This window comes from Onychomys torridus, chromosome 13, assembly GCF_903995425.1.
Source record: "Onychomys torridus chromosome 13, mOncTor1.1, whole genome shotgun sequence".
NCBI lineage: Eukaryota > Metazoa > Chordata > Mammalia > Rodentia > Cricetidae > Onychomys > Onychomys torridus.
The window spans coordinates 49,502,682-49,625,575 of record NC_050455.1 but is presented as its reverse complement, the minus strand read 5'-3'; the positions used below and the strand labels follow the sequence as shown (position 1 = coordinate 49,625,575).

General features: G+C 45.4%; 3 protein-coding genes across 5 annotated transcripts in view; 2 read left to right on the top strand and 1 right to left on the bottom strand.

Moving 5' to 3' along the window:
• Positions 1-1,211: 1,211 nt before the first annotated feature.
• On the bottom strand, positions 1,212-63,632 carry Pde6a (phosphodiesterase 6A). Its single transcript, XM_036205059.1, has 22 exons — positions 63,159-63,632; positions 53,622-53,774; positions 52,947-53,036; positions 52,043-52,183; positions 46,286-46,360; positions 39,170-39,234; positions 35,146-35,212; positions 32,054-32,101; positions 31,456-31,605; positions 30,821-30,964; positions 27,775-27,840; positions 27,497-27,643; positions 26,469-26,576; positions 23,086-23,195; positions 20,912-20,999; positions 20,647-20,747; positions 20,206-20,313; positions 5,986-6,049; positions 5,383-5,457; positions 3,446-3,529; positions 1,710-1,857; positions 1,212-1,288 (listed from the first exon to the last, which is right to left on the bottom strand). Exons 1-22 carry the CDS (start codon positions 63,630-63,632, stop codon positions 1,212-1,214), a joined length of 2,583 nt encoding a protein of 860 aa, XP_036060952.1.
• Positions 63,633-80,374: 16,742 nt separating this feature from the next.
• Slc26a2 (solute carrier family 26 member 2) lies at positions 80,375-99,674 on the top strand. 2 transcript variants are annotated; one of them, XM_036204220.1, is made up of 4 exons: positions 80,375-80,594; positions 90,469-90,593; positions 93,931-94,653; positions 96,235-99,674. In XM_036204220.1, the coding sequence occupies exons 3-4, from the start codon at positions 93,955-93,957 to the stop codon at positions 97,753-97,755; spliced, it is 2,220 nt and encodes a 739-aa protein (XP_036060113.1). In that variant the 5' UTR covers positions 80,375-80,594; positions 90,469-90,593; positions 93,931-93,954; the 3' UTR covers positions 97,756-99,674. The 2 variants fall into 2 exon arrangements, with proteins under 2 accessions (XP_036060113.1, XP_036060114.1); XM_036204221.1 differs by lacking the exon at positions 80,375-80,594 and adding an exon at positions 85,116-85,142.
• A 15,292-nt stretch (positions 99,675-114,966) lies between these two features.
• The window catches only part of Hmgxb3 (HMG-box containing 3), a 51,602-nt gene continuing 43,674 nt past the window's right edge, over positions 114,967-122,894 (top strand). The window contains exons 1-3 of one of the 2 annotated variants that reach the window (XM_036204700.1): positions 114,967-115,318; positions 119,781-119,916; positions 120,772-120,946. In XM_036204700.1, coding sequence (XP_036060593.1) covers positions 119,783-119,916; positions 120,772-120,946 — 309 coding nt within the window. In that variant the 5' untranslated portion in view covers positions 114,967-115,318; positions 119,781-119,782. The remainder of the gene's footprint in view (positions 115,319-119,780; positions 119,917-120,771; positions 120,947-122,894) is intronic. The other variant, XM_036204699.1, reaches the window with a different exon arrangement.

The following is a 122,894-nucleotide window of genomic DNA, read 5'->3' as shown; positions in this document are numbered from 1 at the left end:
GGACATTGATTCAGGTTTATGTCACAGTTAGATTTCCCAGGAAACAGGCTCCGATTTGGTCTGTCTGTATAAGCCGTGATGTGAGGCCAGCAAGAGACTACCGGCCTCGAGCTAGAATGGCCTTGCATGGTTGACCCATTTTGGGCAGTGTGGCCAGGCTTTTCTACCCCAGGCCTAGGTCCCTTTGAGAAATGCAGTATCCTACATTAAGACACCCCCAAAGAAGCTGTCTGCTTTGTGGCTCATCAGAATACACTCCATGGCTAGGGATGAAGCACTCACCTCCATTCAACGGTGCTGTGTTAGAAAATGCTCCGTTCCTTTAAAGACACGTGATTTTTCCCCTTGAGAGAGGGTTTTACCGTATAGACCAGGACCTCTTGAACTCCTGATCTTCCTGTCTCTTTCCTTGGTGCTGGGATTACAGGCATGTGTTGCCATGCCCGGTAATATATGTGTGACCTTTAAAGATGCTTAATTACTCTAAAAGGCTATAGAAGAGTGAAGTGATATGTGTGGAAATGACCTTTAAATATTTCAGCTAAGTCATGGGTGGTAGTGAACACAGGTAGGAAGCCTGAGCTTTTAAAACAAGCCTGTGCCACATGGTGGGATCCAGAAAGAAAGAAAGGAGGGAGGAGGGGCGGGGGAATTGAAAATGAATGTAAAAGCACAAATATGACCAAAGTTTGATGTTCAAATCTAGGGGTAAGTTTATGGGTATTTGATATATAATTCTCTACTTTCGAAAATTAGCAAGAAACTTATTTACAATAAGACACTAAATTATAAGAGCTTACAAGAATTATAAGCATTATAAGAACAAAAAAAATAAAGTAAGTCAGTATATGAAGTCTAGAATATTGGGCTAAACTCAGTAGACATTTCAAGATTAAAAACAACTTCTAAACTAGGCATGGTGGCGCACACCTTTAATCCCAGCACTTGGGAGGCAGAGGCAGGCGGATCTCTGTGAGTTCAAAGTCAGCCTGGTCTACAGAGCGTCCCTGTCTAAAACGAAACAAAAACCAAACAAAACTGCAACAAAAACAACGTCTAAAAAACCACTTGTTGATGTAGATGCCCGCTGTGTCTTCCATCAGCTCTCAACTCTCGCTTCTTTAACTGTCCCAGAAGACACGGGGCTTTCCTTTGGTCTACGGGACCTCTTTCTTCCTGAGGGCTCTGCCACCTGCCAGCAATGCCCTCAGCTACTGGATGCAACAGGACTTGGATGCGGGTGCGCCCCCTGGGTTAGGGTTTCCTCCTGGCTGGGTCCCGGAAGCAGCTGTGAAGGACAGACAGGGAAGCACGCAGCAGGTCAGACGAAGCTACCCTACAGCAAACTTGCCTTTGACCTGTTTGGATATAGCTCAAGGCTTAGCATGTGCAGAGAAGGGTGGGGGGGGAGCTGGGGAACCAGAGTGCCTCCTCACTGAGAAGCAGCCCAGGGTGACCAGTGGCAACCATGGCCCAGCTGCCTGTGAGACACAGGGAACTGTGGGGACTGACATTTGGGGGGGAGCCACGCACTGACTGTGGGGTTTGGCCGTAATACTTCGCCTCCAGCAGCCTCAGTACCCTCCCACACAGCACAGACTGCAGACAATGTCCCGGCCCAGATACACTGAATGTGTGCCTGGCCAAGACCCCACCTCACACACACACACACACACACACACACACACACACCCGTCCCCCCTGCACACCTTGCTTGGCTGCCTGCTGTTTCTGCTTCTCCTCCTCCAGTGCCTTCATCTTGGCCTCATACTCATCAGCTAGCGCCTTCCATTCCTTGCGGTTGTTGGTTATCCCATCCAGCATGGGTGTGATTTCTTCATGAAAACGGGAGAATTCCTGGGGAGGAGAAGTATGGAAGAGACAGGTGAGAGGGACGGAGGAAGTGAGAGGCAGAGAGAGAGAGAGCCAGACTATAAAGCAGGGGCCATTGCCCCAGGACCCTGGCTCAAGGTGGGGTGTGTTCTGCCTGGCACTGGTGTGAGCTGCCTCTCATGCCTGCTGACACATGGGAGCCCCTCCATCACCTTCTTGGAGCCTTCCCACATGGCTGTTCCTTCGGGGTGAAATGTAAGTCTTAGCATGCCATTTGTTGATCCATATCACCATCCAGAAGCCCCCCCCAGTCTTACCTCATGAGAATGTTCCCTCTCATCTGTGAACGTCCTACAACTTCTGTTTCTGTAATACTCTATCCTTACCCTTTTCCTTGAGGTCTCTACTTCCCTGACACTTCCTCAGGGAAACCTCTTCTAATCTCCCCAGGTAAACTGAGTCCCCCATTGCATGTCCCCCAAACCCTCCCTAATCAACCCCCACTTCCTTACAATGACTCCCTCTGCCTCTCTCTCTCCAAGGATGACACTTGGAGATGGCAGGAATGCTGGCAGCCTCGTCCCCTCTCTTGGTTCTAGCTTAGCGCTGGTCTATAACTCACAAACACTTCATAAGTGTTCACTGACTGAAACTGGGTGATGAAGATGATTCATACAAACTCCTGCAACTCTACTGATTGAATAATGCCTTGGGCAAAGTGCTTTGCGATCTGTGGGGCCATTTATTTCCTTGGGTCTTTTGAGGCTCCCCATGAGGGATGTCTCATCACTCCTGCATCTGTAGGTGAGAGAATGGGGTTGCACATTGGCAAAGTAGGTTTGATGAGGTGAGGAAGGTCCATTGCAGTCGGGGCCAATCAAGGCCTACTGTGCCCAGAAACGTGTAAGTTGTGATCTAAGCTCTACCAGAAGCTATGTGGCTTTGGGACAATCACTGCCAAAGATCACTTTCATCTAGATAGCAGGGTAGTAACAGCGCCTACCCAGGAGCAGCTGGGATTAAGTCAGTAAACGTGAAGCCCAGCACCCCCATTCATAACAGCACTGCCGGCAGTGTGAACATCAGCCATGTTGTTCTGTTGACTGGAGCCCTGCTTGGTCTGTGTAACAACAGAGATACTTGACCCCTCTGGGATCATTTGTTTGTCTTCCCTGCAAAGGAACTACAGCTCATATTGTAGAAAACCCTGGCCTGGGTGTTAGGTGGCCCAGCTCCAGCCCTGCTGCATAGGTGGGTCCAGAGAAGCTGGCCCTGCCACTTACCATTTCTGACCTCTCTCTCCTCGTGTATAATGTGGCCAACAGAAAAATAATTAATTGGAGGTGGAGTCCGGCATGGTAGTGTAATGACATTGTACTTGCACTTTGGAGGCTGCGGCAGGAAGATCATGAGTTGGAGGTTAGCCTGGGTAACATAGCCAGAGCAAGTAAGAGGAACCCAACTCCAGGCTTCAGCCAAAAGTACCCACCATCTGCTTCTATAGCACTGTCCTGAGAACCATTTTTGGAGGTAAAAATGTTTCTACAAAGTGTTACGTGCTTGCCAGGTTCATTATCCCCACTGGCCAACGGACTCTAGGAAGCCTACCTACCTTATAGACAAAGGTGCACACAAAGTCAATGAAGCCGACTTGAAGCTTGGGGAGCTCGTCCGCCTTGTTTCTGTCCATCATGGGCTGTCATGGGAAAGAGAGAGTTAATGTAATGACATAGGGCAATAGTAGGGATTGACCCAACCTAAGAAACATTCTTGCTAAAAGAAAAGGAAAAGAAAGAAAAAACAGGAATGGTGGTACAAGCCTGAATAACAAATTCAAAGTCATCCTGGATATGTAGTGAGTCTAAGACCAACTTTCAACGTGTGAGACTCTGTCTCAGAAATAAAATAAAATCCTAAACTCCCCAGATTTGACTAGCAATTTGGAGAAAATACAGAATATAGAGGGGGATGTATTTTGTTTGTTTGTTTTGTTTTGTTTTTCAAGACAGGGTTTCTCTGTAGCTTTGGAGGCTGTCCTGGAACTTGCTTTGTAGACCAGGCTGGCCTCGAACTCACAGAGATCCGCCTGCCTCTGCCTCCCGAGTGCTGGGATTACAGGCGTGCGCCACCACTGCCCGGCATGAGGGGAATGTATTAATGAGCATACAGAATGTAAGTGACCAAGCCAGAGTGTGGGAAAGAAATACTATACAAACAAACACACTGCCTTTTTCAATGACATAGGGGTGGAAAAAAGGAGGGAGAGGAAGAGAGAGAGAGGAGGGGGAAGAGAAGAGAGGAAAGGGAGGCTAGAGCAACCTGCTGCTGCTTCCATGAGGCTTCAGAGCTGGCGCCACACTGTTTGGATTCTGATTTGGACAAATCAACAGAATTCTTTTTCTCCGTCAGGGAAAATGAGCAGAGACTGGGAGTGAGTCGCTTTAAAGTATTACTGTCGATGTTGTAAGCATGAAATGCTGGTGGTCCTAGCTATGGTTTTTTATCTGTAGTCAAATCTCTCTTAGAGCTCAAGCATTTAGGAAGAAATGGCTGTCTCTGGGATTCACATAAAATACCCCAGCCAAAAGAAAAGGAAAAAGAAAAAAAAAAGCAGCATTGGACAGAATAGGTAAAACAAGAATGGCAGGTTTTGCTAATTGTTGACTCTGGCTAATGGTACAACAAGATGTATCCAGTCAGCGTTTAAAAATATTAAGAGAAACAAAGAAGACCGTGGTGCTCATTGCTCGGCCCCAAAGGTTCTAGAGAAAGAAGAGTCTTGGTATCCGGCCCAGAGACGGTTCTTACAATATTTTGGCAAAGCTGGTGGCTGCTTTTTTGCCCTATTCCTAAAAATCTGCCTGGGGCAAGGCGAGGCAAGGGAAGAGAGGACGGAGGAGGAAAGACCTCAAATCCTAGGGACTCTCAGAGACCCTGTCCGCGCTTCCCCGTTCCACCTGCCTCTCCCTCTCCCTGGATGCCCGCTGAGAGCTAGCATGGCGATCATGCACCCTTGGTGCCCTCACAGTTCGGTCCGTCTCCATCAGTGGTTTGTTCTTTTTATTCATCCTCTCCAATCCTTCTTCCTAACTCCACCCTTTGGGGAGAGTTTCTAACTGTCAGAAGCCAGCTGACTGACCCAGCCAAGTCAGCTCTCAGGGGTGAGATAAGTTCCCAGATAGACAAGCTTCCCCTAGCAGGCTCTATCAGATGAGGACAGAGCCCGGCTAAGTGGCCCCTACACACACCTCTATATCAAGAGCAATCAGTTTGGTGTCCACTGGTCAAGCTCTACTTAGCTGAGGGAGCTAAGGACCCACAGGTTGACAGCAAGGCCCTCAAACTGCAGAGGGGTGAATAATGGTAGATCACGTGTTTCTGGTCCCCCCGCCCCATTCTGTTCTCAAGGAATGAGGTTCAGGGTGGTCTAGGGACCATGTATCATCTCAGAGAACCACTGTGCTAGTGAAAGATCATCCTGAGGTGAGGTCACTCAGCTCTACGTCATTGGTCACATCTGTACTCGCCGACACCCCCCACTCTACTCACAATGGGATTCTGTTGCAACACTGTGCGTTCCAGGTCACCTTGCTCCCAGAATTCAGCAGCCACCAGCAGAGCTACCTGCAACAGATGGACCCGATCACATATGTAGAGCCCAAACCCTCCTATCCACTCCCACCTCACTTGTGTATGTGTGTGTGTGTGTGTGTGTGTGTGTGTGTGTGAGTGTGAGAGAGAGAGAGAGAGAGAGAGAGAGAGAGAGAGAGAGAGAGAGAGAGGGAGAGGGAGAGGGAGAGAGAGAGAGAGAGAGAGAGAGAGAGAGAGAGAGAGAGAGAGTGTGTGTGTTTCGAGACAGGGTTTCTCTGTGTAGCTTTGCGCCTTTCCTGGAACTCACTCTGTAGCCCAGGCTGGCCTCAAACTCACAGAGATCCTCCTGCCTCTGCCTCCCGAGTGCTCGGATTGAAGGCGTGTGCCGTCACCGCCCGGCCCCTCACTTGTGTTTCAAGCTCAGCAAAAGAGGAAAGCCCACCCTTCCCTCGTACTCCTATTTGTCAGTGGAGAGAGAGGAGTTGGGCTAAAGGGGTACAGCCTCATTAACTGTGGTCAGCAAACTCAGCCCCCTCTGCCTGGGGCAGAAAGTGTCCATACCTTGCTTTGCACCTCCCAGGGCTTGGTGATAGCGGAGAGGTCACAGGCGGTCATCATCATGGCCCTGCACACAGGATACTCTCCATCAGTCCAGAGCCATTAAAAGCTCCAAACGCCAGTTAACTCAATTTTCCTCACTTTCATAATCCCCCCTTCCCAGTAGGTAGCTTCACCATTCACCCAGTAGGCTCACTCCCCTCATTGTCTCTGGAGGTTCAAGTCAGAGGTTGAGTCCTGCCTCCGTATATAATCAGAGGTTTGCCATCCGACTCGCCTCCAAGCCTCTGTTTTCTTGTCTGTAATGATAGCAGTGCTTCCGTCATAGAATAGACACAAGATGAAATGAGATAATGAATATGAAAGTCAGCCTATAGCATCCAGGTGTGTGTGTGTGTGTGTGTGTGTGTGTGTGTGTGTGTGTGTGTGTGTGTGCAGTGAACACACTGGGTATCTATTACTGTTGAGATCAGCCTGAGCCCCGTTCCAAGCTATGTAAACTGATTGCTCAGGCTGGGGCCTTGTCCTGAGTTGACTCCATCTTACAGAAGAGACGGGATGAGTCTGTACTTTTCTGGACATGCAAACAGAGATAGGCCGGGCGGTGGTGGCACACGCCTATAATCCCAGCACTCGGGAGGCAGAGCCAGGCGGATCTCTGTGAGTTCGAGGCCAGCCTAGTCTCCAAAGCGAGGTTCCAGGACAGCTTCCAAAGCTACAGAGAAACCCTGTCTCAAAAAACAAAAACAAACAAACAAACAAAAAAGCAAACAGAGATAGGATGAATCTGTACTTCGCCAGAAATACAAACATCACTTCCCATCCAGCGCCACTCATGATGTACAGATTGATAGTTTATTCCCCAAACTAAAAAGGGTGTCAGGCTTCAGAGAGGGCTCAGTCACCCGAATGCTTGCAACTGCAAACCTAAGGACCTGCCTGAGGTTTGATCCCACCCAGCACCCATACACAAAACCAGGCATGGTGAGATACCCTTATACCACAAACCCTGGAGGCAAGGGAAGTGGGGAGAAGGAGGGGACCCTGGGACTCATTGGCCAGCTGGCTAGCCAACTGGGAATCTCAGGGTTCAGTGAGTAGCCATGTCTCGCGCTGATGGGAAGGTAGGCCATGAATCCCTACACAATGGGAACAGCAGAGAGCAGAAGGACTGGGATCGGGAAGAATGGGAGCCACAGAGGGACAAAACACTTCACAGTCAGCTGTGCCGGCCTTTGAGATGAAGGTCCATGTTGGGCTTTAAGGGGTGGGGGGCTCAAAGCTCAGAGTATGAAATCATCTTCCCAGAGTTGTGTTGCAGGAAGGAGCCCCAGAAGAGAGGAGAAAAGGGCTTGCCCAGAGTCAAATGAAGCATAAGGCCTGACTCCCTGAGACCCACAGGTAGGGCCTGGAAGGGACCAGTGGGGAAAGGCTGGACTCCGAACCAAGCTTTCTGCTTAGAGTTTTTTCTTAAGATTCTTTTCTTTTATTTTTACATTTTCTTTATTTGTGTGTATGAGTTTATACCTGCTTGTGTGTACACATGTATGTGTGCCTGCAGGTGTGTGCGTGCGTGCGTGCGTGCGTGCGTGCGTGTGTGTGTGTGTGTGTGTGTGTGTGTGTGTGAGTGTGGAGGACAGAGTCCAAGGTCAGATGTCTTCTCCAGTGGCTTCTCTGCTTTATTTTTTTGAGACAAGATCTCATGCTGAACCTGGGGCTTAATTCAGCTACACTGGCTAGCCAGAAAGCCTTCGGGATCCTCCAATCCCTATCTCATCAAATCTGGGGTTGCAGGAGTGTACCTTTCATGCTTTTTATTTATTTGTTTGTTTATTATTTTCTAAGTGCTGGGGATCTGAACTCAGGTTTTCCTGCTTGCGAGATAAGCCCTTTACTATTGTCTGTGAAATCGCCATAGCCTCATAGGTGGTTTTTTATAACTAATCATCTGCATATAGAACATTTTATGTCAGCTGGTGTAGGAGGCCACTTGGGTCACTCATAAAACATTCCCAAGTTTAAATAAACTCTTTAATTATGTAATGTGATTTTTTTTTTAAGTGGGTAAGTTTTAAGTGGATACTCTTTCAGAAATGCGTATGTCTCCTAGAAACGCCTTAATGTTTTATAGTAACCTCAGAATGTGTGCCCTGTGTTGAATGTTAGGTGTGTGCACATGCGATGCTTCTTAGTAAAAAGATCAAACAAATAAATGATCAACTGTGTATATAAGAGTCACCACCTCCTGGTACTTGTCATTGTCCCCAGGTTAAAATCCTAGGTGTGGCTTCAGGAGAGTACAAGATATTTGCTTTACTTGGCTGAAGTATCACCTGGAAATACACTCCTGAAGGCTGGGGAAACACACCCATGTATTTCATAGACAGACTTGGTATGTGCATGGGCTGGAAGAAGTCCACATAGCCCCAGAATAGACAATCTAAACCTCATGTCCTAAAGACGGCATTGCAGGTCCCCCCCACCTCCCCATGTGTCCTAGAGTAGCAGATGCTGTAAGAGGCATTGCTCAGATGGCGCTCATGGTCACTCGAGGAACACAGAGAAAAGCACTCACACGGCAATATGCTTAGTAAGACAGTAGAGCCCAAAGCACCGAAAAAACGGAGGAGAGGATTGCCTAAAAGTGATAGCAACTAGTGCTACCTGGGCTGTGTAAGGTGCAATAGTAGAGCCAGGCCAAGAGGAGTGCATAGGAACTCTCTGGTATGGACCATATCCTGTGTTCCCCTAAATCCATGTGTTGAAGCCTTAACCTCAATGTGACGGTATTAGGAAGCCTTAGCAAGCAATTAATGTTAGATGAGGTTACACTGCAGTCAACTTGGTAAAGAAGGCAGAGAGAACACTTGGTAACAGGAAGCCTGGTGCATTCATTCAGAAGGCTGGGGATGGGAGGGAGAATCTCAGGGCACCCTCAGGAGCCTTGTTAAGAGAAGCCAAATTGAGCTGAGCGTGGTGGCGCACGCCTTTAGTCCCAGCACTCAGGAGGCAGAGGCAGGCAGATCTCTTGAGTTTGAAGTTAGCCTGGTCTACCAAGGAAGTTCCAGGACAGCCAAGGCTATGCACAAAGAAACCCTGTCTCAGAGAGAGCACTGGAAGATTTGAAGTGAAGAGACACAGTCAGATTTTCATGTCCCAGAGGTTTTGTTGTGGAGAGCTGCATTAGGGAGCCCCGGAAGGGATCCATTGTAGAAATGGGCAGAAGAAATCATTAAGAAAGTACCCAGGGAATAATGGCAGAGAAAAGTAAACTCAACTTGAGGAAGAGGGAGGTGCGGAGACAGAACAGAGTGGAGGAGGGTGTGTGTATAAGAAGCGTCAGGAAGATCTGAGGACTCAGGAGCCCACACCTTTGCCTCTTGTTAGGCCAAAGTCACCAAGGGAAGGGGTGGAGTGTAACGCTTCCATGCAGGGCTTTGGAGTCAGACCCAGCAGAATCCGGTCCTTCTGTCTTTGCTTGACTTGAGTGGTCAGAACAAGATGCCTAATGTCTTTCAGCTGAGTGTGCCAACCTCAGTGTATGACTGTCATACCAGGTTAGAACCTATGAAATTCTGGTTTTGTGGGTCAAAAGGAATTCAGTCATTTCATACAGTCATAACATTCCGCCCATCATCATCATTTTATCAAATTACCACTTAGGAGGGCAGCTGCTTGGAGAGCTCAGCTTGCTTCAGGACAGATGAGCTTTTACCTGGTCCACCCTCAAGGCCTTCCAGGACTTAACTGTGAGGCCCAGAGGCCTTCTTCCTGCCCTCTGGCTGACTTTCAGGAGAAAGAATTCCAGCCTTCTAGTTTCCAGAGCTCTGCAAGATGCTGGTGCAAACACTCCCTGGGAAGCCTCGCAGCAGCGTGAGAATAGGTGGGTGTGTGAGAGCAGGCCTTTCCTCTTGGGCTACAATCTTGGGGTCACACAGCTTGTGTGTCACGGGGCAAGTCACTTTTCTGTCTCTCAGGTACTCTCTTTTCTCCTTTGTAAAACACTGAGCCCAAAGCTGATAAATTTTATGCAAAGGTCCCAGTGATGATTAGGTTTTGTAGAAGACATGGTCTCGATTTTATCTGCTCAGCTCTGTCGGCAATGTGGGAGTAGAAAACAGAGTCAACTTATCTATTAGGCAGAATACCAAAGGCACACATATTTTTGGAAACTTATGAACATACCTTAATTTTAATTGCTTTTGACAGAAGAAAGCCAGATGTGGTGATTCATGCCTATAATCCCAACACTCCAAGAGACTAGGGCAGGAGGATTGCTGTGACTTCCAGACCAGCTTGGGTTATGGAGAGAGCCTCATAAATCAATTAATAAAGCCAGAATTTAAAAAAAGAAATGAACAAATTTTCCAAGATGATCTTTCTATCAATAAAGTCATAAAACAATTTTTATTTATTTGTTAACTAACTTATTGATTGATTTTTATGGAGGAAGGTGCCATTAAGGCAAAAGAACCCACAGCCCATAAAGTCAGAATGTAGCTCTCCATAAATGGATCAAATTTCATTTATGGACATACATGCTTTAATTTATTTTATTTTTCTTTGTCATAAAATTATATTTTAAAAAAATTCCCCTAACCACTTAAAAGCCTAATTAGTTCTAGGCTTGGTGGCACATGCCTTTAATCCCTTTGGAATTATAAAAAGACAAATCTCTATGAGTTCCAGGCCAGTCAGATCTACATAGTGAGTAGGGCTATGTAGTCGAAGAAGAAGAAGAAGAAGAAGAAGAAGAAGAAGAAGAAGAAGAGGAGGAGGAGGAGGAGGAGGAGGAGGAGGAGGAGGAGGAGGAGGAACAAAGTAATTAGCTATTCTTAGCTCAGAAGTTCTATGAAATCAGGCAGCAGGCCCTACACCCCAGCCCTGAGGAGGCTGAGGACTTCCAACTCCTGCTTGGGCCACAATCAAGAATGACAGCTGAACCAAGAGACAGAAAAAGCTTAAGAAGAAGAGGGAAGTCACGCCCTTGCTCAAGAGTTGGTGGGACATCCTGGCCTCAGATTCAGTAAACAGGGCAACACAAGAAAGAGCCAGGCAGGGCTCTGACACCGTGATGAAGCTCAGGACACAGCCAGGGGTTTGGTGTGGGTCTCAGACCACAGGAAGCTCACGATGTGAACACCTCCAAGACAATCAAAGTACCGGAGGACAGTGCTGGACTTTCTTTCTTTCTTTCTTTCTTTCTTTCTTTCTTTCTTTCTTTCTTTCTTTCTTTCTTTCCTTTTTTTAAAGATTTATTTATTATTATGTACACAGTATTCTGCCTGCATGTGTCCCTACAGGACAGAAGAGGGCACCAGATCTTATTACAAGTGGTTGTGAGCCACCATGTGGTTGCTGGGAATTGAACTCAGGACCTTTGGGAGAGCAGTTGGTGCTCTTAACCACTGAGCCATCTCTCCAGCCCCAGTGCTGGACTTTCTTTATGTTAAACCCAAACTCTGCAGACCAAGGGATCTTGGAAACAAGGGTTTATGGAGTTATAGTAAATGCTAGTCAGAAAAACAAAGGGTCAGGTCCTGGAACCAAATCTTGCAGCTACAGGGTGGGGGCAGTTAGAAGATGTCCACAGTACCTGAGGTTTGGGGAAAGAAGGCACCACAACCTACCATGACTACAGTGCAGAGGAGCTGGTAGGTCTGGAATAAGAGGATAATGTGTAGAAGTGCTTGTTGCTTCTCAGAATTATCTGAGATGTCTAGCAGAATGTGACGGCACATTGGTGGTTGTCTCTTATGCTTTAGAGACAAGATTTCACCATACATTCAGGAAGGTGAAATCTGATTTTTCTATTTGTTGGTTTAGCCTAAATTGTTAGCCAAACAGTATCTTACCATCTCTCCTCTCCATCTCTCATCCCATCCCCAGCCCGCCCGCGCGCCCCGCCCCCCCTCACCCCCCCCCCTCACCCCCGCCTTCTAACTAACTTTAGGACATCTCAGAATTTTCCTTTCTTACAATTCAATTCAGTGCTAACACTTGCCACCTGGAGTTGGCTCTGACTCCACAGACTTAAGAGTTCAGTCTCACAGAAGGTTCTCACTTCAGAAGTCGATCCTACATTAGCCACTTTTCTGTATGGCTTACCTTTAACCAGGTGTAGGGGCACCCATAACCTCCCTCCAGGTTCAATCATTTGCTGGGTCAGCTCACAAAACTCAGGGAAGCATTTTGCTTACATTTGCTGTGCATTATACAATTGAGAAACAGGTGAAGGAGAAGCATGGAAGGAGTGGCAACAGGAAGGCCTCTTAGGCTGTACGAGACCTCCATGAGGCCAGCGATCCAGAGGTCTCCAAACTCCCATGTTTAAACAATGTTATGATGGTTTTATCTTGTAGGCTTGGCGAATAAAACCATGAGTCACTGGTAATTAACTTGATCCAGGCCTTCTTCACCCCCCTAGAGGGTAGAAATGAGGCTAAAAGTCCCAAGCTTGTTATAATGGGGTCTCTGATAAGCAGCACCCATTCTGAAACTATCTAGGCTCCTGCCAAGAGTGACTTCATTGGAACAAAAGATACCCTAACCACTCAGGAAATTCCAACGCTCTTAGGAGCTCCATGTGAGGAACCAGGAACAAAGACCAGATCTATATGTGATTATATTACAGGAAGTGCCCCAAAGCACCACCTACCTAAGCCATGCTGTAAAGCATTCCATTTACCCCCAGCCAGCTCTGAGAGAAACAAAAGACAAAAAAGCAGACACTACTTTCATCCTCATTGAGCTGCAGAGGAAACTGAGGCACAGACAGGTGATGTAACCTGCTCGAGTCATACCACCAGTGAGAGCCAGGACTTGACCCCAGACTGCCTGGTACTAAGACTCCAACTGTGTAACCGCACCACTCTGCCCAGGTGAGAAAGTTCTGATGATAGGTGGAGAGGTCAATGGATACAACTGAGATTGCCTCACAGCAGGGCTTCTTGGCCAGGGAGGTTTCTACCCCTCATCATCCCTGCCACTGTCTGAAACCATTTTTGATCGTTTCCGCTGGGGTGGAAAGTCCGCTTACCAGCATCTGGTAGGTGAAGCCCAGGGATGCTGTTTAGCATCCCATAGGGAACAACACAGTCCCATAGAAAGAGTTAACATTACACATCAGTGATGCTAAGATTGTCAAGCCCCGCTTTCAAGGTCTTCAAACCATGTTCACTGAAGGTCTACTTAAATAGCTCAGAAAAATGTAAACCTTCTTGAACAGTTGGAGCTATTTCATCATATGTTTGAATATCTGCAAGGCTCTATTTTACATTGCATTATAAATACTGACAGCAAAAGAAAATTGTTACTTCACTCTTCAAAATCCAAAGGAATGTAAAGAGTGTAGTTAATTCAATATCAACCATCATCATCTATGACAGAAAAACAGATGTTTTTCTCCTTAAACTTGTATTTCTACTTGACTTCTGCAGAGCTGTGTCCTAATACTGTATATACATGGGGATGTCTTTATCTGTGTACACATGTATGCACTTTACAGTCTTTCCTGACCACTCACTCATAACCAAAAATCTTGATTAGCTTTAGTTACTTCTGGTATTTTTCATTGGCCATAAGCCTTCAAGTGTTAATTTTTTTCCCTTTGGAGTAAGTCAGACAGCCCAATGAACAAAATACATCATCTATTTTTATAAATATTTATTTGATACTCAAAATGATTGATTTTGGAACTTCATCTCAGTGAGATAGGGTAGGATTTTTTTTGTTTCGTTTTTGTTTTTCAAGACAAGGTTTCTCTGTGTAGCCCTGGATGTCCTGGAACTCACTTTGTAGATCAGGCTGGCCTTGAACTCACAAAGCACTGGGATCAAAGGTGTTTGTCACCACTGCCCAGCTGATTCGGATTTTTAAAATGAGATAATGGGTGAATACCTCTTACTGCTAGACTGATAAAATCAGCATCTATTTTATATGCATTTTTTCATTTTTATAAATTCCCTGGAGATGCAAAGAGTTCCATTACAACAAATCACTCATTCTTTGAATTTTTCTGAGTTAACTGTTAAAAGTCATCCTGGGATCATTAACACTGAGTGATCCATCTGCTGACAGTTCAATTACACTCTCCTTCCATTTTGTTGAAAGCCAACACTAAAGTCTTACTTCTTTCATTTCTGGGATGCATGCCACAAAGAGAGAACAAAGACTTCTCAGAGGACTGTTAATTACCCCTATGACATTTCTTCAGGAGCACTGTGTTCATCTAAGATACTGAAAATGGGCAGGTGCTTTAAAACATTATTAATTCTGATATACCTTTCCAGGGTTATATTTTTATAAAGAGATTTTATCTCATAATGAGCTTCCATTTTGCTTTCAACAAAACTTGGAAGCTTCAGATTTAACTCGCTTAATTTATGGAAATGTTTGCCGTATAACATCACTGGAAATGGGAGGCTTTTGCTATCACCTGAGGCAGCCACACCATCAGAATCAGACCTGGAATTCTTCAGTTCAGTAAGCACATTGTGATGCACCCCAATGACATCTATTTAGTCCTTTATTTGTATTTCCCCTCTTGTTTTTCTCATTTATTATTAATGCCAAGTAGAGATAGATAGATGTACAGGTATGTAGGATAGGCAGATGGACAGTTGGATGGATGGATGAATAGATGGATGGATAGACAGACAGACAAATAGTGTTATGGTCCCTGATCTTGAATACTTCCTAAAGGTCCGTATGCTGAAGACTTGGTCTTCGACCCACAGCACTCTTGCAAAGTGGTGGAACCATTAGGAGGTGGGGTTAGGTGGAGAGAAGTTGGGTCACTTGGGGCATGCCCTTAGAAGGTCCCTCGTCCTCTTTCTTTGGCCACCATGAGGCGAGCAGGCCAGGCCTCCTATGCCACATGGCATGATCATGATCTACTATGCAGCTAGAGATCCAAATCCACAGGGCCAACTAACCTCAGACGGAAGTGCCTAAAACTGACTCACGATAGAGCGTCCCCTTTCAGGTGTCACACCAACAGAACACTGCCTAGCATCAATAGGTGATTAGATAGATGACAGACAGACAGGCAGACAGGCAGAGAGACAGACAAGCAAGGAACTAGGCCATAGTGTAACTCAGGAGAGTCCTTATACCTAACATTATGAGATTTGATTCTTTCAGTAATTAAAAAAAAATATATGCCAGGACTGGGCAGTAGTGGCACACACCTTTAATCCCAGCACTCAGGAGGCAGAGGCAGGTGGATCTCTATGAGTTCCAGGCCAGCCTGGACTACAGAGCAAGTTCCAGGATAGCCAAGACTACAGGGAGAAACCCTGTCTCAAAACAAACAAACAAACAAACAAACACATAAATAAATAAATAAATAAATAAATAAATAAATAAATGAAATAAATAAATAAATAAATGAAATAACAGAATCTGCCACTTCAGTACTTTCTAAGGATGCCTTTGCTCTAATAACATGGTCCCTAGATAGTGACACATCCTCTGAAGAAGTCATGGTTGTTAAATGGGACATACCTATGTTCAAACCTATGTGCTAAACCACCAAGAACAAAACCCTTCATTTCTAATGTCTTGTTTTGCTTTTAAAATATTGCTTAGAATGAGGCATAATAGGAAATATATGTGGCCTTTGTCCTCAGGTCCTTGCACACAGCTCTCCTAAAGCCTTTAAATCCTCTAAGTAGTGGGAGTGTCTTGTTTGCAGTGAGCTCGTTATGATTGACCTTATACTATGCCAAAGAGGTGGCTTAGGGTGGGACCCCCTATACAGCCTTGAATTGGAGCCAATTACCAGGAGGACCAACTGATTTCAGGATTGGATATTTTAGCCCTGTTCACTGACTTCTGAGAGGAGAAGATTGGCTAGAGATTGAACTATAGGGTAAACCTTTTGAGTCAGGAACAGTGCCACAGGCCTTTAATCTCAGCTCTCTGTGAGTTCTAGCACGGCCAGGTTAGTTTGAGTAGTGAGTTCCAGGCTAGCCAGGGCTACATAGTGAGACCCTGTCTCAGGGGGGAAAAAAAGCAATAACAAATGCAAACAACAACCAAAAAACCTTTTGAACCATTCTGGGATGAGCCTCCAAGGTAGTGGACACCCATATGCTGAGAGAGGGTTTGTCTCCAGAATGCTCCCAGGCACCCTCTGTCCGGTTACCTATCTACAGCCATCCCATCCTCCAGCACTAACCGACAAACGTGAGATGTTTCCTGCAGTTTTACAAGCTGTTATGGAAAATCAAAGAAACTGAGAAGGAAGTTGTGAGGATGACTCATACATTTGTTTGAAATAGGAGAAGCCAGGACATGTGATTTGCGTCAGAAACGAAGGCAGGAGAAAGTTCCAGTGGTACAATTGATCAGTGTGCAGCACCTACATAGAATTGAAGGCTGGGGTGAGAGAGACTCTGGAGACCTGCCTCAGCATGTGCTCAGACCCTGATTTTCATCTCCAGCAGAGAGAGCGATCATACGAAGAGCCCTTAACTTGTTGGATTTGACTCTTAATAGTTCAGATAATAGTTATAATAGGCAGATAATAATAGTTCAGCAGTGAATCGATTGTAGGATACCCTTCTAGGGACCACAGAGAAAGAAATCCTATGTCAAAAGTGTCCCCGTGAGAATATAGAGGAATGTATGTTTTTATCAGAACATAGAAGTCAGGGGAGGCCTGAGGAAGGGCCTCAGGCTTGTAACATGTCTATCAGAAGGGGCTTTGAAGACACCAGCGCTTCTAACATGTTGGTATTCAGATAGTTCCTGTTATTTTTACGTCTAGAGGATCTGCCACCTGGGCCAAAGTCCTGTAGGCAGATCAAGAAAGGGAAGAATGTGGCTTTACTTTGTAAACTGGAAGAAGGGTGAGAACGCCTTGCCTATTAAGCTTCTGGGGTTTTTGTTTGTTTGTTTGTTTTTTCCAGGAAGATTAATATTATGAAAGAGAACACTGATTACCACACCCAGACGTGCCTTGGAAGGCTTTGGGTTCCATAGAGGATAAGAGTGTTCAGTTTTACAATAACCAAAGTCCGGTCCATGTTTGTTTGTTTATATCTTTGATATGATATTTCTTTGCAAAGTCTATTTGATAATGCGTTGTGAAAAAACATTGTAAGTTTTTAGGCTAGGTTCTAATTGGGGGGAGCGTAAGTTGTTTCCAGTCTTCTCTGTGACTAGAAATCACGTGTCAAAGACTTCCATACACCCTTTGGTGCACTGCGGGAGAATGTGTGGTAATGAAATCTTAGAGGTGGGGCTTCTGGGTCAGAGCAGTGGTGTTTGTAATGTTGACAATGTGAGGGTTTGGATATGAACTGTCCCTCTCAAGCTCAGATATTGACTGCTTAGTCCCAAGCTGGTGGTCCTATTTTGGGAGGTTCTGGAAACATTAGAAGGTGGGACCTAGCCAGAGGAAGAAGGTCACTGCATATGTCCTTGGGGGCTGTGGCTGGCTCAGAATCCTTCCCCTTCCCTCTCACTGTTTCCTGTCTTCTAAGATGTGAAGAAGCCTCTCTACCATACCTACCCAAGGCCATAGTGTTCTGCCCAAGTGCCTGGGGCTGAGCAAGAGACCACATGCAGAACAGTGCCTTCCCTTTTTGGTGGTTTTGAGGCAAGATCTTGCTATCTAGCCCAGGCTTACTTCAAATTCTTTAAGTAGCTCAGACTGGCCTTGAACTTGCTGTAATCCCATCTCTGCCTCCCAAGTTTGGGATTATAGCCTGACTCTTCTTGCTTTTAAATTGTTCTCTCAGCTGGCTTGGTTAAAGCCACAGAAGAGAAACTAGGGGGGGTACCAGGGATGAGGGCATTGTGACTACCTGAAAAAATGTCATTCTTAAGCCTTTGTAACTGGTTTGTGAGAGACATTTGAGTTTGGGGGAGCAGGTTAGTAAGCCTAGGATTTGGTTGTCGAAGTGCAGTGCCTAATTCCTATGGATGCTCAAAAGACCACAACGCTGATAAAACACAGACGGTACAGACAGTGTTCACAAGGTTTCAGGTACAAATGAGGACTCTGTTAGGAACTGGATTGTAAGTCATCTGCATTCTGTCTGACAGATACTTTGTATTCTGAGATTGAGGCTGGATTTAAACGTAATGGTCTAATTGATTTGATGGAGGACATTTCAAGATGGCAGAGCTATTGCTGGATGCTTCTGAACGGGGAACAAAAAGAAGCATAGAAGGGTTTGGAAATGTGCTGTCTGGCCAGAAAAGGAATGAACTGAAATTTGTGGGCAAGGAAGATGTGGTTGTTAAAGAGATCAGTGCCATGAGAAACAAACCAACAATTAAAAAGACAAAACTAAACTAAACTAAACGAAACGAAACTGAAGCCACACACTTTTCACTGAGACAGTAGGAAAGATGCCTTGATGTGTCGCAGGACTGGAATAGACCTCGCCTGTCCCTCCCTGCCCCACGTTCCCCCTCTCCAACCCCAGTTTTATTTCAACTGGAAAACTGCTTTCAGAAGACCAAGGTGTTCTCTCAAGTTTGGGGTCACAGCTTCACAGACAGTAGTACCCCACCCACTGCCCTCTGTGAAGATTATACCTATTTACCCTCCCAGCATGGTGAACGAGAGTGCCCGCTCCCCTCCCTCTGGCCAACACAGTGATGGAAATCTTTTCATCTTTGCTGAGAGGAAGGAGGAGTGTCTCTCATCTGAGTTCTGTTTCCTGCTTCTCTCAGTATGTGGTATGCGGTCCACCATCTTCATTTACAGACATCCTGTAATTCCTTGTCTGGCAAGTGTCTGTGTGTGCCTTTTGTCTTTTTTCTGTTGACTTGGCCCTTTTCTAGAATTGTATCAACATCTGCAGAGGAGATTAGTTGCTTTTCTGTTAGAAGACCATGAATACTTGATCTGGACTCTCACTTGAATTCTGTCTTTGGCTCTCTCTCTCTCTCTCTCTCTCTCTCTCTCTCTCTCTGTGTGTGTGTGTGTGTGTGTGTGTGTGTGTGTGTGTGTGTGTGTGTTGTGCAGAGATTCCTAATTTTCAAATAGCCAATTGTATCCAATCATTTTTTACAGCTTATGAATGTCAGGTCGCTCTTAGAAAGTTTTATTCCAAAATTATTCCTTTCCCATCACCCCCCCCCCCCCCAGTTATTTAAAAGTTCTTGGTTCATCTGGAATTTACTTTGGTGTGTAGAATGAGACACCCTGTGGTCGCAAGGCTGTGTATGAATGTATGTCCTTCTCTACTGATAGAAAATCCCCTTTTAGAGCATGTAATCATTCAGCACCTACTGATGTTGAAGACTGTACTGCCCTATTATCCTCTGTTTCAGAATTTTCTGGATGTTCTGTGCAGGGGCTTGAGTGGGGACATATGCATGCCACAGCGCTGGTGTGGCAGTGAGAGCACACCTTTCAGGAGTCAGTTCTTCTACCTTGCTGAAGCAAGGTGACTCTTGGTGGCTGCACACTCCGGGCTAGCTAGTCTCTGAACTTCTGAATGATTGTCCTATCTCTGCCTCCCATCTACCATAAAAGTTCTGGGATTACAGATGCTTAAAAGTGTGTGTGTGTGTGTGTAAGTTCATGTGTATGTGTATGTGTGCATCTGCATGTATCTAGAAGGCAGAGAACAACCATGAATATTGTTTTCAGGAGCCATCTACCTTGTACTTTGAAATTGGGTCTCTCATTGGCCTTGAGCTCAACAAGACTAGGCTGGCTGGCCCATGAGCCAACTATCTCCATGTCCCCCAGTGCCCGGAGCTCTGTTATGGCTGGCTTTTTTTTTTTTTAAGCTGAGGATCGAACCCAGGGCCTTGTGCTTGCTAGGCAAGCGCTCTACTACTGAGCTAAATCCCCAACCCATCTGTCTTTTTAAAATGTGGTTTCTGAGAATCATACTCAGGTCCCCTTGTGCTTGAACTCTACCATTAGTACAGGTTTTGTTCAAAACTTAAACACTGTATCACTTTGCTACTCAAGTCCTAGAGTTTATAATTGAAATACTTCAAATATTATGCTTTTTGTATGCAGATATATAAAATAATAGCAGTATTTTCTCTTGTGTTTTCGGTGCTAAAATAAAAGTTAAACATATATCGTGACTTGTGCCATTCCATTTTTGCACAGCTTCATGCTTTTCAGTGTGAGAGACCTCTAAAGTGGCAAGTGTCCCAGGGCTCTGTTGAGAGCACTGTGGATGGAGCCTCCGCCCTCTGGACCCCGGGCTGCTGAGGGTTAATCCCGCCTTGACTCACATAACAATTTCCTTCCGTGTCTGCTCCAGCATCATGTACTGGGTCCACTCCTGGGGACTCTCATAAGTCTTTGACTGATCCACAATCTTCTGGAACATTGTCCTTTTCCTGAAACACACACCAGTTTGTTAAAGAGATCAAGTCTAAGAGTGAGGCAACAGCTGGGCTACTAACATGGGCTGTTCCGGATGGGGAAGTTATGAAATTCACATAGTTAACAAAACAATATGGGGAAAAAAAACTTGGAATAAAGACTTCGTTCTAGGCTAGATGCCGCTGATCTATGTGATTTTAGCAAATCTGTTTCCCTGTAGGGTGGATGTAAGAGCATCTACCTTACAGGGATGGCGTGTTAGACCTGACACAGAATGAAGATCAGTAGGAACTATGGCATTTGCTACCATCATCATTGCTAACACTGAAATGAGGAGAAATACCCACTTGAAATACAAGGCCAGGTCTGTGGCAATGATTGCAATATCCATCATGTGGATTGCGTGTTCATGCTGCCGGCGATTCAGGTTCTGAAAGATATTCAAGCTCTAAAGAAAAGAATTAGACACGTTTTTGCGAAACGGCGCTGGTAGTAAGGTCACTCTTCTTCTGGTGGCCACCCTAAATGATGACAGACAATGACAGCTTCGGCCGAGGGCCAAAAGGACGCCTGTGCTCGTGCAGGCTTTCTGTGAGACCAGGGCCATCCTACCTCCTCTCTCAGCAACGTTTTGCCAAACTCCAAATGATGCCTTTCCAAGATGGAGGACCCATGGAGCTTGGCCAGTGGGTTCTGTGATCTAAATGAGACAGGGAGGGAGGGAGAGAGAGAGAGAGAGAATGAATATCCAACATACAATGGTCAAGATGGAGACTAAAGTTATTATAACCTAGTCTGGCCATCTTCTAATTCTGTAGGCAGATGCTGATGGGGAAGGAATGGGAAGGGTCTTGTACAAAATAAAAACAAAACAGTGAAAGATGAGGAGCAGATGTTAAATATCCTAACTTTTCCTTTGCCTTTCTTCACAAGAGACTGAGAGCCTCTTCTGGGTCATGGACTCTTTAGACATTGTTAGCTTGGAAAAGAACACAAGCATATGTATATGCGTGTGTACACACACACACACACACACACACACACACACACACACACACACACAGGACCGTGTTTTGAAGATAGCCAAGTCTTAGGGGAAAGTCATTGAATTCCCACGAGAAAAAAAATATTTGTCCTTTTTTTTTTGTAAATCAATAAATATTTGTTGAACACTAACAAATGCTATGCCTAGTACTCATAGTCCTACAGTGTAAACTGTAACATGATCCTTGGAGCACCCTAGGGTAGTGAGAAGATGTGGGGAAGCATGAGTTCTAGTGCTCTGAATGTCTTATAAGCCATGGGCCCTGGAATCTGGTGGAGTCTCAGTGTTCTCATGTAGCATGAGTGAGCTGCTTAGTTTTTTTGGATTTGTTTGTTTGTTTGTAACTTGACACATGCCAGCGTCATCTGGGAAGAGGGAACTCAACTGAGAAAATGCCTCCATCGGATTGGCCTCTAGGCAAGTCTGTGGGGGCATTTTCTTGATTAATTATTAATGTGGGAGGGCCCAGCCACTGGGGTAGTACCACCCCTATGCAGGTGATCCCAGGAGGTATAAGAAAGGTAGTTGAATGGAAGCCTGAGGAACATGCCAGTAAGCAGCACTCTTCCATGGCCTAATAGAAGTGGGTTAATTGAAGTTGTAAGAGCTAGTTAGTGATAAGCCTGAGCTATCGGCCAAACATTTATAAATAATTTTAAGTATCCCTGTTGGTTATTTGGGAACTGGCAGACAGGAAAGAAAAGTCCACCTACAGTTCTTGCCTCCAGGTTCCTGCCTTGCATTCCTGCCCTGACTTCCCTCAGTTATGGATGATAAGCTATAGATGAAATAAACCCTTTTCTCCTCCAAGTTGCGTTTTGGTCATGGTGTCTATCACAGTACCAGAAACCTACTTAAGACACTGAGGTAACACCTGTGGTCTATCCAGCTCAAAGCTTATCATGAAGTTTCAATGAGACTGTTCTTCAAGGACACTGCCTCAGAGGCCAACTGGAATATACAATTTGGTTAAGATGGGGGCTGTCTTTTTTTTTCTTGTCATCATCATGATCATTATTATTACGATTATTAGTCTTTTTCAATACAGCTCATCACCCCAGGAGCAAGGCGAATGAATGAACTTTCACAATTACTAACATGTTGGCTGAAATGAGTTCCACACACAAGACAGGGAAGGGGGAAGAGTGAAAGAGTATAAAGTTATAATGTCCTGTTGCTACAGTAACAAAATGTCACTGGCTTACTGGTGTAAAACAATACATTGTAGCTTCTTTCAGCCTTGGAGTTCAGCTAGCTAATGTGGGGCCCAGGGTGCTCTCCTTCTGCAGGCCCTGGAAGAAGAGTCTGTCTCTTCCCATCCTGTAGAGGCCACTTGCAGTCCTTGCTGGTAAGCCCTTCTGACATCTTCAAAGGCAGCAGATGCAGCCTTAGCTCTTCCTGACTCCCTGCCTCCTTCTCATCGGGACCCTTTGGACCACAGGAGCCCTGCACATCATCCGGGTTCACATCACAAGCTTCTCGACTCAACCACAGATGAAAAGTCCTTTTTGAGTGTCTGTCAACATTCCCAGGCCCCTGGATTTGGGATGTGGGCATCTTTGGGAAATCATTATTCCATTTACATTAGGACTAAGCCTAGATCCTAAGTGCAAGGAAAGTGGGAGGCTATGGATAGAGAGGCTTTTCTCTGGTAAGCCAGCCCAGGGATTATACACATCTGGGTAATGAATCTGGGGGGAGGGGAGAGACAGGGGGGTTGCTGTGGTAAGAGATGACTCACTTCATCTGGTAGAGGTTGTTTGTGCCTCTGTGATCGATGTCATGACAGAAGGCAGCAGTGACCATGGCCAAGGCCTCCAGATCAGTGAAGTACCGCTTCAGCTTTCCTGTCTGGAAGAATATTAGAGGTATAAGTCACTACTGTTTAGTGGGATGGAAGCAAGGCAGAGAGACAGGTGGACAGGGCAAGGCTGGAGCCTACACATGTAAGTCAGTTCCTTTCTTTTCACTTTTGAGGCAATGTCTCATATATCCCAGGCTTGCTTAGAACTCATTAAAAATTTCTGCTAGGGCTGGAGAGATGGCTCAGAGGTTAAGAGCACTGACTGCTCTTCCAGAGGTCCTGAGTTCAATTCCCAGCAACCACATGGTGGCTTACAACCATCTGTAATGAGATCTGGTGCCCTCTTCTGGCCTGCAGGGATATGTGCAGACAGAACACTGTATACATAATAAATAAATAAATCTTTTAAAAAAAATTTCTGCTATACTTAATTCTCTCTCTCTCTCTCTTCCTCTCTCTCTCTCTCTCTCTCTCTCTCTCTCTCTCTCTCTCTCTCTGTGTGTGTTTGCCTGTATGTGCCACAACACATATGTGGAGGTCAAAGGACAACTTTTGGGAGCTGGTTCTCTCTCTCCCTACCAATAGTTCATGGGGGATAGAACACAACTCAGCAGACTTAGTAGCAAGTGCCTCTACCCACTAAGCCATCTTGTAGGTCCTGACCTAGAACTCTCTATGTAGCTGAAGATGACCTTGAATGTCTGGTCCTCCTGCTTCCACTCCTGAGGGCTGAAATTACAGGCATGAACCACCATGCACAGTTGGGGGCTTAAACCCAGGGATCTGTACGTGTTAGGCCAGCCCTCTACCAAGCGAGCTATGTCTCCAGCCAGGTCTGATCTCATTCTGTTTCCAGCTCCACGGGGTGACCAGTGGATTGTTCCACTCAGGCTGTAGAGTTTCAGTATTGAACTGAGACAACTCCAGGTAAACAGGCAGGCTGAGCAGCCTAGTCACATGTCATCCTAATAGGGCCTCTGTAGCTGTGCCCTGGAAGTGGCGGGGGTTGGCTATAATGATCATTGAAAACCTTGCAGCCATTATGTCCCTGTGAAATCTTTGAACGCAGCCAGACTTGTAGAGCTGCCTTTCCAAACTTGGTCTACCAGTCAAGGTACACCCAGGATTTTTCTCTGGGGATGCTTCAAATATTTCAGTGTTGTTGTTTGAAGGTGGGGAGAACTATGTAGAGCTGACACCAACCCTGTGAAGGAAACCAGATTGCCAGGTGTGGTGGTGCCTGCATGCCTATGATGATGGAGGCGGGAAGATCAGTAGTTCTAGGTCATCTTCAAGCTACGTAGAGAGCTTCAGGCAAGCCTGAGCTACATGAGACCTTGTATCAACACATACATACACACTAAACACACACACACACACACACACACACACACACACACACTCGTAGGAGGTAGGGGGAGACAGAAGAGAAGGGAAAGGAAGAAAAGCCAAATTTAAGATTGCTGGCATCATTCTCTGTGGCCTAGCTAGAACTCCTGCTCCCAAGTCCTAGTGCTTAGATGTTGCTGGTCCCGAGGGGCAGGAATGTAGACAATGAACTTGAGCTGTATGGAGAAACACTTTCCATGGGCTATGAAGGCCTCTGAAATTTCTGAGTGAAAAATATTGATGCAAACATACCAAGGCCACCCAAAGACATTGTAGCAATGTTTGTCATAGTAAAAGATGAAAAAACAACCTTCATATTCAACAATAGGGTGTTAGATAAAGAAAATTATAGTACAGCAATTACAATCAGCCCTCTGTATGTATGGGCTCCATATCTGTGGGTCTAACCAGTTGTGGACTCAAAAGATATTTTTTAATTGACTTCGAGGTTGAACTGAGCTACATTCCAAGACCCTATCTCAAACAAGAATATATAGGAGGCATAGGTTCCACACAAATACTCTGCTGCTTTATGTAAGGGACTTGACCATACAAGAAGTTTTGGTATGAGGAGGTGTCCTAGAACAACCCCCCTCCACACACAGATATCAAAGGACAAGTGTTTTGTGCAGCAATAAAACTTAATTGGATGCACCTTGTCGACACTATGCTAAGTGAAATAAGTCAGACGCAAAAAACAAACAAACAAACAAACAAACAACAAAAAAAAAAAAACCCAAAAAACCAAATGCTTTATGATTCCACTTACAATAGTGTCTAGAGTGGTCAAATTTATAGAAAGAGAAGATTAAGTGGGGTTGCCTAGGGGCTAGAAGAAATTGGCATTATTGTTTGATGGGTACAGAGCTACTGTTTGAGAAGGTGAATGTCCCAGAGACGAGCATGGCAAACACAGCATAACATTGTGGATGTACTTAATGTCCCTGGATTGTACATCTAAAAATGACATCAGTGGTAACTTTTATGTTTCATATAGTAGAAGGTGTGTTTCATGTTGATATGTGTTTATATATTAAAAGAATCTTGGAGCTTCAGAGATGGCTCAACAGATAAAAATTCTGGCTGCTCTTCTACAAGACCTGGGTTCAATTCCCAGCACCCACATAGTGGCTCACAATAGTATAAAACTCCAGCTCCAGGGGATCTGATGTCCCTTTGGGCATTGCACACATATGGTGCACTGTGCAGACAAAATACTCATCCACAGAAAATAAAAATAAATTTTTAAAAATATGGTATGGGGCCTGGAGAGATGGCTCAATGGTTAAGAGCACTGGCTGCTCTTCCAGAGGACCTGGGTTCAATTCCCAGTACCCATAAGGCAGCTCACAACTATCTGTAAGTTCAGATCTCCAGGATCTGACACCTTCACACCAATGCATATAAAATAAAGTTAAAATAAATTTTAAAAAATCTGGTTGATGGATATAGTGGAAGAACATAACAAATATATATTTCAAATATATATATATATATATATATATTATAGATTATTCCATTGGTCATAAAAATAAATGGCATGTATGCTGTGTATGTATGCATGTGTGTGTGTCTGTTGTACAAAAAGAAAATTTGGTAAGATTTATACACTTGTCTATTCTTGGAATTTTGTTGTTTGTATTTTGAGAGAGCCTTGCTAGATGGTGGAGGCTGACCTGCTCTGGCCTCCTGCATGTCCTGATTACAGGCAGGCCCCCACCATGCCTGGCTTTTTCATGGAGCTCTTTTTATGCTTGTATTACTTTGGCAATTTTTTTCTCCCTGCCCCCTCCCCCCAACACTAGGAATTGAATCTCCTAGGCAAGTACTCTCTCACTAAACTACATTCCCAGACAGAATTTCACAATTCTTAAAAGTCAATAAATAAACATGGCCTTGCTGTGACTGCCCCACCCCACAGCCCTCCATACCACCAGCAAGGAGAACATGGTCTGCCCCACGTTGAAGCCGTGCCGCCAATTGTGGTAAGTGATCCTCCGGTAGCCCTTGCTCAGTGAGTACATGAAGCGCACCAGGGCCTGTGAACATACATGTCAGTGAGGCAGCATGCACCTGCCCAGGTGGCCAGGACCTCCCTCGGGAGACCCAAGGTCCTCCAACCCCATCAGTGACCCAGACAGTGCCAAGTAGCCACAGATGAAGAAGCATTAGGAAATACTAAGATAACAGGTATTAGAGACAGGTAACCAGGAGCTGCCCACATCCTTCACAGATTGAGCTTCATCAGTGATTCCTAAATGTACCTGGGGTGCAACTGTCCTGGGAGAAAGGACTGTTGAATCCCATGGTTCTCAAGTTGGGGTGTACTTTGGAATCACTGGAGGTCCCGTTAGGGTCAGATTTTTTAGAGCTGGTAGCATGCATGCTCTATGTCTGGGACTGTGGGATGGATGGGTGTGTAAAGCATCTCGACAGTGTTTTGGGCAGTACTGATGTGGTCTGGGGAGATGCTTTGAAAACCACTACCTTCAAAGTCTAGAAGGTTTTGTGCGCCCTTTCCTTCACACACACTCTCCCACAGTGCACCTTTGTAAGGAATCCTGCTGTGTGAAAGAGGCCTGTTTCCAAGAATTTAACGAATATCTCCCACTCACACGAGAGCTTTCCAGACCTTGATCCAGAAGAGCGGTGCCTTCTCTAACAGAGGACCCAGCCAAGCCCTAGGCACATTTTCTGAACCCCACATGCAGAGCACACACTCTTTCCACATGCGCTGTAGACCAAGCTGTTCTTTTAAAGTCAAGAGGATGAGGGTGGGGGATGGGGTGGGATAGGGGGTAGGATTGATGTAGTAGCTCCCACCAGGAGTCCCAGCACACAGGAGGCTGAGGCAGGACCGACAGCCACAAGTTCAAGGCCAGACTAGACTACACGATGAGCTCATGGCTTAGAAGGGGCTGCAGAGGGCAGAACAGCGGCTAGTGGTTCTTGGCCTCACCTCTTGTGGGATGTGGAACTTGTCCACCACTCGGAGCTCGTAGTACATCTGTATGCCGCACTTCACCAGCTCAAGCTCTGTGAGGGGCAGGTCGCTGAAGTGGAACTTGTTGATTTCATATTTCTCAGCATCTGGAAGCTCTCCTTGCTGGAGGGGAGCGGAGTCCAGTGATTAAGGGGCACAGTGTGTTCCTGGGCCCCTCCCGCAGGTCTGCTGAGAGAAGCCGAGCAGGGTAAAGGGATGCCCAAACCCCGTTGCACCAGGGTCAAGCTGCTCACCAAAATCTCAGCCAGCTCCTCCTCCTCGCATTCCCACGGCTCTTTCCCGTACACCTCTCTGGTTTTCTGCCGTGACCAAAAACAACAGGGAAAATGCAATAGGTTATTGTCTCAAGAATCCAAGGAGACCTCCACATCCCACTTCTGCTTTGTTCTTTCCTCCAGCAGAAGCGCCCATTCAGAGACTGCTGTTCCGCATTCATTGACAAATCTGTCCTGGGCTTCAGAGCCATGGAGGCCTACGTTCAAATTCAGGCTGTGAAGGCGGGCAGTAGTGGTGCACGCCTTTAATCCCAGCACTTGGGAGGCAGAGGCAGGCAGATTGCTGTGAGTTTGAGGCCAGCCTGGTCTACAGAGCAAAATCCAGGACAGCAAGGGCTGTTGCACAGAGACCCTGTCTCAAAAACCAAACAAACAAAATTCAGGCTGTCACTTTCTAGCTGTGTTATCAAATGCCTTTAAATTGTAATTCTGCCATATATTAAATGGGAATAATCAAAGCCTATAACTGATCACTTGATTGTTCAGTCTCTTTTTTATTTTATTTTATTTATTTTTTATTGGAACCCAGGCCTTGCCAATACAAGGCAAGCATGTTAGCACTGAGCTACACCCCCAGGATTTTGTTTTTGAGACAGGGTCCCACTGTGCAGCCCAGGCTAGCTCAAATTTGCTGGCCTGCAACATCCCACCCTGCACCCTCGGCTTCCTGAGTGTTGGGATCATGGGTATGCTCCACCATGCCTGGGTCTTGTTTTTAAACCAAATATGTGAACTAGCCAGACACGGTGAAACACATCTGCAGTCCCAGCACTCAGAGGCTGTGACAGGGGGAATCTTAGACTTGAAGGCACTGAAAGCTGTACGGAGAAGCCCAGGCCAGCCCAGGCTATATAGTGAAATTATCCCTGAACAAACAAAAGTCCCACTAACATAAGTATGTAAAGTGTTGTCACTGTGTAGTACTAACAAAATGATATTGCTATTTATATTTTTATTGTTACTAATGACTGAGAATAATAAAGGTTTGGCCACAGTCTTGATTCTTTCATTTGCTGTGACAAGCTCTTTCCCTCTCTGGGCCTTTTTTCCCTTGTGCCAGATCAAGGGGCCCTGTTAATTGTTTCTGATTTCTTGATCCAGAGTGAAATTTGTTAATTTCCAACCACGTCCCTGAAGCTATGTATTCTTCTGGTCCAGCATTTGACTGGCACTGTGTCCTGAATCAAGCAAACCATGAGGCATTTCATCTAAACTTGGTCTTTTCTCCTATGAATTGACAAGAAATAATAAGATTTTCTCTGGCATCTTCTAAGATTAAGAACTGGGCCTTGGGCTGGAGATAGAGGTCAGTGGTGGAGAGCTTATCTAGCACGCACAAAGCCCTGGGTTACTGCATAATCTAGGCATAGTTGTGCACACCTGTAATCTCAGGTAGAGGCAAGAGGATCAGAGGTTCAAAGTCTGAGGCCAGCCAGGGCTATGTGAGTCCTTTTTTAAAGAAAGCGAAGCAAAGAAAACCCAGAATGCACAGGCAACCCCAGCACTGGGAGTCAGAAGTAGGAGGACTGGCTAGCCTGGACTATTTATGTCTCAGAAAACAAGAAGAAAGGGAAGGGAAAGGGAGGGGAAGGGGAAGGAAAGGGGAAGGGAAAGGAGGGAAGGGAAGAGAAGGGAGACCTCTGAGAACATTGGTTTGGGATGTTTCAGTGTGTGATGTGTATAACCAAGGTCTTAGAATTTCAGCTGGGTATCATATCCCAAGCCATTTGACTAACTCAATTTGTTTGTAGGCTCTTGGGGTTTTTTGTTTGTTTGTTTGTTTGTTTTTGTTTTTCATCTTTCAAGACAGGGTTTTCTCTGTGTAGCTTTGCGCCTTTCCTGGAACTTGCTGTGGAGACCAGTCTGGCCTCGAACTCACAGAGATCTGCCTGCCTCTGCCTCCCGGCTGGGATTAAAGGTGTGTGCCACCACCACCTGGCTGGCTCTTGGTTTATTTTGCACCAACCTCTCTGGGAACAATGAACCACCGATCCTCACGTATCCATTTCCCCATTCATGATGGTACCTGATACACGAGAGCTTCTATACTGTCCTGGTGGGGGCTTGCCGTCTCCTGAGTCATCCATTAAGAACAAGAGTTCATTTTCCTGACGAAGGTTAAGTGAGAACTCTTCTCATCCTAGATGATTGGAGGCCAAGTCCTCTCCCTCTTTGGAGTCTCAATTTCTTCATTAGGTAAGGAATCCCTCCCTGCTCCCCATGGGGCTAATGCATATGAAGCCTGGGACATATCCATAAATGGGAATTTGCTGTGTGGACTGTATTTTTGTATTGGGACAGGATTTTATGAAGCTCAGGCTAGCTTTAAACTCACTATGCAACCAAAAATGACTTTGAACTCTTGACCCTCCATCTCTCAGGCGCCGTGGTTATAGTGTGTTCTATCATGCTTAGTTTGGATAGCACTCAGGATCAAACCTGGAGCTTCATGATGCTAGGCAAGCACTCCACCACTGAGCCTCAGCTCCATCCCTAAATTACAAAGTGGTATCATTATGGAAAGGTTTCCTGCTCTCTCTCTGAACTACCGTTCTGCTTGCCAAACTCTGTCACATGTGTGGGACTTTTAAGTGAGTGACCCTATAGAAGGAAGGCTCTAAGAAATGGCCCCAATCCACAGGTTTGCCAGACATAAGCATCCTGCCAGAGTAAGGGCTGAGATTGGTTGCCACGGTCTCTAGTGCCAAGTCAGTCTTGAGCCCAGGGAAAAGTGGGCTTCTAGTACTGTCAAGACCCCAAGATAGAGGTGACCCTGCAAGGGATTCTGCTCCTGGGACAGTCAGTCATTGATGGCTGCTCTCTGGTGCTCACCTACCCATCCATTCACCTTTGAGGCCTGTCACGTCTCTGTGCTAGGTGGGACAGACAGGGATGGACCCATTTATGCCAGGCTGTGCCTCATGGGTTTCACATCTGGCCTCAGGCTGGCATGTCTCCAAGGCATACTCTCCCAGAGTAGAAACAAGGGACGGCGGCTACGCACCAAGATCGTCTGGATTTCCTCGTTATCACACTTCACGTGGTATTTTACGATGTCCTGGAAGATATCCTTCCTGTTTTCAAGTCTGTTCATGGACTCGTAGGTGTCAGGGTTCAAGACTGACCAGCCCAGGAACTGAGTCAAAGACTGTGAAGAAAGAGAGGATTAGAGGCGAAGGCGGCCTGGGTCCTGATGCTGACTGAGGGTAAGACTGTTGAGACCTCTGTTTTGTCAGCTATAAAGTGGGTTTGCAAAGCTGTGGGGGGCAGGCAGGCTGTGATAAAGTAATGGAGGCAAATGCATTTTAAGCAAAGGTTTATATATATATATATATATAAAAATAATGTCACAGAGGGAAGTGTGTGGAGCAAACCGAAAGTACTTAGGGACTCTATTTTCTCAACAGCTCTCACGTGAACCTAACACTGCCCCAAAGAGGGAAGTAGATTAACGGCATGGGGCGGTGAGGAAGGGGTATGGAAAAATGGCTCTCAAGGCTCCTCAGAACTATGGACTCCCATCCTTCCTTGCGGTCAGGCAGTTGCACACTAGGATCCCACCACGATTGCTCTGGAGAGCAAGCCTGAAGCTTGTGGACTCTGAACCCTACCAGCCGAGGGCCGCCCAGCATCACACACCTCCATGAGGGTCTCGTCCATATCGTCAAAGGGCTTCCCATCTTTGCGGTTGTAAAACGTGGCCACTCCAACAATCTCTTCCTTCTTGTTGACGATTGGCATCGATAGCACGTTTTTAATCATCCATCCAGACTCATCCAGGGGCTCTTTCTACAAGAGAACAGCAGGGCTGCAGGCTCCCCCACTTCCATGCTACATGGGTAGCTGGGGTAGACTTGGGGCTGTGGCTGGACCTCAATGGCCACAGAACTTGGATCTCATGTGGCTTTAGCTGCCTACAAACACTGTAAACTCCCTACACCAGGAACTATGGTTCCCATCCCTATGATGTCAGGCTTGGCACGTGCCAGGCATGGTGTTAGATGCCAGGATCAGAAATGTCCCAGACAGGAAGTAGCCGAGGCAATGGTCCTGAGGTCAGAAAGTTTGCGAGGTCAAAAAGATGCATTGAAATTAAAAGGGACCTTGGAATTTACTCAATTAACATCTTCTCCCAGTTCCCAAGAAAGTAGGCAGGTCCTAGTGTATTCTAATGCTCTTTTCAGAGAAAGAAAGAAAAAAAGTCCCATGGTTAAGAGAACGAATAAAAATGGCTTACCTGGAATGCAAAAAAGTCCTCTGCAGGAGCATTCATTATATTGCAGATCTGCAATCCAGGAGAGAAGTAACACAGCTGGTCAGAGCTGAGCAAGAGTCTCCAAATCCTACTCATTATTCAGAACACGCGTCCTTGCCCAAAGCAGCTGCTGTCCTCATCAGGTAGACAGATTTAAAATGACTCAGGGTTACTAACTGAGGTTACCAGGTAGGAGAGGTCACCTGGTAGAGTTTACTTCTATACATTCTCAAGGCTAATTTCTAGGCTAAATGTACAGCTAAATGTACAGCTAAATGTACAGCGTCATCATTAATAACTGCATAGTATCCCATTGTGTGGTTCTTTGTTAAATATGTGGGTGTTCAGGGGTGTGTGTGTGTGTGTGTGTTGTTTTCTTTTGGGGATACAATCCCATTACATAGCCCTGACTGGTTTAGAATTTGGAGTCAACCTGTCTCTACCTCCTCCTAAGGGCTGAAGTTACAAGCATGTTCCACCAAGCTACTCTAAGCATCTTTGGCTCAGTTACATTGGAGCTCTGTTTTGTTTGTTTGACAGGAAGGAATTCTTTCCTTGGGCTGTTAAAAAAAAAAAAAAAGTGTTTTAACTCTAAATCTATATTGCTAGACTTCTCTCTTGAAGACTAAATCAGTCTGATCCCTCTGGAGCATCGATAATGGGACCACTACACACAGCTGTGTAGTGTGTACACTGCACAAAGACACTGATTGAGTGCTGAAATCCACCTGTGGAGGGACGCCTTCTTTCAGTTCTCAAAACATTCCCACATGGCCCATGAGTGCCCATTGCAGAGGTAGGGTACCTGGTCTCAGTGGGAGAGCAGTCCTTGCTCCTTTCTAAGTACTGCTCGTGCATTGTAGCATCCTCCCTGCCTCTGGAAGGGCTGTGTCCATCAGATGCCCTTACTCTCTTCTCATTGTCGCTCTCTCCAATCTCTCCCACAACCTTGCTAAGCTTCCTTCAGCTGACACAATCACCATAGCAACCACCCAGGCAAGCATTCCCCTCCTTTCCCTTGCATTCTCTGCCTGCTCATTGACCACCATTCCTCAGTGGCCTTCTTGCTGGCTTTTTCTTCCACTTTGTCACAGAATCTGCTTTCACTGGGGCTGCCAAGGGCCTCATGCTGTGGTGGGACTCCTGCTTCTTTCTCATCAGATCCCTGTGCTACATCCATGATGTCTCTCACGTTGCTTCCTTGGTTACCACGGCGCTGCCTCTCTTGGACCTCTCCTGTTTGTTCTTCACAGAATCCTCTTTCTCCACCTGCTCCAGAAACCCTGGCATCTCCTTGTATTGCATCAGACACATTCAACCTTAATCTGTACCTGTGGTTTCCAGTGCTGCCTGACCCAAGACTCCCCATTTCTGTCTCTGCACTACTCTCTCCATGGTATCATCCACCTGCTGGACATGCTCCTAAGAAATGTCTCTACTTCTTCTTGACTGAGAGTGATTTGTCATTGTTTACCCCAACTCAACAATCACGACGTCCAGCCCATCCAGAAGTTGACGACTTGCTCTGACCTGCCGCTCCTCTGCCCTCTGGCTTCATCACCAAGTCCTGCCAGCTTTGCCTCCTCCGTGTGAGACCTGACCCTGTATCCTCTGCTCTGTGTCTCATTTCTGTTGGAGTTGTATTCAATGAGCACATTTAACTGGGGCCCGAGTCACCGGCAGTACCTAGTGGCTGTGTCTGTCTATCTTCATCGAGATTGGTCTTTGTTGATTTGTCCCATTTAGCTCAGCTGGACTGGAACTCACTCTGTAGCCAGGGGTGACCTTGAACTTCTGATCCTCTAGCCTCCACCTCTTATGTGCTAGGGTTTCAGGAGTGGACCACCACAACCGGTTAGATAAAACTTCAAGCATATCAGGCAAGCACTCCATGCCTGAGCCACAGCCCTGCCCTCTTCTTGGAGATTCTTATCACCTCTTACTTGAACTGAACTCTTCTCAGTCTGCTTCTAGGCACCTGTGGATTAAAGTGCCAGCCTTCGATCCAAGTGGCATCCAAGGCCCACTAGATCTGGCTCCTTCCTCCCTCGAAAGCCACATGGAAATCTGTCTTCTTGCCCTGATCAGACCTAATCCTCCAATAACACTAAGCACATGCAGCAGGTTGCTCCCAATCTCCGCACCAGGACTGCATGCCGTAGCATCTGGATATGGAGGGCCCCCAAAGTCTCATGGGTGAAAAGCTTGGTCACCAACGAGACCTTGCTGGGAAGTAGTAGAAACTTTTAAGAGATGAGTGGGCCTAGGAAGTACTCTTCCACTTAATGGAGCACGCCCTCGAAGGGAACTGTGGAATCCACACCTCATTACCCTCTCCTTTTGGTTTTCTGGCCACTTGATTCCCATGATGGACTGCTTTGCCATAGATGAAAACCGCACATAGGGGTGATGTGTGTGTAGCTAACAGACGTGACCCTGCTCTGGGACACAGGAGAGAGCACGTCGTCACTCCGCCCTCGACCCTGAGTGGGTGGGACGCAGTTTTGGTCTAAATATGAAATGTCCTCACAGGCTTTTGGGTTGCCAGCTTGTTGCCAGCTGGAGGAGCTGTTTTGGGAGACAGGGCTTGGCTAGAGGAATTAGGTCACTGGAGGTGTGATTTTCAAAGTTACACCCGGTTCCTGGCTAGGTATTTTGTCATACAAGTATGGAGGGAGGTGACACAGTGGTGCTCTGCTGTTTATGTGGGTGGGAGGGGGAGGCTGGGAAGGGCAATTAAGTCTGGTGTAAGAGCTTGGTTCTTGGTGTCTGGGGAGCCTGGTAGGTCAGCTAGTCATGACATTGTCCCTGACATATTTGCGCAAGTTTCTGTCATCAATGACACTATACACCTTTCTGTGTAAGAATGATTTCTCTGTATTACCTAATTTCCCCCAAATGTCAATTATTTGCTCTTTTCTGTGGGTTGGCTGCTGAGTAAACTAGAAAAACAAGAAACTCTGGCTCGAAAGAGTCCCACACTGACCCTCATTTTCCTCCCACTCTTCATCCAAAACCCTTTTTGCTGTCCTACGGAATCAAACTCTTTCCCCCTTCCACGATGGTCCACTTACCAGGCCATTTTGGGCCACGTAAGTGGGGAGCCCACTTACTAGAGCCCAGTGGTCCGCAGGCGGGTTCCTGTAAAGGCCAAGGACAAATAAACAGTGACTTTCGAGTCAGGGACCGTGCCTCCCCAATTCCCACTGGCCCAGCCCCCCACCTCCATCCCCTGCAGCTGTCTCAGCCCTCAAGGCTGGCCAGCCATCTACTGTACATCCAGAAATGGAAAAGAAGGTCACAAATAGGACATTCTCCTGATAGTCCACGAGGCTGGACTATGCAAACATTCATTCTACTGATGGTTACAGACCGTGGAGCCTAAGCCCTGTCTTCCCTCATGAAGTGGAGAGGCAGTGAGTTCCTGCCATGGACTAAGCCCAAAGCTAATACTTTAATACTCATTTCTAGGAACAACAGCACTATAGCTCCTGGGCTTACAGTTACATGCTGTATGACAATGCTTCAGTCAATGTCAGTGGTCCCGTAAGAGGTATCACCCAGTGATATCATAGCCTCTTTAGTGTGCATTGGTACAATGACAAAACCACCCGGCAATGCCCTTCTCAAAATGTGACCCCTTCCTTGAGGAGACATGTGATTTTATTACTTTTGCTCAGTTATTATAAGAAAAAAGTATACACATTCAGAAAAATGCATAACAATCATCATCACTCATTAGAAAGTGAACTTGGGGCTGGAAAGACAGCTCAAAGGGTAAGAGTACTTGAGCATAATCTGAGGACTGAATTCAGATTCCCAGACCCCATGTAAAAGGCTGAGTGTGGCTCCACATACCTATGGCCATAGCACAGGAGCAGAGGACTGGGGGGGGGGGGGGGGGGGGGAGATGGCTGGGGCTTGCTAGCCTCCAGCCTGGCTCCTGGTTCAAGAGAGACAACCTCAAGAGAATCAGCCAGAGTGTGGCAGAAAGGGACACTCGCCGGGCCATCATGGTGCACACCTTTAATCCCAGCACTCAGGAGGCAGAGGCAGGCGGATCTCTGTGAGTTCGAGACCAGCCTGGTCTACAGAGTGAGTTCCAGGAAAGGCACCAAAACCACACAGAGAAACCCTGTCTCGAAAAACCAAAAAAAAGAAAAGGGACACTCGACATTCTCCTTTGGCCTCAGAATGTGCACATGCATGCATGTGCTCGCTTGCTCTCTCTCTCTCTCTCTCTCTCTCTCTCTCTCTCTCTCTCTCTCTCTCTCTCACACACACACACACACACACACACACACCCCTGAAAGTAAACAGTTCAGAAACCCCACACCAGTAAGAACCGAAGTGTCAGCTGTTTGGAAGTCCCAGCCCCTCTCAACCGTGCCTTCCTCCTAACCCCCAAAAAAACCATCACTCCAGTATAATTATGTTGCTTTTCTGCAGCATTTTCCCACCTGGGTCTGCTTCCCTGTACTCGCTAACCTGATTGGCCAGTTTTTCAACCTCATTTAGAAGGAATTACCCGATGCTTATTATTTTGTCTGGCTTCTTTTTCAAGTCCGGCAGTTTCCCTTCTTGCCACGGTAGCACAATTTATTCATGCACGTGTTGCTGGCCACCTCTTAGCTCCTCTCCCAGTTTGAGATTAGGGGAAGCAGCACCACTAACTAACTCAGCTCTGTCTATCGTAGAGTATGTCTCCGAGTTATTGGTGAGGTGTGCTGAATTAATAAAACATGGGGGCCGGGGCTAGAGAGACGGCTCAGCGGTAAAGCCCTGGCTAGTGGTGACTGCAGCGGTAGGTGGAGACTGGATCCCCAGAGCAAACTGCTAAACTCCGGGTTCACATGAGAGACCAAGAAGACACCCAGTATCAACCTCTAGCCTCTACATGTGCACACACGAGTATACATTCACAGCATGTGAACCTGTACGTACACATATGCATACACACTTGCAAAAAACAACAACAACAACAAAAAAAAAAAACCCCGCAGAGGAAAGCTGTGACTTGTGACAATGTAAAAGACATAAAGTCTAATAAGCATGAAGCTAGGAAAGGGGGTAGAACCTAGAACTGGTGGCTCCTGCCTGTAATCCCAGCACTTGGGAGAAGGAGGAAAAGAATCAGAAGCTGAAGGCCAGCCTCTGCTATATGGCAAGTTCCAGGCCAGCCTAGGCTACCTGGGACCCTGTTTTTAAAAGGGGGAGAGGCATGGGGGGAGAAAAGAAATAAAAAGGAAAAGAAAAGGAGGTTAGAGAGCAGGGCGTTTGAAGAATGCACACTTGAAAAACTAAGGAGGGCAGAGGCAGGTGGAGCTCTGTGAGTTCGAGGCCAGCCTGGTCTACAGAGGGAGATCCAGGAAAGGCTCCAAAGCTACAGAGAGAAACCCTGTCTCGAAAAACCAAAAAAAAAAACCAAAACAAAACAAAAATAAGGAGGAAAAAAAATTATGCTCAGGAAAACTCAGACCCAGGCACGGTGGTACACATCTGTAATCCCAGCACTCAGGCAGAAGGGTTATGAGTTGGAGGCCAGCCAGGGATAGTGAGACTTTATTTAAAGGAGAAGGAAAAGAGGGAGAGAGAGAAAGAGAGGGAGAAAGGGGGTGGTGGTGACAAAGAACTGTTACTTTAATAATTTTTTTTATATGCATGGATATTTTGTCTACGTGTATATCTGTGCACCATGTGAGTGTCTGGTGCCCTTTGAAGCTGAGGAGTTACAAACGCACCATGTGGGTACTGTAAGTTGAACCCAGGTCCTCTGGAAGTGGCTACTGCTCTTAACCACTGAGCCATCTCGCCATCCCCAGAACCAGTAGTTACACCAACAGGAATGCACTGGAACAGAGAACTTGGCAACAGGGGAATGTGAGATGAAGAGGCCTAACTTAACATCTGCCCAGCCGTGACAGGGCTAGGTCTGGGCCTAGGCCTCACCCTTACAATAACCAGGAAAAGCCACAAACTGTACCCTGTGGGGGACCAATCAGAATTGAGACAAACAAGTACTAAATGCTCTAGAACATAAAGGATAGTTTACATAATCTATATAGAGGTTGCCAGTTTCCTTGTAGCAATGCCAGGACCAATCCCTGTTTGACAAGACTTCTGTTACCTCACTCCTGCTCAATCAGGAGTTCAACCCCCATCTGAATCTAGAATGCCCCTACACCTCCATTCTTTACTCCTTAAAAACCCTGCCTCAACCGAGCTTGATGCTCTCTCCCTGATCCGACCGACCGCTGTGTTGGAATGGATGGAAAGCCCAAGCTTAAGCTTACAATAAAGGCTCTTTGCTTTTGCGTGTGAACTCAGACTGCTGATGATCTCTGGGGGGCTCATGACACAGGCATAACACATGAGACAATTTCTCATCCTCCACTAGCAGAAGACAGACCCGAGAACAGCTTCTCTGAGTGACAGAGGAGTATTTTAGGATTTGACCTGGTGGCCAAGGCTGAGTCAGCATTTCCAGGTCTCTCCACTGTTTGAGGATTAGAGCACTGCAGGGTAAATCCCTTCAGCTTTCGGGCCCTGCAGGGAGGGGGCAGCGGCTAAAGGTGTGGCCCTCTCACCGATGGCAGCTTAAGGAGCCTACAGTTAAGGTGAGAAAGTGAACCCGTCTCCAGGAAGAGTTCTGGGGGTGGTTCTCGGTACAGGGAGGGATGTCGGGAGATGAGTTTTCTGGAATATGCAACTTCTCTACTCCTAAAATCATCCTCTACACATCCTTAGTGTCCTTCCTCCTCGGCCCTTTTCTAGATGTGGTGTTCCTTGGGTCCTGAGTCACTTTCTTTCCCAGCTTCTTGCTTTAGCCCTTTTCTTGGACCCCAGAAGTGGTTGAAAGCCTCAATTTAAGACCATCATCTTTTCTTTTTCCTATTGGGTGGGGTGCTGAGGTTGCTTATTAACACAGACTGCTATGGTAGTTTGACTCCTCCGGATACCACCTTGTAATTCTTCACTGTCTCACACCGCCCCCCCCCCCCCCCCCCCGCTCTCTCTGCCTCCAACTAAGGGCATGGCTGACCAGGGTTTGATCAGAGTTCATGCCTGAAGTTTGTCATGTCTGGAGGTGCAACTTACGGGATTACTTTGATGTCTTCTTTGCCATGCAGGATGTAGTCGATGACCTTGTAAAAGTTAATTTCCTGGCAAAAGAGGAAAATTACACACGGAGTAAGGGCAGAGCTTTAGCAGAAGTACACCATGAAACTAGACTGATCCTTTCTTCTCCGTTCCTTTTTTTTTTTTTTTTTTTAAACAGGGCAAAGAACACACCAAGTTTACCCATGCCTAAGACATGGCACCCATACCCTGTCCTTCACTGTCTTTTCAGGGGCACCAAGCTTGCTCCTAGCTCTCTCTAAGGAGAACTCTGCTGCCTTCCAGCACTCACTGTTCTTAGCTGACTGTCAAAGGTCATAGGAGGTCACAGACTTTCATAGAACCAGCTGACAGATGGTTCCATTCCTCTTGCTCTCCATGGAAAATTCTATTATCTTATCAGATCCTTTTTATGCCTGAGAGTGATGGGCCGCTTAGCAACCCTCTCATAGATGAGAACTGAGATGCAGGAGAAGGAAGGATTACTGTATAGTGAGACAATGCAATGAGCCGGCCCCGGGCCCTTGATTTCTAGCTCAGAGACCCTTCAACTATATGTCTTAGGGATAGAAGCAAAAAATGGCACTGCAATCTCTATCTCTGTTGCCTCGGACACAGTTTCTCAGACAATGACCACTGGATTGTTGCAAGCCTGCAAACTAGTTGTTACTGAAACAGACACTTGGCTGCATTTATTAAGAAGCATTGACTCCACATCCGTGTGTCTCTCTCAGCTATTAGACCTCTTTCCATTTGCAAAAATAGTGTGATGAGCTGAAATACAGGAGTCTGGATAATTTGTTTGTTGGGATTGTGTATGTGTGTGTGTGTGTGGGGGGGTGCACACATGTTTGTGCTGGCAGGTGCATGAACCTTTGCAGGTGTGGGAAGGCCAGCAGAGGGTGTTCAGTATCTTCCTCCACCACTTCCACCTTATATGCCTTTGAGGCATGGTGGCCCCACCAGCAAGCCCAAAGGAGTCTCTCCTCCCTCTGCCTACCCTCCCCAACATGGTTGCATAGGAAGTAACCACTGACCTATCTCTCCAGCCCACTGGTTGTGTGTGTGTGTGTGTGTGTGTGTGTGTGTGTGTGTGTGTGTGTGTGTAGGTAGGTAGGTAGGTAGGTAGGCATGTGTGTGTAGACTTGTGTGCATACATCACAGCAAAGGTTGGGGGGGGTCAGAGGACAACTCATAGGATTTGATTCTTTCTTCTCATGATCTGGGACCCAGAGATCAACCTCAGGTCGTCAAGCTTGATGACATGCGCTATTACCTGCTGAGCCATCTGTTGGTAAGTTTTTTTGAGACAAGACTTCATGTAGTCCTTTACAAGTAGCTTCAAACTTGATATGCAGCCAAGGTTGACCTTACGCTTCTGATCTTCTTGCCTCAACCTCCCAAATGCTAGAATTACAGGCATGCACCAAATGCTAGAATTACAGGCATGCACCAAATGCTAGGATTATAGGCCTGCACCAAATGCTAGGATTATAGGCATGCACAAAATGCTAGAATTACAGACATGCACCACCACCTGCCTCAGGAATCTGGGTCTTGAATCTGACTCCCAAAGAAAAGCTACAAAAGGCTCTCACTCTCCACCAGTCAAATGGAGCTACAAAGAACTCTGCCAGGCTCAGAGAGCATGGGAATCCTTCATCCTATAAACCTCAATATTTGCCACAGCAACAAAAATCTTATTGATGCACGATCCTACCTATGATTTACAGTTGCAAGTGGAGAGTCAGCAGGATATCTCTGGAACCAAACTGCACATATTCTCTGACTCAGCATTTCCATGTGTGGCAATGCATCCTATAGACACAGTCTCAAGGATGCCCGTCACATCCATACATCTCAGCCACATTACTTTAAAAGGCCTTTAAAGACAAGATTTTGAGCTTCAAACCTCCTCTGTGAGCAAGTTCTGTCAGAAGCATAGATTGACATGCCTATGTCCTATAATGTCAGAATTTATTGATTAATAAGTTCACAACTATATCAATGTCAATGGCTTAAATTCACCAATTACTATTGATCTCACTTGGCATTTGTGGCTTTTGGCAGTCCCGGGTTTTTTTCAATCAGATACAAATATTAACTCTCAGATTATGCATTATACTTACATAGTGGTGTGTGTGTGTGTGTGTGTGTGTGTGTGTGTGTGTGTGTGTAAAACATGTTATAGAAGAGTTGAGAGCTCAGTACCTATTGATCCAAGACTCAAAAACAGGATGGTCTGATGAAGGGCTTGGAGAATGCTGTAGGGCCCAGCATTATTTTATTCTATATGATCAAGTACAGAGTTGCATCATTCATTCATTCATTCATTCATTCTTCTTCTCATGTGTTCAGTGGGCTCACAGGCCTGGTTTTTCTGATAAAGTTTTGTTTTGTTTTTGGCTTTTTGAGACAGGGTCTCACTATGTAGACTTGGATAGCCTGGAACTTACTATGTAGACCAGGTTGGTCCTCTGCCTCTGCCTTTGCCTCCAGCATGTTAGGATCAAAGACATGTATGACCTAGGCTCTGATAATAGTTTTGATGCAAATAACCATATGTTCCTTATTTAATATGCTACATTCAGACGGAGTCATACTTTCTTTGCGTAAGTGAGTCATCAGTCTGCCTCGTGGTTGGTACTGGACAGGTGGTGGCTGTTTACTTGTACAAATGACATACCAAACCATTCTTAATCAGCGCTTGCAGTCAAAATGGAACCGACTGCTGTTTTATAACGAGAAATCACTCAAGGCAAGGCACAGCCTGAAGGCACTGTTCTCTACACCCCAGAAGAACTTTCAGCGGGCCGCACCTAACCACAACTATCACCGGGAAAGTGATTAAACAAATACAGCTGGCGTCTCCTCCATGCACAGTGGGGTGCAGTCCCACCAACTCACTGTAAGTTGAAATACTGAAAATCACTGGGCATAGTGGCTCATGACAGTAGTCCTAGCATTTTCAGAGGCTGAGGCAGGAGGACTGTGAGTTCCAGGCCCACTTGAGCTATATTAAGAGACTCGAGAGCCAGGCGGTGGTAGCGCATGCCTTTAATCCCAGCATTTGGGAGGCGGAGGCAGGCGGATCTCTGTGAGTTCAAGGCCAGCCTGGTCTCCACAGCGAGTTCCAGGAAAGGCGCAAAGCTACACAGAGAAACCCTGTTTCGAAAAACCAAAAAAAGAAAGAAAGAAAGAAAGAAAGAAAGAAAGAAAGAAAGAAAGAAAAGAAAAGAGACTCTGGGTCAGCTAACTGTGGTGGTCACACCTGTAATCCCAGCAGTCAAGAATCAGAGACAGGAGGGTCACTATGAGTTTGAGGCCAGCCTGGCCTACATAGTAAGTTCTGGGCTAGCCTGAGCTATAGAGTAAGACTGTGTCCTGAAATAAAAAATAAATAAACAAGAAAAGGGTCTGGAGAGATGGCTCAGTGGTTAAGACCATCTGCTGCTCTTCCAGAGGACCCGGGTTCGGTTCCCACACCCACATGGCAGCTTGCAGCTGTCTGTAACTTCTGTTCCGGGGGATCTGATGCCTTCATACAAATATACCTTCAGATAAGACACCAATGTACATAAAATAAAAATAAATAATAAAAAAGACAGGAGAAGAAAAGGTTCTCAAACATCCCAGCTGGGCAACACAGGCTGCTGTAGCGTCTAGGAGGTGAGCATGTGGCCATGCTGCTGCCACCAGGGCTGATCGTATAGTGCCAAAGTACAGCTGCCATGGGACTCATCTGAAAAGTTCCTAGCATGTCTAACAGGTTTGGCTAGTGTGCTGGGTTTTTATGTTTTCTTCCTTCTGAAGCCTACTGGAGACTCAGTTTGCTTTCAGAAACAAGCAGCAAAATAGAATCAGTGTGTCAGGCAAAACAGGGCTTCTCCTACACACTGCAGCTCTTGTGTGGCCTTCCAGGCCACATTCATGTACGAATTCACAGATTCTGGAAAACCAAACCACAGCCATCAAGGGCACCTTTGTTACCTTCTGCTGCACAGCCGACACTGTGACAGGGGTCTTTGAAAGGGCCACCAACTACAGCGGTAGCCAAATGACAGCGCCTGGAAATATGGCAGTTTTTCTTCCTTTAAACACACACATGGCATTGTACTTTCTAAAGGAGATGAAATAAGATCTAGTTGGCTGTTAGAGGGCTTTGGACCTAGGATTGAGGGAGGGGTGGTTAAAGTCAGACGTGGTAATTTTAAAGTGCATTTGAATTCAGCCAATAAAGCATGAGTCATATTAGAAGGCGAAAGAGACCATGAGAAGGCATGTTTATGGTGACAGCCGCCAGAGGGAAAAGCATCCTGGTCTTAAATGTGTGCAAATGATTTGGCCTTTCCAGATCTTAACCTCCTCAACTGTCCAGAGGGAAAATAAAAATAACTCGTTCGTAGACATATTAGAAAGAATAAATGGCAGCCGGACCTGCTGGTGCAAGACTGTAATTCCAGCTACTTGGGAGGCTGAAGCAAGAGCATTGCAAGTTCAAGCACCTCCTAGGCTAAAGGGTAAGTTCAAGGCCAGCTTATGCTACCTAGTGTCAGGACTCAGGAGTCTTCCCACTGTACCCACATTCTTTAAAAAAAAAAAAAAAAAAAAAGGTCAGGCATAGTGTCCCATGTCTTTAATCATAGCACTTGGGAGGCAGAGACAGACAGATCTCTGCAAGTTCAAGGTCAGCCTGGTCTACATAGAGAGTTCCAGGACATTCAGAGTTACATAGAGAGATCCTGCCTCAAAAAATAGTTTTATTACCACTTCTTTATGTATTGTGTGTATGTGCATGTAGATAGAGGGCATCAGAGGACAAGTTGATGGAGGTACATTCTCTCCTTCCATTGAATGAGTAGTGGTGATCAAACCCTGGTCATTAGGGTTGGCCACAGACATCTTCTCCCACTAAGCCATCTCACTAGCCTCACACCCACCTTCTTTACATGGTCAGGCCTGGCCAATCCTGTGACTGTGTCTGGGCCCAAATCACACCTGTGTGTGTTTCCTCTAGGTTCAGCTTTGGTGGTGAGTTTAAGGACAACATCCAGTGGGTGGTCTTTGTGAAATAAGATTTATCGGTGTTTTGTTCCCTGGAGAATTTTCTTCTCCTGTGTGCCTTAGTGATGAATACATCTCAATATATCTAGAGTTTTATAGATTTCTGGAATCTCTACAGACAGGCTCTGTTTCCAAGTCTTCAGTGTATCTTTGACTCCAAAGTAGAGACCCTCATGGTTTCGCCCAAGTATTGTCTATTCACTTCTTCTCTGGAATGAACTTCAAGCCGAAGAGACTTCATCATATAACACCATTGTTTGAATCCATATTCTCTACTATGGGGTATAGCAAACAATTCTAACATTTATTATTATGACTTCTGATCCAGTACATCAGATCCACTTGGTCCAGTTAAAATGGGACCAACCTCATTCACTGTGTGCTCCGAAATAAAACAGATGCACATCAACCATGCGCTCTCTCTCTCTCTCTCTCTCTCTCTCTCAAGATTGAACCTAGGACTTCACACATGCTAGGTAAGCATTCTACCATCGAGCTCTCTCTCCAGCCCTCATTTTACTTTTCTATTTTAAGATAGAATTCGATGTTGCCCAGGAGCCTTAAACTTACTCTGTAACCCAGACAGCCTTGAACTTACGATCCTCTTGCCTCAGCCTCTCATGTCGGTAGCTAAGATTACAGACCTAAGCCACTAGGCTTAACTTGCATCGCCATTTGGGTTTTGTTTGTTTTGAGATGGTCTCACAGCACAGTCCAGGCTGACCTGGACTTCACTATGTAGCCCAGGGTGGACTTGATTTGGCAGTGATCCTCCTGTCTCAGCCTCTGCATTGCTGGGAGTGGAGGAGTGAGCCACTATTCCTGGTTTTTGTTGTTGTTTGTTTATTTGTTTCCCATTCTTTTGTTTATTTATTTATTTTGATATGCACTGGTGTTTTGCCTGCATATACTCTGGGTGATGGTGTCAGCTCCCCTGGAACTGGAATTACAGACAGTTGTGAGCTGCCATATCAGTGCTGGGAATTGAACCTGGGTCCTCTGGAAGAGCAGCCACTGCCCTTAACCACTGAGCCATCTCTCCAGCGAGCCATCTCTCCAGCCTATTGTTTCCCATTCTTAAATGAACAGTATAAAGCTGACTAGTCTTTTCCAAGGCTATTCTTTGGGATATCTATGGGTTTGTGCAGGGATTCTCTTGTGTGTCTTTGTTGTGTTCTAGAAGGTACACACTGCCCACTTAACCACTGCCTGAAAGGCGTGCTGTCAGAGCCCCTACATGCAGTGGTGCACTAACTGATTCGGAAGTTCAGAGTCAATGTTGACTTTCTTTTCCCTTCCCTCTTTGGAGTAACCGCAGCATCTGCAGGTATAAGCTGGTTATATGACACCCTGTGACCCTGCGTTATAGAGGGGTGGGGGCCAAACAGGAGCACCCAGCCAGGAGTATGTAAGAACCCTGAGTGATGTGGACTGTGGCTAACTGGGTAGCTCCTGGCACTCTCTAAGGATGCGGCTCTTACATAGCTCCAATCAAATCTATCCTGGGGGCTGCTGGGTTCCATCTAACTGACTCTCAACCTTTTCAAAATCAACTGAGCGCCCATTAGGAAAAGAACTGGTTGTCACTATAAACCAGTCCAGTTTTTTGTAAGCGCCAGCAAACGAGACCTGGAATGCATGCAGCTAACAAGCGTATCAAGTAGTTAGGACTGGGCTCTGGCCACAGAGCTGACATTCTGGATCAGATGTGAAGCCTCTTTCTCGGTCCAAACTGGTTCTAACTTCCTGATGGGAAGATCCTTGAGCCAGCCGGGTGACATCTGTTAACTCATTCTTGTCTGCAGAATGTGGGTATCAATTCCTGCCTCATCTGCTCCTCGGGGTCCTTCGAGACTCCAGCAAGATATTTAACATTTGCGAGTGTCAGGGTTAGAGAATTGTGAAGAATTAACCATAATACACGAGAGACAGCCTAATATCTGAAGATAAATACAAATGATAAATAAGTATCCTTCAGCAGACTCTGCCAAGCCTTACATATGGGAAAAAAAAAATCACAAAGCCACTTACCCTTCCATCTGGAGTCCTGGGACCTGAGTAGGCTGGAGCCTCACCCATCAGTACTGGCCACACATCAAAAAACTCCTAGGAGTAAAATAATAATAATATAATAATTGCATGCTTTTTAAAGCGACGTCCAACCTATATGGGTTGTCTACCACTGAAGACTGAAGGCAGAAAGATCACTGACACTTGAGATTGGCTGGAAGGACAAAGTCAGAGAATAGTCATATTTGTTAAATATTGACGAACAGGATCTGTCTAATCGGCCAAAATATGGGCGATGAGATGGGGTGTCCCCAGTGTTGTAGATACTAGTCAGGGAAATGAGGTCTTGGGGCTGAGGAAATAAATAGCTCAGTAGGTAAAAGTACTTGCCCTGCAAGTGTGGGGACTTGAGTTTGAATCCTTGGATACCAAGGTCAGTAGCACATTCTGTATAATGTAGATACTCTGAGGGCAAAATGAGAGGTGGAGGCAGGAGGATTCCCTCACCCTGCTTCATGCAATAGCAAACAATAAGAGACCTATCTATCGATCTCAGTCAACCTGGCAGGAGAGGACAGACAGCTCAAGATGTCCTCTGCCTCTATATGTAGTGGCATGTGCACACCTCAATCACATGGAAACACCCATAAACCACAACCATGAATGAGTGCACACACTCAGACACACACATACACACACACACACTACCTTTTTAAAAAGTAGGATCTCTGTGAAAAACAATCCAAACATCTGGAGGAGAGTTAATAGAGCAATGAGGCCGTAGCTGTATAATCATAGAACGGTTGTATCTCTGCCAATCAAAACGGCGCCATGACAACAGCTGTGGTGAGTGTTCTGGTAGAAGCTCCACTTCAACTCTCCCCCCCATCTCTCTCCCCAAACCTGCCCCCTCAAAGCCTGCCAAACAGAAGCCTTCCCCTAGAGCTGCCCTCCCATTCCAGACCCCCACCCCCTCAAGACCCCAACTATACTTACTTTTAAAGCCTGGTAGCCATATTTTCTATGTGACCCTTCCCCTACCTTCCCAAGGGTCACCCAGGATTGCTTTGCTCTGTTCATTAAACCTGGAATTATTAATTCGGCTTGATTGATTTATTACATTGGCAGCAGCGGCAGATACCCAGCAACCGGGGATTCAAAACTTATCAATGAGGTCTCAAAATACATCACACAAAGCCACTGTCAACTCCAGAAACGCTGTTTTTAACTGTTAAAGTGTTGTGAAAAAAAAAAAAAATCCAAAAGACCCTAAAAGCCATCAAATGCAGTAAGCAGGCATGCACCTGAGCCTGACTTTGTATTTGGCCTCCTGCACTGCAATACATGTCCCTTTATAACAAACAAAGGCTGGGGCTGGGGCTGGAGCTCAAAAGTAAAGCATTTAACTAGCATGCACAAGGCCCTAGGCTCCATCCCCAGCTATGGAGTAATAACCTAAGAGACATGTTTTTATAACATTAAATTTAGTCAATCACAGACTGCCAACCCATCAGATCACACCTAGATCAGACAAACATGTAACTGCAGCCAATCAGGTTGTTCCTGTTCTTTACTCCATTCAACCCAGAAGAACTCACTGCTCATGCTGTAAACAGCGCCTTTGATGGCTTCCAGTCTGGGTGCCACCTGCTTCACGAATCATCCCTTGCTGAACTTATTTTATCTTAAGTTTTTCTTTTTACCATGGTCCGAGATGCAAGAGAAAGACAGACAAAAGAGGGTTGGGGATGGAGCTCAGTTGGTGGAGTGCTTGCCTAGCGGGCCTAAAACACTGGATTCCAGTCCAGCACTGAATAAAGTGGGTGTGGAAGCACTTCCCTGGAATCCCAGCACTAAGGGGTAGAGATGGGAAGATCAGGAGTTCAAGACTATCCTTGACTACATAGCAAGCCCAAGAACCACCTTTTTTTGTTTTTTTAAATTTTTTGAGACAGGGTTTCTCTGTAGCTTTGGAGCCTTTCCTGGAACTCACTCTGTAGCCCAGGCTGACCTCAAACTCAGAGATAGGCCTGCCTTTACCTCCCAAATGCTGGGATTAAAGGCGTGCACCACGGCCCAGCTGGAGACCTTGTTTCAAGAAAGAAAGGAAGAGAAGGAAAAAGAAAGAACCCAGAAAGAGGGCTTCTCCCTGGAGGAGAAACCACTAGGGCTGGCTACCCAGGTTTCCACCTGTGGCTTGTGGCTTCTCTGCCACTATTCTTTGCCTGCCAAGAGGCAAAAGTTGTGTTAGGTCAAAGTCTCTGCCTGCAGAGAAGGTCTTCCTGGTCCAGAGCTCCCTCTGATCACTGAGCTGTGAACACTTGGGGACAAACAGTGACCTGTCAGCCCTGCGTTGCTGTGTGTAGATGCCGCCCCCTCTGCCTCATTCCTTTGAGCACACTTAATCCTGGTGGTTGCTTATGCTAATGTCACCCAGAGGACAAACAGAAGGGAGATCACATGAAGTTCAGATGCCACGCCCTCAGCATGCTCTCCAGCTGGACTCTTTTCCTAGATTTCTGACAAAAGAAAGAAATTCTGGTCCGGGTGACCATGTGACCTGGGGACCTACCAGGGCCCCATGTCATGTTTGACACTTGTTTATGATGCATACGGCACAGCACAGGGCCTAGAATGGAGGTTCTCAACCTATAGGTCGCGACCCTATCGCCAGCCCTCTATCTCCAAAAATATTTACGTTATGGTTTATAGCAGTAGCAAAATTAGAGTTATGAAGTTAGCGGAGAAATAATTTTATGGTTGGGGGCTCACCACAACGTGAGGAACTTTTTAAAGGGTTGCAGCATTAGGAAGGTTGAGAACACACCACCCTAGAAGAACTTGATGTTTCATGAAGAAGATAAGCAGTGGCTTAGTTGCCGCCAGGCATAGCAGGTACAGGAAAAGAAACACTCACTTTGAAGATCCTGAGTATGACAGGGTGGAAAGTACAGAGGGAAACTACAAGAAATGTAAGACATAGTGAAGAGCTCTAACATAAAACACCAACACTAGAGATCATTTCACAAGGGAGTATCAAGATATTGTATATACATACTGAAATTAAGGTAACGTAGAATAACAGAGAAATAAACCGGCACAACAAAAGAGATTCCAGAAACCAACCCAAGGAAAGATGAGCTTTTCCATGGGACTGTGAGAAAAGGTGGACTTTTCAATAGTGCAGTGGGAAGAGGACTTTTCAATAGTGCAGTGGGAAGAGGACTTTCAATAGTACAGTGGGGAAGAGGACTTTTCAATAGTGCAGTGGGGAAGAGGACTTTCAATAGTGCAGTGGGGAAGAGGACTTTCAATAGTGCGGTGGGAAGAGGACTTTCAATAGTGCGGTGGGGAAGAGTGGACTTTCAATAGTGCAGTGGGGAAGAGGACTTTCAATAGTGTGGTGGGGAAGAGGACTTTCAATAGTGCAGTGGGGAAGGGTGGACTTTCAATAGTGCAGTGGGGAAGAGGACTTTCAATAGTGCAGTGGGAAGAGGACTTTCAATAGTGCAGTGGGAAGAGGACTTTCAATAGTGCAGTGGGGAAGGGTGGACTTTTCAATAGTGCAGTGGGGAAGAGGACTTTCAATAGTGCAGTGGGAAGAGGACTTTCAATAGTGCAGTGGGGAAGAGGACTTTCAATAGTGCAGTGGGAAGAGGACTTTCAATAGTGCAGTGGGAAGAGGACTTTCAATAGTGCAGTGGGAAGAGGACTTTTCTATAGTGCAGTGGGGAAGAGTGGACTTTCAATAGTGCAGTGGGAAGAGGACTTTTCAATAGTGCAGTGGGGAAGGGTGGACTTTCAATAGTGCAGTGGGAAGAGGACTTTTCAATAGTGCAGTGGGGAAGAGGACTTTCAATAGTGCAGTGGGAAGAGGACTTTTCAATAGTGCAGTGGGAAGAGGACTTTCAATAGTGCAGTGGGAAGAGGACTTTTCAATAGTGCAGTGGGGAAGGGTGGACTTTCAATAGTGCAGTGGGAAGAGGACTTTTCAATAGTGCAGTGGGGAAGAGGACTTTCAATAGTGCAGTGGGGAAGGGTGGACTTTCAATAGTGCAGTGGGGAAGAGGACTTTCAATAGTGCAGTGGGGAAGAGGACTTTTCAATAGTGCAGTGGGGAAGAGGACTTTCAATAGTGCAGTGGGGAAGAGGACTTTCAATAGTGCAGTGGGAAGAGGACTTTCAATAGTGCAGTGGGGAAGAGTGGACTTTCAATAGTGCAGTGGGGAAGAGGACTTTCAATAGTGTGGTGGGGAAGAGGACTTTCAATAGTGCAGTGGGAAGAGGACTTTCAATAGTGCAGTGGGAAGAGGACTTTCAATAGTGCAGTGGGGAAGAGTGGACTTTCAATAGTGCAGTGGGGAAGAGGACTTTCAATAGTGTGGTGGGGAAGAGGACTTTCAATAGTGCAGTGGGGAAGAGGACTTTTCAATAGTGCAGTCGGGAAGAGTGGACTTTCAATAGTGCAGTGGGAAGAGGACTTTCAATAGTGCAGTGGGGAAGAGGACTTTCAATAGTGCAGTGGGGAAGAGTGGACTTTCAATAGTGCAGTGGGGAAGAGGACTTTCAATAGTGTGGTGGGGAAGAGGACTTTCAATAGTGCAGTGGGGAAGAGGACTTTTCAATAGTGCAGTGGGAAAGAGTGGACTTTCAATAGTGCAGTGGGAAGAGGACTTTCAATAGTGTGGTGGGGAAGAGGACTTTCAATAGTGCAGTGGGAAGAGGACTTTCAATAGTGCAGTGGGGAAGAGGACTTTCAATAGTGCAGTGGGGAAGAGTGGACTTTCAATAGTGCAGTGGGGAAGAGGACTTTCAATAGTGTGGTGGGGAAGAGGACTTTCAATAGTGCAGTGGGGAAGAGGACTTTCAATAGTGCAGTGGGGAAGAGTGGACTTTCAATAGTGCAGTGGGGAAGGGGACTTTCAATAGTGTAGTGGGGAAGAGGACTTTCAATAGTGCAGTGGGGAAGAGGACTTTTCTATAGTGCAGTGGGGAAGAGTGGACTTTCAATAGTGCAGTGGGGAAGGGGACTTTCAATAGTGCAGTGGGGAAGGGGACTTTCAATAGTGCAGTGGGGAAGGGTGAGTCTTTTCCAGGTGAGATAACTGGCTGGTTGAGTGTCCACATGGAACAGTGATATTTATCATGTATTATAGTATACATTAAAAAATTTTGGTATACTGTAGAGCTACATGTAGAATTCACAAAAATAAAACTTATATGAATTGGCATAAGTAAATACCTTTCTGATCTTTGTGCCCTCTTAAACGGGTCACTGAAGTCAAAGCCATAAGAAAAACTGATTCCTTCCACTACACTATGACTCCGATTTATATTCATCAGAACATGCTTTTAAGACAAAGAAAGCACAGAGTGGAAGAATATGTCTGTGGGTCAGAGGACCCAGCCCACACGTGTGAAGAACTCTCCCAAGGGCAGCAAGATGGTGCCAGAGTAAAAGCACTTGCCACGAGAGCCTGATGACCCAAGTTCCTTCCCAGAACCCTCGGTGGAAGGAGAGAACCGATTTCCAAAATTTGTCCTCTGACCTCTACACCTGTGCTATGCATGGCATGAGCCTTTTACATCAGTTCCAGGGGCCAAACTCGAGGACAGCACGTTACTGACAGAGCCATCTCCCTACCCCGTATGTAAAACCTTTCACAGCCGTCCGATCACCCAGGCTGTGTGTGTGTCCTGTGCTAGCTGAATTCTTGACTAGGCTGCGCTTCATCACTGTGTGTCCCTTGGAAAAAACTGTCCTTGTGGTTTTCTTACCTTCTGTTTGGTCATGTCTAAGAGGCCCACGGAGTATCTGTCACAGTTGAGGAAAGCTCGGACCGTGTACAGGGCTTTGTGGAACTGTCTCTCTATGTCTGTGAGCTCTTCGAAGACCTTGCTTCCAGACCACAGCAATATCTGAAGACATTTGAAACACTAATCAGAGTTTTTGAAGCACGAAGTAGATGTTTCTGAGATAGAAAATAACAATTCTGCCAAGTTTTCTAGTTTATTCCATGTAATCTCACAATAACCCAGAGAAACAGGCTCATTCATCCCATTTTACAGGTGGAAAGACTGAGGCATCAGGTCCAACTCTTTCCATTTATTTTATCTCATATGTTATTAATAAAATATATTAAGCAAAGGGTTTAAGGACGCAGGTCAGTAATACAAGTCTTGAGTTCAATCCCCATCACTGCAAACACCATACAATAATAATAAGCAGTTGAGTATAAGTACCCTACACAGGCTATCTTATTTATTTTGATAACACACTCTTTTGAGAATGATATATAATTATCCCCATGTTTTGTTTGTTTTGACAGGGTCTTGTGCAGCCCAGTCTCGCCTCCAATTAGCTATGTCACTGAGGCTGACCTTGAATTCCTAATCCTCCTGCCTCCACCTCCTGAGTGCTGGGAGAAGGAGCCTGTACCACCATGCCCATCTTACGTATCCACGTTATTAGAGGGGCTTAGTAACTTAAGGTCTGGCAGCTTGTTAGTGAGCAAGCATTCACATCCAAGCATAACCACTCTAGGATACAACCTCATAAGCATTCTTCACCTCCTGATACAGGGGTTCCCCCTAGACGCAGTTCAGTAGTTCCCAGGACCTTCCCACCAGCTGGCCTGACCACATCAATGCTTCAGTAGAAGGACAGACTCAGGCCACTCACCTGGCCACGCCGAGTCTCACAGTTGTGCAGGTAACTCAGATGGAATACCTTCATGATCAGATTCACAAAATTGAGGTACTTGAGAAGAATCTACAAATTCAAACAGCAGATGAAACAGAGAGATCCTTCCTCTGACTGCTTCTGTCCCCGGCAAGTAAATGTCCGACCACCATCAGAACTTGCACAGAGACAACTTGTGCAGATGAACCATACACGGCTCCGTGAATGGAAACTCATCATGCTTGCTGATTTATTAATGAGAGTGGATTCATAAAAATGTATTGAACTTGGTGTCCCTGGGTTAAGTCATAGTTGTGTATTACCTGGTCATTACAAGTCACTATGAGGGAGATTTGTGAAATCGCCCCCACTTTACAAATTTAAAAAAAAAAAAAAAACAGATTCAGAGAAGATAAGTGATTTATCCAAATAAAACAAGAAGATTTTGAAAGATCCAGAACAAACACCTCTCCTTCCTAACTCCAAAATCCAAGGTCTGGGCTGTCGTGTTCCCTTACCTCCCTCAGCGATTAGCATGGGCTACCATACTTGGCTTGTCCTCTTGCCTTATGTATGGGGAAACTAAAGCCAAGCCAGTTGGCAAGGTTGGGGGATTCCATGAGCAGGAGGGATGGACTAGCATGGTATCCTCAGCAGCATCTCAAGCAGTCTTACCTCTTCATCTCTCTTGGTGAAGTGGGGTTCGTCCACTTTGTTCAGAGCCATGATGATGGCTACCACGTCTTTCCCATTCATGATGGGGGAAGCCAGGATGCTCTTGGTCTGATACTCGGTGAGGTTGTCCACAAAGTCACAAAAATGCTCATCCTAGAAGAAGGCAGAGGCAAGCACAGGGAGGTAAATGAATGCAAGGAGGGGAGAGCATCTCAGAGCCCCCACTGACAAGAGGATGAAGGCATTCATCAGTTCCCCTTGGGCAAGGGCAAGATGACCTGAGATCATGGACGCCTCCAACATCCATCGAGAGAAGAAGGCCTGAGAGGCAGCCCCCCAAGGAGGACAAACACTTCCTGGCAGCGAAGCTCAAGGTGGAAACTTAAACAGCAGCTGTGAGGGAGTTAGGGGCATGACCATGATGACCGCCAGTGGGCATGGCACATGGCACTCCATCTCACCCTTTCATCTTCATCCTTCATCTTCATCCTCCCGACGGCCTAAGGGAGAGGGACCAACAGCCCTTCTCATAAAGTTAACATGACTTGGGGGCCTGTCCTCAGCTCAGCTCTGCTCACATAAGCCCCAGTGAAGTTACTCCGGGGTCCACTCACAAAAGGCTTTGTTCTTTTCAGCCCCCATCTCTACCCTGTCTTTTTTATTTACTTGGACACAGTCTCACGATATAGTCCGTGCCAACCTTGAACTCTCAATCCTCCCGCCTCAGCCTCCCACAAGTGCTGGCATCACAGGCATGTATTTTCACCTTTTATAACAAGCTGGTTACAGAGTACATGGCCGTTTCAATGGCCATCCCCATCCAACAGATCTCTATGAAAGCTCTGTTACATGTCAGCCCTTTACCAAGTAGCTGAGATTCAAGCTCCTCACTGATGAACCACTAACCGTCATTTTGACTGTCATCTTGATTGGGTTGAGAAGTTCCTAGGAGACTAGGGAAACAAACCTCTGGGCATGTCTGTGAGGGACCTTCCAGAGAGGGTCACTAAAGATCACTAAAGGTGGCGGCATCATCCCATAGGCTGGTGGACCAGCTAGAGTAAGCAGAGGAGTGGGGAAAGCCATCCAGGACATTCCTCTGCTCGACAACAGCCACATGAACTGCCCTGTCCCTTCACACCTTCCCCATGATGGATTCCTAGCCCCAAACCATGAGCCAAAGCAATCTTTCTTTCCTTCAAGTAAAAACATTATTTATTATTCTTATTCTTATGGGAGAGGCATGATGTTTATAGTGAGGGACACGTGCCGGTGCTTGTGTGGTGATCAGAAGAGCTCTGTGGAGTGATTTCTCTTTCTACCTTTACATGGGTTCTGGAGATCAAACTTGAGTTGCCACTGAACCATCCCAGTGGCCACCTTCTGTTGTTTCTGTGGGGTATTTGGTCTCAGTAGTACAGAAGAAGGTGATACAGTAACACAGGCCTTAAGGGCTTAGCTGAAAACTGTAGAGTGCAGAGGTCTATACACCCTGACTCCCAATCCCCACAGGCAGGGCTTTAGAGGCATTGATTGATACAGGCTACATGGCCAGGAAGAGGGGACAGAAGCTGTACTGTCTAGAGTCAGGAGAATCCACCTTTCTGTCTCTGTCACCATGGTAAATTTCCTAACTGCCACATCCCATGGGACAAGAGCCAGCACAAACATGTACTGTGCATGCTGCTTTGAGAAGGGCGATTCATCCACACAGCCAATCCACGGAACGTCTCTAGAACTAAGGCAGCAGAATTTTCCCTACAGCTCCCATTCCTGGCGTGATGCTCTGTATGTCGGCATTTCTTTCCAGAGGGAGTGAGATTAAACAAACAGGCAACAGCGTCAGGTCAGTGAAGTTGGCTCAAACAAGTGAAGGGTAAAGGAATTAGGATAAGCCAGTCACGCTCTACTTGAATTAGCAGTTGAGGATTAGAAAAAGCTGGAAGACAGTAGCAGCCAAGGAGGGTTTTCTGAGTCATTCTCAGAGGGCATAGCTGAGTGCCTGAGCACAGCCCAAGGCCAAGCATGCTCAGATTCATTTCAGCTAGTTCAGCTTTGCAATATTTACCTTCATCCAGGGAAGCCAGTATTTGGGCCTCATCTGCCTCTGAGGCAGATGTCTCTAAATCTACCAGCACCCTCTTCTCCAGTGTATTAGGCCCTTTTCTCAATGCTGTGTTTAAATACCTGACAGATGCAACTTTAGGGAGAAAGGGCTTATTTTGGCTCCCAGTTTGAGGGGATACAGTCTACCCTGTCCAGGAAGGTGTGTTGACAGGACCATGAGGCAACCAATCATGTTGCAGCAAGCAGTGAGGAGCAAAGGATAATATAATTTTCTTTCTCCCTTTTATACTGTCTGGAACCTCAGCCCATAGAAATGTTAGGGTTGCTTTTTCCACTGCAATTAATCTGATCAAAATACTTCCTCACCAGGGTTGGGGATTTAGCTCAGTTGGGGATTTACCTAGGCAAAGCATAAGACCCTGGGTTCGATCCTCAGCTAAAAAAACAAAAACAAACAAACAAAACAAACAAACAGAAAACTCCCTCACCAACAGGCAGAGGTCTGTCTCTGAGGTGAGTCACGATCCAAGTTGACCTTGTTAACCATCACACACACTGAGTTCTCAGCCAAGGGACTCCTCACAAACACCCCAGCCCCCAAATGACTGGAGTCTACCCCAACATTGCCATCCCTGTAGCCATACCATAATAAATACCCCCAAACAATCACATCATAGGACCTCAGTGGACCAGAAGCAGAAGATTTTGGAGGAATTTCTAATCAAACCATTTATTCTGATGTTTTCTTTCACGTGTGTGTGTGTGTGTGTGTGTGTGTGTGTGTGTGTGTGTGTGTGTTGTATGCATAGGATTGACGTGGAGGCCAGAGAAGGACATCTGCCTTGATCCCTTGAGACAGGTCTCCTACGAGAACATGAAGCTGGTCAGTTTGGCTAGGCTGGCTGGCCACTGAGTGCTAGGGATCTGCCTGTCTCTGTCCTCCCAGTACTGAGGTTGTAGGCACAGATAGCCATACCTGACTATTTTGTGTGTGTGTGGATGCTGGGGATTTGAACTCAAGCCTTCATATTTGTACAGCAAGCTCTCTCACCTACTGAGCCATCTCCTCAGCCCCAAACCATTGACTTTAAAGCCCAGGCACAAGAGACATGCCAAGGAAAGCCCAGTGTTATCATCCATTCACTCAGGATTGACAGAATGCTTTCTGTGTGAGGCACTGCTATGAACCTGGGGGCTACGGCAGAGAACAAGAGACTTCTGTTCCAGTAAAACATACAGCTACATAGAGTAGACAGGAAAAAAAGAAAGAAAGAAAAAGAAAGAAAGAAAGAAAGGAAGGAAGGAAGAAAGAAAGAAAGAAAGAAAGGAAGGAAGAAAGAAAGAAAATAAAATGATTCAGCATTCTCCCTGCAGCTGAGATGTTCTGCTCTAAAGGAAATAAACCAGAAATACCTTAACAGAGAGGGTAGGAATGGCAGACTGAAGCTGCTTGGGTTTGAATAGGAGTCTGGAAGCCTCTTCTGGAGATATAGTCTGGAGACATAATACTGAGCTTGGAGCCCAAGGCAAAGGGAGTGCATTCATTCCAAGGAGAGGCATAATGACCACCAAGTCCAGGAGGTAGGAATGGGTTTGGAAGACTTGAAGAAAAGAAAGATCTGTGCATCGGAAGCATTGAGTGGGAGGGGGAGACTGGGAGGAGTGAGCCTCAGTACGTATTTATCCATTTGTTTATTGTGCAGCAGACTTTCTTTGTGTCTGCAACCAACTTATAACTCACTGCATAGCCCCATGTAGCCTCAAACTCACCATCTTCCTGTCTTAGGCTCCTGAGTGCTGGGATTTCAGGTGTACACCACCATATCTAGATTTAAAGTGCAATGTAATTCTGCTTCTTATTCCCTGTTGCCCACTTCCTCTTTTCAAACATTCACAGTAGTGATTCTGTTGGACGCATGGTGGGATCTGTTACCTACTGAATAATAAGGATGTGCTACCCTCAGAGCCAGATGGCTTACATATATTATCAAATTCACTCACATCAGCCCTGACAAACAGCGCTACAGAGCTGTGCCTTCTCATTCACGGACAAGTCCCTTGCTGTTGAGTAGCGCAGATGATCGACTCATTCACTACTTGTAGATTTATTAACTGATTAATTGGTTGATTCATTCATTCATTCATGTGTATTTATTGAGCCTTGGCTCTGTGTCAGGCACTGGATATGTAGAGACCTGTGGGGAAATATCTTTATTGCTAATTAAGATGGGAAGACCTGTCCACTGTGGGTGGTGCTATTCCCTGGCTGGGATCCCGTACTGAGTAAGTGGAAAACGAGCAAACACCCATTACCCATTTGCTTCGTGACTGTGAATGTATTGTGACCAGCTGCTTCCAACTCCTTCTGCCTTGACTTCCCTTGAAGTGTGAGAGAGCACAAACCCTTTCTCCTTAGGTTGCTGTTGTGTTTTGTCACAGCAACAGGAAAAGGAGCTAAGACAACCAGTAACACAAGGTTGCTCATTCTGGATGCTTACAGCATGATGGGGCATCATGTTAAACACGAACATCCAGTTCAAACCTCAGTGTGAGCCTGTACCTGACAATGGGATGGGCCCCAAAGATGGAGACACTTGCCTGTGATTGGTTTCAGTGGCTACTTAGTACACTGCCTAAGTTTCCCCTGCAGTCACGTCGGAGTGATGGCTGAGGTTTTTCTCCTGTCTAGGGGGCCGAGTTCCGAGTCTCCATAAATATCAGAATTTTCCTAGGGGCCCGTCCTGAGAAGATTCCTCCCAGGGTCCTGGGGAAGACGCTATGGCTGGCGTGGGGATATTCTCATGGAAAAGAATCTATGTACACCATGCACATAAAGGAGAGAACAGAGGCAGACTACACCTGAGAGGCTCCAGGTGACAGATCTCTCAGCTCTGACAGTCACAGGTTCAGCCTTCAGAAATGGAATTGGTTGATGCTGAAGAAGGACTGCTCCTTATTCGTTCACTCAGTAAGTGAATATCCCACTCTACCCCAGGCACTGGACAAGGTGCAGGGATGAGAAGTAAAGCAGAGAGATGGGGACATACACCTTATAGGCTGGGAGACTTCAATAGACAGGTCATCCAGACAGAAACTAAACAGAGAAATACTGGAGCTAACGGGCATAATAAATCAAATGGACCTAACAGATATTTACAGAACATTTCACCCGAACACAAAAGAACATGCCTTCTTCTCTGCACCTTATGGAACGTTCTCCAAAATTGGCCATATACTGGGCCACAAAGCAGGTCTCATCATATACAAGAAAACTGAAAAAACTCTCTGCATCCTACCCGACCACTATGGATTAATGCTGGATCTCAACAACAACAGAAACAGGATGCCAAGTTAAATCCGAATTTCAAGTAGATGATAATTATTTTTAGTTGTAAGCATATCTTAAATACTTCATGACACATACTTATACTGAAACACACCTCTTTGTTTATTTAGAATCCACACTTAGCTGATCACCTTCCATTTTACTTGGCAAGGCCAAACTCAAGGCTTTTAAGAATAAGAGCAGAGGATGAGCAGGGAGTTTCCAGGGATGCAAAAGTGTGGGAGAGCCCTGGAAAGCTTAGTTTGTAGTTTCACATTCCAGAGATTCTCACCATTCCCAGATTTTTTAGGACAATGAAGGCTCAAACTAGAACTTTACAGAGACAGCTCAGACCCCAGTCCACACCATCTTCTCCCTGGCCACTCAACTTCTAGTTACTGTTGGTAAGATCTTGTCCATCCCAGAGCCTGGAATTGAGTGAGATTTCTCAAGTAGAACAGCAGCAAACAGCATGCAAATGGCGAACACACAGGACTTCCTGGTCTTCACTGAATTCACATGCAGGCCTGAGTCACTCACAGCCAGGGACACCGCCCCAGATTCAAAGGCTTCTGAGAAAGGACAGGTGTGGCTGCGAGGGTGATCTTTCAGAGCTGAACAGAAAATAACAGATCAGCACCAAGGCTCATCACACTGCTAGGCCTGGATCTTCTGGAATCAGAGGACCTTCTCAGATCCTCAGTTCTACAACACCAAGGCCTACAGAGGGCTCGGCACTTCCAGAGACTAAAAGATTCTAAAAGGAAAACTCCAGAAAGGCAAGGTTAGAATCTTCCATGGTCCACACAGATGTGGTATGGATCTGTGACTTAGATTTTTACTAACAGTAATGGAATTGAAATAAGGAACAGGAACTGCCCATATAGACCTGGTGCCAGGAGCCTAGGGAAAAAGTTTGATGGGTAAGTACTTATCCTACAAGTCTGGGTCCAGAATTCAGAGCCCCAGAATTCATGTAAAAACTGAGTAGGTGTGATAGCCCACCGGTTATTCCAGCATATAGGAAGTAGAGACAGGGTACTACCAATGGTATATAAATAAAAAACTGAAGCCGGGCGGTGGTGGCGCACGCCTTTAATCCCAGCACTCGGGAGGCAGAGGCAGGTGGAGCTCTGTGAGTTCAAGGCCAGCCTGGGCTACAGAGTGAGTTCCAGGACAGGCTCCAAAGCTACATAGTGAAACCCTGTCTCAAAAAAAAAACCCCCAAAAACAAAAACAAAAACCTGAGCCCAAACAGGCTAAATGAATTAATTGCCAAGGGTATGTTCTTATGAAGTGACAAGATTATCACTCAGCTCTGACCTCAAGGTCATAACTCTTGAAATGTGATTAGAAATTATCTTTCTTGAGTAACACTCCATCTCACGCTCTTACTTTACAGATACAGAGATGTTTGGGTTAGCAGAGGGTTAAGAGCATGGGTTCAAGGCCAGAGGACCCAAGTCTAAATTCCAGCTGTACTTTACACCTGCGTGTGACCCTGAGCAAGAGTTTCCGTGCCGTAAGCACAAGATAGTGAGAGTTATTACACAAGATTGTGTCTTCACAGTCTTTGATAGAATGTACCAAAGTTTGGGGGGAAGCTAAAAGAGACAAATTGTATCCCGCAAGACTCCCCCTGCCAAAGCCCTAGGCCTTGATGTCAAGTGTGCACGCAGGGAGACATTAACCCCACAGCAGTCTGCTTAGTGTTTCCCACAGAGCTGGTCTCGGTAGCCCAGGCTGGCCTGAGACTTGGCTCTGTGGCTCATGCTACCTTAGAACTCTCAGTGATTCTCGAAACTGCTGGATTTTTCAGAAAACGCCCAGGTAATCACTGTTTGATGACCCCTATGGATTCTTGTATTAGATTGGGCTTAATGCTTTGGTGACCTTGGGCAAGCCTCCTCTCAAGACCTCTCGATCCAGTTGGATGAGTCGTGTGTGTGTGTGTGTGTGTGTGTGTGTGTGTGTGTGTGTGTGTGTGTGTGTGTGTGTGTCTGTATCTGTGTCTGTGTGTGTGTGTGTGTGTGTGTTACATTTATGTGTACTTGCATGTGGAGAGCAGAGGTCCCCCTTGGGTGCCATTCCTTAGATTGCTGTCCACCTTGTTTTTTGAGAGAGTCTTTCATTGGCCTAGAGTTCATTGATTTAGCTAGGTTAGCTAGCCATCAAACCCAGATTCTGCCTGTCTTTATCTCCCCCACTCTGGGATTATAGGTATATGCCAGAGTAGTTGGCTTTTATTTATTTATTTATTTAATGTGGAGTCAGTGGTTGAACTTTGGTTCTTTCTCATGTTTGCCCAGCAAGCACCTGCTGACTGGGTTACTTTCCAGCCCTTCCTCTTCCCCTTTTAACCTTAAGACTATTTATCTGAAATAAATACAGAAGCAGGTGAAGACAAAGTCATAAAATGTCTAGGAGGCTGGGCATATGGCACATGGAGGCAAGAGAATCTCTGTGAGTCCAAAGCCGCCTTAGTCTACAAATCGAGTTCCCGGCCAGCCAGGGCTACACGGTAAGACCCTGCCTCAAAACAACCAAACAAATAAAAATGAAACAGAATGTCCCAGGGCTGGACCTTGGAAATGGTTAAACTTGATATCTTAGCATGGTGGCTGTACCTAGTAAATGAGGCCTATGGCATTAGGGATTAGCTTCCTGTGGAGAGAATGGGAAATTACCTGCAAAATTCCTTTTCTTTAGGCTGGGTTCATTAACCACTTGCTGTATGCCTGACATTGTACAGGATCTCACGATAAATACCTAGTAAATAAGGTCCCTGATGCTAGAGCTCACCTTGACCAATCACTTCAGGAAGGGGACAACTGTGACAGGGGGTGTTCCCGAGGAAGTGACTGTGGAGCTGAGATCTGAAGGGTGAGTTGACTTGGGCAGGAGACTAAGTGGAACTACTTTAGAGCCATCAAAGTTAATATCCAGCAGGGAAATTGATCTACTCATGGGGATCTTTGTCAGAACTGCCAGTAAAATTCCGTGAGCCACAGGGTTTGGTTGGCTTGCTATGGTTTGGGTTTTTGAAGCAGGAGTCTCTCTGCAGCCCTTGTAGACCTGTGACTGGACCTTGTAGCTCATGCTGGCTTAGAACTCTCAGTGACTCTCTAGACTTCTGGATTTTTAGAAGGATCAGGTAATCACTGCTAGCATTCTCAATAATGGGACAATCAGCTCCCGTGTCTCCTGAGATAAAATATGAAGAAAAACAGTATTACCTTCGTGATGCTTCTGTGAGAATGTGAAACCCAATCTAACTGTGAAGTCATATCAGACAACCAGGCATAGTGGCTGGTGTCTGTAATCACGTCACTTGGGGAGCTGAGACAAGAGATTGCCAAGAGTTTGAGGCCAACCTGGGCTACGCAGGGACTTCTAGGCCAGCCTGGGATGCCAAATGAGTCAGTCAGTCAGTCAGTCAGTCTGTCTGTCTGTCTCTCCTTCTTCTCCCCCAGTATATAGTAAACTTAATCAAACAAACACCCTAACAAATCCATCATGGTGGTGGGGATTAGATAAGCCAAAATGGAAGGACATTTCTGTAAAATATCTGTGGGTTTGTCTGGTTTGACAAAAAAAAAAAATATTTCTTAAAATACACCAGCTTTCCAGAAAACAAAGACAGACCAAGGAACGGTCTCAGATGGGAGTAGACTAAAGAGACAGGGCTACATTAGTGTACATGAGACACCTGGAAAACACTGAATATGAACAATTAGATGGTTGTGTTATGTGGGTGTTGTGCTCCCCAAATCCACCATTGTACTATGAATAAGGAAGAAATGCCCTGTTCTAGAAATACAGAATGAAGGCTGTAAGGACAAAAGAGCATGCCTGAAACTTCCTTCTAGTAGGTCACAGAAAAAGAGAGAGAAGCAGATGTGACAAGATGTTAGTAACTGGTGGACATGAATGAAAGGTACACAGTTCTTTGTAGTATTTCAAACTCCTGCTAATTTTGAATATATTTTTCTAAGTAAAAAGTTCTAAGTATTGTCAATAAATAGAGAGCAGTATCATGCCATCACTAGCCCAGGCTTGGTGGCCAGCAACAACCCAGCCCACTTGGACCCCTGAACCTCAGGGATCAGTGCATCCCCACAGTCTCTCTTACAGGGAGGGCATACCTCTTCTGTGTTGGGGACATTGGCAATCTTTTTGGAGTGTGCAACATGGCCCACAACACCCATGTCCAGAGGGAAGACGATCTCGGAGTCAGGCATCACCAAGCAGTCCTCCAGGACAGCATCCTTGTGGACGTTGAAGAGCCTGGTGGCTAGCTCTGCTATGCCATTGCGGGTCCTGTACATGAACAGGCTCATGCGGTCAGCCCGCAGGAGGAAGCAGAGCTTCTTCATGACATTGAATGTGCATTTCTCAGCCTGTAAATTCTCCTGAAAGTCCCGCAGAAGGTCAAAGATGATTTCACTCTCTTCCACGCTATTCACAGTGTGGTAGGTGCTGAAGTCCACTGCTGCCTCCTTGGCCCCAAGGAGGTCTGAGATGACTTTCCCCCGGTAGTGAAAATTATAGTATTGTTTGGCAAAGCCAATGTTTGAGTCCAGGAACTTCTCTACCTCCTCTGCTGTCACCTCACCCATGGCTGGGACTCCCTCTAGCTGCTCCCAAGTAGGGGTCGAGGCTCAGGCCTTCCCAGGGCCGTTTCCCAGCAAATTGAATTCAGTATGCCCTGCGTCAGTCTGGACTTCTCTTGGATCTTGTCTGTAAATCTCACTGAGAAGGCCACACAGGAGCAGGAGCAAGCTGAGGGATTAAGTCATTAATACTTCCTGAGAATAAGAACTATGAGGATCAGCATGTTCCAGATGCCACTGGGCCCCGGGAGAGAGAACGGGAGTGGTGGCTCTTTTCAACCTGGCTGGATAAGAGCTCAGAGAAGACATCCAATTGCACAGCACTCATGCGGAGGATGCCACAGACAGTGCAGGAACAGCCTGCTACCTACCTATAAATGTGTCCTCTCTTCCCCCAGGGCTTTTTTTGGACCTGTGACATCAATGCCTGACAATTACTATTTAGGAGATGAATTTGGCTCCTTGGTCCATCAGAAGAGCTAACCAGTGTATCTCGAGTCCTCCACGCAGGAAGGGCTAGAGCTTTGATATAGCCGCTGCAAGCCTCCCCCGCCCATCCCTCCAACCCAAACCTTTCACTGTTTTTTGCTGAGATAAAATACCCTAACAAAGAGCAACTTAGGGGGAAAAGGATGTATTTAAGTTCACAGTTTCAGGTTACAGTCCATCACTTGTGGTGGGGGGGGGGGGTGGGAGGGTAGGAGGGGACTGGTTGTCATAGCAGCAGGAGCTTGAGACAGCTGGTCACATCACATCTACAATCAAGAGCAGAGAAAATACGCCTTTCATCCCAGCACTCGGGAGGCAGAGGCAGGCAGATCTCTGTGAGTTCGAGGCCAGCCTGGTCTACAGAGCAAGATCCAGGAAAGGCACAAAGCTACACAGAGATACCCTGTCTAGAATAAACAAACAAACAAACAAACAAACAAAAAGAGCAGAGAAAATAAATGCATGCATGACTGCTTGCTTGCTTGTGCTGGGCTTGACTTACCCATTCTTTTACAGTTCAGAACCCCTACCTAGGGAATAGTGTTGCCCAAAGTAGGCTGTCTTCTACATCAATTATCTTAAGACAGCCCCCAAAAGACAGACTCACAGCCAATCCAAGTGTAGACAATCCCTCATTAAGACAATCTTTCCAGGTGGTTGTACGTTATCTCCATTTGACAGTTAAAGCTAACTGCCCCACACTCACTCCCTCTTTCCATAACCCTCCCTAGTGTGGGGCTTCGGTTGCTATGGTTGTTACCAGGCTGCTTGTATCATGTACACAGGTATATTGTAGTCTAACCACCTCTTAACCCTGATTTCATAATTTCTGCATGTAAGTCTTTCTTGGGTTTGGATTCCAATGATGTTCTAATTTTAGTATTCTAAGGGCACTTGTAAAAAAATAATAACATGCCTTCCATAATACTTTTATTATAAAAATCATACATGCTCTCTGCAGAAAATAATACAAAAGGACCATTAAAAGCACACGTGATCCTACTGCTCAGAGGTAACCTCTGGTTGACATCTGGTCCTTTCAGAGAGGCTGACCTTAAATAGTTCCTTTCAACTTGCTCTTTCTCCTGGTGCCTTGATGTGCTTTTTCTGACTCTAGCCTGGGTTTCCTTGGGTTGCTAATCAGAAATGCAGGCCGCAGTCTGTGGGCTATCAACTCCAGAGAATCTAGAAACACCAGAATTCTTCTTGCTGTGCCTCTTCTGCACAAAAGGAGGTGGGAAAGAGCTCTCTTTGTGGACGAACCTTATTTTAGGTTCCACGGCAGCCCTATGCTGTGAACAGTGCCTTGTAAATACTGTGGAACGCACGGTTATGAATAGTTCCTGGCTCTTTGACCTTTGTAAGGGGACTATTACAGCAAAATGGATTACTTCCTTCATTGTAAAATGTAATAAATTCTCGGGGGCATTGCACTCATTTAGTACTATGTACAAAGGTACCCCTCTCCACCCAATGGTAAGCCATGACATCTGCACAGGTTAGCTTGGCAAAATTCTCAGTTCAGCACGTTTGTGATTTTTATCTCTGTCACCATGTATGTGTGACGGTAGTTCATTCATTCTTGCTGCTCCTCAGCATTTTCTTAATGGGATAAACCAGTCACTGTGTGTGTGTGTGTGTGTGTGTGTGTGTGTGTGTGTGTGTGTGTGTGTGTGTGTATGGGAGGAAGACAAGGCTGTCCTTACTCTGACAGTCCACATGACCATCTGAACTTCTCTAAAGCAGATGCCATACTCCACTGAGCAGCCTGCTCACTCTTGCCTAGTTCTCCATAATCTGCAGACTATAAAGTTTTAGTATAACTCATCAGCTCTTGTTACCTTAGCCCCAGGAAGCACCACACCACCGTCTTCTGGTTCCTGCCTGTCATCCCATACTATTTCCCTTATTGTGCTTATCCCTTCCCGACATTCCCTTGGCTTTTCTCCCTTGTCCTCCTCCCTGCCTTCCCCCACTGGACTGGGAGCTTCATGAGAGCAGGGATCTATCAGGATTTGCTTCTTAGGTCTTCTTCCAGGGCTGTCTGGCACATCCTTGTTGTTCAGCATTTTTTGTTTTTATTTATAAGTTTTACATGTTCTTGACTACTATATTTATAAAATATAGGCAGACAAAAAAGAAAATAAAAATAATTTTTTGTATACTTAAAGGTTTTTTTAGAATGCTTTGTACATAGACTGTGATAGGCTCTTTCCTCCTTTGCTGGATGTCATGGATGTCTTTCAAAGGTACTTCTCACTCACTCTAATGACTGCAGAGTATTCCTGTGTTGTGGCACCGTCTTCCATAGCAAGGGCTCCTCACTTTGGCCCCGGTGACATTTTGAGTACAGTAATCCTTCATTGTAGGAGGCTGTCCTATGCACTGAAGATACTTATCCCAGTTTCCACCCACTGAATGCCAGAGAAGTCCCCTGTAATTGTGAAAATTAAGAATAATGTGGACATTTCCCTATGGCCCCCAGAAAGGTAAATGAGTCTCCATAGCTAGATATTTTTGGCTTCTTTTTAAAAATAGTTATTTTTATTTTCATTGATTGTGTGTGCCTGAATGTATGGCTGTGCATATGTGTGCTGGTGCCCACAGAAGCCGGAAAAGGGCATTGGATCCAGTGGAGCTGGATCATGGTCAGTTGTGAACACCTGATGTGGGTGCTGAGAATCGAACTCTGGTCCTCAACAAGAGCAGCAAGCATTCTTAACTACCGAGTCATTTCTCCAGCCACTAGAGTTCAGTGTCTGATTTTTCTAGTATTACAAATGTTGTAGTCAATATCCTTGTATTTTTTTAGTAATAATACCTGCAAGTAAAATCTTTGTCCCAAGAGCTTGTCGATATCTAAGGACTTCAATAAATAATGACTTTTTTCTTAAGGCTATAGGCCAGTGAGTAAGAGGCTTTCCCACCATCTACACCAGCCTGTTGCCTATTTACCTGCTATAAATAGTTCTACAGAATCTGGCCCTAGTAGTCATTCTAAAATCTTGTATTATATTTACTAATTTTGTGGGACAGTGGGTGTGAGCATGCCATGGTGCATGTGTGGAAGTCAGAGGATAGTTTGCAGGAGTCAGTTCTCTCCCTCCTCCATGTGGGTCCTGGGGATTAAAATCGGGTCATCAGTCTTGGCTGTAAGTGCCTTTACCTGCCAAGCCATCTTGCTGGCCTCTGGTAGCCTTTCTTCCTTTGCTCTCCACAATTTCTCTAGTGGTTTTCATCCATGTGGGGCTTTGCATTTTGTTCTTGCTGCTCCCCGCCAAACCTGCCCCTTGTACTCAGCCCAAGTGGCACTGCCTCCACGATTGCACTTTGGTATCCCAATACACTACTTGCCTGTTTAGAACCCCCAAACACAATGATTTCTTTGTGTCGTGTCTGCACATCTGCACTTCCATAAAGTTCAGTTCCCTGAGCACAGGAATAAAATTCTACTCAATCAATCTGGCGATTATTTTATTCTTTGAAATGATCTCAGTGTCTTGCCCAGGTTGGTCTCTTAACTCCTGAGCTCAAGTGACTGTTCTTGGCTTCCTGAGTACCTGGAACTACAGATGTGTGTTTTGACTTCAGACTAGGTCTAAAAGAGTGTCCCAAAGAGGTCATGCCAGGAACTTATCTATAGTGTGCCCACCAAGCTTAGTTCTGATTATGAGTATCAGCCTTGTTTTATAGGATGATACACTTTTACAGCCTTTTTCAATGGGCCGGAATGAGGAAGGCAAGACTGTTGAAGAGCGTGGTCTTCAGTGGTAGTGTGAGGTGGTCAATACTCTAGGAGGTAGGGACTTATAGGAGATACTTAGGTCATGGGGCCTCTGCTCTGCTGAAAAGATAGTGTTGTTGCTAGAAGGATCCATTTCTGGGGCTAGTCAGCTGCTCTGAAGATGGGGTGTTACAAGCAAGACAGCAATCAGCTCAAGTCCTCTTTATACCACTAACCAACCACTCCCTCCAATTCTCCAGCATGAGACACTGCCTAACTTGAGCCAAGAAGATGCCAACATAGTGTTTTAGCTCTCCAGGAAATGTGATCTCAATAAACCTGTGTGTGCGGTGCGTGTGTATAATATGTGCATGTATGTGCATGGGTGCCTATGTCCATGCCTGCACCCATGCAGGCCAAAAGTTAATGTTGGCTCTGTATCACTTTCCACTTTGCTTTTTGTTTGTTTGTTGTTGTTTTAAGATAGAGTTTCACTATGTAGCTCAGGTTGGCCTGGGACTTGCTTTGTAGACCAGGCTGGCCTTGAACTTACAGAGATCCTGCCTCTGCCTCTGAGTACTGGGGTTAAAGGCGTTGACACCATGGCCAGAAAAAAGACTTGTTCATTTATTTAATGTGTATGTTTTATGTGCCTAAACTTATGAATGTGTACTGTGTGGGCCTGTAGAGACCAAAAGAGAGCAGAAGCTCCCATGGAGCCAGAGTCACAGCAGTTGTGAGCTGGTGGTGTGGGTGCTGGAACTGTCCCCAGATCTTATGTGAGAGCAGCAAATGCTCTTAACCACTAAGCTATCGCTCCAGACCCTCCACCTTATTTTGTGGACCGGGGTCTCTCACTGAACCTGGAGTTCACTGATTGGCTAGACTGGACAGCCAATGAGCCTCTGAGATGCTCCCGTTCCGACCTCCCCTCTCAGACCACCCCGCCCCCGGTGCTGGAGTTACAAGTAACAGGTGCTACTCTGCCCATTTTCTTGTTTTGTTTGGGTTTGAATGTGAGAGCTGAGGATCTGAACTCAGGGCAAGTATGTTATCCGCTGAGCCATCTCCCCAGCTCTAAACTTCTTTTCTTAACAAATTGGCCAAACAATCCAGGCGGTAGTGGTGCTCACCTCTAATCCCAGCACTGGGGAGGCAGAGGCACGTAGATCTCTATGAATTTGAGGTCCAGCCTGGTCTACAAAGACAGTTACAAGACAGCCGAGGCTACCTAGAGAAATCCTGTTTCGAACAAACAAACAAAAAATAAATTACCCAAATGAATTAATATTTGCAATAGACTGCCTCTTAAGATATCTCTGAAATAAACCTAGTTTCAGATACTAGGGAAAACACTGGAAATACAGTGCTTCTGCCATTGGAAACAGGGATTTCTGATAACGTAAGGAAAGCTGTAGTATAAATCTTAAAGGTTCTTATCAATAAAAATCAAACCTGAGGCCAGTTATTGGGGTGAATGCTGGAAGATCAGAGAAGCAGAACAAGCCACAGCTACCTCACCTTGCTAGTTCCTCAGCTGATCCTGTTTCCTCAGGCTGGAAGCTTCTGAGTCCTCCTCCACATGAATCTCAGCTGAACTGTGCTGCTCCAAAGCCTGAATGCTAAACCAGCCAAATGCTTAACTAACTTAGTTCCTGGTCCTCACGCCTTATATACCTTTCTGCTTTCTGCTATCACTCCCTGGGATTAAAGGCTGGATTTCTGGGATTAAAGGCGTTGTGTCACTATGCCTGGCTCTTTCTAATGTGGCCTTGAACACACAGAGATCCGCCTAGCTCTGCCTCCCAAGTGCTGGGATTAAAGGCGCGAACCACCACCGCCCAACTTCTGCTATGGCTTGCTCTGACCCATTTTCTAGCCACCATTTCTGGCTCTGTTCTAGTGGCTGTCTGTTCTCTGACCCCAGATAAATTTATTAGGGTGCACAATATTGTGGGGAACACAATACCACCACAGGAAGCCTTTTTGTGTAAGTCAGCACATGCTTCCAGGAAGAGCAACACCAGGCTGTAGGCCCAGCATGACACTCACTCATTCTGTGACCTTGAGGAAGTCCCGTCATGGCCAAAGCCTTCACTTTCCTTATCATTAAACGAAGGAGTTGATTTATTTCTAACCTGCCAGCCCCAAGGTCCCAAGTGAGTTCAGATTGAGGGAGAACTGGCCAGGAAAAGTTGATCCCGTCTAGCCCACAGCCTTGTTAAAGGATTCTCCTGAAGTAATAACTGCTGGCATTTATTTAGAGTGACCCCAAACTCCACAATCCAGACTTCCGAGGTTAGAAAATCCAAAATGGAAACCTTAGCTGACTCCAACCACAGGTGATTAAAGTAATTTCTAAAATGAGACATGATGTATGTAATATGAATTTCACCATTTAAAGCATACCATCTGTAGCACTCAGGAGGCAGAGGCAGGAGGGATCTTTAGGAGTTAGAGTGCAGCCTGGTCTACAAAGTGAGTTGCAGGCCATCCAGGGCTACACGGTGAGAACCTGTCACAGTCATAATCAAATCATAATCATAACTTGTCATAATGATGATGATCTGGTGTTTGTCTGGTATAAGCCCCACCTTGTTCAGACATTGCCGCTAATTGCAGAATCACATAAGTCTCCTGTGTGTCTGAAGTCACTCCCAGATCTCCTCTCTGCTTACACTCAAGTAAACACCTACTTTCTTTCATCCCCTGGACATTTCCGAGGACACGAATTGTGCAATGTGTAGCTTTTGTATCTGACTTTTTTCTTCCTCTCCTTTTATTTATTTGTTTGTTTGTTTGTTTTTCAGGTAGAGTCTCATGTGGCCCAAGCTGTCCTTGAACGCTCTAAATATATGTAGAAAAGGAAGAGTTTAACTCTTGATCCTCCTGCCTCCACTTCCCAAGTAGTTGAGACAATAGGGTGCTCACCACACCCAGTATAACTTCTCTCAATTAGCATAATTTATTCAAGGTGTACATCAGCGCCTGGTTTTTCATGCACGGTTTCACCTCCATTTACCTACTCATCCGTCAGCCTGGATGTTTCGGTTGTTTCCACTTTGGGGCTATATTTTGTTTTTCTCACTGCCATAACCAAATACCCGGCAAAGAACAGCTTACATAGGGACAGGGTTTCTTTTGTGGACTTCAAGGGTCTACCATGGGGTGGGGCGGGGAAGCATGACAGGAGGAGTGTGAGGCAGTTGGCCACATTGTGTTCCCAGTCAGGAAAGCAGATGTAAATGCTGGTGTTTAGCTGGGTTTTTCCTTTCCGTTCAATCCAGAATCTTGGCTCAGGGTGTGGTGCTGTCTACCTTTGGGGTGGATCTTCCCTGTTCGGTGAGACCTCAAAAAGACACGTCCAGAGGTGTGTAAATCCTCTCCTCTGTCAAGACTGACCATCATAGCTATTATAAACAGTCATGTACAGTGTTTTTATGAACCTGTTTTCAATCATCTTGAACATATTCAGAGTGGACTTGCTGAATAGCAAGTGGTTTTAAGATTTAAGTTTTGGGGTAAAGAAGATGGAACCAAAGGAAGGAACAAGGACCAAATGAGGAAGCACATGGGGCTGGGAGAAGTGTTTGCAGGGGAGTGGGGAGGGGTGGTAGGGGAGAATACCATTTTGGAAAGACTGAACTCTGAAATCAATGGTCTGATTGAACAAAAATGGGCTAGTCGGTTTATTCATGGTCTCCACAAATTGCAGTGCTGAGTGTAAAGCTTTCCACAGGCAAGAGTAAAGAGCTTGGGTGTGTCTGACCAAGAGGAATCTCTGAAAATCTGTTGGGAGAGTGTCAGCTTGTTCAGGAAGGTTCCTGAGAGCAGGGTGATCTCCTAAGACAAAGATATGTTATTATAATCAAATGGAGGAAATTGAATGTGGTGTGCGTGGCAGAAATTCCAGAACTCAAGGGGCTAAAGACAAAAGATTACTATTTGAGGCCAGCCTGGGCTACATAGGAAACTTTGAGGCCAGTTACAATCTATACAGTAAGATTCTGTCTCAAGAAAACAGAACGTGATAGAGGGTTGCCAGGTGTGGTGCTGCATGCTTGCTGTCCCAGGACTTGGGAAGCTGAGGCGGGGGACTGAGAAGTAAACTGTCATGTACTGTGCAAATTATTTAAAATTTCCAAATCCCACTTTGCCTACCAACAAAATTAGAATCATTTTACATGGCTTTGGGGGCAGGGATTAAGTGAGATAATATTCTATAATAATACAAAACCATGAATGTAAACATTTATCTGAACGATATGAAACTGACAGAAAATTTATTTCCATACACAAATGGAAATGTGTCCAATTTGATAGTAGTTATTCAGTTATATTTCATTATTTTTAACTATGAAATATTTGGCTCACCACATAGGTGGGAAGCCCCGCGCCATTGGTACCAGTTTCTCTTTTAGCCAATGTTCTAGTGCTATGAAGAGACACCATTGACAGGATAGCTCCTACAAAAGCAAGCATTTGGGGCCGGAGAGATGGCTCAGAGGTTAAGAGCACTGGCTGCTCTTCCAGAGGTCCTGAGTTCAATTCCCAGCAACCACATGGGAACATCTGTAATGAGGTCTGGCACCCTCTTCTGTGTACGTAATAAATAAATCTTTTTTTTTTTTTTTTAAAGCAAGCATTTAACTGGGGCTAGCTTACGGTTTTAGAGGGTCAGTCCATTATCATCACGTCAGGGAGCATGGAGGCACACAGGCAGGCGCTGGAGTAGTAGCTGAGAACTGTATCCTGATCAGTAGAGAGAGTGGGCCTAGCATGGGCTTCTGAAACCTCAAAGCCCACCCTCAAATGACACACTTCCTCCAACAAAGCCACATTGCCTAATCCTTCTAATCCAGAGTGCCACTCCCAGGTGGCTAATCACTCAGATATATGAGCCTATGGGGGACATTCAAACACGGCAAGCATCAGCATTTATACAGGAAGCTGACTCTGGGGCTAGGGTAGCAGTAAGGAGGTGGTTGTAAGAAGGAAAGTGTGTGAGTCACACTGGATGATGGGAACAGGGCAGTGTGAGGACCAGTGGGGAAAGCCTGGGTAATCTCCATACTGTGGGATGTCTTTCTGTATGCTGTGAATGTGTTGCTCTGATTGTTCGATAAATAAAATGCTGATTGGCCAGTAGCCAGGCAGGAAGTATAGGCAGGCAAGTAAACAAGGAGAATTCTGAGTCAGGGAGACATCAACCTGCCATCCAGGGAGAAGCATGTAATGGCATACAGGTAAAGCCACGTAATACGTGGAGACATATAGATTAACAGAGATGGACTGAGTTTAAGTATAAGAGTTAGTTAGTGGTAGGCCTGAGCTAACGGATGAGCAGTTTTAATTAATATAAGCCTTTGTGTGTTTACTTGGGGCTGAGCGGCTGTAGACCGGGTGGGACACAGGAAAACTTTCAGTTACATCTCCATGTCACTGTGATTCTGTAGGAATCAGCCAGGGTCCCTGTTCAGGATATTTCACTACCATTAAGTGCTGCTGTAGCTTTCCTGATGGAAGGAAGATCTTTCTCCCCTGGGCTTGCCAAACTCCCCCTCCTCCAGGAAGCCACAGAGGCAAGTTTCCCTGATGGCACAGCTGCCTTTAGAATTACTGGACAACCTTGCAGGGTTCCACCCCTATTTTTACACACGTCTTGGCTCAGTCTCATTTTTCATTTCTTCTTATCCCTGACCCAGAGTTGATGTGAATGCCTGTCTGGACACCTATTGACTAATTTTATTCAGCTGGATGGATTTCCTGTTGAGTTTGGGAAAATCCTTTTTTAGCTTGGAGGTTTAACCTGGGAACATGGGGAAGCCTTGTCCAGGTTTCCCCTTATCTTCACCTTGCTTCAGTCTGTTCCCCCTTAGGCTCAATTTTTTTAAACATAATTCTTTATTGATTCTTTGGGAATTTCACACCATGCATCCCAATTCCACTCACCTCCCAGGCCCTCCATATCTCTCACCTCGCTCCTCCATCTTCCCAACTCCTCTTCATTCATCCTAGTGGCATTGGGAGCTGCAGTGTGTCATGCATTAGACCCTTTTGTCCAATCAGCCCCACCTACAAAATGTTCATTGCGATGAGTTCAAGTCCTCTGGCCTCTGGCACACTGTTATCACTGGACCCTCACCAAAACTCCTCTTGGACATCCTGCTGTTGCCCCAAAATAGTTTTTTTTTCCCAGATTTTATTTTATGTGCATGAATGTTTTGCATGCATGTTTGTGCTCAGGGCTCACAAAACTCAGAAGAGGGCTTCAGATCATCTGGAACTGGAATTAGGGATGGCTGTAAGCCTCTGTACAGGTGCTGGGAATTGAACCTGGGTCCTTTACGAGAGTAAGCAATGTTCTAAACCACTGCCCCATCTCTCCAGCTAGGCTCAAATTCTTAATGTGTTCTATAATCTTTTTTTTTTTTTTTTTTTAGGAACTTTGGGTATATCATAGTCTGTTTTCTAGGACTACAGCAAAATACTTGAGTCTGGGGCTTACAAAGAACAGAGGTTTATTTAGGTCACAGTTCTAAAATTCACGAATACAGTGCTGTGGTGAAGGTTGTTGTAGTTCCTGGCCATCACGGGAGTGGAAGAGATCACATGGCAAAGCAGGAAGCCAGAAGCTTTCAGGAGCTTAGCTTACTTGTTTTAGGTGATCTGTTGCTTCCGTGTACCTCAAAAATGACGTTAACCCCTTTTACGAGGAATGTCCCAGTTATCTGTGCCCCACCCTCACCCCTTCAAGGTCCCACAATCTCAGCCCCACCGTACTAAGGACTGACGTTCCAGCACATGAAACATATTCATAGAAAATCAGGATCCTCCTGAAAGGTCCAGCCAAATTAGATCTTAAGTACACCTTTGACAACAGCATAGAAAGGCAGCAGGCTGGTACACACATTTAGGCACCAGAGCCAGAGAGAGCTGAGTTTGAATCCTGTTCCTTCAGTGAACAAATTTTTGCCTTAGGGGAAGTTATTTAAACTATTGTGTCAATTTCTTTATTTGAAAGCTATTGATAATTGTTAATATTCTGATCTGCCCCTTGAAATCCCACCCCCTTGGCGCTGCCCTGAGCCATCCTGACGTAAAAGCCTCATCCCAAGGAAAATCTCCTCCCTTCCTCTCTCTCCCCCCTTTCTGCCTTTTCCTCCCAGGAGGTGCACACCTCCCTCCTCCTCCTCCTTCTCTTCCTCCTCTCCTCTCCTCTCTTTCCTATCTTTCTCTTTATCTCTCTTTTATAATCAACTCCCCACATGGTTGTGGGAATTACTGGCTGCTGCCACCATGCCCATCTAGTATCCATCTGCCCACCCCGCTGCTGCATCTGCCCAGCATGTTCCCCGGCACACGCAGGATACCCTCAGGGCCCCCCACACCCCATGCAATAATTCATAACAATAATGATGACGTTTATTAATAGAACTGTTGTGAGGCTTATGTTATCAAATGACTGACAGGCAGGTCTCAGGAAACAAAGCTATTCAAAACGATAATGCGGTCCAGCATGAGGCACTGTTCATTTGCTTTCTGTTGCTGTGATACAGCAACTCAGCCCAAAAGCAACTCAGGGGAAGAAAGGGGCTGATCTGGCTTCCACTTCCAGGTCACAGTCCATCACTGAGGGCAAGAGCCCAAGCAGGAACTGAACCAGAAACCACAAAGGAGTCGGCTTACAGGCTCCTGCTCAGCTCATTTTCTTGAACATCACCGCCCCACCTGCCTAGGGATGGTGCTGCCCACAGTGGGCTGGGTCCTTCCTTATCAATGATCAATCAAGAAAATTTCCCCCAGAACAGCCACAGGCCAGTTTGACCAAGGCAATTCTTCCTTTCAGGTTCCCTCTTCACAGTTGATTCGAAGTTGTATCAAATGGAAAAATAAAAACTCTATCATTAGTTTTTAATAATTAGTAATTAAATAAAAACTCTATTATTTTCTTTTAAGGTATGGTCTCTATAATATAGCCCAGGCTATCTCTCATCCATCTTCCAAATGCCACTGGGCCTGGTTCTCCTTCTCCCTTCTCTCTTTGATTGTTTTGGAGACAAGGTCTCACATGCCTCAGCCTCCTGAATTCTGGTCCTAGAGCTGTTCACTAGCGTGCTGGACTCCTTTTATTTAAATAAACTTTTATTATTTTCTCTCATGAATACAGGAAATTTTCATGATACAGGAAACTGAAAAAAAAATGAGGCATATAAAAGGAATTTAGCAGTTACCACTCAAAGACACATTTTCCTACCCTTCCTTTCTGTCTCTTTCTCCTCCACCCTCCTTTCTTTCTTATGAAGGTGTCTCATCTACCTCAGGCTGGCTTCAAACTCTCCATGTAGCTGAGGATTCTTTGACTTGGATTCTCCTGCATCCAGTGCTGGGATTACAGGAAGAGCCACCAAGCAGTTCTGGGGACTGAACCTGGGGCTTTGGACATACCAGGCAAGCACTCTACCAACTGAGCTACATCCCCAGTCCCCATCTTTCTTTCCCAAACATGTAGTTTTAAAATCAAAACATCTTTTTTATGTTTGATAATATGTATACATATTCCTCCACTATTAGATATTTTTTACCAGTTGATTTTTAACAGTCTTATTGACTTTCACTGGGTGGCTATATCATAATACATTTAACATATTTTCAATGGTTATTTAGGCTGCTTCATTTTGTGTGTGTGTTTTGCTTAGTAAGTGTCTTAGTTTCATTTTCTGTTTCTGTGATGGAAATCCTGACAAAAGAGATTTAAAGGAGAAAGAGTTTATTTGGTTTACAATTCCAGGTTGAAGCAGCTAGTCACATTACATCTACAACCAAGAGCAAAGAGTTATAAATTAATTCACTCATGCTTGCTCAGCTCACTTACACAGTCCAGAATCCTCTGCCTAGGGATTGGTGTCACCCATGATGGGCAGGTCTCCTCAACCTAATTAAGAAAATATTTCACAGACATGGCCAGAGCCCTGACTGCTAGATGATTCTACTTCATGTGAAGTTGATAATTAAAACGAATCATCACAGTATCTTTATTTGTGGGGTCCCCTTTATATCCATGGTCTGTGTGGCCACCAGTTCATGAGACCAAAGGGGCAGAAGCAATGACAGAGATCCTTGGGTGGCCCATGAACACGAGGGAGATAGCCCTCTGGGAGATGACTTTAGGAATCAGCTCAACTTTATTCCAGAATACAGGAAATGTATAGGATTGGGGAGCCTGGGGAGAAACCCTAATTTGCATTAAGTGACACGCTCCTATCATAAGGCTTCGTATGTGGCAGCGGGGTCCTATTGCAAAGCTCCTATTACAAGTCTTAGTTACCATATGTACAGCAGAGGGAAAGTTTCTAGCATGAAACTGTGCCAAGGGTCACACTAAAGATAAACCAGACGTCCAGGCTTAGAGACAGCTTTCAGATAAAGTCAGGCCTAGAGACATTCTCCAGATAAGGGCAGGTAGAGAGCAGGAAGGGATGGGGAGGGAGTCCCTCATGTTGCTGAGCTTTGGAGAGAGCGGCCAGGCCATGAGAGACTGCAACCTCTGACCTCCCATCAAGGCCTCCCAACACTTATTTTACATAGGGTTTTACTGTGTAGTTTAGGCTGACCTCAAATTCACTATCCTCCTGCCTCTACTACCATCCAAGTGCTGGGATTACAGGGATGTGCTACCATACCCTATTTTTTGTTGATTTTTATAGATTTTTTAAAAAAATTTTTATGTGTATGAGTGTTTTGCCTGAGTGTATGTGCACCATGTACATGACTGGTGCCCTTGGAGGTCAGAAGAGGGCATCAAGCCCCCTAGAACGAGAATTACAGGTGGTTATAAGCCATCACGTGGGTGCTGGGAACTGAATCCAGGTCCTGTGAAAGAGCAGCTGGTACTCAACTCTATCGCTGAGCCACCTCCCCCGAGCCCTTGTTTTTAATGAACACTTGTATAGTTAAATGCCTGTATATTTGTTTGATTGCTTCCTTATTTTCTTGATCAAACTCTTGACCAGAAAGAGAACAAGTCCATTTCTAATCCTTTGACGCATTGTCTTGGCTAACCATCAGAGTTTAAATAAATAATGCAATAGTCAATATTTTAATGCCAAGGTCACATTTCAGTGTCCATTTCCCACAGTCTTAGCCTGTATTCTTGAAAGCAATCTGGATACTGTGGCTTGTGACTACTTACTTCCTGTGCCTAAATATTTATAACAAGTGACGTGTGCTCCTTCACCCTGGGTATGAGAATCACATTTCTCTTCTTCCTCCAAGTCAAAGTTTACATGTTCTGAGGGTCCACCCCACAGCACTGGAAAGACATTCAATCCCAATTGTTAAAACCGATGGCCCAACTTCTGATCATGTGAAAGTCTGCTTGGCCAGCCCTATAAGAGCCTTCTGGCTATTACTCTACTTTGCTTCTCATTCAAGATGGCATGGTCCTCAAATGCACTGAGTCTTCTCTCAGCTGGAGCTCAGGAGCCTTAGCCTCCCCTTCCCTGGGGCACCAACAGCCGCCTGCATAAGAAATGCATAAACAAATGTAACACATCTTAAAATAATATTCTACCACAGTTTAGGCCAGAATAATGGCTAATACTTGTGGCTTCTGCTCCAACTCCCATGAACTGAAGACCTCCAGAAGGGAAAATGCTCAGGCTTAGGCAGGTTAAAGAGATCGAGGTGCAGAGTGGCCAGGCTGCTGACCCATTGTTAAAGCTGATTATCAGGCAGCTCAGCAGCAGCCAGGAAACTGGTTATCTTCTCCCAACCCTTCGATTGCTCAGAATCACTGGAGCACCAGTGAGGGGAAGATGGACATTCAGACCAAAGTCCAGTTCGGTGGGACGTTCTGAGTGGGGAGATGCAACAGGAAAGAGCAGCTGTGAACGCTATGATGGGAGGGAAAGCCCCAGTGGCTGCCCTAGGGCTTCTCTCTGGCACTTTCCCTGGCACTGGACACAACCGAGGGTCCTTAGGTTTGGGCATCTGACAGCTGCCACTTCAAAATACATTTCTGTTCCGCCACTACTTGTTGGTAGCATCATCACGACGGTAATACTTTGATGACTATCGTGACTCTCTTTCTTCATCTGTTACAAAGATTATACAGACACACACACAAAAGACAATTGTTCAGGGATGAGAGGAGATGGAGGTTCTTATTCACTAATGTGATTTAAGAAAGAGGGCTTTGCCAGGTGGTGGTGGCACACACCTTTAATCTCAGCACTTGGGAGACAGAGGCAGGCAGATCTCTGTGAGTTCAAGGTCAGCCTGTTCTACAGAATGAGTTCCAGGGCAGCCAGGGCCACACAGGGAAACTCTGTCTTAAAAATCCAAGAGAGAGAGAGAGAGAGAGAGAGAGAGAGAGAGAGAGAGAGAGAGAAAGAAAGAAGAAGAAGAAGAAGAAGAAGAAGAAGAAGAAGAAGAAGAAGAAGAAGGAGAGGAGGAGGAGGAGGAGGAGAAGGGGAGGAGGAGGAAGAGGAAGAAGAAGAAAAGGAGGGAGGGAGGGGACTCGACTTTGCACTCAGATGTGACAGGGTTAAAAAGTACTGTCACTTATTACCTGTAGAACTACAGCAACTCACCCAATGTCTGAGTCATGTTTCCTCACTATACAAAGAGAATCACAGAGCCAGGTGTGGTGGTTCACGCCTTTAATCACAGCACTTGGAAAGCTGAAGCAGGATTACTATGCATTCTAGAACAGTTTGAGCTGCAGAGATCTTGTTGCAAAACAAAAGCAAAACAAAACCAAAGAAACCCCAAAAGATCAGGCTTTAAGATGGTTGAGCAGGCAAAAGTGCTGTCAAGCCTGACGATCTGAGTTTGATTCCAGGATCCACATGGCCACATGGTAGAAGGGAGAGACCCAATTAGACCTCCACACACGTACTCTCTACCTCATCCCCACAAATAAACGTAATAAAGAAAACTTTTGAAGCAATAAATATTTTAAAAGGGGAGGAATCATAATACAATATTTCCTCAAGCTCTGAGGACAAGAAAATAATGTGTTGGGCTGGGTGTGGGTGCACACCTTTAATCCCAGCACTTGGGACGCAGAGAGAGACACGGATTTCTCCTCCGTGTAGCAGAAATGAACAGTTGTGGTGGTCCCAGCACAGAGGGCGTTTGATTTTCTTCCCTAACGACCATGAAAAGCCAGGGAGGTAATCAAACCAGAGTTGGGGTGAAATTTCGTATTTATCTTTGCATTTCCATTTACATCTTTAAAAGCACCCTCTGGCTATAGGCTCTTGGGTGGAGAAAGAGTCCTGGGGCCATTCGAAGACTTCACGGGCGAGCTGGGCGCGCTCCCGCGAGCCCCGGGATCTTCTGCAGCCGGCTAGCTGGAGCCGGGCTGGAGCCCGAGCAGTAGACCGCTGGATCCACAGACCTTGGACGCGTGGCAGGCGGTCCGGAACAGCCAATCACGAGAAAGCGAGCGACCCGGGGGGACGGCGCGGTCGCGGGTCCGTCCCGGTGATTGGCCGGCGGTCGCGCCGCGGAACCCACGTGACCGCCACGGCGCGGCGCTGGCTGGGCTCCTTCCGCACCTTTCCGCGGGTGACGGCGGCGGGCCGCCTCCTCGGGGCCGGGCCATGGGCGGGGACGGGGGCCCGGGGGTTAAAGGGAGGCTCGCACGCAGCCCGGTTGCCTGTGCCCGTGCGGCGGCGTCCCCGCGGCCCGGTGTTAGGGGGAGGACGCGCCGCGGGAGCCCGTGGATGGCGGCCCGGAGCCTTAAGGTGAGGACGGGAGGCGGGAGGGGAGCGCCGCGGTCTGCAGGGCGTCTGCCGGCGCCTGGACGGGACAGGTGCTGCCCTCCTCGTACCCGGCCGACCTGCAAAGTGGGCTGGTGTGCGTCCGGGCTGGACGGAGGAGCCATCTCCACCTTCCACTCGTGGTTAGGTACAAAACTCAGTACAGAAATCCTTTCACCCTCGCTAGAGTTGGGATTCTTCCAGTGGTTGAGGTGAACGGACACCTAAAATGACAGAGCAAGCCCCTGGCAGAGGTAGTAACTGAACCCCACCTCTCCCCCAGTGCAGTGTCCTTTTCTCTCGCAGACTAGTGCTATTTTTCCTCTTTGCCCCTCGGCTCTTTGTAGGGTTGCTGGGGATTGAACCTGAGGCCTCCCCTAAGTGTGCTTCTGGACTGTGCTCATAGCTCTAACCCCATGATTCTTTATGGGATGTACTGTGTTGCATATAGAAGAAATTCTTGTTTTTGAAATTTAGATCAGTAGTAAAATGGAGGGTCACTTACGAATGTTAAGGATTGCCGGAGACAGAGGCAAATAGCTATTAGGTATTGCTTAAATACTTCTGTCTCGAGTACTGGACTGTTCTGAGGTCTTCACTTGTGTGAGATACTTGGTAATTTCCATTTTACCAGACAAAAATTGATGTCAGGTAGTTTCCATCCAGCACCATAAAGCTGTTGAACAGTAACCGGGATCCGAATGGATATCGGATCTCTCCTATTGCTTTGCCAGCTCTGGTCCCAGCTCATTAGCTCCACATCACCTGGAATACAGAGGCTTCTGTTTCCTATGGTTTGCAGGGGCGGGACCAAGAATCTGCATTTTTAGCAGCATCTATGCTGAAAATCACTGTATAGTACTGTGATGTGCTGCCTCCTACAGGAAAAGCTAGAGGACATCTCCACACTGTGTTCTAGGGTAAGTTTGGAAAGTAGATAGTATAAACTTGGAGTAAGCAAAAACCCAGGTTGATGCTAAGCAGACTTTAGGATTTTGATGCAGTCTTGGATATAGTATCTTGTACAAAGAGGTGCACACAGTGAGTGAGATGAGAATAAAGGAAATGATTCCTTTTCCTTCCGGCAAAGCTCTTAAAGCTGTCGTTCATCCACTTTACAAATACTTGTAAAGCACTTCATAGGTGTTAGGCAAGCAATTTGAGGTTGCCGGTGTAGGGGCTGGAAAGATGGCTCAGTGCTTGAGAATGTATTGCTCCTGCAGGGGACCTGGGTGATGCCATGGGGATGCCTAACAACCACCTGTAACTGATAAGGATCTGATACTCTCTTCTGGCCTCCAAGGGCGCACACACTTACAAGCACGCATGCACATGCGTACATATACACATAATTAGAATGCATTTTTGAGAATGTACAATATGAGGTGGCAAAAAAAGGTCATGGGGGAAAACGTCAAGCCAAAGAGAGGTGACGGATGGCTCCAGAGAGGTAGATCTGGAGATGGCAGGGGTGCTATTTTACATACTGTGTTTAGTAAGAGACTGATTGGTAAGGTGACTTGGAGAGAAATAAGAAAGAACAAGTTGTGAATATAATTGGGGAAGGGCATTCCAGCTAGAAGAAAATAAACAAAAAGCTGTGGAAGAAGCCAGAGCTTGGTTGGTTGAACTCATCTGGGATGCTGTTATGGTAACCATAAATTTTATACTGTTGCTCCTGGTAGAAAATGAAAGAATTTTAATGGTGTGTGCTTAAAATATAAAACATAAATGGAGTGTTGGGGAGATGGCTCAGTGCGTTAAGAGTGCTTACTATCAAGCAGGTGGACCTGAGTTCAAGTCCCCAGCGCCGACGTAACAGCTGGCCATGGCCACTGTGAGTGTCATGGGAGGCAGAAACAGTAGGATCTCAGGAGCCCACTGGCCCACCAGCCTAGCTAACAGTGTGAGCTCTGGGTTCAGTGAGAGACCCTGTTTCAGAAAATAAAGTAGAGGGCCATCAAGATGGGTTAGTGGGCAAAGGCAATTACTGACTTCAGTCTGATTACTGACTTCAATCCCCAGAACTCATGTGAAGGCAGAAGGAGGTGGAAAGCAAGAACTGATGCCACAAAGTTGTCCCCAGCCCTCACACTCATATTCCTACACACAGAACCGCACATGTACACATACAATAATTTTTTAATTAAAAAGGCATCTACGCTATAGCATGCACACATATATGCACACATATACGTGGCTATACATTTATTTTAATTCCTAATTAAAATATAACTATATCATTTCCTCCCTTCAAATCTCCCAATGCCCCCCCTCACTTCCTCTCAAATATTTGCCTTCTTTTTAACTGTTATTGTTACATAGACCCATAAGTGCATAAATATACAAATACAACGTACTGAGTTTGTTCAATGTTACTTGAATGTATATGATTTCAGAGCTGACCATTTGGTATTGGAAGCTCATCCCAGGGAAAGACTAATTCACCCACTCTTACTTACCATTCCTTGGTTGTCTATAGTTCTTTGTCTGGGTTAGGGCCCAGTGGGACTGCCTCCTTCCGTGTTGACATGTCTACGGTGTCGGCCTTGTTCTGGTCTTGTTTAGGCAGCCATATTGTTGAGGTATCATGGGTGAAGCTTCCCCATCGTTTCTATGAGACAGTCTCACAGTAGTTTCCCGGCCCTCTGGCTCTTCCAGGCTTTCTGCCCCTTCCTCCACAGTGTTTCCTGAGCCTCAGGTGTGGAAGCTGGGTTGTAGGTGTGCACATTGGGGCTGGACACTCCCTGACCAGGTGGTTTCTGATTTTGACCTCTTGTTTTCTGTAATTGCATCCATCTGCTGCAAGAGAACCTTCTTTGATGAGGGGTGACAGCTACACTTCTCTGTGGACAGAGGGATGAGTATTTAGAATGAAGTTAGTAATTATGCTGATTAGTACACTGGCCATGGTAGGCCCTCCTCTGAGATTCATGACTTCACTAGCCCTAGGTAGTTGGCTAGGTTTCCAGTGTCAGGCATACATTCCTCCAGTCAGATGGCTGTTGGTTACCGTCAGGATAGGAGTGCCATTATTGCAGCCCTAGGGATATCTCGCTATGCTGATCATTGTTGTGGTTCACAGGCATCACAGATGGGTAGGACTGTTGGTGTTTTCCCTCTTTTGGGAGTTTGCATGGTTCCATGGAAGCTAGTCCTCAGGGAGGAGGCTTTCAAGTCAGATCAAGCTCAGATCCTCTGAGTCCTGTGTCTGAAATGCAGTGTCTGCAGCAATAGTGACTAAACCTCCAATTCCTGGGAGGCAAGCAAGGGCCACAGCAGTAGCCTCTATTGTCTCGGGTGACTCTTGACTCCCTGACCAACAAAAACCTATGTCCTCCTGTTCCCCTTTCTAAGGCTCCACCTCCTCCCCCTAGGTCAAATCTCTTTTGACTTCTCAGGTTTCCATGGTTACTCCAGGTTATATATACTCCCATCTGAAGATCTGGGGTTAGAAACCACAGATGAGAGAGTACATGTGGGCCTGGGTTACCTACCTACCTCAATGTAATACTTTCTAATTCCATCCATTTACCTGAAAATGTCATAACTTCACTTTTCTTTACCGCTGAATAGTATTCCATTGTGTATGTGCCACATTTGCATCATCCATTCAAATGTTGAAGGACAATGAAGTTATATCCACCCCCTAGCTATTGTGACTAGAGCAGGAATGAACATAACTAGGAAAATAAATGTTCCTTGAGGACCAGCTTTCATAATACCAGAAGGTGCTGTGCAGGAGGCCGAGGGAGGGAAGCAGCCAATAGTCTTGTCCAGGCTAGATCCAGCTCAGGTCCTCCAAATAAGTGACTGTGTAGTAGGGGGTTGAGTACTTCAAGCATTTGCCAAGGAGTGGCATTGCTGGGTCACAGATTGAGTCTTAGGAGCACCTGTCCTCAAGGACACACACTCCCACACAAACCCACACCTATCTTTTAAAATATCTTTAAAAATTATTCATCTATGTTGAAATGAAAAATACTAAACTTTGGTTGTTCAAGACAGGGTTTCTCTGTGTAGCTTTGCGCCTTTCCTGGAACTCACTTGGTAGCCCAGGCTGGCCTCGAACTCACAGAGATCCACCTGCCTCTGCCTCCCGAGTGCTGGGATTTAAGGTGTGCGCCACCGCCACCTGGCTGAAAAATACTAAACTTTTAAGCATGGTTAGTATAATAGCCGAATAACCACTACAAGGCTGAACCACATTTTGTTTACCTGCACATGCACTGATAGATAGTTCAGTTGTCTCCACCATGACAGTGCTTTCATGAACACTGATGTTCAAAGGTTGGCAGGAAGGGTTTAGATTTTAGATTTTATAAGTTTATATATATTTAGATGTTTATATTTAGTGTGGTTTTATGTTTAATTAAATACTGCATCTTGAAAGCTCTTTTTCAGTTTCAAAGTTTTGAGAGTTTTCTTTTTTCCTGCTTTCTCTTAGGTTAAGAATATTATGATTCCTGCCGGATGAGGTGGTGCCTGCTTTTAACTCATCTCTGTGATTTTGAGGTCCGCCTGGTCTACAGGGTGAGTTCTAAGACAGTCAGGGCAGCACAGAGAAACCCTGTCTCGAAAAACAAACAAACAAAAACATATAATTTATATAATTTTCTGATTTTTTAAAATTTTATCTCAGCTAATGATTTAGTATTTTTACCTTAAAATTTTAGTGGTTACCCTTGCTTATAATCTATCTCTGTAGTGAAGGCTCCTCTCTTCAAACAATGCACGACTTCTCATCTAAGATAAGACCTTAGGGTTCCAACCTCCTTTCCATTCTTTGCGCTATTTTATTCCCCCTGTGACAGGGTTTCTCTGTATAGCTCTGACTGTCCTGGAACTTGCTATGTAGACCAGGCTGTCCTGGAACTTACAGAGATCCACCTGTCTCTGCCCCTTAAGTGTTTGTTTGTTTTTAACTAACTTGTTTCATTTCCTGAACTTTATTTCTTTGCTATGTCAAGCAGGGTTTCAGTCTGGCATATGCTGTTTGCTAAAAGAATCTGTCTGCCTTCGGGTTGAGGGAAGAGGTAGCTGCTGACCCAACCTGCTGCTTTCTTGACACTGCTTTGGTGCCCCAACGCCCCGAGCTGGGGATAGAGGGTAGCTGGGCTATGGATTGCTCCCGTCTTCTGCGGCCATGCCTGTCCCCAGCCAGCACAGAGCAGATGGTGGCAATGGCAGCAGATTACGGAGAATGGCAGCCCGCTTGTGTGGCAGACTGTGGCACTACATGGCATAAAACTAGGAAATACAGAACCACAGTTTATTACCCCATCCCCTACTGCTAGTAAGGAGTCAGCAAAAGGGATTGAACTCAAAGGAGGAGATGAGAGGCTCCATTGAGACCTAAATTTCTTACACATGTGAAACAAAATAGCCAGTCTGCCATGGACTAGATGAATATGGGGACTTGATGAAGGGACTAGGTGATTGAAATGATGTGGGGTGTGTGTGTGTGTGTGTGTGTGTGTGTGTGTGTGTGTGTGTTTTACATATGTAATTTTATATACATACATATAATCTTATGTATATAAGATTAGGTTTGTTTTGAGACATGGTCTCATGTAGACCATGCTGGCCTCAAACTTGCTGTATAGGCTGAGGATAACCTTGAACTGTTGATCCCCCAAGTACAGGGATTATAGGTATGTATCATTATACAAGTTACATACTATGTGTTTTATTTAGCAACTGCTGAAAGACTAAAAAATGAGAATCTTTCCAGAACAATCTGTGAAAAGGAGCACTAGTCAGTGCCACGCCCACGACGGTGTCACCCGTGTGACAAATGCCTTGGATGAGGTAGTTACGTGGGAAAGGGGGGCTCGTGGCCCTCGGGTCTATGCCCCCCGGCGACCCCTCATCAATCTGCCCGAATCAAGGTGCCAGGCTACACGGAACCACACAGATCTGCTTGCAGAGGCTGGCTGGCACTCTGCCTTCTTCTCTTTGCAGCTGTAATTATTGTTGTTTCCTTGTGTATTAATTCCAAGAAGTTAACTCTTAATGTTCCTGATGTGCCCCATAAAGAGAGTTATGATTCCTCAAAAGTGGCTTTGATACCCCCACCTATGATTCAAGCTTTTAGGCCAACAGTTCAAGAGGGTCCCTAAAGTTTGGGGGAATTCATGAATGATTTAGAGCAGAAAGAACTTATAATTCAGAAGGACAAAGATTCTAGCAAAGAGAGAATGAAAGTAAAGGTACAGGCACTCATAGGCAATTCACACGCGCAGCCCACAGCAGCTGCGAGGAAGCAGTTCCAGGAATTAGCCATTCCTACAAGAATTATTCAGGGACAAATAAAGTTTCTCATCAAGGGGTCGATGGTGGCAACCCCCTAACTTTAATCTTAGATATAATAATTATTTAGAGCCATTACCTTTTACGGGAGCTTATGACGTACATGGGAACCGATGTGTGAATCATAATGGTATGAAAACAGAATGGCATAAGTTACAGTTCATGGAAAGATTAGCTAGGTACCAACCCCCCTGGTGCCTTCTTACCCACAGGCAAAGGTTAAAATATTTTCACACAAATGAAACCATGGTTAGAACAATGATGGAAAGGGTTTAATTTTGATACAGAACAAAGGTGTAGAAGGAAAACTACAGCTAGGGCCGTAATGTTCTCTGTCCGGATGAGGAACCACAAAAGAAAAAGTAAAGGCTATACTCATGAGATCTGTTAATCATTCTGAGAAAAGTGTGTAACTACATTGTTGATTCTATGTCTATCACCCTACTGGCCGATTGCCGTGTTTCCTCAAGTCACTGTATAAAATTCACTGCTGGGTCTGAGTAAAATTGCAGCAGCTTCACAACATACTCTCGTGTCTGTGGCTGTCTGTCACTCGCCGAATCCCACTTATCCTGAGTACCTTCACCCCGTTCTCCCTCGGTCTGGTGGTCTAGCTGAGATCCAGTCCGCGGCAAGTCAGGTCTGCTCAGATTTAGTAATCTGACAACTGTGACACAGATGTGTCAGAGTGGATTATACAGAATACTGGGGTCACAGTTATCTCAGAGAATTTTCCATCAACATTGGTTATGTGAGGTTCTGGGGACCTGAAATCTTCTCATCCAGAGTTTGCTAATCCAGACTTTCTACCACATATCTCATAAGCCATAGATGAAGAAATCTAATTTAGAATTGCTCTATTGACATTAGGTATCCATTCTCCAAGAATATTGTCTTCTCTGCAGGTCTTGCTGTGTTCAGAGACTTTGGGCATCATTTGCAAAGAGATTTAACAACAACAACAACAACAAAAATGATGGCAGGCTGAAGTATGTAAGGAATTGAGTGGTGGTTCATGTACCAGTTGGTACACCTAATACAGCAATTTGCAGTGTGTTTGGAGGACAGAATCTTGTGGCCATGCCTTACTTTTACCAAATACACCTCACCAAAGAGTTCTAAGTAAGCACCTAGCATTTGCTGTCAAATTCCAGTGTTTTGAGTCATCATCAAATCGACCTCTTAGTTTTTGAGGTTAACAAGATAATCTTTCTTATTATCTGTTTTTTCTGGGTGGCTGATTTGAGGTTTTAAACCTGACTGGAAATAGTAACAGCAAATTTGCTTATACAGGTCTATTTTATAAATATATCAACATGGAGATGTAAAGGAGCCAACAGGAGTATCTGAATCTTAGGTCTAATGGAATGACATTATTTCCATTCTTTCTATGTCCTGGCTTTTTGTGTGCTACCGAGTCATCCAGGATTTGATTATCCCTGTGTGGACAGTGCTGTAATGCTTGAACTACATTATGTCTCAAGTGTGCAATGGGAGAGCTCAGAACTTCATGGTTTTTTTGTACTTTGAGTGGGAAAAGTGAAAAACTGTTGTTATTTCAGAGGAAAACAAGCAAGTGACCATGTAAAGGGTGAGTTTTAAGAAGATGCTTCACGAGACTAGGCATGCATACTTGTAGATGTAACAGTCTTATTAAATAAGAAACACAGAGCTAAATGCAGAGTTAAAAGCCCAAGAGGTCAGAGCAGTAGCTGAGAGCTGACACTAAAAAACCTTTCTTACCCTTCACTGCTGCTGCCGTCCTTCCCCTCAAAAAGAGACCTACTTCCTGTGTGTCTGTCTTTTTATTGACTTTCTGTTCTGCCTTCTTATTGGTTGTAAACCCAACCACATGACCTCCTCGTCACTGCCTGTCTATACAGACCTCTAGGTTTCTATGGTTGGTATTGAGATTAAAGGTGTGTGACTCCATGCTGGCTATATCCTTGAACACACAGAGATCTGCCTGTCATGTGATCTGGATTAAAGGTGTGCACCACCCTGCCTGGCTTCTGCTATGGCTTGCTATTAGCTCTGACCCCCAGGCAACTTTATTTATTAACATACATATAAAATTACATTTCAGTACAAATAAAATATCACCATACATACTCATGGAATCTCGGTCACAACGAATCGCTTCTAGCTCCTCTTCCTCACCCCCACCAATGGTTTTCTTTGCAAGTACCTTTAGACTGTCAGGTCAGTAGTGTAGTTCTTACCGCAGAGCTACACACTCAGGATTGGAGCTCTGTAGTGTGACATTTCTTGTTGTAAAAGAACAGACATAAAGATGTGATTGTCGTGGCTAAAAGAGAGAACCTAGAAGTCAAGAGCATTGGTTGCTCTTCCAGAAGACTTAAATTCAGTTCTCATCACCCACATAATGACTTACAAGCTTCTGTAATTCCAAATCCAGGGGATCCATTGCCCACTTCTGGACTCCACAGGCACTGGATGCAAGTAATGCACATGCATACATGCACGCAAAAACACACATGCATGAAATAAAATAAAAATTAGGCTGGGCATGGTGGTACATGCCTTTAATCCCAGCACTTGTGAGGCAAAGGCAAGTGGATCTCTATGAGTCTGAAGTTGCCTGGTCTACATAACAAGTAACATCCCAGCCAAAGCTACACAGTGATTAAATTAAAAAATTTTGTATTGCCAAAATTGGTATGATTAAAGTTAAACACCATCCTAATAGATCTTTTTAAAAATTTCCCTATGAAGAGGGGGTGTCAAGCAAACGAGCTCCTGCATGTGTGGACACACACTGATCTGCTCATAATAAATTCAGTGTGTCCATCTTTTTAAAGGATTTTTGCTGAGTGTGGATCTCTAGGTTAAAAGTTACTGCTTTAAAGAAATCATCTCCTGACTTCCACTGATTCCAGGACATGAACTGAAATCCCTTCCTTGTCCCTGTGTGAGTGGCATGTGTCTGTCTTCAGAAGTGTCCTCTGAGCAACCGTGATAGTTAAGTGCTGGGTTTTGCTTTTCTGTTTGTCCTTCTGGATAGTCTCCAGATTCCTGGACCTCTATTTCAGTGTTTCTTGAATGTTTAACAATTCTTGGCCATTAAACTTCGAGATATTTCCTCTGCCCATTCTCTGTCTTCCTCTTTGGGGATTTTAATTCTGTGTTTAAATAGTTTGATATGTCACTCTTGGATACTCTGTTATATTCAACATTTGTTTCTATTGGCTTTCTCATTTAGTGCTATTTGAGTTTTTTTTTTGCGGGTGGGGGAGGTTTTCGAGACAGGGTTTCTCTGTGTAGCTTTGTGCCTTTCCTGGATCTCGCTCTGTAGACCAGGATGGCCTCGAACTCATAGAGATCCACCTGGCTCTGCCTCCTGAGTGCTGGGATTAAAGGCGTGCGCCACCACCGCCCGATGCTATTTGATTCTTACTTTACGTTTTTTTAGACATGTTTTCAATTTGTTTTTATTTTCCTCCTTTATAGCAGCCATAGAGGTGAAATTTGTGTCTGGTTATTAGTAGAAGTAGTAGTGTTTTAACATTTCTTTTTCTTATCTTAGGTTAAAAGAACCTCTTGACCAAAGACTGCCCCAGACAGGAAATCAAACAGGCTCAGGAAAACAGGAAGTGAGAAGGCGGAACGCTGCATTGAGGACCAGCCCACTAACTGTTTGACCTGCTCAGGGTCAGTAGTCTTCTGGATCTGGCCTCTTCCCCTTCTGGATTTCCTAAAGACCATCAAAATAATTATTGCTTTTTTTCTTGTTCAACCTAAGTTAAAGAAACATGGGTAATTTTTTGTGTCTTGTGTTCTTGAATTAGAATATGGGCTCTTAGATTGTAACACCTTGGTAATGATAGGTCTTTAGAACCTGACAAAAGTTTTTTGTTTGTTTTTGTTTTTGTTTTCCTGTCAACTCAAAACTTCCAGTCCTCCATCTATTTTGCCTTTATTTGGGCATAGTCACTATGTGTTTGTTCTTTGATTGATTTGAACATCTCAGTGTTACACTTGGTGATGACCACATTGGTGGATAGGAGGGTGTGCCCTTTCCTGCAGGAGCTGCAGAGCCTCCTGCTTGGTTAACAGGTACTGAATACCACAGGACACTGAGGGAGAACTGATCGCTTTGAGCTAAGGGGATTGGTTGGTGCTGTTAGTGATGGTAGCATTTCAGCCGGATTTTACAAAATGATTAAGGTCTTGACAGAGAGATGGCCGTGCTAGGTGTCTTAGGGTTTTTATTGTTTTGAAGAGACACCATGACCACAGCAACTCTTACAAGGACAATATTTAATTGGGGTGGCTCACTTACAATTTCAGAGGTTCAGTCCATTATCATTATGGCAGGGAGCATGGCAGAGTGCAGGTAGATGTGGTGTTGGTTAAATCTTGATCAGAAGACAACAGGAAGTCAACTGAGACACTGGGTAGTATCCTGAGCATAGGAAACCTCAAAGCCCACCCCTACAGTGACACACTTCCTCCAACAAGGCCATATCTGATAGTACCACTCCCTATGATATTATAGGGGCCAATTACATTCAAACTACCATATTCCACTCTCTAGCCCCCATAAGCTTGTAACAATATCATAATGCAAAATGTATTTAGTCCAACTTCAAAATTCCCCATAGTCTATAACAGTCTCAACAGTGTTTAAAAGTTCAAAGTTCAAAATCTCTTTTGAGATTGCTGCATTGTCTTAACTGTAATCCCCTGTAAAATCAAACTCAAAAAGCATATCACATATTTCCAACATATAATGACACAGGATATACATTCATTACTGTTCCAAAATGTAGGGGAGGGAGCATAGTGAGGAAATACTGGACCAAAACAAGACCAAAAACCAGCTGGGCAAACTCCAAACTCTGCATCTTTATATCTAGTGTCAAAATGCTCTTCAGATCTCCAACTCCATTCAGCTTTGTTGACCGCAACACACTTCTCACTTTTGGGCTGGTTCCACTCCCTGTTAGCAGCTCTCCTCAGTAGATATTGCACTATTCTGGCACCTCTGACATCTTGGGTTCTCCAAGGCAATCCAGGCTTCAACTTCACAGCTTTAAGCAATGGCCTTTCTACCAGGCCTCCATTCAGGGATGCCCCTGACACATGCCTGGCCTTAGAGGTTTTCTTTAGGCATGGAGGCAAATTCCATAGCTCGTTTCTTCTGTCCATAACTCTAAAGCCAGAACCACATGGCTGAAGCTGCCAGGTTCTGCTGCTTGCTGGGACTGGAACAAGGCCTCCTTGTTCAATTATATCTTCACCAGTGTTCTGTTTTCAATGGTTTCCTTCACTGCCTAAGCTTGGATGTTCTGGAACTTGCTCTGTAGAACAGGCTGGTCTCAAACTCCACCAGCCTCTGCCTTCCAAGTGTTGGGATTAAAGGCGTGCACCACCACACCTGGCTCTAAGCTTTTCTTTAATTCCTTTTCACAAGCTGGAAACTTAGCTGGGTGGAATCTTGCCCTGATGTCACCTATCCCTTTATTCCATTTCTTAACTCCTTACTCCTAGAACACAGGATTTAGCTCCATTCTGCTTCCTGGTGCTTTTTTCTCCTCAAATTTTACATTTTGTATTTTTCCTTGCCTAGTTTGCTCTTTTTCATTATAAATCTTCATTAGAGTTAACCACTAATAACCACACAACAGAGTCTATACTAGGCTGTTTTGAGATTCCCTCTGCCAACAGAATTAATCTAAATCTCTTCACGTTAGCCTCAGACTCTTTGGACAAGGGCAAAAAGCAGCCACTTTCTTCATCAAAATATCACAAGACCATGTACTAATAGTCTTCTCCTCTGAAACCTCTTGATCCCCACAGTTCAAATAACTTAGCACCACTGTCTTCCATGCTCCTACTAATATGGCTTATTAGGTAGTACTTAAAGCATCCACTGCTTTCCTAAACCAAAATACCAATGTCCACATTCCTCCAAACAAAAATATGCTCAGGCCTATCACAATACCTAGTCCCTGGTACCAACTTCTGTCTTAGTTAGGGTTTTTATTGCTATGAAGAGACACCATGACTCTTATAAGGAAAACATTTAATTGGGGTGGCCCACCTATAGTTTCAGTCTATTATCATGGCAGGGAGCATGGCAGAGTAGGCAGACATGGTGCTGGTTAAATCTTGATCAGAAGGCAATAGGAAGTCAACTGAGACACTGGGCAGTATCCTCAAAGCCCATCCCCACAGTGACACACTTCCTCCAACAAGACCATAACCACTCCAACAAAGCCACACCTCCTAATAGTGCCATCCGCTACAAGACTATGGGGGCCAATTACGTACAAACTACCACACTAGGCCAAACTCACAGTTTATGAGGAACTAATTCACTGACAATCTACTCTGCTCCTTTAGGAGCCTGGTTCTCTTCCTGTTGTTGTAAGACCTTTTGTTGTCTTTTCTTTTTTGTTTTGTTTTGTTTTCTTCTACTTCCTAGTGGTAGATCCTTTGGCACTAGATCTGCAGTTTAGGGCCCAGAGATGCAGGGTCACTTGTGTTTCTTCCAAGTGGAAGTTCTGGGCAACGTTACTTCTCTACTCAGCCTGTGAAGACCATTGGTAGCATATGGAAAGGAGAAAGGCTGCCCTGATATATTTTTTGAGAAAAATCTTCAGGGGATCCCGGGAGATACAAAGGAGAGTCTTTAGTGTTCTTGAGAAGTTCTGTACCAACCCAGTGACTTGCTGCACACAGTCTACTTCTGGCCTTTCTCCCTGACCTCTCTCAGACCAGGGCAGATGAGGCTCAATAAAGGAGTAGATATCTAAGATTTCTACCCCAGACTGGGCATGTTAGCCTATGCTTTTAATTCCTATATGAAGGAGGCAGAGGCAGGTGGATCTCTGTGAACTTTAAACTGCTTGGTCTGCCTCAAAAGAAAAAGCCTACCCCAAATGGAATTCTTTAACCCCACGAATGAGAAGCAGGACTGCTAATACATGTGAGCACTGAGAACTAGTTTATAAGCTAACGTATATGTTTTTCTCTGGGGTAGGAAGTAAACCATCTATCTCCAGAAATGTCTTTGGAAAATAAAGAGCAACATGACCCTTCACCAAGGGACTTACCTGAAGAAGCCTTCAGCCTTCCGGCCGAGGTCCCCCCGGAGGCTCAGAGGGGCTCAAGCACTGACTTACCACAGTTTGAGACCAGCGATCAGTGCAGACCTTATCGTAGGATCCACCTGGAACCTCAGGAGAAGCCAGACACTGACATCAAAAAAGCTGTCATCAGAAAGCTGCAGAAGAGCTGCCGGTGTAGCCCAGCCAAAGTCAGGAGCGCGGTCTTTGATTTCCTTCCTGTTTTGCGGTGGCTCCCAAAATACGATCTGAAGAAGAACATTTTAGGTGATGTGATGTCTGGCCTGATTGTGGGCATACTTTTGGTGCCCCAGTCTATTGCTTACTCGCTGTTGGCTGGCCAGCAGCCTATCTATGGTCTGTATACATCGTTTTTTGCCAGCATCATTTATTGCCTGTTTGGTACCTCTCGCCACATCTCTGTGGGCATTTTTGGAATACTGTGCCTTATGATCGGTGAGGTAGTTGACCGGGAACTACATAAAGCCTGCCCTGACATGACTGCTACACCTTCTTCGTTAGCGGTGGTCTCAAATGGATCCCTGTTAGTAAACCATACATTAGATGGCCTTTGTAACAAAAGTGATTATGCCATTAAAATTGGCAGCACTGTGACCTTCATGGCTGGAGTTTATCAGGTAAGGAATGGTGACCAGTTAGATCAGGTGTGGTGGCCCAGCACTCGGAGCGGGAAGCGGGGGCAGGAGGACGTGTGAAATCGAGGCCAGCCTGGTTTCATAGCAAATCCCAGAACTACATGGTGAGACCCTGAGACACCAGGAGAGACAAAAAGGGAGGGAGAGACTTAACAACTGGTTATTTCTGGCAGAAGTAATCACTATATTCAAAATCTCTACTGTGGGGGCTGTGAGGGGTTGTATTAAAGCTACCATTTACTGGGTGCTTAGCTGTGAATGGTCGGACCCAAAGCCAAACTCCACATTTCACTGGTAAAATAGGCTGGCTTTCCTGCCTGTTCCTAGGCTGCCTCGTAAGCAGCGGCCAACAATCAGATATTTAAAAAAAAAAAAAAATTAGACCAGAAAGGGTCAGTCCTCAGACCAACTAGTACAATTCTCAACTTCCTATGTAGAAAACACTGGATTTGCTTAAGATCACGTGTGACTGATTTTTAACAAGAGGGTGATTGATGGGGGAGGGGGAGGGGAGGGAAAAGGGATGCCAGAGTTGTTCAGATTACTGCCAGATCCCACCTTCCTTAAGAATAGCTAGTCTAGTGAGAGACTTCTACTAGATTTAGTAGTTCTCTTGGATTGATGAAGAGGGAGAGAAAACTTGAAGACCAGCATTTTACCAGCCAAGAGAAATGATTACAAATTCAAACCTTCTTGAGTCTCCCATGGAACCTGCTAATCTGCTGCTATGATTGTGCCCCTGCCTTTTAGCATCCAGAAATCAATACCAACATTAAACCTATTCTCTATTGTAGGCATTGGATGCCAGGAAATAAAGAGGAAGAATAGTTGGCTTTATTTGGTACTTGGATGAGGTGGGAGATTCAGAAGGGGGTGATGGGTTGTGTTGCCTTGAGTGCACATTGGCTTTCTTAGTATATATCTCCCCAAGGTGAGGAGGGTAACAGAACTCTGCGGATGGGCAGAAAAGGATATAGTAGCAGTACTGCTGACTCAGAGGCAGAACAGAGCGTGGTTCAGTTTTGATGTGAACCTAATTTTTCTACCCGCTGAAATTTTACTTTCAGTTGGATAGTGGTACATGCCTGTAATTTGGGAGATAGAAGCACGATGATCAGGAGTTTGGGGTCATCAAAGTTCAAGACTATCCTGGGACCATGAGACCTTGCCTCCAAAAATAAAATTCAGAAACCTTCCATTTTACAGTAATAAATTTTAATTTGGAGAAAATGTTTTCTTAAGTAGAAGAAGAATTTCTCTAATTTGAGTCTGCATACATGTGTTTGGAGCCTTGAAAATACTCTTTGAAAGCAACCTGAACTATGCCCCAGTTTCAAATTATCATATAAGGTAGAAACCCTAAGTCCTCATTATAGGTGAGCCAGTGAATGCGATTTTAGGCAAGCTTTCTTACCTTGTGACGTGAAAAGTCACGTGTGATTGCGTTTCTTTTAGCTCTGACACTCTCGGTACTGATAGTCTGTCACCGTGCAAGGCAGGCCAGGGTGGCGTGACCTGAGGAGCTCATGCCCATCCTTAACACTTGCCTGTGCTCCCTTCCAGGTAGCCATGGGCTTCTTTCAAGTGGGCTTTATCTCGGTCTACCTCTCAGACGCCTTGCTGAGTGGCTTTGTCACCGGTGCCTCCGTCACTATCCTCACGTCTCAGGCCAAGTACCTCCTCGGGCTGAGCCTTCCTCAGAGCAGTGGTGTAGGCTCAGTCATCACTACCTGGATCCATATCTTCAGAAATATCCATAAGACCAATATCTGTGACCTCATCACCAGCCTGTTGTGTCTCCTGGTCCTTTTGCCAACCAAAGAACTTAATGAGCACTTCAAGGCCAAGCTCAAGGCACCAATTCCAACCGAACTCATTGTTGTTGTGGCGGCCACATTAGCTTCTCATTTTGGAAAACTGAACGAGAATTACAATTCCAGTATTGCTGGACAAATCCCCACTGGGTTTATGCCGCCCAAAGCACCAGACTGGAGCCTGATTCCTAATGTGGCTGTCGATGCCATCGCTATTTCTATCATTGGCTTTGCTATCACCGTGTCACTTTCTGAGATGTTTGCCAAGAAACACGGCTACACGGTCAAAGCAAATCAAGAAATGTATGCCATTGGCTTTTGCAACATCATACCGTCTTTCTTCCACTGCATAACTACCAGTGCAGCCCTTGCAAAGACACTGGTTAAAGAATCAACAGGCTGCCAGTCCCAGCTGTCGGCTATAGTGACGGCCCTTGTTCTTTTGCTGGTCCTTCTGGTAATAGCTCCTTTATTCTACTCCCTTCAAAAGTGTGTCCTTGGTGTGATCACTATTGTAAACCTCCGGGGTGCCCTTCTTAAATTTAGAGACCTGCCCAAGATGTGGAGGGTTAACAGAATGGACACAGTTATCTGGTTTGTTACTATGCTGGCCTCTGCTCTGTTAAGCACAGAAATAGGCCTGCTGGTTGGGGTTTGTTTCTCTATGTTCTGTGTCATCCTCCGTACCCAGAAGCCCAAGGTTTCACTGCTTGGTTTGGAAGAAGAGTCTGAAATCTTTGAATCCATTTCTGCCTACAAGAACCTTCAGAGCAAGCCAGGCATCAAGGTTTTCCGCTTCATAGCCCCTCTCTACTACATAAACAAAGAATGCTTTAAATCAGCTTTGTACAAGAAAACTCTAAACCCAGTCTTGGTAAAGGCAGCTTGGAAGAAGGCAGCAAAGAGGAAACTCAAGAAGGAAACGGTGATTTTCACTGGGATCCAAGATGAAGTTTCAGTGCAGCTTTCCCATGACCCCTTGGAGCTGCACACTGTCGTGATCGACTGCAGTGCGATACAGTTTTTAGATACAGCAGGGATCCACACACTGAAGGAAGTTCGCAGGGATTATGAGGCCGTTGGTATCCAGGTCTTACTGGCTCAATGCAATCCTTCTGTGAGGGATTCCTTGACCAGAGGAGAATATTGCAAAAAGGAAGAAGAAAATCTTCTCTTCTATAGTTTGTCTGAAGCGGTGGCTTTTGCAGTGGCCTCTCAGAAGCAAAAAGGAGTGTGTGTTCTCAATGGTCTGAGTCTTTCTGGTGACTGAGGAAGTAAATTAAGAAGAGTGTCTTGCCATTTCACCATGCAGCATTTTCTACTGTGAAAGAAGAAGGTGGTACACTCTTGGAATCCTTCTCCTTTGAAGCTAAGCCTTTTGATATTCTCACGCGCAGTAGAGCTTAGAGTTGGGGGGAATCAAAAAGAAGAAAATGCTGTGGCTTCAGACTTCATGCAGATAAACACTCTTGGGGTACAATATAAACAGAATGGGACTGTAACACAGCCCCCAAACCTGATCGCTTTACTTTAGGGGCTGTATATCAGAACTCTGTCCTCCAGGAGACAGAGAGGTGAAGTTGGGGTTTGCTTTGCACACACTGGAGCCTTTGCATGGCTCTGCGGAGAGGGGAAGAAGGCAGCGTTGCTGGGCCAGAGCTGGTGAAGCATGAGGGCCTAACCAGATGAGTTCTGTTCTCACTGCCATTCATTCCTGGTTTGTGTTTTGCTCCCAGAGAGCAGTAAGATCTCTGGCTGGTAGTTGGAAATACTGTTTTCCCTCTCCTTCACGCAGGAACTGTGGGATAGTGTCCTAAGAGCATCTGGCCCTGACAGCCAGCCTGCCACTGTACAGAAGCCCTATTGTAAACATCTGATGTTTCAGTCATGCCTTTTTTATTTAGAATAAGTAGGTAAGGAAAGAGTTCGGAATCATGAAGACATGAGAGTCTTTGTTCTTTGTCTCTACCTTTGTTTCTGAGAGCTCTGTCTCCCCTTTGACTCAGCCTGCTGCTTTCTCCTGGAATCTGCCTTAAGTTGGTATTTCTGAATCAGTCTCATCAGACAAAGCAGAATATTTATTGGCTCAGCAGCTTCTTGTAGCACTGTAAATGGACTTGTGGTGCATATTCAAGGAGAGATTTAAAAAATGAATGAATGACAGTCCTCTTAAGAAATGCTACCACCACCATCAACAACCCACCACTGGCATTTTAGCAGGGATCTGCTGGGCATTAGTAGTCTTTCTTAAATAGAAGTGGCTGCTTGTAGAAGACTATAGAGGTGATAGAGTGCTTCCTCATTGTGTTCATAATTACTTTGCAGATGCTGTGAAAACAGTGTTGATGTTTACTTCCACGTACCCTGTTGGTCTACGATAAATACTGATGTCAGTAACCAGTTTTAACTTGTATGCAAGAGGACTTGGGACTTTCACAGAGCCCTAGTTTTGCTGCTATGTCTTTCTTGGTAGCTGGCCCTAGGTTATGAACTGAGTAGTTTCTTCAGAAAAGCACTTTGACAGGTGAGAAAAGAAGCTCACCCAAGTGAGGCATAGAGCACTAACCTGCGAGAGAGAGATTACAAGACTTACCCAGGTCATTAAAGTAACGATTGCCAAAGTAGAAAATCAGTTTTAGCCTGTTCTTATATGCAAAACAATTTCAGATAGTTAGGGGATGCAAACTCTATGCAGCAAACCTACTGAGGTAGAATGCTTTTAAACATCACACACGCACACGCACACTCTCCCTCTCCAAAAACCGACCCTGTTGTTTTTCTGTTGGTGTTCCGGTCTCATTTGCTTATGTAAGAAATGCCCTTCTGAGATCCCAGTCGATCTCAGAGAAGAAGATTTGGCTTTCTGTCTTCTGGGTGGTAATGTTGATAAAGACTACACTGATGTGAGTTTGACATCCCTCGTGAACTCTGCCCGAGAATTTCAGAAATGTTAACTGCTGCTTGCTTGTTCTTTTGTTTGACTCTCTAGCTTTATGAATAATTGTAAGATCGCAGTCTCCTGGTCATTTTTTTAAATCCCACTTGCCCTTTCCTCAAGCCAGGTTGGAATTAAGACTGTTACAGATGTTTAATACTCAGTGAGAGACTAGTAGGTACATGTTAGTGGCAGCTGGGGAGATCCTCAGTAGTTAAAAGTACCTGCTACTCTTGCAGAGGTCCCAAGTTCAGTTCCCAGAACCCACATTAGGCAGGTCACAGTCACCTGTAACTCAAGCTCCAGGGGATCTAACTCTCTCTTGACCCCCGTGGGACATGGACACACACACACACACACACACACACACACACACACACACACACTTTTTTAAAGCACATGTTTAAGATAACTATAATCTATTCAACACCAGCATGGAAGAATTTGAGTTCAGTGTTTAGAAAGTACCTGCCCTTTGCTTGACATGTAAGTTTTTAGTGTGGCTTTAATTGGTTCTGGAGCTTTATACATGCATTAGCAAAGTCTTGAGTTATGTTATGGTTTGTGTTTGCCCCACAAAAGCCAACAGGATTCTGCTTTTAATAACCATTTGTTAAACATGGTTGCACCAGAATCTGTTGCAGCCGTCTTCTTTGGGTTGAGATCTTCGTAACATCAAACATTAAAATTGATTTGATTGCTGATAATTGGAGGGCTCAAATATAGAACCAAAGCCTAATTTACCTCCACCAGCAGCAGCAACAACACTAAAACCCATTTTCATTTGCTTTTTGAATCTTTGAACATATTCATAAACGTTATCTTGTTCACTCAGAGCATTAGTGTGTAAAATATTTTCTGACTGTTTACAAAGATGAATGTTGTTAAATGGCTATCATTTAACTGAAATACAGTGTGTGTGTGTGTGTGTGTGTGTGTGTGTGTGTGTGTGTGTGTGTGTGTGTGTTTTCTATGACAAGGCCTTCTGTAGCGCAGGCTGACCTCAAACAAGCCAAGTAGCTGAGGGTGCTTGTGAGCCTTTGGTCCTGCCTCCACCTCCAAGTGCTGGAGTGACAGGTGCACGGGGTGGGGTGTGCTGGTGCACATGCAGACCTGCTGCATAAAGAACACGGTTCAGGGGAGTGAAAGGATGGAGCGCCGAAAACTGTATCTGACCAGAAATAAAGAGACCTGGCTGGACAGGGTCCATGTCCTGGGAAACCCCACAGTAAGATCAGGATTCAGAAGCACACCTCTAAGAGCAAAGTTAGAAAGAGGTTCTGTTTCTAGAAGGGGAGAGGCACAGACTCACCAAAGCCCCAAAGAGCTAAGAAGCATTTTCTCAGATTGTAGGCAGAATGTGGGTGGGCCTACTCAGGAGTTCTGTCTTCCCTGTGGAGCCAAATGGCTGTAGTGCTGTGTCTCAGCTAGGGTAAGACTGGCAGGAGCCTAGTTAATGTTAACCCGGGTCAGTGGAGCAGATATAATTGATATAACAGTTTCCAGCATAGCAAATGGTGAACTTGGAGACCACACGGAGATGCTAGATGAGATGTCAGACTAAGCTCCTACCTACATTCTAGCACAAACAGCAATCCTCTTACAGGGCTGCTCCTGGCAGTTTGACATTGAAGAACACATTGCCAGGGTTAACCCAGCCTGCAAGTACAAAGAAGAGTGCAGTAGGTTTGGGGACTAATGTTGAGTCTCTTCGTTTACAGTGATGGACTCTGTGGCTCCTGTTACTATCCTTACTGAAGCTTTTCTTGTGAGTACTGACAGAGATGAGCTGAAGGCTCTCTGCATGGAAGTAAATCCCCAGATATCTGGAAGGCAGGTATCCCGGGGGAGACTGCCTGAGCTGAAATTCTGCTGCGGCTGGAGTGGAGGTAGTGCCCCTGCTCCCCACCCCAGTATGCTCAGGAAAGAGTCTGTAGAAAAGTGGACTTCTCCAGTTGACAAGCTTTACATTTTTGCCCACACTTGGTTTCGTGTGTGCTTCCCCTCTTGGAATCTTTTCTTAATTCTAGTGATACTTTAACTTGAAGTTGGGCTTTAACTGAAATTGCAGAAAGGATGAACTGCTACTTACAAAGCTGTTAGACTCTGGTAACGTGCGAGGCACTTGAAGGCTGAAGCAGGAGGATTGAGTCTTCGAGGCCAGCCTGAGGTACTTGGTGAGACCTTGCCTAAAGAAGACAAAGGAAAACTAGCTAGCTAGGAGACCCATTTGTCCAACCCTTTTTTTTTTGCATAAAAATTTTGAGATAATCATGGATGATAATAAGTTTGGGTGCTAAGTTTAAGCATGAAAATTATTATAATGAGACAGGATAAAACAGTATACCAGCTGGCTTTCTTATAGACTTTATAAAAAAGTAAAATACAACTGAATTACTTTGAGTTAAAAGTAAAAATAAGTTGGTTTTTTTTTTTTTTAAATAGTAACTTAGAAATGGAGGCTTTGATGTAGAAGGGGGCATTTTTAATAAGGTAATTTTTATCATGGTTAAGAACTATTTTTTTACTAAAAGTATTTTGCAACTGAAATTTAAAAATAAACCTGTTAAATACAATTAGAAAGTCAAAGAAACACTAGACTAGTAGGTTTTTTAGTATGTATTTTGTACCTATGGCTTAGTTTAAAATAAGAATGTATTGAGGGCTGCAGACTGAGCAGTGAGGGCATCAAAGCTTTTATTGGAGACACTAGAAGTCTGTCATAGCTGCTGGGTTACAAAGGGTTTCCATTTGTAACTTGAGTAAACGTATTTTGGGGGTGATCCTGCAGTCTGTGCCTCACCCCTAGGAGGAAACACGGAATCAAACAGCTCTTTCCTCTTCAGTGCAAATCCTTTGGGAACCTGGGATCTCAGTCTCGATGCCGCCATGGCTTCTGTGTCTTAGGAGTGAGTGTGAATATACCTACACAGCCTGCCCCTCCCCCCCTCCCTTTGTAGGTAGCACTGTATACATGTGCAGACAATATGGAGACAGATGAATGGACTTGAATTCCCAGTCTTTACCAAAACATGTTTAGCTGTCACATCCTTTGCTGTTAGGGACATATTTTATAGTAGGCTTTTTTTAATTCAAGTAAGTGCCTTGATGCTGTTCCTCATAAATCATTGCTCAGCCATCCTTCAAGACAAAATAAGGTATTTCCTGTTGAGGGGAGGGAGTCATTACTCATTTTCTTCTGGAAGAATGTGTTTGAATTGCTTATTTTGTAAGGTCCTCTATATGTTTGAGATCTATTCGTTTTGTTAATAAATTGTTACTGTAATAAAATATTACTGTGTGTAAATTATTTTAATGCCAGGGTCCTGACTAAAACATTTAGATATTGGTGAGTTTGATTAAAAATATTTTAACTTTTATGTTTTGGGGTGTTTTGCCTGCATTGTATGTCTGTGTACTGTGTACACGCAGAGGCCAGAAGAGTGCATCAGATCCCTTGGAGCTGGACTTAAAAACAGTTGTGAGTCACCATGTGGGTGCTGGGCATTGAACCCTGGTCCCCTGGAAGAACAGCCAGTGCTCTTAACCACTGAACCATCTCTCCTACCCCAGATACCAGTGAATTAGAAAGTGCTCTTTTAGTGGATATGGCAGTGCAGGCCTGCTTCCCCAACACTCAGGAGATAGAGGCAAGGGCAGAGAGAGAGGAAGATCAAGGCTGTCTCGATAATTTATATTTGGAGAATGAGCCGGTTTTCCCCAATGGTACAAAAGTATCCAGTCATCAACAAAGCTCAATGCTTCTCCTTTGGGGACTCAGTTCTCCATTAGTGTAGACACAACAAGAGGATTAGATTGTTTCAAGACCCCTCAGCTCTCACAACGCATGGCAGAATCAGAAAGCCCAAATCTGGTTGTTTCCAGCTGGAGATGCTTACACTTCATTTTCACCTCAGAAAAGGACAAAAGTACCCTAGGATGACAAAGAACAAGTGAAATTGCTAACGGGAGCATTTAGACGTTTTGTTGTTTGACACAGGGCCTTGCCATGTAGTCCACACTGCAGATCCTCAGCCTCCTCGGTGCCAGGACTGTAGGCATGCACAGCCATGTCTGGCTGCAGGGCACTCGGCGCTAGCACTTTCTGTACTTGTTCTGCAGTCCCTCCCAGGAGCCTTCTCAAATGCGGCTACCGTCGGTTTCTTGTCCTTCTGTAGCAACCTGGATATTCTGTCGCCAACCTCATTCGCACTGAGCAGAGTGAAGGAGTTAACTATGCTAACCATTCTGTACACAGTGTCTGCACACAGCAAGCACATCCTGGACCCCACAGAGAGCGCTCAGTCACTCTCTGGTGTCTCATTCAGCCACCTTAGAGGGCGGCTCCTCCATGTGTCCTCTCATGCTTTGTGTTCTTGCCCTCTTCATTTAGAACCATTGCTTAAGTCCTTTGCTACCAGGCCCAGTACGAAGTGAACCTATGGCGCATGGAGAAATTCACACGTGCAGGTAATACATACAATTACAGTAAGGTGGGTTCAAGTCAAGCACAGTGATGCATGTGTTGCAATCCCAGCACTTAGGAGGCCAAAGCAGGAAGACTGCAAGTTCAAGGCCAGCTGGGTTACTTTATCATGAGACCACATCCCAACAAATGTTGGTTCGTGAATCCTCTTGAACACTGTAAGCTCTCTCCAGGTGTTTACATCGACGCCTACAGCTCCAGCCACCTTACTGCCCTTGCTAATGGTGTATTAGATTTCTCATGAGGGCGGAAAGGTGGCCCAGCTGAAGAGCATCTGGTGCTTTTGCAGAGGACCTGAGTTTGATTCTCGGTACCCACAACAGGCAGCTCACAAATGTCTGTGACTCCAGCACCAAAAAAGCCAATGTCTTCTTCTGGACTTGGACATCTGCACTCATGTACACACACACTCCCACACACGTATAATTGAAAATAAATCTTACACACTTTTTTAAAAGAGGATTGCAGCCTAACTTTAACAGTAACTGCATTTTTTTAGACTCTTAAGGCTTGGATTACAGGTATAAGCCAACACTCCCAACTTGTTATGAATAACTTAATTTAAAAAATTACAACTTATCATAGTTCTCCAGTGTTTGCAGGATAAGCTCAAAATAGATGCCTCACTGACAAGACCTTAAGAACTCCAGCCTTAACCGGGCAGTGGTGGCATACATCTTTAATCCCAGCACTTGGGAGGCGGAGGCAAGTGGATATCTGAGTTGGAGGCCAGTCTGATCTACAGAGTGAGTTCCAGGGCAGTTGGGGCTACATAGAGAAACTCTGTCTCCAAAACAAACAAACAAACACTCTGGCCTTAACCAGGGATGGTGGTGCATGCCTATCATCCCAGCATTTAGCATGATGAAGTAGGCTTGCCAACTCTAGGCCAGTCTGGGCTACATAGCATGACAAAAAATCTTTCTCAAAAACAAAACCCAAAGTAATCTCCTCATAAGAGAGGAAAAAAGAACCCCAGCTCTGCCCTTGATTACCTCTAGCCTTTGTTCTACCACACATTCTTTGCCTAACACGCCAAGCACTGGCCTTAGGAGTGCCCAAGTGAAACAACAAACACCCCAGGCCTTTAAACTGATCCACCTTGAGTTGCCTCCCAACCTCTTCTGCCAACTTCCTGCATGTCACTACTGTCCTTTGCTCTTAGCAATGTTCCATAAATTTCCTCTCCTCTCAATCAATGGGTCCTTTGGGCTCCATCATCTGCACTTTTATGTGGTCTGTGCATAGTGAGCAAAATGATGGTTATCATTCATTTCCCCAACTTCTACTAGCTTCTTGGTAGCCCATGTACAGAAGGCCAGCAGTATCTATATTGTAAGGTAAAATAAATTATTATTGCAAGCACAGATATGTTTGGTGGGTAATTATTTCTTCAACAATAATTTCTGGAACATGCCTGTCTATCAAGAGGCAATTACATTGACAATAACATCCATAGGTTGAAAAAAGTCTTTAATGAGATATGTAATGAGGTAGGTTAGATAGTCTCAGGCAATTAGCTCCATTTTCAGTCCTTTGAGTGAGGCCCACACTCTGTGTCTCCTTTTGTTTGTTTACCTTCTCTGGCTATCTCTACCACATCAGAGCAACTACAGCTGGATGCACCTGAGGTTTCTAATTAGCCAAGGTTTCTCCCTTATGTAGTCCACCTGTTCCTTCTGGTGGCGGGAATATGCAACTACACTCTAAAGAAGTAAGCCCAGTCGCATGACTAGTTACTCATTCAGCTCAGGAACCTGAAATTGTACTTTTGCATTTATTTTCTAGGAAAATTAAATGATAACAAATTAAACAGTACTAGACATAAATGGGCAATAAATCTTGGTTTTCTTCCCTCTAATGAAAGAGCCTGTGCATGCATGCGTGTTCACTTGAGATGGTTTCTGTGGTGAGTTTGGGCTGTTCTGATAAGGAAACCTCATCTTCTCTGCCTGCTTTACCAGCATGCACCATTCCCAGGGTCATCTCTGGGACCATCAGCTCCAGGGAATGATAAGGTCATCTTCAGTGACAAAGTCCTGGAAATTTATTTCACTGGGCACACAGGTGACAAAGGGACACAGCTGTGAAATGCCAAAATGGTTTTTTTCCAAAAGATTTTATTTTTAATTTTGAGACTGATTTTTAATGTTATGCATGTGAGTATTCTGCCTACATGTCTACGCAGCACCTGTGTGTTTGTGCCCCAGATCCCTTGGAACTGGAGTCACAGACAGTTGTGAGCCTTGGTGTGAGTGACAGGAGCTGGGATGGCTCTTCCTGGGTGTCAACCTGACTGTATCTGGAATGAACGAAATCCAGAAATGGAGGGCACACCTGGGAGCTGGATCTTGAGGCTGGAAGACACTTTTCATCTGGACCATGCCTTGTGATAGACATCTTTTCAAGGGTAGTAAAAGGAGGAAGCGTTCGTTCTCACCTCCTTGCCCTCATCTTGTCAGCACACCCATTCCTCCACTGGCACCGGAGCCCACTTCTTCGGGATTCCAGCATCTACAGAGGACCAGCTGAGACACCAGCCTCATGGGACTCAGCAGCCACTAGATTCTTGGACTTTCCAGTCACACCTAGCCATTCTTAGACAGCATGCCTGTAATTCATTCCAAAAAATCCCATATGTGTGTGTGTGTGTGTGTGTGTGTGAGAGAGAGAGAGAGAGAGAGAGAGAGAGAGAGAGAGAGAGAGAGAAAGAGAGAGAGAGAGAGAGAGAGAGAAAGAGAGAAGAGAGAGAGAGAGAGAGAGAGAGAGAGAGAGAGAGAGAGAGAGAGAGATCCATTCCATAAGTTCTGTGACTCCAGGGAACCCTGACTAATACAGGAACTGAACTGGGTCCTCTGGAAAAGCAGTCAATGCTCTTAATCCCTGGGGCATCTCTGCTCTTGTACCAGATCTCTCAGTTTCATGGCTCTGATGAGGTCTGCCCTCTGCCCACACTTCACCACTGTGAACTGCCTCAGTCACCACGACAGCAATTATACCGATGGCTTGCTTGATGCCCACGTCTTCTTGCCCCTCACTGCTGCTGAGCTGGAGGAGAATCGGTTTTAGAAGGTGGCTCTTGTACACCATTTCTGGGGTGGGAGTTATGCTAGGGTCCAGTGGCTGTAAGATGGCAGTACAGTTTGAGGGCAGATGCCTGACTTCTTTAAGTATGGAAGTGTCTTGTGAGCACGGCAGCTGTTCATGAGCAGGATCCTGTGTTCTGCCTGCTTCATCCTGGTCTCGATTTGCATTAACCATTCGTTAATCAGGTCCTGTGTCATCCATGCCAGTGGCTGGCTCAGCAATCACAGGTGGGATAGACATTCTTGAGACACTGTGGCCTTTACCATCAATGGTTTCATGTTTTCTGACCCGGAAGTATTGCAACAAAAGGCGGCTATCAATCACGACTTTGTTTTCTTGCCCTCTTTACAATGGTCTCTGTCTAAGTTGGGGTTTCTATTGTTGTGATAAAACACCATTACCAAAATCAACTTGGAGAGGGAAAGGTGTATTTCATGCTACAGCTTGTAGTTCGTCTGTCATCCAGAGAAGTCAAGGCAAGCACTCAAGGCAGAAACTCAGGTAGGAACTGAGGAGGCCATGAAGGAGTGCTGCTTATAGGCTTCTTCCCCATGACTTATGCACCTCAGGACCACCTGCTCAGGCTTGGCATCACCCACCGTGGGCTATGCCCTCCCACATCAATTATTAATCAGGGAAATACCCCCTACAGACTTGCCTATAGGGCCAATATTATGGAGACATTTTCTCAATTAAACTCCCCTCTTCCCAGGTATATCAAGGTTTGTCAAGTTGACGAAAACCAACCAGCACAGTCCCCTTCCGTAGAAGTGTGTGGCAGGGGAAAGGGCTAGGAAAAAGCCAACTCCTGCCTCACCAGTATTAAAGATGCCATGTTGGCCGGGCAGTACTCGGGAGGCAGAGCCAGGCAGATCTCTGTGAGTTTGAGGCCAGCCTGGTCTACTGAGAGAGATCCAGGAAAGGCGCAAAGCTACACAGAGAAACCCTGTCTCGAAAAACAAAAACAAAAAACAAAACAAACAAGCAAACAAAAAGATGTCATCTAGACTACAGTCAGCAATCCTGTCACTCATTACCCGTATGGGTTCATTAAGTCACCTGCCTGTCTGCAGAATGCTTTCAAAGCAGTATAAATCTGTTCAGTCAGCCCACAGGTGCTTGAAATCATCACAGTCAAGCATGTTGGCCAAGTTTAATGCCTTTTTCCGATTAACAGAGCAGGGATGAGGATGGTTTTGGTATAAAGTTCTTGAACCCATACAGAGAGCCTAGGTGCCATTACGGAGCATGTCCCTCCTCCTGTCCCTCTGGGACCCACAGATGTCTCTTGCATTTTCTCTGTACTGGCCATGACCATGCAGTGACGCCTACGGCTTCCACAGCTTTCACTTTCTCCTCCAGGGGACACGGCTCAAGTTTCTGCTTCTCCTTCACCATTTCTAGGGGATGAGGGCTGGGCCACAGCTAACAGGGCTGTGTCTGTTCCTCCTTCCAGCCTGTTCTGCCACAAGTGTGGGAAAACAAGAAGATAAACTGAAGGACCTCACAGAAACCTGAGTGGGGGCTTAGCGTGTTAAAATTTCTAGTAGGGCAAATCGTGAGAAGATAGGATCCATGACTCTGACTTTGGGTCAGTATTAGACTATCGGTAGACTCATGACATTTAAAACAGAAAGGATCTCAAGAAAAATCTATTTACTTAAGCTTTCCAAGCCTGGGAATAGTAATGTTTGCTTAGGCTGCCATGACAACAGACTGAAGTAGGCCGCAAAAGCTTGTAAATAGCAACACACTATAAATTCAAGGAGCTAAACATTTTGTTTGTAGATACAGAAACAAACCAGAGGAAGAGCCTGGTCCAGGGCCATGAAGATTTCTTAACTTAGATCACTGATTTATCTGGCATGTCACTGCCCTGCTCAGAAATCCACCAAAATGAGAACTTCAAATTCTCTCTCCATCTATCTTAAAAAGATTTTCACTACAGGAAGCTGTTTCTGGGTGTCACACATTCCCTTAATGAACATTTACAGGTTCCAAGCAGTAAGGATACAGTGATGAACAACAGTCAAGTTATGCCCCGAAGAAATAAAAAATGGAGGGAAACAGTAAATAAACCAATAAATAAGGCACTTACATAATACAGTAAGTGCTGTGAAGAAGAAAGTAAAGGTGAGTGTAACTAAGAAAAGCAAAAGATCTAGCCAGGCGGTGGTGGCGCACACCTTTAATCCCTACACTCGGGAGGCAGAGGCAGGTGGATCTCTGTGAGTTCGAGGCCAGCCTGGGCTACAGGGTGAGTTCCAGGAAAGGCACAAAGCTACACAGAGAAACTCTGTCTTGAAAAACCAAAAGGAAGAGAGAGAAAGAAAGAAAGGAAGGAAGGAAGGAAGGAAGAAAAAGAGAAAAAGAGAAAGAGAAAAAGAGAAAAAGAGAAAGAAAGAAAAAGAGAAAAAGAGAAAAGAAGAGAAAAAGATCTGTCTGGCATGGATCTTGTGATCCAGCTACAGAGGAGGTTGAGGGAGCAAAGTCAGTTGGTGGTCAGCCTCAGTAAATTAATGAGACTCTATCTCAAATACACATTTTAAAGGCTGGGGATGTAGCTCAATGGTAGAGTACTTGCCTAGCATGTTCAAGGACCAAGGTTCAATCCTCATTACTGCAAAGGCTGCAGGGTGGGGTGGGGCCTATTTACAAAGTTAGAGAAGATGGCATTTAAACTGACATCTCCATGAAGAGCATCAGAGAGGGGCAGTGCAGCCAAGGATAAAACATTGGCCAAATCTCAAAAGCAGGAAAGAGTCTGAAGTGTTCTGAAGGATATGCATGACTCCAAGTGGAGAGCCAGCACATTCAGATGCTGTGGTAAGCAGCAGACACTTGACTTGTGTGTCAGAAAGCTACTCAAGTTTTCCAGGGAGTTTGCGGAGAGAAGGGTCATCCTACCCATTCTCATTCATATTCTGTGTGTCTATGTCTCTCCTCTCTTGCTGTATAGCAGGCTAACCTGGACCTGGAAATCCTCTTTTCTTAGTCTCCCCCAGGGCTAGAATCACAGTCATGTGTAGTAGAATATTTTAAGGTGTGTTACTTTTGTTTATATTGCATTTAACTCTGTGAAGCTGTGTTACTGTGCCTGTATAAAACACCTGATAATTTAATAAAGAACTGGCCAATAGCAAGGCAGGAGAAAGGACAGGCAGGGCTGGCAGGCAGAGAGGAGATACAGAAAGAGAAATTTGGGAGGAGAGATCTAAGATCTAGGAGTCAGAGAAGGAGGAGGACTCCAGGGGCCAGCCACTCAGCTACACTGTAAGCCATAGGAAAAGCCCAGAGACAAAAGGTAGATGGGATAATTTATGATAAGGAAAGCTGGCTAGAAACTAAGCTGAGCTAAGGCTGGGCATTCATAAGTAATAATAGATTCCGTGTGTGTTTTATTGGGGAACTGGGTGTTGCCCCCCCCAAAAAAAAGTAAAAAACAAACAACAGTCATGAATCACTATTCTCTGCCTGCTTTGCATTTTTTTTTAAATCAATTTCAGCAGGTGGTGGTGTATAGCACGCATTTAATCCCAACACATGAGGTAGAAGCAGGTAGAACTCTGAGTTTGAAAGCAAGCCTGGTCTACAGAGGGCGTTCCAGGGCTGCCAAGGCTACACAGAGAAACACTGTCTTGAGGAACAAACAAACACAACAACAAAATCAATCTCCTTATTTTGTGGGAAATGGAGTGGGCTGTTTGGATGTTACTGTTGATGGTTTGAATAGGAGACAATTGGCAGAAGTGATGGGTGAATTATAGTACACTCCCTCTCTGGATTTGTTTCCCATTATAAAATGAAGTTATGCATGGTAGCACATGCTTGTATTCCCAGCCCTGGCACTGCTGAGGCAGGAAGACTGCTGAAAGTTTGAGGCCAGCCAAAGCTCTGTAACGAAGAGCCTGTCTCAAAACGACAAATAAGTAAACAAAAAGACTGTGGACTCAATAAGGGAGGGCACATCAGAGCTGAAACATAGGTGTGACCTAGCGCTTACTGGATGAAATCTCCATGGGGACATATTTAGTTTAAAAAAACTCAAAGTGATTTTGATACATTGCGTATTTGAAAACTGATGAGAGATAGCCACCAGAGAAGACTGCTCAGACGTGGGTTTAAGCAAACAGAAAGTCTTTACTAGCTGCTTGACGACGACACTGGGTGTTCAGGTGAGCTCTTAAGCACAAAACCCATATTCTGGGTTGACATACTTCAATTAACAAGAACAGTTAGCCAGAAGCGGAACCACAGAAGCCCATAAGCATGGTTAGTACATTTACAGACTTTCCCAGAACTATAGACTTGGATGGATTAGTTCTTTGTTTTTATGTTGGCAGGTGGTACAGTCTACATGCTGTTTTATGGCCTGAATGGTACTTCCATCATGGAGTCACTTGTGCTAAGGTCTAGGGGCCTACTTAGTCTAGAGCCTGTTACAAAAACCACAGGATCAGGTGACTACCAAGATTGCCTTCAACTTAAAGTACGAGGCCTTAGATTAATATTCCAAACTCAATGCCGGTAGAGGTCAGGTGGTGGCTCAAGTGACTGAGACGGAGATAAGAGATTTGGAAAAGTTGTGATCTAAGTGCCCAATTGTGGTAGTTTGAATTTAACTGGCCCCCATAAGCTCATAGGAAGTGGCACTATTAGGAGATGTGGCTTTGTTGGAGTAGGTATGGCCTTGTTGGAAGAAGTGTGTCACTGTGGGGTGGGCTTTGAGGTCTTATGTTGTGGAATATTAATTTAAGGTGTGTTACATCCATTTATGCTGTGGAATATTTGTTTAATGATGCAAAGACATGTTACATTTGTTTGATTAAATAAAATTAACCTGGGGTTAGGAGCTGAATCAGCAACTAGCTGACAGGAAGTGGCAGGGAGGAACTAAGTGCAGCTAGGGTTCTTAGGTGGGGGCTGAGCAGAAGGACACCCTATTTTTCCAGACATGAGCTAGGAGAGAAGGTGAGCTACTTGCTATTCAGCCACTCTGTGCAAGCAGAATTTCACCTCAACCTTTGAATCCTAAGTTTTATAGAGGGATAGAGATCTAGATAAAGTTCCCTTTAGCAGCATGATAGAGCTGGTGCCTGAGGGAACAGAATTCCTGCCGTGGCCTCACTGCTGCTGGTTAGCTGCAGAGTTGCAACTGCAAATTAAGCAGTTGCTTAAGGGGCAGCCACTGAATTTAATGAAAAACAACAGTCTTATATATGCTCGAGCCACGCCCAGTGTGCCAGACCACTTCCTGTTGCCTGCTGATCAAGATGTAGCTCCTTTTCCAGCACCATGTGTGCCTGCATGCCAGCATGTTCTGCCAAGATGATAATGTATTAAACCTCTGAAACTGTAAGCCACCCAACTAAATATTTTCCTTTATAAGAGTTGCCATGGTCATGGTGTTTCTTCACAGCAATTGAAACCCTAAGACACCAATCAAGAGCTTTGAAGATTTAAAACAAATGCCTTTTCTGCTAAGTCTGGTCAGACAAAACACCACCCAGCAAGAAGAGTTTGGAGTTTGTGTATCAAGTATTTATTTTTGTTATACTGGGAGTGGACCCTATAAAATGTGGAGGCTAATTTGAATGCAGCAGGGAGTTTCTGAAAGGCTTTAAACAAGAAAAAAAAAAAAAAAAAAAAACAACCTGTTGTTTAAAGACTTGATGACAGAGAAAAACAGGAATCCTAGAGTTTGGAGTGTAGCTCCATAGCAGGGTACATGTACAAGGCCCTGAGCTCAATCACCAGCACCAAATGGGTGCTGGTCCAGATCAGATATGGAAAGCTGGATTAGAGAAAATGGTGACAAGTAATCAGGTAGGGCTGTTACTGTGGGCTGGGTGTGAAGCGAAGGAGTAAAGGGCAACTCTCAGATTTCTGGTCTGAGTGTTGATCAGTCCAATGGATGCTGACGAAATTTACTCAGATGGGAACCAATCACTCAGGATATATATGTGAAGCACTTTCTGTGATTAATACAGCTTCCTTGTAGCAGGACAAATGTAATGTTCCAAATTGTTAGGTCCAAAGGAAACTCTAGTTCCCCAAACTCCAAAAGGTAGTCCAAATACCCAGAAACGGGCTCAACATGAATATACTCTGAAGGCAGTATTCTTCAGGAGCTTGTAAAGCCAGTTCCCCTCTACCAAAAAGTCATTTCTCTTGTCACTGGCAGAAGGGACAAATGGCTGCCTGTGGTGCTTATTAGCATATTAAAGCTCAAGCTGGCCTCCAGGCTCCCTCAGTATCATAGTACTTGTTATACATTTCGAAATCCATCCTAATGCTTTTCATCGCCTCCTCTCCCTAAACTCCCTCCAGCTCTTGGGCTTCCCTCTTCAGCTACTCATTCTCCTTATAACCCTGCCATCTCTCTCTTAGAGCTCGCTCGCTCTCTGCTCCCTGTATAAACTGATGACGGAACTAACCACTCTGTGGCATGGTTTGAAGGGAAGGATCTAACTGTAGATTCGAGAGGGAGAACAGCAGAGGCAACGAGGCCAGAGCTGAGAGAGAAAGTAGACCGAACATGGCCAGCAGACTAGACCTGGCATGGCAGATGCAGGAGGAGCAGAGCAGAGAGATGGGGAGAGCAGGCATTTCAAAACTAGCAGGGTTATAAGGTGAATGAGTAACTGGGGGGATGGATGCCTGTGAGCTGGAGGGAGTTTAGGATAAGGGAGGAGGTGATAAGAGCTGGGAGGCTAGCATGGACTTTGAAATGTTTAATAGGTACTTGTAATACTGAAGGAACCTGGGGGCTAGCATGTGCTTTGGTGTGCTAACAGACACCACAGATAGTCATTTGTGTCTCTGCCTTTTGAAACTTGGGGGGAATGGAGCTTCCTTTGGACTGGACACTTCTTTCACCCAGGTCCAGTCTGTTGGCCATGTTCAGTCTACTTTTTCTCTCTGCTGCGGACTCTTCTGGATTCCTCTGGCTGTTCTCTCCCTCATAACTACAATTAGCCCCCCCCCCCCAACCATATCGTGGAACAATAATGTTGTCAGTTTATATACAAATGTCATAACTTGTTTTGAAAATTACTGATACTGAGAGTAGACATGGGAAGACGAAGAGACAAACTGGTATCTTTTGTCTTGGTCAAACTATTATGTTTTGGGGGGAAACTGCCTTGGGGATTGAACTCAAGGCTAAGTACATGCTAGGGAATCCCTCTACCACTAATCTATACCCCAGGTCCAAAGACAAGACACCTGATCAGACTTAGTCGTGCAAAAGGATCGATCTGCTGTGTTGACTGCAGAGATCAGAGTGGAGGTAAGAACTGCATGGGGTCAGGCAGACGACGGCAGCTTAGGAAAGTGGTGACAGTGGTGGGTGGGAAATTGGAAAAGACTAGCACTATATTTGCAAGTGGTCTTGCAGGAACTCGTTTAAATTGGGCACAACCTATGACGTGAAAATCCAATCCAGCTCTTCGTTTCCAGAGCTCTGCATTCCAGAAAATCACTATGGTCACTGCTCACGGGAGGGAAGCCTGGAGCAGCATTCAACCTTAACGTGAAAGAGCGAGAAAGTCATGAAAGGTGAGGCCGCGCTCGGTAGAGCTCCGCCCCTGTTACCTGACCGTCCCAAATCCCTGTCCCGAGCCTGTTGGCCTGCTCATTTCGCAACCGCAGCCCCTGCTTCCGGCTCCGGTAGGTTTGGCCGGAAGCAGTCCGTCCGCTTTAGCGGATCCCCTTCCACCATCCAACCCCGACAAGCCTCCAATCGGTTCCAACAGACGACCAGTCGGTTGCGCTTGCGCGGCGGGGGGGTGGGGGTGGGGGTGGGAATGGTCGCACGCAATCACGTGCACCGGCCGCTTCCGGTGTGCCGCGAGGGCCGCCGGGACGGGTCTCCCTGGCGATCCGTGGTGTGCTGTCGCCGCTGCCAGCAGCGCGCCGGTGCCGCGTAGACGCTCGTGTCCTTGCTGTCTTCCTCGGGCTTCCCGGGGCCTGACCCCCCCCCCCCCGGGGCCCTCGGCAGGCGTCGGCCGAGCCTGTGCGCGAACCTGCGGCCCTCCACTCCCCTTTTACGACTCCGCAGCTTGACTCGGAGGGAGAGCGAGAAGAGGCTTTGGCGACTCCGCACCGTGTGTCGCCGGGCGGGGCCGCGGGGCCGGGGCTCCTCCAGCCCCCGGGATGCGTGCGCGAGCTCTCGTCTCCACTTTCTTTTTACCGCTGTCACGACTGGAGCCGCCTCTCGCCTACAGCGGGGAGCACGAGTGCACCGACCAGCAGCACCCTTGTCGAGCCCCGTGGCCGGGCACCCCCGGGAATGTGAGCCGCGAGGCTCACAAACTCCTCCGGGTAAGTCCCGCCCACTTGGCTCACACTGCCCCGCCACCTGAGTGCGGGTCCTGCGGCTTCCGCTCCAGCTTCTGTTGCCCAGTGCTGCACGGTGAACCATTTCCTTTAGTCTGGACCTTAGGGACAGCCCAGGGAGGGAACGAAGGTAGCTCGTGGCCGAGCCGCCAGAAGCCATCATCTGACGTTCCACGGAAGGTTTGGTAGGGTAGTGAAAGTGTCTCATTTCAAGCGCTGCCCCGCAATTCTAGAGGTAAGAAACCTAAGGCTTAAAGAGAGAAAATAGCAGCATGCTTAAGATCTTAGGGATCTGCAATAGTGCTATTAGGACTCAGGTCTTATGTCCTCAAAAGACCCCCACCCCCACTTTTCTTGTTTGGTGTTTGAGACAGGGTCTGATGCATCCCAGGCTGGCCTCAGACTCACTATGTAGATGAGATTAACTACTACCCTGTCCGACTTCCGTCTCCTCAGTCCTAGGACTGACACCCAGCTGTCGGAACTGTTGTTTTTTAACCTTCATATTTTCCTGCATCTCTTTGCTTTGCTTCATTGAGGCCTAGGCTCTGAAAACAAACTTGGACCCAGGTGTAGGACACTGTAGTCATACAAACAGAAACCCAAGATAGTCCTTTCATGTCCCAAGATGTAACAACTGGCTCTTAGCCTGGTTAGTTCTGGCCACTAAGATATGCTTCTTTACAGGTCTTTACAGGTGCTCTAATGGAGTCATACTGCTTTCTTCACAAGGCTTTTAAGGGACAGGGAGTTAATTATATATAGGGCAAAAAGTTTGATCCCCGTATGTCCTTGGTGTGAACTGTAGCTGCCCTTAACCAAATTGCCTCTTGCTTATAGAGTCACATTGTGGACTGACTCATTAGGTTTCACCCACTGTTAGGAAGCAAGCCCTACCTCCCCTCCAAACTCCCCACTTAAGGTTTTAGAGAAGAATGGCAGGAGAGAAGTCATAACTATCAAACATCTAGTAATATGGTCCTAATCTTTAAGAGTGGCCTGGAGAAATGGCTCAGCAATTAAGAGTACTGGCTGTTCTAGAGGCCCCAGGCTCATTTCCCAGCACCCACTTGGCAGCTCACAACTGTCCGTAACCCCAGGGTCAGGGGATTCTGATGAAGTCATCTGGCCTTTGTGGGCACCAGGCACACATGTAGTGCACAGACCATACACATTAAATCCACCCATACACATTAAATAATAATGTTTTAAATAGGGGTGAAATGTGGGTTTGGCTGTAGTAGAGGGGGGTTTTAGTTTTTACATCTGTCAGAAGTATTCTTTGGCTGCTAGGACGATGGCTCAGCAGCTAACGCACTTGTAAGAGAGTTGGGAGTTAGGATCCCCAGAACCACGTGTGTGCCAGTAGGTATGATGGCCTATGTATAATAGTGGTCTAGGATAGTGGAGACAGGACCCTAGTCATGTTGTCCATCTCTGGTTTTGGTTGAGAGACCCTGCCTTGAAGAGAAGAGTGTTCTGGTAATGTCCAGAATGGGCATTAACCTTGGGTCACCACATGTTGCATACTTCTACCCACACACATGAACATGCATGCACACAGTAAACCCCCCCCCCCAATACATGTTAAAAATAAGAAAAAGACCAAAAAAGGGAGGGGAAGAGGGTGGGGTGCTTTCCTCCCAGCCTAGGCAGTTTATCCATCTTCATCTCCTGGGGGAAATAGCTGACATTTAGGGTATGGAATAGCTTGTCTCTCTGTTCCAGTGGTAAGAATGCTGACTTGCATCAGAGACTCCTGGATCCCCCTTTCTCTTTATTCTGTCCTGGTTATTATTTGCGAGGTCTCACCACACCTGTCGGTCCCTGTTCATGTGTACTGCCACAGCTCCATTTCCTACCTAATATCTGTTCGGTGGATTTCCAAGAACAACTGTGTTTTCCTCTCATAAAATCCCAGTGATTCTAGGATCTTTCTCCCTCTAAGGATTAAGTTGGTGAAATTCCAACTTAGTGCTTGGCCACAAATAAATTAGCTCTTCTTGAACTATTCATTCAGATTTTTATGCCTGTCTTTTTCCTAGACAAAAAGCTGTCAATTCTCTTTTGTTTTGTTTTTTGTTTGTTTCGTTTTAGGCTAACACCAGAAAGCCATGTTGGTTTGTCAGTTTACTGTTTTTTCTTATTTTTTGGCTTTGCTTTTTGAGGCAGGATCTATGTACCATGGTCTGATCTTGAACTCCTGATTCTCCTGTCTCTGCTTGCCAAGTGCTGGGATTACAAGTATGCTCCTACAAGCCAGCAAGGTTACTGTTTAGATCTGTGCTGTCTTACACTGTGGCCACTAGCCATACAGTTACATTCATCATACTGAAAGTTAGTCCATTTTGGCTGCTAGCCCTGTTCCAAGTGCCCAATAACCATCTGTGTCTAGTGGCTGCTATATTGGACAGCATTAATAGAGAACATTTCCATCAGAGTTTATTGAGTCATCCTCGTATAGAAAACTGCCAGTCAAGTTGGGTGACAGCATAACATTATGAAGAAAAGGACCAGGGACTGAATTTTTTTTTTTTTTAATTAAAAACCTATTTTTGATATTTGGGCCTCATGGCCATGGGCAGGTTGCTAACTATCTCACTACAGATGATTGTCTTTAATAATGAACTCTTTCATTAGAACAGTACTTGGCTGTTCTCCAACAGTTATGATTTCAATCCTTTGAGTCCTACCATGTAAATCTGTGGGAATGGGTCTAGTTGGTGGAATACTTACTGTGTGGGTAAGCACAGGAATCTGAGTTTTATGGCTCTCATCTCAGTGCTAGGCAACCCCTGCGGTGGAGAGCTAGCAGGCCTAGACAGTTGGTGAGCTCCACATGCACACACTTGCACCCGTCCCCATGCATGGCCTGCTAGCTAGCTTTTACGTCAGTTTGACACAAGCTAGAGTCATTTCGGGAGAGGGAATCTCAGTTGAGAAAATATCCCCCACCAGATCGTCCTGCAGGCAAGCCTGTGGTGCATTTTCTTGACTAATGATTGAGTGGGAGGGCCCAGCTCACTGTGGCAGGACCACCAGCCCAGTGGTCCTGGATGCTATAAGAAAACAGACTGAAGCTGGGCAGTGGTGGCACACGCCTTTAATCCCAACACTCAGGAGGCAGAGACAGGTGAATTCTGCGAGTTCAAGGCCAGGCTGGTCTACGTAGCAAATTCCAGGACAGCCAAAGAAACCCTGTCTTGAAAAACAAACAAACAAACAAACAAAGGAAAGAAATGATATGAAAAAACTGAAGAAGAAAATAGACCCAGAAAGCCATGAGGAGCAAGCCGGTAAACAGTCCTCATCCGTGGCCTCTGCTCCAGCTCCTGTCCTGGCTTCCCGGAGTGACGGACTGTGATGCAGAACTGAAGGCTAACATGAACTTTCCTCCCCAAGTTGCTTTTGGTATTAATGTTTTATTACACCAATAAATTCTTACTTAGGAACCCTAACTAAGATGTATGTGTACTCACAGTAACAACCCCCCCCCAACACATATACACGAGTCTGTGGGAAGATGAGACATCTTTTAAATTTTTTTAGTTAGATTTATTTATTGAAGTTAAGGATGGTTGTGAGCTACCATGTGGATGCTGGGACTCGAACAAGTGCTCTTAACCACTGAGCCATCTTTCCAGCACTCCACCCACTTTTTTGGTTTTTCGAGACAGGGTTTCTCTGTAGCTTTGGAGGCTGTTCTAGATCTCGCTCTGTAGCCCAGGCTGGCCTCAAACTCACAGAGATCCACCTGCCTCTGCCTCCTGAGTGCTGGGATTACAGGCGTGCACTGCCACTACCCGGCTACCCACTTTTTTTTTAACATACAGGAAAGAGGTAGCGGAATCTAAAGTAGTGAGCAGACCTGCCTCAAATCACACAAGCTGGCAGAGTAAATCTCTTACATATAAAATCCTTATCACACGTTTAGTTAAATCATTGAAACTTATTTGAAGTGATGAAGCTGTAAGGCTAGGGCGAGAATTTCTAACTCTTGGCCAGGTATTCTTAAAAAAAAAAAGTGGGGTTGGGGATTTAGCTCAGTGGTAGAGCGCTTGCCTAGCAAGTGCAAGGCCCTGGGTTTGATCCTCAGCTCTAAAAAAAAAAAGTTTGGTGTCTTAAGAAATTTTCATCATATGGGACTACTTGCATCCCATGAGGGAATGTAAATGAAAGGCTCTCAAAATCTGTGATCCCTGATTTGCCTGAATAAAAGACTCACTGGAGGCATTTGATCTCCTACTCTCTAGACATTCTCATTCAGGGCTGAAATGGAGCCCTCGAATCTGTAAGAATCAAGTACCACATGTGCTTGTTAAGATCTTTTGAATTTGGGAAATGTCTAAACCTTTAGGCCCTGACAGAGTTCATTATTTGCCCCGGAGGCTGCTGTTCCTTTTACATTGGATACTTAAACCTTTCTATTGACTTACCTCTTCTCTAGCCATGGATACATCATATGATGGTGCTGAGGTAACTGTCGTGATGGAGGAAATTGAGGAAGCTTACTATACTTCTCCTGGGCCCCCTAAGAAGAAGAAGAAGTATAAAATACAAGGAGAAAAGGCCAAGAAACCCAGGTTAGCTCTAATGTTTTGGTTGTGATGGATTGCAGGGAGGGGGGCGTGCTGATAAAGATTCATTTAGAATGCAGTTGTCAGTCTGAGTGGGCATTGATGTAAGGGGAGGGAGACTGGGGGTGCAGAGGGACAGACTTTGCTTATGTTTCCAGACTATCAAAGGAGCGTGTGCTGTGTAATTCTAGAATCTGTGGACCCTTTTGTATGTTATTTTTTATTATGTCATTATTTAAATACTTAAAATAGGCCTTAGTAACATTGCAGTGATAAGCAACGCCAGTGATTTCTACAGACACTCTCTACTTTAGTTTCCCTCTTACTTTGAATACTAAGACTTCCGGCTGACATTACTAGCACTGGACCACTTTGATAATTACTTGCTTTCTTCTCTCAGCCTTGATGAGATTTTCTTTGAGACAGGATTTCTCTGTGTAACAGCCTTGGCTGTCCTGGAACTTGCTCTGTAGACCAGGCTGGCCTCAAACTCTCAGAGATCTGCCTGCCCCTGACTCTCCAGTGCTGGGATTAAAGATGTGCCCTACCACTGCCCAGCCTCAATGAGATAGTTTTGACCAGTTCGATGACCGAAGGCAGAGTAGAGGAATAATGTGTGTGTGCAATAAGCCTGGGTTGTCAGCCTCTGCTGTTAACCTTGGCCCGAGAGTGAAATGACAGGACCCTTGCGTCTTCGGCTGTATTTGATTACATAACTGGGGTGTTACAGATGTTCTTTGCTTGTTTAGAGACAATGCTTTGAATCGAGAGGTTTGGCTTGGCTTGCTTTGCCGGCCTTTGACTAACACCCTGACATCACAGCACATGCTGGCTAAAGTAAGGCAGTTATTGCCTCTGCAGGTCTGCTTACCTTCTCTACTACTATGACATCTACTTGAAAGTGCAGCAGGAGCTCCCCCACCTCCCACAGTCCGAGATCAATAAGAAGATCAGTGAGAGCTGGAGGCTCCTCAGTGTGGCTGAGAGAAGTTACTACTTGGAGAAAGCCAAACTAGAGAAAGAAGGTTTGGATCCTGTAAGTATTTTTTTTTTCTATACCACTCCCACCCACCCCCACATTGCTTTAATGGGTAAGGACCTGGGGAGACCAGCTCCCCTGTTCTCATGACTCTTGATTTCTTTCTTTTTTGGTTTTTCGAGACAGGGTTTCTCTGTGTAGCTTTGCGCCTTTCCTGGAACTTGCTTTGGAGACCAGGTTGGCCTTGAACTCACAGAGATCCATCTGCCTCTGCCTCCCAAGTACTGGGATTAAAGGCATGCACCACCAATGCCTGGCTGACTCTTAATTTCTTGAAGAGCTTTTAAATTGTCTTTTTAAGTCTGGTATTGTGTCTGTTTTCATGATGCGCCGCATTCTTTTTAATTGCAACAGTACAGAGAGCTGACATTTTCTGATTTCTTTATAATGAGGCTTTGATTCCTTTTCTGATCTTTACTGTAACTCAAAGCTTCTTATCCTACTAGTAATGTTTTTTCCTTAATATAGTGGCTTATATAGGCATTTCTTCTACACCATGTTTTCATATTACTAATTGAATGTGGTGTGATCTATCTGTTATTTTGACTGGTATCATAACAGTCAGGAATTAGGTTTGTATGGAAAGAAGTAAAGCTGCTTTGTGTGATACCATGTACTTTTGAACTATACCAGAAGAGAAATGCAAGGTTAAAGCCAAAGGTGATGGTGGTGACTGGGGCTTTGAGCCCTTGAACTAAGGAACTAGTGAGGGTGTAGGCGATGTCTAGCTGCCATTTGTTATCTCTAGTTCACAGTGATAGAATACTGTGGGCCCTTGGGATGCACTGAGACTTGGTGAAGCTTTCTGTGCTGTGCTGTCCTCTAGGTCTCCTGGTGTGTGGATGAGACTGTCATCTTGAGAGACTGTCAAGAGTCCTTTGCCAGACTATCTCTTCTTGATGACCCTTGCTGCTCAATGCAGGACCTGGGGTTCCTGGGTTATTCCTCCAAGTCTGTATAGTTTCTGCCATCTAGTCCTTTTCTCTGTTTTAGTCCAGACAATTCTGTTTATTTGCACCATTTAATCTCATTGCCCTAATGTGTCTTCTGAGGGGTTGTGAAGATGCTGTTCCCCTTGCCCTCTGCAGTTCTGTCTACCTTCACATGTCACCCGAGTGCTTCTTTGAATTCTTTGAGTGCTGCTTTGTGCCTTAAGTAGTCCCATCTGCGCTCCCTTTTGAGTTCTCCAAAGATGCTCTTGTATTTGATTTCAGTGTGCCTTTAAAGGGTGCTTTGACTTTTTTTTCCCCGTTAAACTGGGTTTTTATTATCTATTCACTTCGTTCGTTCTGTTTCTCTTATAATTTTATGCCTTGGACTTTTAGCCTCATGAATTTTGACTTTGATTTCCCTGTGTATTAACTGGTAATACTATAGTGCTATTTTAGAGATAAAATTAAGTCACAGGTTTCAACAAATTTCTGAATTTTAAGATGTTAGGTCTCCTCTCTGCACCCCCTGACGTATTCAGGGCCTTACTAGATAGTCCTTGCCATAAGTAATTTCTCTCACAAAGCTTTCTTAGCTTGGTAAACTGTTCATCCCTGTAAGTCTGGAAAATTCCTGAGGTCAAAATCCCCATGTGCCATTTTGAGGTCCATCTCAGGCTTCTGTATAGCAGCATTTCATGCTTTTTGAGTTTTTATTTAAACTGTCTGATAATTTAGTAGTACTTGTTTGGGTATTTACATTGTTTGTTACTTTATAACTCAAAAGTATCAAAGCTTAAAAAGAACTCACAAATTGCCAGATTCCTTTAAAAACAAAACAAAACAAAAAAACCACTAAAACCCAATAGGTGGTTGCTGAGGCTTCAAGAGGGAATAGAATTTGCTCAAGACTATGCAGACCCGGTGTTCAAGCTCACAGTTTTGGAAGCCAGGATTGGTGCCCTACCCAGAGTTCAGTGCCACAGATGTAGAGCATTTTCCCAGGCTGCATAAGC

What these genes read in the sequence shown, in the direction of transcription:
- Pde6a (XM_036205059.1), bottom strand. Translation starts at nt 63,632, where the DNA reads ATGGGTGAGGTGACAGCAGAGGAGGTAGAGAAGTTCCTGGACTCAAAC. An exon ending in CCAGGACTCCAGATGGAAGG is followed by an intron (nt 39,235 to 46,285) that starts GTAAGTGGCTTT and finishes CTCTTTTGCCAG; the next exon opens with GAAATTAACTTTTACAAGGT. An exon ending in CCTGGGAGGTGCAAAGCAAG is followed by an intron (nt 5,458 to 5,985) that starts GTATGGACACTT and finishes CATCTGTTGCAG; the next exon opens with GTAGCTCTGCTGGTGGCTGC.
- Slc26a2 (XM_036204220.1), top strand. Translation starts at nt 93,955, where the DNA reads ATGTCTTTGGAAAATAAAGAGCAACATGACCCTTCACCAAGGGACTTA. An exon ending in TCATGGCTGGAGTTTATCAG is followed by an intron (nt 94,654 to 96,234) that starts GTAAGGAATGGT and finishes GCTCCCTTCCAG; the next exon opens with GTAGCCATGGGCTTCTTTCA.